The 132191-nt window shown below is 44.0% G+C and overlaps 1 protein-coding gene across 1 annotated transcript; it reads right to left on the bottom strand.

Moving 5' to 3' along the window:
- Positions 1-11257: 11257 nt before the first annotated feature.
- On the bottom strand, positions 11258-56198 carry TFAP2D (transcription factor AP-2 delta). The gene is given in 11 exon segments (XM_033142673.1): positions 11258-11734; positions 18850-18963; positions 23457-23598; positions 29169-29287; positions 31682-31847; position 50386; positions 51492-51551; positions 54893-54985; positions 54987-55030; positions 55033-55390; positions 55964-56198. Coding segments are annotated over 11 exon segments (1419 nt in total). The 5' UTR covers positions 56066-56198; the 3' UTR covers positions 11258-11514.
- Positions 56199-132191: the final 75993 nt, after the last annotated feature.

The following is a 132191-nucleotide window of genomic DNA, read 5'->3' as shown; positions in this document are numbered from 1 at the left end:
GCTTTGAGAACACTGTCCAACCATGTTGTCCTCTCTCATCCCCTTCTCCTTGTGCCCTCCATCTTTCCCAACATCAGGGTCTTTTCCAGGGAGTCTTCTCTTCTCATGAGGTGGCAAAAGTATTGGAGCCTCAGCTTCAGGATCTGTCCTTCCAGTGAGCACTCAGGCCTGATTTCCTTAAAAATGGATAGGTTTGATCTTCTTGCAGTCCATGGGACTCTCAAGAGTCTCCTCCAGCACCATAATTCAAAAGCATCAATTCTTCGGCGACCGGTCTTCTTTATGGTCCACCTCTCACTTCCGTACATTACTACTGGGAAAACCATAGCTTTAACTATACGGACCTTTGTCGGCAGGGTGATGTATTTGCTTTATAAGATGCTGTCTAGGTTTGTCTTCTAATTTCGTGACTGCTGTCACCATCTGCAGTGATCATGGAACCCAAGAAAGTGAAATCTCTCACTGCCTCCATTTCTTCCCCTTCTATTTGCCAGGAGGTGATGGGACCAGTGGCCATGATCTTAGTTTTTTTGATGTTGAGCTTCAGACTATAAATTAGCAAATAAACAAAAATCCCTGGGTGCACACTCTAATGAAATGTGCTGTGCTTGCCTATATTGTGTACATCACGTGCATAGCCAGGATTTATGTTAGGGGGCAGCCTTCATGTTGGGGGGGGGGGAAGGAGAACCTCAGTTAAATATTTTTTTATTGATTTGCTTAATTTAGGGGGGCAGCTGCCCCCTTGCTGCCCCTTGGCTATGCCCATGGTTGTGTAGAAACCTCAGCCCTGGAATATAGTCCATAATACAAAGGTCAGAGTCACATCCATTTCTCCACCAATGTTTGCCTCTGGCCACTGGCACACAGACCCTGGGAAGTTCCCGGTGATGCAATGTGTGATCCCCAGACAGACTGGACAATGTGCCCCACTCCTGTGTTAAAGCAATAGGGGCAGGAAAGGCTGCTTTCTTGTTTTGTTTTTGACAAGCCACCAAACTTGCTTTGATCTTTAACAAAAGACGTTGTTAACTGGTAGTAGGCTTGCGAACTTTCATCTGACTACCTCTGAAATACAAAAACAAAAAAACAAAATAGACAAGAGTAACTATGTTACTAAACTAATAATACCAGCCCAACGTAGGGCATTTATGCTGGCCCGACTGAATATCTTCCCCTCGGCATTTGTCAGGGGTAGATATCGGAATATTCCCAGAAACAAGAGATACTGCAGATGTTCCCTGAATGTGCCGGACACTGTAGAGCATATTCTCTTTTATTGTCCACTACACAGTACGCTGCGTAAACGCGTGTTGTCCCCCCTTTTGGGTGGTTTGAAACCACAGCATGGTGGAAGTGTTGGATTCTGTCTCTCTGACATTGACCAAGGGGTGACTGCGGGGGGAGCCAAGTTTTTGGCAGCAGTGCTTCAAGGAGTACTTTAACAGGAGGAAATTCTAGATTTTACATATACACACATACAATCAGCCTATGAGTTTAAATGTTGTTTCTTTGTGTATATATATTTTAACGTTCCTGTATGTGATTACTTCTCTCGCAATTTTATTTGTAAAATGCCTAATAAAGGTTTGGTAAGTAACAAAATAAGTTGTTAACTGGTAGTTCTTTACCAGTAGGCTTGCGAACTTTCATCTGACTACCTCTGAAATAGAAAAATAAACCAAAATAGACAAGAGTTACATATTGCAATTACTAACAGAAGGTCAAGCGCTTAAGCTGCCTTTCCTCTTTATGTGTGGGTAAGCATATATGCAAGATCTATTGGCAGCTTGGAGATTTTCTGTATCATACGGTTTATATTTCATCTCAGCCACAGCCCAACTATGCCTTTAAATGCAACCTCAGCAGCCTCAGCTAGGGGACTGCCTGCGCTGTGAGAAACTAAATGTGCTTCTTCAGTTTCAGATCATTGAATGCAGTTAAATAAAGTTCTGATCCTTATTTAAAGCCAAAGGTGGGTGCTTTGCCCTTTCATTTCTGAGCCTGTGTACTTGCAATGTTCTTGCAGACAATACTGTATAGGTGAACTGTTGTGGTTTATATATTCCAGTAGAGGGCAGTAGTACATGCCGTGTTCTCCTTCAAGACTGCATAGTGAAGTGGAGAAGAAAGTGAGCAGATGGTCATAGCTATACTATAATGAGGTGTTGGAAAACGAGGCCAATAATGTGTGTATGTGTGTGTTTTGGTGCTATAGGAGAGCAGAGACCATCACATGCGGTTGGTTTAGAAATCAATTCAGTTGCACTGTAAGCTACCTCAGCTATGGCTAATTATAAACACCATAAAAAAAAATTAAAAAAAAATTCCTTCCAGTAGCACCTTAGAGACCAACTAAATTTGTTCTTGGTATGAGCTTTCGTGTGCATGCACACTTCTTCAGATATTCTTCAGATAAACACCATGTTGTAAATGCAAGTAAACCTGCAATAGGGAAATTGAGGAGATCGTGGCATTTGCAAGAAAAGAGACCACTTACCTCTAACCTACAAACTAAAATATGGCCCATCAGTCCAGTCATGTTGTTGTCTACCTTTAAATAAAAAAGGTTTCTTTGGCAGTGTCCAAAGTAAGAGGAAGAATAAGCAAGCGGTAGGTCATCTGCACACGGGTGGCACTTTGGTCTAAACCACTGAGCCTGGGACTTGCCGATCAGAAGGTCGGTGGTTCGAATCCCCACAATGGGGTGAGCTCCCGTTGCTCAGTCCCAGCTCCTATCAACCTAGCAGTTCAAAAGCATGTCAAAGTGCAAGTAGATAAATAGGTACTGCTCCAGTGGGAAGGTAAATGACATTTCCGTGCACTGCTCTGGTTTCGCCAGAAGCAGCTTAGTCATGCTGGCCACATGACCCGGAAAAAATGTCTGCGGACAAATGTCGGCTCCCTCGGCCAGTAAAGTGAGATGAGCGCCGCAACCCAAAGTTGTTTGCGACTAGACTTAATTGTCAGGGGTCCTTTACCCTTTACCTTTAGGTCCTCTGCACGGAGAAGACAGAGAAAAGCTACGGTGTGTCAGAGAGAAGGCAGAACTTCTCAACACCTACTTTGCCTCTGGCTTCACCCCAAAGGAAACTGATGCCCAACCTGGTGATAACAGAATAAATAATGTGAGCGAGCTGCAGGAAAAGAGGTAGTAAGGGAACACCTATCTACTTTAAATGAATTCAAATCTTCAGGGCCTGATGAGCTGCATCCAAGGGTACTAAAGAAGCTTGCAGGTGTAATTTCAGAGCATTTATCTATGATCTTTGAGAATTCTTGGAGAACAGGTGAGGTTCCTGCAGACTGGAGGCAGGCAAATGTTGTCCCCATCTTCAAAAAGGGGGAAAAGAAGACCCAGGTAACTACCAACCGGTGAGCTTGACATCGATACCAGGAAAAGTCCTAGAACAGATAATTCAACAGTCGGACTGTGAGCATTTAGAAAAGGGTGTTGTGATTACTAAGACACAGTATAGATTTCTAAAAAGTAAGTCATGCCAGAAAATCTCAGTTCTTTTTTTCCCTTTTTTTGATAGAGTTACAAAGCTGGTGGATCAGGGGAATAGAGCTGTGGACATAGTGTATCTTGATTTCAGTAAGGCTTTTGACAAAGTCCCCCATGATATTCTTGGGAGGAAGCTGGTAAAATGTGGGTTGAATGGATTTGTAGCTGGTTGACTGACCAAACCCATTAATGTACTCATTAATGGTTCCTCGTCATCCTGGGGAAAAGGGGTGCCGCAGGGTTCTGTCCTGGGTCCATCGTTGTTCAGCATCTTTATAAATGATTTGGACGAAGGAATTGAGGGGATGCTCATCAAATTTGCAGATGACACCAAACTGGGAGGCTAGCTAATGCCACAGAAGACAGAATCAGAATCCAAAATGACCTTAACGGATTAGAAAACTGGGTGCAATGAATCTCAATAGAGCTAAATATAAGGCAGGAATAACCAGATGCACAAATATAGGATGGGGAACATCTGGCTTACTAGCAGTACACGTGAAAAGGATCTAGGGGTCTTGGTGGACCACAAACTTAACATGAGTCAACAGGGTCATGCTGCAGAATCAAAAAATGCTAACAATATTTTAGGCTGCATCAACAGAAGGATAGTGTCCAGATCAAGTGAAGTAATAGTACCACTCTACTTTGCCTTGGTCAGACCACACCTGGCATACTGTGTCCAGTTCTGGGCACCACAAATTAGGAAGGATGTTGAGAAGTTGGACCATGTGCAGAGGAGGGCAATGAAGATGATCAAAGGTCTAGAAGCCAAGCCTTATGAGGAATGGTTGAAGGACCTGGGTATTTTTAGCCTGGAAAGGTGGGTCTGAGAGTAGATATGATAGCCATCTTCAAATATCTCATGGGCTATCACATGGAAGGTGGACCATGCCTGTTTTCTCCTCATTTGGAAGGTAGGACTTGAACCAATAGCTTCAAGTTACAAGAAAGGAGAGTCCGACTAAACATTCAGGATTTTTTTTTTTTACATTAAGAGCTGTTCAGCAGTGGAGCAGACTCCCTCGGGAGGTGATGGACTCTCCTTCCTTGGAGACTTTTAAGCAGAGGTTGAATGGTCATCTGTCACAGATGCTTTAGCTGAGATTCCTGCATAGCAGGGGGTTGGAGTAGATGACCCTTGGGTGTGAGATGTAAACACAGAGCAGTCAAACACAACATTGCTAGAGTGGACATGAAGGTGTCTCAGTCCTCCAGCCTTAACTTCCTGTTTACCTGGACTGAGACAACTTCCCTTATGTAAATGGAGATGGGTGTGGTTTCACCTGGGCAGGTTTACACAAATGCACAAGGGCCAGTCTCCATCTTTCTCTTTTGGATCGTCTTTTGAACAAGCTACATCTTAGGACAAGATGCTCTCTTGGCTTCTATCCAAGAGAGGACAAAGAGGCTTTCCTCCCTTATGGAGTTAGCTTCTACATGTAAATACATTTATCCAAGCTAGCCTGCCTTTCTGAGCCTGTACTGTAACTCAGGATGACTGTAAGTAAACTCTTTTATATCTCATAAACAGTACTGTGTTGTGTCTTTACCTTTAAGAGGGAAGAAGGGGAATATACCAGGAATATATATTTCTTATAGAGGCTTTAGCAAGCCTATGCAACCGTCTCTGCTGTGTTTTAGAAGGGGAATGAAACTCTGCTAAGTTTGGAGCTTGTTAACACAAGCTGGGATAGGATATCTTAAACAATATATCCTCATCCACATTCCTAAGCATTCCCACATTGGGTCCCTTCCAACTCTAAGATTCTATGATTCTTCGTTTTCAGGGGAAGCATTTCTAGACCTGGTTCAGCCCTATGAGCTGGAGCCCTGGACAGCTGGTGGACCACAATTCCTCCACCCTGCCGTAAAGAAAGGCTAATTTCAGAATTCCTTTTTGGCTTGGAGGCAAAGTCATCAAGCACTATTTATTGTTAACAAACCCTCCCCCCATATTTATCACTTTGAGGGAGACTATTTGCATGTTTGGTGGAGCTGCTTAACTGTACCTATTGCGATATGTTGACGAATAAAGTGATGCTTGAAATGCTTGTGACTCATTCCCAGCCACCCTCATTAACTAATCACACTGGATCACCCTGAGCAATGTGGCCTTGGGGATCAGCAGTGTAGCTGTGATCAGGAAAGGCCGGTGTCATGATAAACCACTCTCTCTCCGCCTGTGGAGCTAATACTAAAGAGCTGAAAAGAAATTGGACTGCTGTGCTGAACAAGTTTGCTATGTTTTTGCAGCAGTGATCTTGCGAAGGGCATTCTATTGGCTGGAACCACACGTGGGTAGGATCCTGGTTCGCCTTCTTTAGAGGCAAAAAAGGAACTGCGGGAGCCCTTTCTGCTGCCACCTGCTGGCTGGAGTATTTCATTGCATCCATTTTATTTATTTCTTGTATCTTGGCAGAGCGAGTGACATCAACTAAATATTTGATCCTGTCTTATCCCATTCGTGGTGAATAGCACCATGGCTGCACCTGGGAGGGCAGCACAGCGACAGCAGCTCTTTTCACATGATATAATGGGATAAGGCAGTCCTACTGCACTCGGAAGCTGCTTTGCTCATTGTACGGAGTAGCACCTTGGGCTTATGCCCCGGACTCCTGTTCTGATGGTACCTACACAAGTATACACACATTGAACTAAATAAGACTGTGTAGATATGCACAGAACCGGATTTCCCCACTGCTGCATGTGTTTCTAGTGTGTTTCCAATGCTATGGGGCAGGCAGAAGTTCATTGTGGCACAGAGAGTCAGTAATGGGGGAAAGTTAAAACGACTCTGGGATTGCGGCTCTGGGGTTGCGACTCTGGGGTTGTGGCGCTCATCTCACTCTATAGGCAGAGGGAGCTGGTGTTTGTCTGCAGACAGCTTCCGGGTCATGTGGCCAGCATGACAAAGCCGCTTCTGGCGAACCAGAGCAGTGCATGGAAACACCATTTACCTTCCCGCCAGAGTGGTACCTATTAATCTACTTGCACTCTTTGGAGTGCTTTTGAACTGCTAGGTTGGCAGGAGCAGGGACTGAACAACGGGAGCTCACCCCTTTGTGGGGATTCAAACCGCCGACCTTCTGATCCGCAAGCCCTAGGATCTGTGGTTTAGACCACAGTGCCACCCGTGTCCCTAATGGGGAAAAGTTACACCTCCTGAATTTCTGGCTGTAGTTGGTGACATCAGATGATTAATAGGTGAGTGACCCTAGCCACCTGTCAAAGTGGACCACTCTGGTCTGCTGAGGTGATCCTGTTCCCCACACCTGTGTGATCCTGTTCCCCACACCTGTGTGATCCTGTTCCCCACACCTCTAGCACAGAAGGCTAGAGGGAGGGACAGCATGTTATTTCTGCTTTGTTGTTGTTGTTGTTGTTGTTGTTCAGTTGTTCAGTTGTGTCCGACTCTTCGTAACCCCATGGACCACAGCACGCCTGGCACGCCCGTCTTTCACTGCCTCCCGCAGTTTGGTCAGACTCATGTTGGTAGCCTCGAGAACACCGTCCAACCATTTCTGCTTAGAAATCCCAAATACAAATTTTTTTTCCAAGTGCATAAATCAACATAGATTTTATTGCCGTGAAATGTTCACTTAAATGTGGTCATCATCTTCAGAGACCCATGTCTCATGGACAAGTCATGTAAGGAACGGAAAGGTAAGAGAGAATGAGTTTAACCACCAAATTATAAATTGCTGTGGGGTGGAGCAGGAAAGAGGAAAAGAACAATAATCTTTGCCTTGCTTGTGACCAAGTGCTCACTCACATTTAAGTACAATCACAACAACTGCTGTACAAAACAGAATCCATCAGACAAAAGAGGAAAAAAAATAGCTCTTTAAAAATGATTCCCCATGAAAGAAACTGAAGTTTGGTCTTTTTCTGATGTTGGGCAAAATGACCTCATCTTCCCAACCCCTCAGTCAGCGCTTCTGCAGAATCTGCAACACAGCCAGGAGGAAGAAACCTTTGAAATTACACTTCCTGGATCCTACATTTCTCTTACTGTCTGCTCCTCTTGCCCTTCCAAAGCAAACTATTGGAACAGCAGAGTTATCTTTCCAAAGGCTAAGATAAATTCAAATTCATCTGGATTAATTAGCAGCCCTTTCTGATTTGTTAATTTCCAGAGCAAAGCAAAGCAAAGCAAAACAAAACAAAACAATGTTCTACAGTCTTTTCAAGGGTGGAGGGAAACACTACATGGGGTGGAGGCACAAGGATGCATCTGAGTAACAGTTGCCACCATGTGAGCCCTCCTATCAAGCGACCAAGCCAGTGAGGAAATTTCAAAAGGAAGATATGAGCAGTGGGTGGTATTTACACAGAGGTCTGAGAGAGAGAGACTGTACACTGAATCAGGGTTTGTTTGTGGAGTTTTTTTGTTTTTTTTTGTTTTTGTATCTTACAGAACATCAAGCCTGACCTGCAAGAAGGTCATTTCACACATTACGCAGCAACAAAATAGTGGTTGGCCCCGAAGTGTACACTCAAATGGCCCTCAAGCTACATCTAGGCTGCAGCTCACCCACCGTCTTCTAACAAGTGTACTTCGTCTGAAACACATATTTTCAAACACCTGTTTATCACATCCACACTATACATTTTTAGGCGCACACTTTTTTTTTTTAATTAAAAAAAACACCATAATACAGGAAGGAGGCCCTAAGTACGGGTGCCTGTCTGGTTGGATAAAAAAGATGGCTGTATTTTGCTAATGAGCTTACTTATAGATAAACATTGGCAACCAAAGGATTATAAAAGACTGAACAGGTAAGATACTTTTGAATATGAACTGGGGTGGAGCTGTGAGTGGCAATAAAGGTTTTTGCCAGGATTTCGAAATGAAGAAGAGGTCCTTAGCTTTTTCCATCTGAAAATGCAGTGGTCCCATGAACACACAATTCCAAAAACCCATTCATCCCTCTCTTGATTGGATAAAAGCACCAGTATTTCTAAATTACAGCCACCAAGGCTGTCCCTGGTCATTCATGCCTGCGGGTCACAGCCAGGGTGTTACAAATGATGGCTACAGGGGACCCCGGTATCTGCTGCACAAAAGCAATAATCACCACCATATTTAACAAAAATGGTGAATCCTTAGAAGGGAGGGTTAAATGGGATTAAGTTACACAAGAGGAGAGACCTCAGGTAAAACTTCTTGATACCAAGAGGTTTGTCAATTCTGTGTGTGAGAGACAGAGAGAGAGAGAGAGTGCAAGGGAGAGAGAGAGAGAGCGCAGCTAACTTTTGACACCTCACAAAAACCCACCATGCAGTCTACTTTGGCAAGCAGTATTATACCAGAGCCATGGACTCATATGAGATCAACTCCGTGTATTGAAAAATGGCTTGCATTTTCCAATGCACAGAGGAGGAGCCATGTTCTCATGTGAATCCAACGCTCGAGTGTTGTACTGTTCAAACAAGCAGGCCACTCATATGAGTGTGTGTATGCAAACTGGGTGTGTGGAAGGAGGAGTTTGGATTTGATATCCCGCTTTATCACTACCCAAAGGAGTCTCAAAGCGGCTAACATTCTCCTTTCCCTTCCTCCCCCACAACAAACACTCTGTGAGGTGAGTGGGGCTGAGAGACTTCAAAGAAGTGTGACTAGTCCAAGGTCACCCAGCAGCTGCATGTGGAGGAGCGGAGACGCGAACACGGTTCCCCAGATTACAAGACTACTGCTCTTAACCACTACACCACACTGGAAGCAGGAGCATAGTCAAGATTTTTGTTAGTGGGGCAGTACCGACATGATTAGTCAGTCAGTTATGTATTTTTATTGTTTTACTTGATGGGGGGCAGCTGCTCCCTGCCCCCCCCCCCCGGCTACGCCCATGTGTGGAAGTATAATCAGAACCAGCTCTGTGGGATTCCTCTCTACTGGCAGGAATTAAGTGTGTGATGCACATCACGTCAGGGTGTTTTATAAATCTAAACTTGCCAACATTTCAGCTGGGTTGGGCAACTGAGATTAGGGCAGAATATAGATCTGCAGCAGTTGGCTCAAGTGTGACCTGCTAGTTCCTGCATATCTAACCACTGTGTAAGGCTTAGCTGGAAGAACTAGTGGCAAAGTTAGCTATCCTATTACATTTTGATCCTGAAAAGTTGGTTTTACTCTGGATTTGGGTAAGTTTTGTGAGTATTTGGAATGTCAGAACACCATACTATTTTTAAGAAAAGGAAGGAAGACAATTGAGAACAATAAGGTTGTGCTCTAGTTTCTGCAGTGAGCAGTGTATGTGTGTGTGTGTGTGTGTGTGTGTGTGTGTGTGTGTGTAGCAGATTTGGTGTTCCAGGACCAACATGCGCATATGTTAAGTCTAGCTGAATGAACCTGAGCCCAGAATAGCAAACCAGACTTTCAGCAGATGTCTGGGAAAGCAAATTTTAAGCCCAACTTTATTATAAGCCACAGCTAGAAGGCTTTTTCTCACTCCTTTAATGAACCTAACAGAAACAGAATGAGCCTGGCAAAAGCTGAGGCATTAAGTGTCAGAATCATGAAACAGCTAGAAAATTATAACTCTCTGGCTGTCTTGGGCACGGCTGCTACAAATGGCTACTTCTGAATCAGATTATTGAATTGGATAATGTGCTGGTCTGTAACGAATCTTGAGTTTAGGAATGTGTGTTCTGGGGGGGCATTTGGCACTATTAAGACATTTTCTGAATAAGCAGGGAAAGGGGGAGCAGCAACTTCCATGCTCATGCCTTCTGGCCTTGCCCTCACTCCTTATGCACATTCAGCATGGTGTCTGCACAAATGATGCCCCACACATGTGCAAACTGTTGGCTCTGTCTGTGTGATCAGGGACCTTTCCTGATTGTGTAGTCAGAACTTACACACACACATTTGTATGCCTGCAGGATACTGCATCAGAAGCACATTGGGGCAGAGCTGGAAGGAGCAATCCTACCCCCCACCCCACCCCCGCGAGAAGAGCTGAACAGTGTGGCTGAAGCATGATCGTACAAGCCATTGAATGGGGGGGGGGAGAGAAACATTGTGACATCACAGCAACACACTAGATCTCTCCAGTCCCCTATTCGGATCCAGCAGAGCATACAGCTGTTTACGGTTTTCTGCAGGCACAGAACTCAGCTGCTAAGATTAAGGGCAGGTGGGAAAGATGGTCAGAAGCTCCAGCTCTTATTTAGTTGAACTTCTCCTAGCTAGCGGTAAGAAGGCTATGGACTCGGTGGCCACACCCTCCCAAGAGAAGGCACCAAGGCTGGAATGACAAATCGTTGACGGGCTTTGACATCATTCTGGTGTGGATCCATCTATCAGAAGCTCCCAGGCCTCAGTGTTCAGTCCAAACAATGCAGTGCTTGTTATCTGAAATATCTCCAAGTTCTTCCACCTCCTATGCAAGACATGCTTCCATATTGTCTCTCGTGGGGGCAAATGGAAAGAGGCACTCTTCTCTGTTTCGTCCATTGAATGGGTGATGATGTGACGCAAGTTCACCTGGGGGGGCTGCATATCCCAGGATGCCATATTCTTTTAGTCTCCAACTAGGCTGTCCAATCAGAAAAAGTGTTTCAGCGTTAGCCTGTGATAGGTCAGAATTGTGCTGTTTCTTCCAAGTCTGGAAGTGCTAAGGTGGGGAGGGGGAGTGTCAGTGTATCATTTGGAATGATCAAATGTGTGTGTGTGCGCGCACACACAAAACATCAGAGAGAGAGAGAGAGAGAGAGAGAGAGGAGAGAGAGAGAGGAGAGAGAGAGAGAGAAGCTTTTAAAAAAGTGACTGTTTCATCCCACAGTTACTGTACATAGCTGTCCTTGGGGAGAGCAGGGGTGGTGGGTTTTAAAAAACCTCCCCCTCCCCAAATTCAGTTTGGTCCACTGGAGCCAAATTACTTTTGATGAGATATATAGATATAGATATATAAGTAGATCTATATATATAGAGATAGATATATGTTTTAAAAAAAATATCAGCAGCAAGGTTCTCTGGAAATAGATTCTGTTTGATGTAGCTAGTCTGTCTTTTCTGTTTTGCCCTCTTTCACAGCAGCCTCTGAAGTTTTCCGCAGGGGGGCTTTCTCCGAGTTGGCGTGTCCTTGGCCGGATTCTGCTGCTCCGCCATTTTTGTGTGCCGTGTGTTTTTCCAAGTAGTTCAGCATTTCACTGAGAACAGTTTGGAAAGTGCTGAGGGCAGCACATATCGCAGGCGTCCCAAAGCCATGAGTGATCAAGCTGTAAAGGAAGGAGAAAGAGAGAGAGAGAGGAAAAAAAATATTGAAGAGTTTACTGCACACAGATTTTCATTTTGCTGAAATTGAAGACTTGCCCACTAAAATATTTATTACTTTTCGAGTGAGGAAGACACAAAAATAATCTATCTATCCAGGCCAAGAAACATCTTCAAAGGTTGATTTTCTTGACAGAAGCTTAGGTCTTAAGTGCAGCCCTTAGGGACCAGATTTTCAGTTGGTGTAAACCGGTGTTGCTTCATTTACTGTGGCCAGGATGCCCTGGAACCCCACAGGTGGAAGAGGATGCCCCGAAGTCCCCGAAAGCAATACAATGTGACTCCCAACAAAACTGTCTGCTAGGATGATGAGGAATGAAGTCCAGCAAGAAAAAGCCTCAAAGGTAGAAATATGTGTGGAAACACACATCTTGCACCCACTGGGAAACTCTGGCCCAATCAGGTACTTGTGCACGGGTGTTTATAGGTTTATGGGTAACATCCACCCTTGGCATGTTGTGGTGAGAGTCAGTGTTGCAACAACAGTGATTCCTGCAGTAATAATGTATGGAGCTGGAACATATACTGGAGTGGCAAAACAGGGAGCAGGCAATCTTCATTCTGGGAATAGGTATGAAGGTAAAGGGTTAACCCCTCTTCCCAAATACATGGCCCTGATCCAAATCATACTTGGGATACAGTCACATGTCGTTTGGTCTTTCACTTGGATTAAAGTTGAGGTTGCCAGTTCCACCCCACCCCACCCCCCGGCATGTCCCCTATACCTTTAACGATTGCCTGGTTGGCAAAAATCAGCACTGAAGTTTTTGCTGGCATGGCTATTAGGGCGTGTTGAATTTTTCATCTTTAAAAATCCCGATTTGAGGGGTGTTAAAAAGTTGTGGTATGATTAGGTAATTTGAAATATATTTTGGTTACTTGTAAATATTTAGGTCTTGCTTGGTAAATATCTATGTGAAAAGCTCCTGCTTTTTAACATTCTTTAAATTTTTCTGTCATTTAAATGTATAGGTTATTCCCAAATTTTCATGAAAACAGATGTTGATAAGTGCCTAAAATTGATTACAAGATATTGTAGTTCTGTTATATATGTATTGTAGTTATCTGTATTATTAATATTAATATTATTAATTATTAATATGTAGTTATCTGTATTATTAATATTGGGTATGTTTAGCCTGGAGAAGAGAAGGTTAAGGGGTGATATGATAGCCATGTTCAAATATATAAAAGGATGTCATATAGAGGAGGGAGAAAGGTTGTTTTCTGCTGCTCCAGAGAAGTGGACATGGGGCAATGGATTAAAACTACAATAAAGAAGATTCCACCTAAACATAAGGAAGAACTTCCTGACAGTAAGAGCTGTTTGACAGTGAAATTTGCTGCCAAGGAGTGTGGTGGAGTCTCCTTCTTTGGAGGTCTTTAAGCACAGGCTTGACAGCCATTTGTCAGGAATGCTTTGATGGTTATTTGATTGGCTATTCAACACTGGGCAAAGCTTAACATGCTGGTTTCTGACTGTTACATAGCTATGAAATGCTGGAAGTATTTGGATGCAGCTAAGCTTGCACTGGAGGCAGAGGTGTAGGAAGGTCAGGTGGTACCCAGTGCGGAAAATTTCTTGTCACCCGACCCCCCCCACATTTATTTTTTATTTTTTATTTGCCTGCAAAAATGGTTTTACGTTATTTCATATTTTCTTACAAAGGAAAGTGGATTATTCTGGGCCCCTGATAACAAGCAGGCGACTGTGGACAGATACTTAAATCTACAGGATGGATTGTGTTTTGGCTCCACTGAATTGAAATTTCAGCCTTCATGACATATGGAAACAGCCAAGTAAACAGTTATTTTCACGGAGGAGGGTCAAGATATTAACTGATATGCATGAAATTTCAGATATAGCTATATAATCCCTTGTGTAGTAAGATAAGACCTTTGGAGCAGACATTGTTTTTTTTTTTAAAAAAAGTTGTTTTTTTTATGAACCGCCCTTGTAGGGCAGTAATTGTTCCTTGATCGTTTGTCACCCCCCTCCATGGTGGCACCTGGGTCGGACTGCCCCACCCGCCCTTCTTATGCCCCCGACTGGAGGCTACAGAGGGGAACCTCCTAGCTTCCTAGACTATCCATTTATCCTGTGCTGACCTCCCTTCAGACTAAAATTTCTGACCTCACTTCCTACTTTCTTGTTTTCCATGCCACCTTGGCATCTGCTTTGAGTCTCTCTCCATTTGAGATGAAAGAGAAAGCCAAGCTCATTGCACCTCTTCCACACTTACCATGATACAATGCACTTTGGGGGAACAAAAAATGGATTTGTGTTTGTAAAGAGTGTTCTGAGAACTTTGGTGGTGGTCATATGTGGTGGGAGTGTAAGAAGGTGAGAGTATATTGGGATATGATATATCATGAGTTAAGAAAAATGTTGAAATATAATTTTGTTAAGAAACCTGAAGCCTTTTTACTAGGTATTGTAGGTACAGACATTGAAAAAAAGGACATTAAGCTTTTCCAATACGCAGTGACTGCAGCTAGGATTTTGCTAGCACAAAGGTGGAAACAAGAAGAATTACCGACGAAAGAAGAATGGACAGTGAAACTGATGGAATATGCAGAACTGGATAAAATGACGGGAAGAATCTGGGAACAGCGGGACCAGAAATTCATCAAAGACTGGTTAAAGTTTACGAATTATTTGAAAGACAATTTGCAATTGAATACGCTAATAGGACTTCAAGAAGTTTTGTAGTTAATGTGTAGAAATATCATTGTAAGTATGGTAGTTAGAGTATGTATGAGATTTATGATAATATAAGCAATGGTAGATTAAAGAAGTACAATACTAAGATATAATTTTGAAAGCCATGTGGAATGTCTGAGGGAAGTCACGGCTATGCTAGCCAAAATTGGAAAATGTATGTGAATGTATGTTTGATTTTCTTGTTGTAGTATAGTATAAAATAATAATAATTTTTTTTTTTTTAAAAAAAGAGAACTTTGGTGGTGGTGGGACATTATGCCAATTTTCTCAAGTCATTATGCAGTTAAGCATATGCAGCCATGCCCAGAAGCTGGATGGGAAGGGCTTCTCCGTCATGTTTTAATGATACCCTTTCACTGAAACAAAACCAGCCAAATAGGCCTCAAGACTTGGACTCTCCTTTGGCAGCAGCTACAAGGTCTCGCACACCCCACCCCACCCCTCCACCCCCAGGCTGACAGAGCTCAGCCTTATTGTGAAAGGAAATAGCTTTACTCTCCATGGGAGGTGGAGGAGAAAAAGAGGAAGCCACCATCTGTCTATCCCCGTTTGCAGCAATGGCCAAGTCTGGATATTTCTAGCAGCAGAAGTTGCTATCAAATATTTACAACACACTGTGGCAGGCTGATGATACTCAAAGAGAGACGTGTGCCTCTGCTATGCCCTGCTCAGTGTGAAAACATCTAACCCCATGAGTGGCCCCTATGACTGCAGAAGCCCTTTCCTGCAACCTCTACATATTACCTCTGGTTCTTCTCAGTCTGTAACTTGTTTAGAAGCTAGAATGCCACTCCTCGTGATGGAAAACACCAAGGCTTAATGCCAAGCCTTCGGGTGCTTTGCAGCAGGAACAGCCAAGGTGGGGCCCTCTGGGTGTCGTCAGACATCAACTCCCATCAGCCCCAGCCAGCTTGGGAGTTATAGTGCTAAACATCTGGAGGGCCACCCTTGCTTTACATAAATTTATTTTGGGAACAAAAAGGTAAGAGCAGTCTCCAGTGTTTTCTTGAAAAGATCTCCCTTGCAGTGCTGTCAAGTATCCCGTTTTCCCCGGGATTCTCCCTTATTTCAAGCAGTTTCCCGCTGCTCTCCCTTATTTTTTATTTCCCTTAAATTTCCCGTTTTTAATGGAAGCAGCTCCTCCCCTGCTGGCCAGGGACTGGGTGGGAAGACCTCGCCTACTTGGAGAGAAAAGCCTCAGCCCTCAAAGCAAGTGGGAGCCATTTCCTGTGCTTACAGGGGGGTGTATTCCTCCCCCTGCATCAGCCCCTATCCGTTGCCGCCGAGTCCCTCAGCCGGGCAATAGGGTTAGCTGGTGGGCGGAGCCTGGCTGCCCTTGAGCAGCTGCTGCTTCCTGTCCTGTTTTGATGGGATCAGACAAGAAGACGATGGGGCTCCATCACACAGAGCACATGGCTGCCCTCCTCTTTGCTCCGCTCCAAGCCCAAGCCCGCTTGGAGTTCACATTGCTGCTCCGCCCACTTTTGCTTCTGGCTCCGCCCACCACTGACATGTGACTGTCCCCAGGATAGGTGAGACTGCTGATCCCTTATTTTCAAATCCGAAACTTGACAGCTATGCTCCCTTGGTCAATAATCACATTTTTGTGGCTTACACACAGCACTCGCTGTTTTCCAGATGAGGACCTGCTTGCAACGGGTGTATCAGCCGTGTCTCTTGCTGCATGAGGGACTGTATCAGCCACAATGTGGGCATGCTATATGCGGGGGTTTCAGCTTCCCTGGCACTGAAGCCTATGCACATAGCTCAGTTGCCCATGTCGGATCTGTCGATGTTGGGGGGTGGGTCAGGGGAAGCCGCAGAGGCCGTGGTATCGCCCCACCACTCCTTTCTGGGCACGGCCTCTCGTCCCATGAATAAGAGTGTGAAGAGGGTTTGCTAACATTCCAGATGCAATTTGGGTGGCTGTGTGTATGCTCACACAACCTTTTAAAAATACATATGTTATTATTACCATTACTATTCATTATTGTTAATAATAATAATAATAATAATAATAATAATAATAATAATAATAATAATAATTTAAAGCATGCAAGTATATTAAAGTGATTTCAGGAGGAAGAACAAGTTGCTGAGAAGATGAAGAAGAAGAAGAAGAAGAAGAAGAAGAAGAAGAAGAAGAAGAAGAAGAAGAGGAGGAGGAGGAGGAGGAGTTTGGATTTGATATCCCGCTTTATCACTACCCGAAGGAGTCTCAAAGCGGCTAACATTCTCCTTTCCCTTCCTCCCCCACAACAAACACTCTGTGAGATGAGTGGGGCTGAGAGACTTCAGAGAAGTGTGACTAGCCCAAGGTCACCCAGCAGCTGCATGTGGAGGAGCGGAGACGCAAACCCGGTTCCCCAGATTACGAGTCTCCGCTCTTAACCACTACACCACACTGGCTCTCTATAGGACTTTTGTCCTATAGCTACACCCACAGCATCCTGTACGCTAAGCTTATTAGAACCCACACATTCCCTTAAATCAGGAGTTGGGCTGGTTCACTCCAGCGGAGATCTCTCCATGGGCCAGATTGCGCATGCACCTATGATTTTCGGCATCTGCACAAATGCAATTTCCAGCGCTGCGGAAGCGAGTCCCTGTGCCGCGCTGCGCCAAGGGCGGCTCAGTTCAGGGGTGACTCGTGGGCCGGTTAAACGACCCCCGTGGGCCGCTTGTGGCCCATGGGCCTTAGGTTGCCTACCCCTGCCTTAAATACTATGAAAGTGTTTTGTGGCAGTTCTACTGCTTGTGTTTTAGTTAATTTTGTTTGCAGAAAATGTTGCAGGGTTATATTCAGATACCCTGTCATAGCAGCACAAGGCAAGGGAAGTATATATATATGGCTCCATAAAAGTTTCGGCACTTCAAGAATTTAAATCCTGGAAATGCCCCACCTCTACACTGTGCTCCATGAAGTGCTCCACCTTCAGCCACCGTTTCGTTCAAGCACATTTTTTATAATTGATACCTGGGGAAAAATCTTTGCACTTATCCGATCCTGCTCTTGCTTAGAGAGACCTGCAATATCACTTATTTGATTTAACCTGTTTGGGACTGAATGCTCATTTAGGTGCTATTGGGAAAATGTAACCTAGTTCTATATGTCCTTTCTTGCTTCCACATATTCTTATTTTGTTTAGCTCACAAGCAGAGCAGCAGAAAAGAAATGACTGCTCCTCACCAGCACCACCAGAGGGCACCTGACCACTCAGGAATGACAGCACCTTGGAACGAGACGATAGTTTCCATTGCATTCTAACTGTGCAAATTTTCATGAATTTGGATTGCATGTTTAAGCCCACATATTCAACTGGATAGTTTTTCATTATGCAAAAACTGAAGTGGTTTAATTGTTTATTTACTTAAAACAGTTATACCCCACCTTTCCCAAGGCTGAAAACCAACAATAATTTAAGGAAAAACAAGGAAGAAAAGCTAAACTACTAAATGTTGACGAAACACACACACACACACACACACACACAAGCAGCTCTTAAAATAATCTCAGAGCAGTGTACAAACAATGAAATACAGATTGATACAGAAGAAGAAGAAGAAAGAAGAAGAAGAAGAGTTTGGATTTGATATCCCGCTTTTCACTTCCCGAAGGAGTCTCAAAGCGGCTCACATTCTCCTTTCCCTTCCTCCCCCACAACAAACACTCTGTGAGGTGAGTGGGGCTGAGAGACTTCAGAGAAGTGTTACTGGCCCAAGGTCACCCAGCAGCTGCATATGGAGGAGCGGGGACGCAAACCCGGTTCACCAGATTACGAGTCTACCACTCTTAACCACTACACCACACAGGAGTTTAAAAGCCATTCATGGTCTCATGCTCCTCTAAACTGGAATGTTTGACCATCCGGTGAAAAGTCATTAAAGGGAGGGATAAGGCAAGCCACACTGGGCAAAATTCAAGAGCCTTTTCTAATCTAAGTCTATATTATTTATATAGCAAAAAATGAATTTACATCAAAGTCTTCCACAGTAACTGTATTCCAGAGAGCTACACTCTCTCCTGGATCAAATTTGGGGACATTCCCGTGCCTTGGGATCCTGTAAGATGTGGTTGCTACACAAGGACTAAACTCGGCAAAGCTCCTTAACCCAAGGACCAAAAGTGCAAGTAGAATCCTTTTATGCACCTCTTGAAAGGTCTTCCCTACCACACATAGATTGGATTTAACAAGTGCTAGTCTTAATGTAGAACTTACTGTGGCACCATAAGCAACTTTCCTCCCAGTTTCTTGAGAGGAAGCACATTGAAACATTCACCAACTAACATTTCAAGTTGACTTACAGAAGACAAATGGATTTCACAGGTCATACCTGAAATGTGTTAAATGTCTCTGGATGTCCAGGTCCAATATTGGAGTGGGTCTTGAGGATCCCAAGGGTGATCTATCTTGGCTTAGCAGGTCCTGAAATTCTTTACATATTTGCCTAGAATCAAAATGGATGCATAATGTCAAGGATGTCTACCCAATGTCCCAATGCATGCTCCAATGTGTTGTCATCTCTTAGCAGAAATGGATCCCCAGGTATGGAGCACAACTGAATAAATAGTAGCAGGTGGTACAGGTGGGAGGTGGGCTGAGAAATGAAGGCATTCTTCAAAGCTCCGCTGAAAGGAGTTTGGCACTGGCACTATTCCATTGCTTTCCATAATGCGTGTGAAATAGTGACACTATGAAATGCATATGGAATGTGCAAAGAGGTTCGTTGCTTTGGTTTACAAGCGAAACTGTGCCAGGATGTTCGAAACACACAATATAAATTTGGAGACCAGATGATCCACCATGTGGACTATTAGCTGGCCATTGTTCTCTTATGCTGTTTAGGGATTATATTCAAAATCAATCTCCGTTCCAAAAAATGTGCATATGCATGCACATGCATGTACACACACATAATACAGCGACAACAATCAAACACAAGTTATGTGTGGTTATGCTGCTTTTGGAATCTATTTTAAAATGCTTCAAGTTGCAGTATTACTAAGTTCCAGGCTTTGGTCAATAGAACTTCACATTTCAGTGAACAGGAAAGGCCATCAATGGAGGCATCTCCCTACAACCAGGACTTGCCAAACATGCTTATCTCACTCATGTCTAAATTCAGCTGCTATCAGCTTACTGGTATACAATTTTCATCCGCTGTGTCAGTGAGACTACTGCATAGGCTCAAAAACAGACGATCAAAGGAAATAGTGCTGCATGGGGTTAGCCTCTTGGTTGCACACCATTGCACTGTTCTCTCACCATCTCACAAGGAATCCACACATACATAAAACATTGCCTTCTGGAGTCTACAGTGTAATTTTCAAAAGAGATGATGAGCCATGTCCTCCTTTTGAGGCCATTATCAGAAACAAGCAACATCTCTTGGGTGCATACCACAAACACCTCCCAGGTAGGGTTTATTTTGTGTGTGAATCATTTCAGAACCTGCCTCTTAGGTTCAGATAGGAGGCCACTTCAGCTTGTGTTTAGACGGTTGCTTCAGTCCATTTTCTGAAGCTTCATATGACTTTCCCACAGACTATAATACGGAAAATTAACAAAAGTCTCCACCTTTTTATTTATTTATTTTTAAAGGCAGAACTGGGTGTTATATGCAAAGCTGAGTTGCTCTCGATTTCTAAACAAACTGTATGAAGCAGTGTAATCTGCCTGAGATTCATGCCTCATAGAACTGTTGCATTGTAAAGTTGGAAGGAACCCCAAAAGTCATCTAGTTCAGCCCCCTGAGACTTTTGCACAGCCTTGCTCTCAAGTTCTACACAAATTTCCCCTATGGACTTAATTTTATCTCATGAACAGTAACTTCCATATGAACTTCTGTCTCTAAGATCCAGGGAAGCCTGCATGAAGGTCCACCAGTCCATATCAAGCAAATCTTTGCCCTCTAGCATTTGAGCCTTTGTAGCACTTAAAAAAATCTTATTTTTCAAAAAAGGAAACAAAATACAGGTATTTGCAACTGTTTATAGTTTAAAATGGAAGCAAACAGCATTAGTTTTCATCACTCCAATCTTTACAGTGTTAAATCATAGCTCCCAAAAGCTCTAAAGCAAATCATTAGGGTGAGTAAGCCCAGAGTAAATTTGGTCCAGTCTTTCTTCGAAGCTCCGCCACTCTTGGCAGGAAGGGGTCACTTTGAAATGGTATGCTGATGTGCCTGCAGATGAACGAATTGGTATGTGCTAGTCCTAGGTAAATGTTTTAAGAGTCTGTTTGGTCTTTAAAATCCTGGCAGACTAATTGTTTTTTATGGCTCCTTGGGGAAGATAAAGGGCTTCGGGAGGCCTATTTGCCTCTGTTATGTTTGTGCATTTCAGAACTTCTGATTGTAATGACTGTGTGTGGCCTAATAAATGTGGCAGCTTGTTTCCTTCCATTTTAAGCCAGTTATGTGATTTTTGGACTATTGCATGCTGGTATAGCCAAAGGGGATTCTTTGAAGAGAGGTTATACATCAAGTAGGAAAGAGGTTTCCCTTTTCAAGGAAACAGAAAGCTTGCTACTTTCATTGAAGCCTTTGATACTGTATAAGTTATTTGCGGTCACCTGTATCTTGTCGCCAGGCAGCACACCGTGGCCGTTGAAAATGTGAAAGAGGCACAGGGGAAGGAACTCAGAAGCACCTACAGAGCAAAAAAAGCCTACTCTCTGTCCTTCAATGTGAATGAAGAGTTTGGATTTGGATTTGATATCCCGCTTTATCACTACCCGAAGGAGTCTCAAAGCGGCTCACATTCTCCTTTCCCTTCCTCCCCCCCCCCAACAAACACTCTGTGAGGTGAGTGGGGCTGAGAGACTTCAGAGAAGCGTGACTAGCCCAAGGTCACCCAGCAGCTGCATGTGGAGGAGCGGGGACGCGAACCCGGTTCACCAGATTGTGAGACTACCGCTCTTAACCACTACACCACACTGGCTCTCTGAATGAATATGCAGGGCAGGTATAATACGGAAAGTCTGATCCGTAAACAAATTGGGCTGTTATAGTTTGATTGAGCCTCATATCTCAAGCCAACAGAACAAATTAACCTGCTTTGTCTAGCCTATCATGTGGGCTTAAATGGTTTGTGCATCGGACTATACTGCTACAATGCAGCATGTACTTCTTTGGGGGTCCTGTTGAAACCAGGGCAAGTTTTGTAACTGGGCTTATTCAGAATACCTGAGAGAGAGACTCTTATTGAAACTGCTTTAGTGAAAATAATAGCCGGTGTGCACAGTAACTAGGTCTGGAGAGACTTTGGTTCAACTCCCCACATCCATGAAGATCAACAGCCATCTTCATGGACTGTGATGAGGATAACATGGGATAATGTGACAGCGAAATGAAGACATGTTAGGAGTGGTGTCCCTTAGGTCTGCAACATCTGGTCTTTTGCATGTTTACTCAGGAGTAAGCTTCTGTTGAATAAGCCTCCTCACTCCAGAATAATTGCGTTTGGGATTACATCCTTGTTTGTGTATTAAAAGAAAGCAAATAAGAGACTGTAATGTATGTTTATGGCCATCATTATAATAAACTAAAAAATATATAAAAGGTCTTTACTCCAAAATATGGCCCTTGATTTTCGAAAAATTAAAACTAAACCATTGACTTTTGCATAAGTAACCAAAAAATATTTCAAGAAAACATTTCCCTCACTTTTTCCAGATTGCAAAAAAGTTCAAAAATCAGATAATTTCATAAGATTTAACATGAGGAAGACAATAGGTTGTTTCTGGCCTGCTCCTGTCTTGATGTGTGCATGTAATAATGTCTTCTTCATGTACTTTAGTAAATTCAGCACATTTGGGCACAATTAAAGAAGTTTGATATGGAGGATCGCATGTCAACTGCTATACAGCGAGGTTTTCGTGGGAATACTGAACTTCTTGGTCAGTTTATATTTTTCCCACAAATCAAACTGGATAATTCCCATGACAAATTAAGCAGAGATGGATTTAGCACAGTGCAACTGATTCCCCCGCACTGTGTGCCAAGCTGAGGGTGGTGCCACAACTATGTTGCAGTGCATATGCAGAACAGACATGGAGAGGTGGGAGGGTCCTAAATTCTGGCTTCACACAGGGGGCTGCTGAAATTTGAAAGACCAAAGTTCTCCCTTGGTACAAGTGCACTACAGATTTGGCTCATGTGCATGGTCTGTTCAGCAAGCCAGCGGGCATCTTCTCAATGGTAGACATCTGGAATTAAGACTGTATTTACAGAGCAACCAGGAAGCTTGACAGGCACACGGACCATTCGTGGGCACATCTTTAGAGAACATTTTGAAGGAGTCATCCTTGCAAAGTTTGTTTTCTGAATAAACCTTGCAAAAATGAGCAGAAGTTTTTTTTCAGTGCAGAAACACAACGTTCAAAGTCCTGAGTTAAATGAAAATCGCCACAGTCAGACTTGCAGCTGGGCACTCTCTGTCTATGACATGCAGGTGATCAATTCTGATTATGCCCAGTAGAGGGCAATAATAACATAACCGAAAACAAGCAACAGTCCATCTGTCTGTCATGCACCCGTCAACTGATTCCAGTGATGTGTCAGCTGCAGACTTCTGTTAAAAAACAAACCCCCAAGCATCCAAGTCCTCTTTCTCCACACAAATGGAATTGGTGATTTTGCATTTCTGATATTATAGTGCTCATGAAAGTAGACCGCTCATGTGAGGACTATATTTTCAGAACTGATATGAAGTGCTATTCTATTCATATTTACGTATTTGTCTCACTAAATTCAACACAATGCACTTCCTAGGAAGTATGTTTCAAACTGTGGGCTCTGTGACTAATGCATTTACTGGTAATCATGGAACAAAAACACTCTAAAAATTTGCAGAGGGTGCATGTGCCCTTCCGCTATGTTTTGGGCTGATCCATGGTCAGTTTACAAACCAGCATGGAAATAATCTGGCTCTTCCTTACTTTGTTGCTAGGATCATCTTCTTCCTTGCCGTCTGCTCCTTCTGTTCCATGTGCTGTCTGGCAAGATGCTCCCCAACGGCCTTAGCTGGGAATTCAGTTTCACAAGTGTAGCCAAAATCCCTGGCCAAATGCAAAGCTTCTCCTGCAAGCGAACAAAAACAACTGGGTCATTTTGCATTTAGTCTTTGGTACTTTACTTTACTTTACTTTACTTTACTTTACTTTACTTTACTTTACTTTACTTTACTTTACTTTACTTTACTTTACTTTAGAATGTACAGACACTGTCTCTCTCAACATAGATCGATAAATCGTTATACGATTTAAAGCATTCTTACCTGCTCTTCAACCAAGAAAAATGCCAGAGCAGATTGCACAAGAGCAGTAAGAAACAAAACAACAACAACAATTTTTTGTTGTTGAAATGTGGCATCAAAAATAAAATAAAATACTGATAACCCTGAAGAATGGCAACCACCCACACCAAAGACTGGACTTTGGCAAACTTAAACGTTGGCTGGGTTTTTAATCCATGCTCACAAGACATTATCCAAAATGTATATGTACCCTGTACTTTGTGTTTAGATACTACTGTCTGATGCCTTGCTTCTCAAACCAGCTTCCCACCAGCTTAAATTGTTCTTAAGCCATTCCTCATTTGTCTCTAGCCAAGGCAGGAACACCTTTGCGTGGGGCAAAGACATCCCTGCTCAGTCAACACCTCCTGGTGTGTACACAGATAGAAATTGAATTGATTCAATTGGAAGGGATTCCAAGGATTATCTAGTCCATCTTCCTGCAATGCAGGAATTTGCAGTTGTCCCATAGGAGGATCAAACTTGCAACCTTGCTGTTATCAGAACCATGCTCTAACCAACTGAGCTGTTACTGCTCTAAGGCAGTAACGTGAGCACACCCTCACTTTGGATCCAAACCCAACGCATGCTTTGTCTTTTGGCAAAGAAGTACTGCAGCTTTTCAAACCAGGCAATGTTCAGATATGCTCTAAGTAGCTGGACTGGATGAATCCCAAGCCGGAATTAAGATTGCTGGAAGAAATATTAACAACCTCAGATATGCTGATGACACAACCTTGATGGCAGAAAGTGAGGTGGAATTAAAGAACCTTTTAATGAGGGTGAAAGAGGACAGCGCAAAATATGGTCTGAAGCTCAACATTAAAAAAAAAACCTAAGATCATGGCCACTGGTCCCATCACCTCCTGGCAAATAGAAGGGGAAGAAATGGAGGCAGTGAGAGATTTCGCTTTCTTGGGTTCCATGATCACTGCAGATGGTGATAGCAGTCTGGAAATTAGAAGACGCCTGCTTCTTAGGAGAAAAGCAATGACAAACCTAGACAGCATCTTAAAAAGCAAAGACATCACCTTGCCGACAAAGGTCTGTATAGTTAAAGCTATGGTTTTCCCAGCAGTAATGTACGGAAGTGAGAGCTGGACCATAAAGAAGGCTGATCACCGAAGAATTGATGCTTTTGAATTATGGTGCTGGAGGAGACTCTTGAGAGTCCCATGGACTGCAAGAAGATCAAACCTATCCATTCTTAAAGCAATCAGCCCTGAGTGCTCACTAGAAGGGCAGATCCTGAAGTTGAGGCTCCAGTACTTTGGCCACCTCATGAGAAGAGAAGACTCCCTAGAAAAGACCCTGATGCTTGGGAAAGATGGAGGGCACAAGGAGAAGGGGATGACAGAGGATGAGATGGTTGGACAGTGTTCTCGAAGCTACTAACATGAGTTTGGCCAAACTGCGAGAGGCAGTGGAGGATAGGGGTGCCTGGCCTGCTCTGGTCCATGGGGTCATGAAGAGTCGGACACGACTGAACGACTGAACAACAACAAATTAATGGGCAGGGAGTTCCAGAGAGCAGGTGCTGCTGCCCCAATGAAGTATTGATTCCTTACAAGTGCAGAATGAAGATCCTTAAATGTCCCAGTTTTGCAGACTGAAACAGTGAAGTGGGCACCTATGGGGTTAGGCGATCCTTCAAGCATACCGGCCTCCCGCAGTTTGGTCAGACTCATGTTGGTAGCTTCGAGAACACTGTCCAACCATCTCGTCCTCTGTTGTCCCCTTCTCCTTGTGCTCTCAATCTTTCCCAACATCAGGGTCTTTTCCAGGGAGTCTTCTCTTCTCATGAGGTGGCCAAAGTATTGGAGCCTCAGCTTCAGGATCTGTCCTTCCAGTGAGCACTCAGGGCTGATTTCCTTAAGAATGGATAGGTTTGATCTTCTTGCAGTCCATGGGACTCTCAAGAGTCTCCTCCAGCACCATAATTCAAAAGCATCAATTATTCTGCCAATATAATTAAGACTATATATGATAAGGGCATGGCAACTTAATGAGAATTTGGCCAGCTGCCAGACACCTGCCTAGTTTGACAAGTTACCATGCCCAAGACATGAACTGTACTTGGCTCAACCTGAAGGACAGCTGACGTCATGTACCCTAATGGACTAGAGATAAGGCCGGCACTGCGTTCACGCCCAAGTAGGGAGAAAGGTTCCTATAGTGTAGAACACCTGCATGGCCTGGCATTGTGCCCTCGCTAGGGCTATATAAGCTCCTAACTTCAGAGGCCGAGTGAGTCCTCACATTCAACAGGTAAACTTCGGACATTGGTCCCATCAACTGAGGGAAGGAGCTAATGCTCCTGGGGACTCTGCAGCAAATGAGATGAACCATGAACTTCACTTTTGCAGTTATCTCCCTAAATATCCTTAAGTGCCTCTTTTGCTTATCTTAACTGCTATTTAGCATTAAGTCTTTATATAGTAGAGCTTATTAGACTATTTTGTAGTATCATTATGTCTTATTGCTAATAATTGTCAGTCAACAAACCATTTTCTTCTTCATCTAACGGTCTACTAGTCCTCCATCTGCTGGGATCCAAAAGAACTCCTTGCTTGCTCTAACTACTAGGCGGCATAGCAAGACAGAGGTTTCTGCACATGCTGTAGATGGAAGTAAGGGGCAGATGGGGCTCATCAACCTGAGAAGGTAGCCCATCTGGAAGGAAAACACTGACCCTGAACTTCCATTGCCTTGTGGGATATCTTTGAGAGTAAACCCTACAGTACCCAATCTAGAGTGGAGTTGGTTGGATGGATGCTTTCTCCCAGCAACTCCTGTAGCCAAACTGGTGCTCTGCTTTCCTTTGGACCACATCAGCAAGACTGGGAAGGGGGTCTTGTCTTCTGGGCAGCCCAAGACCTCCATACACACTGCCCAGGCTTGTGTCCCAGGGAGGTCTCTTTGGTGCTGCTAACACAATAGTTTGACTTCATGCCCAGAAGCTCACTCAATTGTCTTGAGGCAGATGGATGTCAACAACAATGCTGTTGTATTATGATTATAGGGAATTATCTATAATTATGAATGAAGTAATATTTTTTTCCAAATAATAAAAAACATAGAATTAAAAAAAACAGCCACCAATGACTGGTTGGCAGCTTCTGTTTATTAAAATGTAAGTTAATTCTTTAGAGAATCCACTTCTTTTAGAATTTGGACAAGAGTACATTGGTTGAAGTTTGCATTGTAATATGCACATATATGCAAATTTAATCAATTAATTCATTGATTATGTATTCAGCTATAAAACATGCAGCCAAATAAAAGCCCTAAGATGGACAAAATACCAGGGGTAGATATTTGACATCTAATTCTGATTAGTGTTGTGTTGCTTGTTTAGAAACAGAGAGTTTTCATACAGAATTTTATAGTTTCATTGGGCTCAATTGCATAACTGTGGAGTAGCTAAAACATCAGGAGGACATATCATACCGAGCTGCAGATATCAATTTTAGAGACAATTTGCTTCCCTCACCCCATCCCCTTTAGAGGACAAAACACATATTTTCAACAAACAGGTCAACATAATGTGTCTCTTTTGGCTGTTTAATGGGCACTACCGTATCCTCAGCTCGTCTCCCCTTCTCCTCCTCTGCAGCCTTTGTTTTCACAGCCTTCATTCTTCTGTCTTCTCATGGGGATGGAAAAGCAACCTATTTCTCTTTCTCTCTCTCTCCCCCCCCCCCCCATTCCTTAAACAGGTAATGCTGCAGGAGTGCTGATCATTATGCAGGTAAAGCCAGAGAGGAGAGGAGAGGAAATCCATGGATAAGCTTCCTCCTAGGACTGTTGTTTTCAGCTTTCACTTGAGATAGGAGCATCCCTCAGTCTTGGGGAGGCCCAGGAGAGCTTCATGCCGCTCCTTGCACCTGCCAGCTGAAGCCTGTCAAGGTACACAACCTGGTCCCTCCAGTGGGGCCTTCCAGAAATCTCTGCCTTAGCCCGGCAAACTGTCCTTTTCAATCTTGCAAAGCTCCCTGGCCAATTGTCAAGCAATACAGAAAAAAAGTCTTGCTTGTTCAGCATCAGCTCTAGCTGTAAATAAAGCAGGCTGTGTGCCCCAGATTGTAGTGAAAACAACCAACAGTGCAGCATGGCTTCTCTAGCGGACAGCCCTGTGTGTGTGGGGTCCTCTGAGCAAAGTTGCTGTGGCATTCCAAGATGGCTGGGCCGACAGATTAAACGGCAGTACCTTCCACTAAAGCCCACCAATCCTCCTGCTCTTGTCTACTCTGATTGACAACAGCTGATCAAAGCTTGAGCCTAAATAAAGGTAAAGGTAAAGGGACCCCTGACCATTAGGTCCAGTCGCAGACGACTCTGGGTTTGCGGCGCTCATCTCGCTTTATTGGCTGAGGGAGCTGGTGTGCAGCTTCCGGGTCATGTGGACAGCATGACTAAGTACTGGTCATCAATTCCAGTACTACCATAGTGGCAAATGGAGCAACTTTCCTGGACTTTGCCTCAGGAGTCCCTGGTTCGAGACCCATCTCTTTAAAACTCCATGTTAGGCTCCTGCCTTCTCAGACGGAGTCAGTCGATGAAAGTCTGCTCTGTCTCTTGCCCAGTTGCCAGCTCAAGTCCCTGCCGGGGCTTTTACTGCCTAAAAGGAAGAGGGGCTGTACCACCTGCTGATTGTAGAACACACACTTGGCATGCAGAAGGTTCTGAGTTCAATTCCTAACCTCTCCAAATAGAAATGGGAAAAACTATTCTATGCAATCCTTGAGAGCTGCTGTTGAGCTCGATTGACAAATGACCTGACTTGGCAGAAGAAGAAGAAGAAGAAGAAGAAGAAGAAGAAGAAGAAGAAGAAGAAGAAGAAGAAGAAGAAGAAGAAGAAGAAGAAGAGGAGTTTGGATTTGATATCCCGCTTTATCACTACCCGAAGGAGTCTCAAAGTGGCTCACATTCTCCTTTCCCTTCCTCCCCCACAACAAACACTCTGTGAGGTAAGTGAGGCTGAGAGACTTCAGAGAAGTGTGACTAGCCCAAGGTCACTCAGCAGCTGCATGTGGAGGAGCGGAAACACGAACCCAGTTCACCAGATTACAAGTCTACCACTCTTAACTACTACACCACACTGGCTCTCTGTGTTCCTTACTTAAATAGTCTTCCATCTTGCCACAATCTCAGGGCAGGTGCCTCATTGAGATGTTGAAAACAAAGCATGGAAACGTCAGAAACAGCAGTTGTCATTCATTGCTAGTAGGAAAAATGTAACCGTTGATCTTTTGTTTTCATCTGCAGTTACAGTAACATGCTAGAAACAAAACCACTTCAAAAATTCAAGAAGGCAACGAGTAAGGTATTTATATCATGATGTTCCAAAGCATACCTTCTACTAAGGATGTTAGGAGGGTGACATTTGCTGCTTTCCTTCTCCCTGCAGGCAGATTGAGCCCCAGTCTGTCCAATTTTTCTCTTAAGCATCGCCCTCCATTCTTGGATTTTGCTCTGTCAGGGAAAGGGGAGGGAATGGAAATACAAAGATTCATTGTTATCCTTTACCAGTTTTTCTTACTTAAAATAATTCCTCGAATGAGTATCTAAGAGCTGCATGTTCCCAATTTGCAGTACAAGGCCCTCCTCAGCAGGAATTGATAGATACACTCAGCAGCTGGAGCTAGTAAATGAGAAGAATGATGTTGCTAAGGGCTAAATGGCATGTTAAGTGGGGGGAGCCATGACTCGATGTCGCTTTCTTTCCCCATAGGAACCATTGCGAGTAGCAACTGAATCAGTGCCATAGTGTACATGTGTGCATGTGGCTAACCTTTCCCCACAAATTGATTTCATGGTGCAGATCACTTAGTGGGGCTTCCAAAAAATTTCCTCAACCAAATTTCTCTCCAGATTTTGGAGTTTTGAATGATCAGGTCTTGTTTCCAAAGTGAAAACCGACACATTTGGTTTTTCTCCCCATCGTTCCTTTTTGATTTTCAGATTTGTACAGCACACTTTGCACACACAGCCTGTTCCTTCAGCTTATTTGCATGCCCTCTCTTCTGCATCGCAGATGTGCAAATGCTATGTGCATTGATAAAATACATCAACGAAACAAATATGTTATGATAGTACCTACAATTGTAATAGAATGCTTTTTTTGTGCCATGCTTGACCAATCTATGATAGCATATGGGCACACTGGAAAGAAACTTGATGCAGTCATATCAAGATTGTTTTTGGGGCAGTGTACTTTATAAATGCATTAATGGGCACTGGTAACAAAAGCCGAGAAAAAACAAATGAATGAGGGAAAAAATGGCTGTGGAAAACCGCACATGTCCCAAATTCCAAATTTAATTTTACAAATGCCTCTAGTTAAACTGGATTCAGGAAAAGTGAAATTTGGAGCACAGCAAACCAGAGAAGCAAATAAAGCAAGAGAACGAACTGAGGAAATCCTCTCATCTCTAAAACCACTCCTCTGAAAGGGACATTAGGTGGGAAACTGAAAGCATGCAGGTACAATGTGAGTAAAAGTTGGGGTTTCTGATGTACTGGCATTCTCTCTCGACTTTATACTTAGAAAGGGTTCTCAAACAAAAAGTAGTGTGACAAAAATAGTCCCGTTCCTCTCACAGATTTATGGGTTTCAGAAGGGACCCCCTGAATGATACTAGTAAAAAGGAAGAAAACGAATGACTTTGATTCTATTAACAGAGCTTTGCACCAAGAAGAGCAAGAATCTTCCCACCCTTCACCAATTTAATTACCCCATGGATTTTGCTATTAACCACATCATTTGTTTTGTGTTTAGTTTGAGAAAGTCACATTTCTTTGGTCATTTTTTTCATGCAAAGCCATTTTGTTTCAACACTCATGTTTGTTTCCGCCTTCAAGGAAGCTTGTAACTCCCCTGCCCCTATCATCTGGGTCAACAGTGATCGCAGAGCTGATTTTGGAGCCTGCTCCTTGTGACTGCCACTTCATTTTCCCAGAAGGCCCCAGATGTGATATTGTTCTGTAGGCTTTCTTGCAGGAGGAGCGGCATAAATTAATGGTGGTCACCATTAGGAATGACCATTGTGTGAATCAGCTGTCATTTCTCTCCCAAATATATTGAAGTGATGCATCATCTAAGCCAGGCTCTCTCAAACTCGGCCCTCCAGATGTTTTTTGGCCTACAACTCCCATGATCCCTAGCTAGCAGGACCAGTGGTCAGGGATGATGGGAGTTGTAGTCTCCAAACATCTGGAGGACCGAGTTTGAGGAAGCCTGACCTAAGCACTCTGGAGAAAACAAAAGGTAGAGTGGCCACTGAAACAATGTGTCTGCACTAACTGTCAGTGAAAAGTTCAAATGGGTGTTAAGTGTGGGAACAAAAGCTGAGCCCATTCATTATTTAATGCATTCATTCCGAAACAAATGAAAATTTAACCAAATGAGCTCCATTTTTATATACATCCCATAGAGATGATGCCTAGTTGTTGACTGAGAGAGGAAGCATGTTGTTTCTATTTCATTTTTAGACACAAAAGTTGTGTAACAGATAAAACCACAGCCAACAATTAAAATGCTACAACCAAAAGCTGCTTGTGTTTCCTCTATTATTAATTTCTGGTCTTCCTTGTTGAGGCAATCATTTTTTTGATGTTGCTGTCAGTCAGAGGGACAGATCCAGATGAAGTAATCACTTCAGGAAACAGATTCCAGAGGAGGCACCGATCTGTCTCAGCGTTCCCTTTTCCATGAAGAGCCTGAGGTACAAAAAGGTCTGAAGAACTCATCTCTTATAAGCCTAGCCAAGCTGAGCAGGCACAATGACATGCCATCCCAGGCCCCAGTGAGTCCAACTCAAGCATCCCTATATCTATCCTAGGCAGTTCCACACAGCTTTCCCTTACCTTCTCAAAATCCCTCCTAAAAGAGAGGCATTGAGGCATTCTGGTGGGGACAAGCGTCTCTTCACTTCTGCGATGGTCACTTTGTATTTGGAAGTGGAGCTGAGTAAAGACAAGCGGCCAGGAACCGAGCAAAAAAGGTCTGTGGGATTGACTACACACGTGCCACCTGAAAAAGGTATACATGACATGCGTTAGGGGGAGGCTCAGAGCAGGAGTTTTCAGGATGAAATGTTCTTGGAACACATTGGAGGGAAAGTTTTGCTTAATTCGGGAATTATGCCTGAATGGGGGATGGGAGCACAAGTAAGGTCCGTGGGGCCAAACACACCAGCCCTGCTGCCAACACTCACCTGTGTGCTTAGAATCATAGAATCCTAGAGTTGGAAGAGACCACAAGGGCCATCCAGTCCAACCCCCGCCAAGCAGGAAACACCATCAAAGCATTCCTGACAGATGGCTGTCAAGCCTCCGTTTAAAGACCTCCAAAGAAGGAGACTCCACCACACTCCTTGGCAGCAAATTCCACTGCCGAGCAGCTGTCACTGTCAGGAAGTTCTTCCTAATGTTTAGGTGGAATCTTCTTTCTTGTAGTTTGAATCCATTGCCCCGTGTCCGCTTCTCTGGAGCAGCAGAAAACAACCTTTCTCCCTCCTCTATATGACATCCTTTTATATATTTGAACATGGCTATCATACCACCCCTTAACCTTCTCCAGGCTAAACATACCCAGCTCCCTAAGCCGTTCCTCATAAGGCATTGTTTCCAGGCCTTTGACCATTTTGGTTGCCCTCTTCTGGACACGTTCCAGCTTGTCAGTATCCTTCTTGAACTGTAGTGTCCAGAACTGGCTCTGCCTGTTCCATCCCTGACCTTCCTGTGTTGAGTGGGAAGGTAGGAAAGGGAATCCTAAGCACATTTGATTGAACACACTTACAAGTCTCATTGGAATAATGCAAGCTTCTCAGTTACAGGGAAGTTTCTAAGCACATTCGGCTACTGTAAATGCACTTTAGATTTTCCATCCCCAAGACTGTTGGAGATGGAACTGACATGCCCAGTGACATACAATCCCTTTCCATGGATTGATCATTTTAATGCCTGAATATGGTATTTATGTCTTTCCCAGTATTGTCCATTTTAAAAGCACAATTTCATAGCAGAACTTGTTATTGGGTTTGTTTTTTTAAGTACCCACAAAACTATATCAAACAACGAATTTGTACAACATGTAAGAACTTCATATAGCTAGTCACAACAGGCTATTTGCAAACAATTACAATGGTTTCTTCCCCTTTTATATTTTGGTTGTGGAGGATCTCTTCTTCTTCCAGAAAAATATTTTTGCATATTTATTTCGGGCTTTTTGTTCTGTGATTTCTTCCCAGAACTGCCACTTGCAACTATGACCTGACCTCTGGCATGATAGTGAAACTTAGGCATCATCACTACTACAGCTGCAATTCTTGGAGTATACCGCTTCAGACAGAGGATTGCACAAATACTGTATATCCTTCCCTGTACATAGACAATTGGATGTCAGGGAGGTTTCTAGCATTCTATTTTTCTATGCTTGTATGTCGCCCAATAAAAGCATTCAAGCACGCTTTCTGCAGTCTGAAGAGGTGCACTCTTAACACAGTAGCTGCTGTTTGTGTAGGCTAAGTTTTGCAGTGGTAAAAATCATTAAAACAGGTTTAAAATGCTATTTGTATTCTATATTAGCATGCAGCTTAGATTAATACAAGTGACACATACACAAGTGGTTTACCAAGGACGACAATCCAGGTAACTAGCATGTATCAGTATTTGTATCATGTACATTCTGCTTTTTATTACATTTATAGAAGTTAACATTATTCTTTGAAGCACAGTTTAGAGCAATTATATTCCATGGATTCACACAAGGCAATGACACACTTAAAAATATTGGCAACGTTCCCAGGGGAGGCATTCATTAATCGTTGTTGTCCATGCCTTTCCGCCTTTTACATTTTGTTCTCACAATTTCTATGCCATGATTTCTGTATTTATGCCTAGTGCATTCAAGTGGTTAATCACGATTTCTCCCTATAAAAAAAGCCAGTCCCTCAATATCTCCATCGCATTGTGAGGAAAAGGAACAAAATGTAGGTATGTGCTGAGAGAAGCAGCCCACCCCACTCGATGGCTTGATTTGCGGTAAGTGGGATAGAGAACTGGGTGAGGCCTCCATTGCAGTGATGTCTCCAAGGGCACTTCTTTTCCTTTCTCCCATATAAGTGAATGGGAAATGTAAGGTCTGCACTTGAAGGCAAACCTTCCCTCCTGCACTCACAGTGGGTGCCTCAACCCTCACAAACAGGGATCCCCCGGGAAGCAAAATGCCCTTCCACACACAAAGTGTCCCTATTCTATTTATGGCCATAACAATTTGCCTGCCTGACTGCCAGGGGTAGGCAACCTAAGAACCATGAGCCGGATGCAGACCAATCGCCTTCTCAATCCGGCCCGCAGACGGTCCAGGAATCAATGTGTTTTTACATGAGTAGAATGTGTGCTTTTATTTAAAATGCATCTCTGGGTTATTTGTGGGGCCTGCCTGGTGTTTTTACATGAAAAGAATGTGTCCTTTTATTTAAAATGCATCTCTGGTTTATTTGCGGGGCCTGCCTGGTGTTTTTACATGAATAGAATGTGTACTTTTATTTAAAATGCATCTCTGGGTTATTTGTGGAGCATATGAATTCGTTCATTCCCCCCCCCCAAAAAAATATAGTCTGACCCACCACATGATCTGAGGGATGGTGGACCAGCCCACAGCTGGAAAAGGTTGCTGACCCCTGATATGCCACTTTCCATATTTCTGATTTCACCCTGCCTTCTCTGACAGAGACCACATATGCAGTTTACAAGGAGACAAGCTGCTTACTTGTTTATTGCTCAGGGGTCCCAGCAATCTATGGCCAACCCGCTCTGTCACAATAATAGGGGCTTCACTACAAAATATATCTCTGTCCCTCTCTAACTAGTGATTTATAAATTGCCATTTAGAAAAAAAAATGAGGTCTCAAACTAAACTGCCAACAATGAAAGACCAACAAAATTCTGAAACTCAATTATCTTAATAAATGTGAGTATTTTCAAAGGAAAACACAGGCTTCATAACTAGTAGAATTCTATGTGTGTGTGTGGGGGGGGGGGTTATTTTATTTTTCCAAACTCCCCCCCCCTGCCAAATTGTACCTTATGCTTTTTCACCTACATATAGCTTTGAATAAATAATAGTCTTCCCGTGTATCCAGATTTCAGTTCAGCAATATAATGTGTAAATGATGTTAATTATATTGGAAGGTACTATTTATTTCAGCTCTTGATATATTTGCTCGTAGGCAGGTAGAGAATTACCTGCAGCCATAGATCTTTATATTACAATGCAAGAGACAAATTAAGTCTACATTTTACAAACAATGAGGAAGTGCAGCAATGAAATATTAATATTTCTCTTTTACAACCCAACCCATATGTGCACAAACAATTTGTGCTGAATAAATAATTGCTCTTTTAATAAGAAAACATTTGTTCCCACCTGCTTTATCCTTTTCAGCGCAGGCTTTATCATTCAGCAAAATGCATCAATTCCAGAAAGGCCGTGGCAGAAAGGTATCAATTTTACTGCTTGTAACAGTTTAAGAGAAAACATAATGAAAATGGTATACAGATGGTATCTGACACCAGTTAAGATTGCTAAGATGAATACTAAAATGTCAGATGTGTGTTGGAAATGTAAACATGCGAAAGGTACCTTTTTTCATATGTGGTGGTCGTGTCCAGGGGTAAATGCTTTCTGGGATAAAATATATAATGAGCTTAAAAGGTAATGAAAATTACCTTTAGTAAGAAACCAGAGGCATTTCTCTTGAGCATGACCAATGAAGAGATACCCAGTCAGGACAGAGTATTTTTTATGTATGCCACAACAGCGGCTAGAATCTTATTGGCAAGAACCTGGAAAGGTGAAGAGATCCCAACAGTGGAAGAATGGCAGATGAAGCTGATGGACTACATGGAACTCGCAGAACTGACCGCCAGAATCCGAGACCAGAGGGAGGAGAAGGTGTCGCAGGATTGGAAAAAATTTAAAGACTATTTAGTTAAATCTGTAAAATTGAACATTTGAGCAGAATTAAGCAGAAGATTGGCTTTAGCAGGGTGATGTTAGTAAAAACTGGTTAGAAGAAATTTTTTGTATGAATGATTCATGGTTAAAAAGGTATCTTAAGATTTTTATGTTTAAGTTATGATCTATATTTGATTAAGTAAAGCTAAGTGCATCAAGAAATATGGTAAATGTTAATGGAATAAGATATAAAGCTACCTATGACACATATATGATTTGGAAGACAGTGGAGGGGAACAGGGGAAGTCCCCTGAATAGAGAAGAATGCAATAAGTAAATTACAAAGATAAGTGTTGGTTAAGGTTAGTATATGTTTTTTCTTTACGTTCGTTTATATTGTTATTGTTTTATTGTGTTTATGTATTGTGTTTTTATGGTGTTTATGTTTATGTTTATGCTATGTTTTTCTTTGTTTTAATGGAAAATAATAAAATCTTTATAAAAAAAAAAAACAATTCCAGAAAGGCCACAGTAGTCTTCTAAAATGAAACTGACTCAAAAAGCAATGCCTTGTAAAACAACATTGAGCAGCAACAATGGCCAGATCCAAAGAATTACTACTTGCGGTGCCCCTTGGGGGTTTCAATGTGCCCAGTGGGATTTTTGACATTTTCTCCCGGAGTGACAGGCCCCTGCATGCCACATCTCAAAGCACTTTTGAAAGCCCTCGCTGTTTTCAAAAGTGCTTTGCCTTGAGGTATGAGCCACAGGTCCAAATCAGCATTGGGCACGCAGAGCTAGCTAGCTGTATCCTTGGATCGTGGCCAATGAGGATAGGAGGGAGAAGGGGAGATGTCGTGGGAATGTAAAAGGCATTACTTATCCAGTGACCAGGGCCGGCACGTCCATTTAGGCGAACTAGGCAATTGCCTAGGGCGCCAAAATGGAGGGGGCGCTGGCCAGGCTTGGGGGGGGGGGCGAGATGGGCTAGCAATAGCTTCTCCGCTGTAGCGGAGAGGTTCTGCTTGCCCCCTACACCACCCCTGGCTCCCGCTAAAGAAGGCTTTGGCGGGGGGCAGGATGGGCGAGCAGCAGCTTCTCCTCTACAGCGGAGAAACTGCTGCTTGCCTCTCCACCACCTCCACCTCCCACTAAAGCAGGCTTTGGCAGGGGCGGGCGGTGGGGGGTGCCAGAAGGTGGTCTAGCCTAGGGCACAAGAAACCCTAGCACCGGTCCTGCCAGTGACATAAGGGCAGGATGGTAAATGGAACTTCCCAGAGAAATATAATGAAGATATGAAGCAAGGTCTGCCCAAATTATGACTTAAGCCTGCTGGGCAGGCCTCATGAGAAACCTCAGAAGAAGAAGAAGAAGAAGAAGAAGAAGAAGAAGAAGAAGAAGAAGAGGAGGAGGGAGGAGGAGGAGTTTGGATTTCATATCCCGCTTTTCACTACCCGAAGGAGTCTCAAAGCGGCTAACATTCTCCTTTCCCTTCCTCCCCCACAACAAACCCTCTGTGAGGTGAGTGGGGCTGAGAGACTTCAGAGAAGTGTGACTAGCCCAAGGTCACCCAGCAGCTGCATGTGGAGGAGTGGAGACACGAACCCGGTTCCCCAGATAACGAGTCTACCGCTCTTAACCACTACACCACACTGGCTCTACCTACACCACACTGGCTCAGTGCACCAGTTGCACAGCCCGCCCACTGAACAAAGGGAAATCCTGGCCCTGGAAGAAAGAGCCAGCAGCCAGTTCTTGAGCATCGCCAGGGGTGCTGCCCTCAGCTAACTCCTTGGTTTCTCCTCACCATCCTTGAGGTTTGGACGCCCGACTTCTCTTCTGCCACTGTCCTTTGATTCCACACTCTTCCCCACCATTCTTTCCCTATCATGCTTAACATGCTTGATAGGAGAAAAATGCTCCCTGGAGGCTTCCCAAGGTTGCCCTGCACAAGGACCGGCACTGATGGAGTGGGGCAAGTCCCATAACTGCACGTAAGTAGGCAATGCACCATTTCCCAGGATGAAGTGGTAGGCACACAAAACTTTTCTCTCTTCAGAAGAATTGAAGGTGGTATGATTGGAACACATTTTATTCCACTGTCATGACTGGTTAAGCAGATGTTAGGGTGCCTAACTAGAAAAGGGCAAAAACTGCTTTTCAGAATCAGCAATGGGATGGAAAATTTAAGTGACTGTATTACGGGTCATTATGGCACTACGATGCCACTCCCAGGAGAAGAAAAACTACCATTTGTCTCTAGTCTGACTATGGCGCACTGAAAGGATGTTTTGGAGAAACTTCTGTATTCTACTAATCCCACTCTTTACAGTGGTACCTCAGGTTACAGACGCTTCGGGTTACATACTCCGTTAACCCAGAAATAACGCTTCAGGTTAAGAACTTTGCTTCAGGATAAGAACAGAAATCGTGCTCTGGCGGCGGGAGGCCCCATTAGCTAAAGTGGTGCTTCAGGTTAAGAGCAGTTTCAGGTTAAGAACGGACCTCCAGAACGAATTAAGTTCTTAACCTGAGGTACCACTGTATAAGCAGCATAATATGGATTGAAAAACTATGTTCACATTAATGATTGAATACCACTCCTCATTTTTCAATGCTTTATGACCCAAACAATTCCCAGCTTCAAAAACCCTGAATATGAGATGATTCTTAAAACAACCGTGTCCCAGTCTCTATCATAGTACCTTAGACCCAAAGCTTTGATCCACAAAACCATGAAGTGACATGAAGCAGTTGCCTTGGGCAGCAGATTCCTGGGGCGATGCCTTTTTCACACCTCCTGTTTCTATTTATGTACACATTTTGAAACATCAAGTCATCACTAAGGCATGGGGTGTGGGTTGGTGGACGTTGTGTGTAATGTGCGAAAACACCCAGAATGGGTATATGCCATTGTCACCACTAAAGGCTGGATTAACTACTACCGTATCTAATACGAACGCTGGAGCCAGAGAAGAACAAGTAGAACTCTGCTCATGAAATGGGCCTTTTTGGACTCCCTTTCCATTGCAGCCACCTGATACATCCAAAAAGTCACTCATGATGGTCAAGATGAAGGAGGCTGAAGGGGTGGGGTGGTAATGGATTTGGGGAGGTGCTACAGCTTTAGATCTAAGCCTAACAACTCAAAGTGCATCCTGCTAGAGCACAATTAGCAAGAAATATGGGGCAGAAAACCAGGTTTTATTTAGTCACTGAATTCACCATGGAATTATGCATTCCTGTGGCAATATCTCTGCCCTTTCCAGTATTAACTGTCTAGAATTCAAGTCATTATTTACTGAAGAATGGTTTTACAGTGACTTCTGGCACTTTGAGTCTTATGATTGATGTTTCTATCCCTAACTGTGAAAGCTAGAACTATCTATTAAAAAATAAATAAAAATGAAACCAATACTCTCCCATAATGGCATATGATTTCTTGACTAATGAAGGTTTCAGTCTATACACTCTAAACAAGAGAAAAAGAACCACTCAATGAAGGAGCCATCCAACTATCTGCCATATACTTCAGTTCTTGTCCAAGGAAACACCTGGGAAGCTGGTGTTCAACTTTTATCCTAAAATCTTAGCTGATTCTTTAAGGATTGGATAATTTGAACTTTTTGCAGTCCATGGGACTCTCAAGAGTCCCCTCCAGCACCATAATTCAAAAGCATCAATTCTTCAGCGATCAGCCTTCTTTATGGTCCAGCTCTCACTTGCATACATCACTACTGGGAAAACCATAGCTTTAACTATACAGACCTTTGTCGGCAAGAGTGATGTCTCTGCTTTTTAAGATGCTGTCTAGGTTGTCATTGCTTCCTGCCAAGAAGCAGTTTTCTTTTAATTTCATGACTATTGTCACCATCTGCAGTTATCATGGAGCCCAAGAAAGTAAAACTTAGCTGGATTCAAATCTTAGCTGGATTCAAAATTAGATTTCATTGACCTAGACGGGTTTTTCTTTCATGACAACTGAACTTCACAACTATGCTATGCTAGCTACACGAAACAAGTGTCATTGTGCTCAGTGGGATTTACGCCCAGGAAAGTGTGGGAAAGGATTGCAATCTTTTTTTTTCTTTTTTAGGTGTTTTCTAAAATATTTTAGAGCAAGCTTCGGCATAACACAAGGAAGAATTTGATGAAATGTGATGTCTAGGCTTGCAAATGTGATGTCTAGTGGGTGCAAGGCACCCGGGAGCTGAATTCTGGGGTGTGTGTGTGCCAAATGTATACCTACTGTTACTGCAGGCAGCGTCAAATATCCCCAAGTCAGGAAACAAAAGCAGTTTTCTCCCTGCTGCGTCATTGTTACAGGTGTGTGATTCTTGCCCCCCCAAAAAAACTCCACAACTTTGATTTTGGCCCCCCTCTAAAAAGGTCAACAACTTTGGCCTCCCCCTCCCCAAAAAAGCTCAATAAAAGTTAATTTGGGGACGGCTAAACTAAATTGTGGGATGCTGGGCAAATCTTTGTACCCCGGTGGCCCATATGCTAAAGACGGCCCTGCTTGCAAGCCTACGCATGTGTACTTGGGATTAGCCCTCACTGATCTGTGAGGTCCCTTTCTGCGCAAAGGTGGATTTAGGAGAGTGCGGCTGCTTCTGCAGCACTGGGCACGGAGCCTTGGGGATGATGCAGGAAGCGCCACAACTGTGATTTAGAATAGAGTAAAAAAATTCCTTCCAGTAGCACCTTAGAGACCAACTAAGTTGTTCTTGGTATGAGCTTTCGTGTGCATGCACACGAAAGCTCATACCAAGAACAAACTTAGTTGGGTCTCTAAGGTGCTACTGGAAGGAATTTTTTATTTTATTTTGTTTTGACTATGGCAGACCAACACGGCTACCTACCTGTAATTAGAAATAGTTGAGAGGAAGGGGGTGCACATTTTGCTGTTGTGCAGGGTGCTGCTGAAATTTGAGACCACTGCATATCCTCAGATAGCAGCAGTACAGTAAAAGATGGAATAAATCGATCCCTTCTTTGGGACAAGGTGGGACACAGTGCAGTGAGCAGAGGAGGAGGCTGAATCATGGAGCTGTTTATAATAAGGAATAGTACAGAGGGACGCAGGTGGCACTGTGGTCTAAACCACAGAGCCTAGGGCTTGCCGATCAGAAGGTTGGCGGTTTGAGTCCCCGCGACGGGGTTTAGCTGCCGTTGCTTGGTCCCTGCTCCTGCCCACCTAGCAGTTCAAAAGCACGCAGTGCAAGTAGATAAATAGGTACCACTCTGGTGGGAAGGTAAACGGTCATTCTGTGTGGCTGCTTTGGTTCACCAGAAGCGGCTTAGTCATGCTGGCCACATGATCCGGGAGCTGTATGTCGGCTCCCTCGGCCAATATAGCAAGATGAGCGCCGCAACCCCAGAGTCATCCATCCATGCCTGGATCTAATGGTCAGGGTCCCTTTACCTTTACAGAGGGAGTGAAGGAAGAACAACCTTTTTCCTAAACTAAAAAGATAGATCTCTTTAGCTTTTCTTTCTAAGGAAGATAATGCTATGGTCAATTCAGTTGCCTTTTGTTGCACTATAATATGCTTTTGAGATAGGGTGACCTTGAATACAAACATTCTAAATTATCACCATAACATGTGCCAGCACTACAGCCCTGCTTTGTGATATCATTGGTAGGTATTTATGTGCTGGTACAGCAAACTGCATAATAACTGCTAACCTGGGACACAATAAATAGGTCTTTTCTTGGTGTGCCAAAAGTTTATATAGGCTTAAAAACCAACACCTTTCTTGGAATGACCAACATTTTTTTTGTAAGCACACTTTCCACCTACCAGGAGATGTAAGTATCTCACAGATATAGAACCATAGAGTTGTAGAGTTGGAAGGGACCCTGAGGGTCATCTAGCCCACCCCCCTGCAATGCAGGAATCTCAACTAAAGCATCCATAATAGATGGATGCTTAAAAACCTCCAAAGAAAGAGAGTCCATAACCTCCTAAGGGAGTCCGTTCCACAATCTAACAGCTCTTACTGTCACAATGTTCTTCCCAGAGTTCAGTCAGAATCTCCTTTCTTGTAACTTGACTCCACTGGCTCTGTTCCGACCCTCTGCTATGGAGCGGCAGAAAACAAGCTTGTTCCATCCTCCATAATTGGAAATAACACAGAAATGAGAGGAAGTTCCAGGCTAGTTAAGATGGGGCTGCTATTTGGAAGTTCAATTGAAAACAATGTGCCACAGAATACAACAGGAATACATGGACGTAGCCAGGATTTATTTTAGGGGGGTGGGGTGGGCTTTATGTTGGGGGAGGTGGAACTGAGATATCTGTGATGCAATTGGTGAGTTAGTTAAGTATTTCTATTTATTTACTTGATGGGGGGACGACGACAGCTGCTCCCTAGCACCCCCTGGCTACATTCACACAGAATGTGACAAGTGCCTTGCACCAGATTAGGTGTGCCCACCTAGCTAGCAGTTGTCCAAGTCCCAGGCAGAGGTCATTTCACATGTCAGCTTCTACCTTTCAGTCTGGGATGCCTGTCAGGATAGACATTGCTGGGCTAGATGGATAAATAGCCCATCCATTCATATGGATTTTCAAGGTAAGGGTTTTGTTTTAAGCATTTGTGGGGTTAGGAAGTGGTAGAAAAATTGCCACTTGAAAACCGTGTTGTTTTTAAAAAATCCCTCTGTTTCTCATTCCATTGTCACAATACCCATGCATTCTACTCATCTATGATTAAACTTCCATGGCAGATCTGGCTGAAAACATCATACTGACTATTCCACCATCCAAATTTGCCCCCCTGCAAAGGACTGTGGAAATCACAGGAGCAGTTCCCATTCTGTGCATGCATGTATGTAAGTATGTGTGTGTGTGTGTGTGTGGTGTGTGTGTGTGTGTATATAACACAAACTGTGAGTTCAGCTTAAGGATATGTGTTCTCTATCCAATTCCCTTATTGTTCTGAGGGCTTAAAACCTTTTGCTGGGACTGGAAAACGCACAATTTGCCTCCACTTTCAGTTCCTACAGTTCTGGCATGGGCCTTCCCCATCTACTGTATGAATACAGTATACACACGGCTGCGTAGAAAACATTGCAGAAAACCAACCCTGAAGTTGTCGTTCCATGATTGTATCGAGATTCTTCTTGGGCAATGTTTCACCGGTGTGCACAAACGTGCTCCTTTCACAAGTAAAAGATTGCACAAAGGGAATCAATACAACTGTGGCACCATTCTTATCAATGGAATTAATTAATGCACACACACCCCTGCATGCGTTGGTAATGCAGGACAGAGTGAAGACAGTGAAGGAACTTAAGCAAATCATGGACCCACAGCACGGTATAGAAAATTTGGGAACAAAAAAAGTGGAGGAATGGGAGGACTCTGAATACATTGATTCTCTTTCAAAACAAGCCCACACAATTCAGATGCCCAGAAAAATCAGAGGAGATTATTTTGGAAGCACCTCTAATTCAAGCACATCAGCCATGTCTCCACACCACAAGACAAGACCAAATAAAAAGCATATTTGCTGCCATGTAACATGAAAGCAGCACATAGAGTGAAGAAGCGTCCTTAATTCCAGCCACCTTTAGGGCAGAATAAAGTTAGCATAGCTCGGTATTTCAGTTGGACTGCAATATTCTCTAGCGCTTTATAAACCTCTCATTACAGAATTGATCTGAGTTCCATAGTTTTGTAGAAACCAAGTAGCACCTCTGCCATAAACACATTCCTTAAAACACAAATTTCCAAAGGCCTTCATTCCACACAATTGGTGCAATCTTGAAAAAGTTACCTACACCTCAGTCTTATGCCTGTGATGGGGTGGGGGTGGGGAAAGAAGGAATCTCCAGTAAGCAAGGTTTACTTGAGTAAACTTGATGCTTGTCTGTGTATTTCATCTCCCTGGGTAAGTAGGTTTTTAGCACGCCCAACTCCTCTGGATTTCCCCCACGCAGTGGGACTTGTAGAAATTGCGTTTGGGACTGCAGCCTATTCTTACTTGGCCAGAGAAAGCAACACAGCCCACCCAACCTGTTACACCTAAACGTTTGGGATGAGGCGGGTTCACATCCCTGCTGGGGAAGGCGCTTGTTGGAGCCAACCGTGAGCCCAACCCAAGAGAAGACCGATTCAACTCAGGCTGCCAGCATTTGGGAGCAATCCCCACAAAAAGCGGAGCTTTCTTCCAAGGAAGGCATGCGAAGGATCGGGCTGTGCTCCCACGGCGAGCAACGCGAGGGGATTGCTGCAACGTACCTCTGAACCGAAGGGGCGTTTCCGAAGGCTTGAGCACAGCCATGGGAAGCGAATGGGGGAATGGCTTGAAATCCTAATACTCCCTCGTTTGGGGCGGGATTTCCCAAGACGCTCCCGTGACCCGCGTGTCCAAGCCCAGGCAACTGTTGAGATACTCGGCTGGCTATCTTCCAGCCAAGCCAAGCAACACCCCCCCCCCCGCCGCCCCCGCAAGCTGTACCCTCTTAAAACCCAGCCGCGCTTATTCCAGCCGCTCCCTCCTTTGCCTGGGCGCGTTTCTTGCGGCCTCCTTCATGAACCAGTCAAGCTCCCCCCACACCCCCCGCCTCACGTCTCTCCTTTCCTGCCCCCCCCTTCTTCTCTTTTTATTGTTGTGACTCCATTTGAAACCAGCTCGGCTGGAACTATTAATTAAACAAGCGCATTAGGGCTTTTAAATGGGACTCAATTTGCTTCCTGGAGGAAAAAAAAAAAGAGAGAGAGAAAAGAGACAGCAGCGTTAATGACAATACATTAAGGGCAAATTATACGTATTATGGGCTTATCAAGATTTGGCCAGATAAGAGCTAAAGAGTGGGGAGGGAATTGGAATCTAAGGGGGCCGACAGAGAACGGCTGGCGAAGCAGCCAGCCTCGCCCGGTCTCCTCAGTTTGCTTTCTCAGAGACCGGGACACTGGCTCAGCACAGTTACGCGCGCCTAAACCCCGCGGATGCGCAACGGGTGGTGGGGTTGGTGTGTGGGGGTGTTATAAGAATTCTAAGGTGTCATAAATAAATGAATGTTCATAGTACAACCAAGGTAAACACACATGATAAAAAAATACCACATGTCTGAAATAGTACGGAGAGAAATCCAAAAGCCATCTGGATTCTTAATGACCCATATATTTCCTCTGGCAGAAGGAAGTATATTGGGGGGGGGGGGACCTCTCCCAGTACAGTAGTTCTTTTCGCTTACAAATCCTTCAAATCTAGTCAAAAGAGAACATTTTGTGAATGAATAGCGGAGGTATTGGGACAATGGTTTCAGGAACTAAAGGAAAAAGGAAAAAGGGACCCCTGACCGTTGCAGCGCTCTTCTCGCTTTACTGGCCGAGGGAGCCAGCGTACAGCTTCCGGGTCATGTGGCCAGCATGGCTAAGCTAAAGTATTTACCATTTAAAAGATGGCCCAGACTGACCGAGGTGGGGCGATCAGGAAACATTATCAGGTATCTGGACAAACAGAAGGCAAGCACACTCTCAAATTTTTGTTGTAGACCGCCTCTTTCTGAGATGCGTGTGTGATGCTTTTGGTGGTCTTTAGGCAATTTCTAAAGTGTTTAAAATCTGTCACACACCTTTGTCCGGGGTCCTCCTCTTCTCTGACCGATCATGGACTTAGGAGACACTGAAACCCCTTGAGGTTGAGCTGTAAAAGCCAACACCCCCCCAAAAAACAGGGGTCCCAGTTGTGCCCTGCATTCCGCAGAGACTCCACCCCGGCTGCGGAAAGCGTCCGTGGGGCTACTTACTAAGGGTTTTAGGGACTTGAATGGAAGGAGCAGAAATTCATATTAGTTGTTTTTACGTCAATATTTAAAGATGGAGAGATAAGAGGTTGAGGACTAGAGCTAGGTGTAACTGGGAGTCGAGAAGAGAGAAGGATTCAGGGAGAGGACTATGAGACAGAAGAGCCCTATGGTGGATCAGGTCTACCAGAGAACACCCTTTCAAAAAAGATTAACCCCTTGGACATGTTTCTGCTGGAATATGTACTGTTGTAAAATGTGCACACATTTTTTTAAACCCACTCCCACAATAAAGCCCCGTTTAAAAACAATAGTCAAATAGAATTCAACAGAACAGCTATAGTGAAGCAAAAATAGACAAGAGAATGTGGGTGTAGGACTCTCCCGTTGGACGCCTTGCACCCATAGGAGCCAATACCTGAGGCCCAGGAACCTTTGGCCCCCTCCAATTAAATATTGGATGGGGCCATACCCCCCCCAAAAAATCAAGGGGCATTGCCATTCAAATAGTGTGTATTGTGATTGATTATAGGGGGATTACCAGCCCCCCCAATAATTTATTTAAGTTGGCACCCCTGCTTTCGCACTCGGAAGAGGGTTCGGATTAGCTGGATTTATTTCCCAGTAAACATGCTTATGATCCACCCAATCTCACCTCAGCCCTAACCTTGCCAGGTGGTTTAGGCCAAGGGTGTCCAAACTTTTTTCCAAAGAGGGCCGGATTTGATGAAGTGGAACATGCATGAGGGCCGACACAAACCCAGGCAAACTGGTGATTCAGCATTCCTTTCCAGCTTAGGTATGGGGCATATTAACTCTGGCCTGCCTCAACAGGTTTGTTGTGTGAAACGATTGCTGAGCTAAATGTGGGTAGTGTTTTGAGAGTACTCAAGAAAAACGCTGAGGTGCTGAAGGTCCCTAGCCAGCCAGAGCCAAGCATTTTAAGCACGATTCGAATAAAATAGTTAAGCAAATGTTTGTTGTTGAAATTAATTTAACGAATCCGATCTTCTTCTGGATATCCGCTTGGAAGTGAGCTTAATGCCAGATAAATGCGAAAGGTTCGCGTAGGATTGAATCCTATATGTAATTCTTTCACAGCCGTATGGATATGATAGACAGGTCTTACTTCTTTCCCCGCGCCGATATGGAGAATATTCTGTGATATATACTAACAGAGTCCCTTTAGGTTTTACCTTCTGTTTAGGCGTTTTACAGTAAAACAAACGGGGGCTCGTCTGTCCCATCTGGTTTATCTGCCTAATTCCCTATTCTCTACACCCAGTATGAACAGGGTCTTTTCTAACGGGACATATGCGTCGTGATATATTCTGCCAGAATGTACCATAAATGCAAAACTTGGAGCTATCCTTAAAAAGAAAGAAAGAAAGAGAGTGTTTGGTCTTAGATATTTGCCCCCTAGAGCTTCACTCCACCCCTTAATAAAACTCTCTCCCCCCTCTCCCCCCGCATCCAATGAATGAGTCATTAGGCTGCAGTTTCATCATTAAGTGCCTCAAATTAAAATTGCAGATCAAAGGACCACGATCAAACCCCGGATTGCAAGGGATAGGCAGCGCCTAAGTAAACACATAAAAGGCAGAAGGCAGAGAAGGGGACGTCTATCCAGGCTCTCTATTGGTTAGGCTGGTTTTTTGGTGACTGATGCTCAGACTTTAAGAGCCTTTCTATATTTTTTTAATCAAATAAGATCTGACAATGTTTCTAGCTTCGCATTAATGCCTCAGCCTTCTCATGTCAGTCCCCTCTAAGCGATTTGACAAACTCAAGATCTCTTAAAACGGGAAGAGTTCAGATCATATTAATTCCCCAAAAATGTTTTGATTCAAAGTAGTTTGTATTTTACGTTGCCAAGGGCAATCGAGAAAGAGAGTGTGCCGATAGCCCGGGCCCTCTTTTTCTCTTCATGGCCCAGAGGCGATAGCAGTATTTAAGCTTCTGAAATTAGCCTGGGGCTGGGAAAGATGGATGATCACAAAGCGAAACAAGAGACGCCCCCCTTCTCCCCCCCTTTTTTGAGTTTGCCATTTCATAAAACGACACAGGAGGGCCAAGTGTCACCGTGTTGTCTTTTTTTTAAAGGACTCACAAAATATTTAGTGCAGAAGCCACCAGTCTATCCCTCTTATTTACTCATTCCAAGGTAGACAAGCGAAACATAAAAAGGTAAAGGGACCCCTGACCATTAGGTCCAGTCGCGTAAGACTCGACTCTTAAAAAAAGAAAAAGAAAAAAAGCAGGTTCCAGGCTGATAATGGTCGTTTAGAGAGGAATTCCTAAAACAGAAATACTGATTTCTAAGAAATTATTTTTAAAAAGAGGGGAGGAAAACTGGGCGTGGCGAACGGGGACAGAAAAAGATGTTTCTTTTTGCCGCCATCCTCAGCAATGATTAAAAATTGCAGACGACTCCTGTAAATAGAAGTTTGGCATCTTCGGGAGAGATTTCTTTTGAAAGGGCCGATCTGAATATTCAACTTTCAAGGCAAAGCTGCGCTCGCCTGTATGTACAACATAATATGATATCTCTGCAGAATTTGGGCCCTCGGAAAGATTACCTATCAAGCAGGCGCCTGAGGCTAGAGAAGCTATCGATACGCTCGCAGTAGGTAAAGTAAAGATTATTGGTTGTGATGTGCGAGGAGTGGAGCTCCGGGCGAAATCCTGCACAACCATTAACTGGAAGTGATAGCGGTGGGAGCTCGGCCACCGAATCGGGGGGCAAATATTGGCTCTGGCTGGTAATTAGCTCGCCAACACCTCAGTCCTGCAGCCCCGACCTCCTCCGCCCCCTTCGCCGCCACCGCCCAAACCCACACAAAAGAAAGACCCCTTCCTGCCCGGGTCTCATTAAAAAGCAAACACTCCACATCAGGGCACCTCCAATGTCTCAGCTGGGACAGGCCTAGTCGGAGGAGGCAGGCAAGAGGCTGCTTTTTGAGCAGACGGGGGTGGGTGGGTTGGGCCGAGGACTTTGTTGGAAGTGGAGGGGGGAAGTAGGGGCCACTTTGTTAATTTTCGAAGAACAATGAGGCAATCTTGGCTGTAGGGCCAGAAGGCCCAGTTTGAAATATACATGGATGGATTTCCCCCACTTTTCTTTCTGTTCTGTACCTTATATAATCCTTACCAGTTTTCCTCACCTGTTTACTTATTAGTAAACACCTCACCTGTTTACTTATTAGTAACAGTATTTTGGAGTTGTCCTTTCAACTCTTTCATTTTCCTCTATATTGGAATTAAAGGGTGTTTTTTTATTTAAAAAAAATGTCTTTATGGAGTTAGATTTCCCTTCCTCTTTCCTCCTTCTTCTTCCCAAAGGTGAAATCATTTCTCTCCCACCCCTCGAATTCTCTCTTCTTAAAGCCGCTTTCTCCCCACAGATAATGACACCAAACGCTTAAAATATGAGGGGAGCTCGGCTTCATATATTTGCGTCGATGCAGCGCAAGAGAGAGAGAGAAAAGAAAGGGCCCCGCTGATTTATGCGGAAGGTTCCACAGCGCTCGGGCTCCGCGTGCCTTTTTCCCTAAGACTCACTTGACAAAATATTTATTATGTATTTCGAGGACTCATTTGAAACGTATAGGTTCGTCTTTGATATTTGTCCCTGATTTCACAAGAGGCGTTGCACGGAAAGCGGGGGATGGGGCGGGGCGGTGGGGCTCAAGGTGCCGGAGCCATTCAGCTCTTAAGATGAGTAGAGAAACAGCCTTACATTTTCATGCTGGATTTCGCCATCAGCCTTTAAATCCTTGAATGACTCGGTCGCCTTTTGAAAAACGGAACGGTAAGGAGGGGAGAGAGCAGCCTTGCTTAACTACAATCAGTCGCTCAGGTAATTGGAAGCTCCTTGCCAGGAGAGAGCTGGAGATGGCATCAACTCGATAAGAAGGACTCGAGAGGAAAAACCTCCTTCAGATGGGAGATTAGAGTCCAGTCAAGCAGTTACAGACACAGCTCCTCAGTTGATGGGGATTCAGCATTTGCCCGTTTCTCCCGTCAGGATCCAGCCCAAAGAAGCAAGCGCGCTTGCTTATAATGAATATGAACCAAAATACAAGAAACCAACATGCAACTCCTCTCCCCACCTCTGGCGCTAAGGAACAGATTGTCAACACATTCCATATGGATGACTCCAGAGAGATAGACTCTTGCCCTTTTTCCAGTATGCAAGCAACAAATGTAACTTTAAAAAATAATAATTGTGTCACCCCTAGCTCTATTTATATTTCTTAATCCACGCAATAATACCGCACATTAGACGATTCTAAAAATCAGAAGGTACAGCCTTGTGTAAAGGGTGAAGGGAGGAAACAACCGATTTACAATCCATTGGAACGGGGAAAAACTAGATTTGGGGCGATTTATGACTGTTATTACAGTTTACGTTTTCTGCAGACCTAGATCAAAGTATTACAATAATATAAAAAGAATCCATCAGTTTGTTTGGAAGTAAACGACGTGGCTTTCACAGATCCCCAGTTCCTAGAAGAATTGTAACCCTCAAAATTCAGAAGGGTTAGGAGTGGGACTGTTATAAAGTAGCTGCAGGCGCTCAACGGTCAAGCTTCCTCGCTGTTAGGAAAACTCACTGCCAAGGAGCTGTCCACTTCAGCACCAGGAAAAATCCCTGCCACCGCTTCTTTACCCGCATCTTTAGAATATCTGCAGTCCGACAGGATTCAAAAGACATTTCACTACTGGCGTGTTGCTGTACGCTCTTTCCATAGTTTTATGCTTCAAATAATTTTTTATGACCCCATGACTATTTCAGTAACTTTAACCAAGACTGAAGAAAATTTCCCCTTGCTCATTTTGGTTTACCCTTCCCCCAAATGGCAACAAATAAAATAAACAAAACTATCTGAAAAACAGAACCGTAAATTATAGTTGAAGCAATCCTGTTGGAATCGGCCTATATTGCACACGTGGCCCAACTGGGCTAGGAAGCGCTCAGCGTAAGCACGGGATGGCTTCAGTAGTTTCTTCTTGTCTCCCTGTCATCGGTGATATATGGGGGAAACCCCCATTTAACTTCCTCCCTTCATTAATTTGTTTACATTTCGGGAAAAGCTGTTTCCCCCCGTTTTCAAATGTATACTTTGAATAAATTCTGTTCTCTGACATTTTTATTATCCTTCATTCTGATCAGACCGGTAACATACGGGCCTAACTATAGAGCCGACTGCCTAAAATACTTGCGATTCACACAAGGTAATGAACTGACCCATCCGCCCCCTTTCATTCACCCAGTGCATTTACAGTGCACTCCTATGCATGTCTACTCAGGAGTAAGCCTCATTGACTTCACCGGTGTAGGAGTGTTGCCGTAGGATCGAAATGTGAGTTTATGGCTGGTGCTACTCCCCGCCGGCAAAAGCCAGTAATTTGGGTTTCTGATACAGAGTAGGCTAGAAGACCACATCCTGATTTTTTACCAAAGCTACGCTTCGGTTTTAAAAACTTCCCTCGCAAATTGTCATTGAAGCTCTAATTGTTTTTCTCTCTCTACATAAGTAGTACCAGCAGCATACTGAGTTGAAAAGTTTACAAAACACGCGCGCGCACAAAAAATGAAATGGGAAACGCAGGTGGCAAAAACAGCATCGCAATATCATCCCAAGTAGAAAGCATAGCGGAGTAGGACGGGGGGGGGGTCATCTTTCATTTCCTAGAGTTGCACACTAAACATGATGGCTGTTTCTCAGATAATAAAGACCCACCTAGAACCTTTTAGAGGGCAACGTTTCCTTAACGCCGCTTCTGTTTCTATTAGGGTAGGGGCATTAACATAGATATAAAAGGCATCCAGAACCCGGTCACAAACTCCGCTATTTGTTTGGAAGTTGGCCCTAGTGGTTATTACACAATTTTAAGGCTTTCTGTTGTTAAAATAGTAAGTAAAAATATAGGACTCGCAACTTGCTTACCTCTCTTATCACCCCACCTTGGCCGTTCAACACTAGCCCACACTGGGTCTCCACTGAGCCCTTGAATGAAGAGAATAAAATAAAATCAGATAAAGATCCGTACAGATAAATTGCGTGGCTGGATGCATCGAAGGTGATACGTTTTTAGAAGTGACTATGTTCAGATTGAAACTCAAAGAATATATCTCCTACGAAATATTTCAAAACCATAGAAAAGCACAGCTTCTTCCCAGAACAAACAAACTCTGTTCTCAGATATGATCTTTTGTCTGAATGATTGATTGGCAGGCAAAGAGGAAGAGAGTCAGTATGGAAAGTTTTTTGAAGGGATGTTTTGGAGGAGGAAAGAATAATTTAAAAGAAAGTGGCAGCATACCTGTGGAACATATATACCCCTTTCAAGGTCCATGTCTAACGTGTTAAGTGAACGTAGCATTCACATGTCACACAACCAGGACCAGTTTGCAGGGACTGGTAACAGACAGACTTAGAAATGGGAGTTATAAAGAACGGCGACAGAAGGGGAACAATCGGGGTGTTCTCGATTTCTCCATTGGACTAAAGTTGTTCAGGGAACCATTCCAACGACTAAGAATTTTGCTATCAACTTCAGTGGGATTTCAAAATGCTGTGATCAAAACACTTTACAAACTGAGTTCCATATACTCTGGTTTCGCTTTATGTTGGGATACGAATTCTATCGAGAAGAAATCCCCCCTTTTTTCTGTCTATGTGTGTGTACATTTCTTCCACGCAACCCCTCAATCCTTTTGTCCAGTGGCAATGTGTTAAAAGATGCATTTTCCTTTACAAACAAACGAGGTATTGGACATGAAAGAGGCCTCCTTAGGGTGTTAACCTACTCAACAGCCCGTGAAGAGTTAAGTACATGCGGAGAAAGAGTCGGTGCATAATAATAAAAAGCCCACTTTACAAAAACAACCTTTACAGTCCCGTCTCTCTCTTTCCCAAGCCGCCCCCCCGTTTTTTTCGCCATATTGACGCTGGCCTAGAAAACCCTTTCAAGGCCTCTTTTGAGTTTTAGTGTTCTGCCTTAAAGTGATTATGAAATCAATATGGAAAAAACTAGGCGACTGAGCATAAATTAAAGCGGTGATGGGAAAAAGGTGTGACAGTTTCCTTGTCGCCATGGAAAATCTTTTTAGGGGTCTCAAAGATGCCCACTCCGGCTCCAAGACTCCTTGCATCTGTTAGGCTGGCTTAAACAGCCTTCCAAACTATTGGACTTTCACTTAACATTCTGAGCAGGGGGAAGTATATTTACATTTGTTGCATTAGAAATGAGGCATATGTTGATGAAGAAAGTGGGAAGCGGGCGGGGGCGGAGATGAAAAAGAAAAGGGAAAGACTGGCTACTAGTTGGAGTTCTTCTTCCAATCTTGGTCGGGCAGCAATCCATCTTGTCACCAAAAAAAAAACCTCCCCTATATAACGCAAGAAGCTGAAATCAACAAGCTTCTTTTCAAGCGTCGAAAAGAAAAAGCTACATAAATCGGTGCAAATTCACAAATAGTGGTTTCCCCCGCCTCCCCCTCGCGCCACTTTCGAAACCTCACATTTGTAACTGTGAAGAAACTGAAGACGATGTAAGGAAATAGCATTCATGTATAATGAGTATAACAGACATTATGCGCCATGCATAACTCGAAACCCAAATAGGGTTTTGTAAATTCGATTTTTTTTTTTGTGGCATTTTTTTGGTAGCGCTTCCCGCCCCCGCCCCCCACAAAGTGTTAAAAAACAGAAAGAAGGGAAGACGGCCTCGTGTTATTCTCTCCCCTATTTAAATTTAAGATAAGACAAAAAATGATTTTTAAAAAAATCGTTAAAACGATTCCTAAGCATGAAGCTGCCATCTCAGTCTCGGCAAAAGGAGGTTGGAAGGGAAACGCGTTGTTTGGTCGGATGACATTGCATAAGTGACCAGTTGAATGGCACTAAGTCGAAAATTGGATAAACTATGGTGCTTTTTTGCACAGGATTTAGGCATTGTGAGCTGCCTTGCAAACGTCTCTAATCCCTCCTTTTGAAAAAAAAATACAAGGCTTTGTGCTCCGCATAGAAAAAAAAATGTACAGCTAAAAAAATCAGCAGCAGACGTGGTTATATAAAAAAGGAGAGTAAATAGGTCTTAGTGAAGCGAAATAGTGAATGGCAGATTTGGGAGAAGGAGTGATGAGGAGGAACATAAGGGAAGCCCTGTTGAAAATGGGGAGGGGGCGGGTAGAGACAGAAGCGTGGAAAATGATTGAGTGAATTTCAATGCAGAAAAGTCAGGTTTTAGGGAACTGTTCTTCATGGGCCCAGATGATTTTATTCTTGTGTAGATTCCAAAATATGCGTGTGGGAGGCATTCCTTTTATATGGGACACACACAAACATTTTCTTTATCCTCAGAGAGGAATATATATATATATTTCTGATAAGAAACCTGGGGCGGGGTTTGAGGGGAGAAGAAAGGACAATAAAAGCAACTTAGAATTTACTCTCTGTAAGTAAACAGAACCCAGTTCACTGCGTGAAAAACTACACTCCTTCCTAATAGGCTTGATAGAATTTCAGTTCTCTCTCTTTTACAGTAACGTTATAGCTATGTATTAGTTATTATAACTATAATTAATTATTATAATAATACATTGTAACTATGTATTAAAAGTAGTTAATTCCATCAAAACGCACCTTCCCTTGATGCTGACAGCTTCTTGACTAGGAACGTTCGAATTTGTAAAATTAGAGATTTGTGTGTGTCACAGAGAGAGAAAGAGAGGTACAACAGAAATAAACAGATGAGTATGTTGGAGAGGAAGAGAAAAACAGGTGTTTGCGTTGGAGAGGGAGACAAATTTAGGCAAGAGACGTGCATGCGTATGTGAACAGGGGGGGGGGGTTGGAAGCGGATGATTGGGTTAACGAATGGATGGATTTGCAGATCTATTTCAATATTTACAGCTAGTTTTTAATGCTTCTGCTGGCTCCATAGGTAGAACCCGCAGTCGCCTTCCATGAACAACTGCACTTGTGCAGTTCTCTTAAAGAGATATTTCTGCCTGTCTGGTTCAGTTTTAATTTTGCAGAGCGGAGTGGGGGGGGGTGTTTGGAGGGATGCGATTGTCTTTAGGGGAGCGACCTTTGATTTCTGCCTGTCTAATCTGGATTAGCTAATGTCCCCGCCCGCCCTCGGCCGCAGGCGGCTCGCAGGTGAGAGGCTCCTCCGCCCGCGCAGCACCTTCCCTCTAGACCAGAAGGTCGCCGAGCTCTCTCTCGACAGCCGGGGGCCGGGTGGGTGGCAGGCGAGTGCGGTCCAGGGGTGGGAGCAGGAGCCGGTCTGCGGCAACGGCGGCGGGGGGGGGGGTTCGGCGGGAAGGCGACGTGTGATTTACCTGCAGGTCGTCTGCTCCCGAGGCGGCAAGCCCAAGGCTTGGTCCTGGCAGGAGTCTTTGATCGGGGTGCATCCCATACTGGGAGCCATGGCTTCATAAGAGACAGGTCGTGGCGACGGTAAGCGTCTAAGCAGCCAGCTCCCTCCTCTGCTCGTCCAAGCAGGAGGACTTGAGCGCCCGGGCGTTGTGCAGGTTGATAAAGTCGGTGGGTTCCCCATGGTGGATCTGCTGGTAGTATTGCTGCGAGTGGTGGAGCGAGTTCAAGGAGTAGGCGTCGGGGTTGACGGCCGGGTGGCTGTGTTGGAACTCGTAGTGGAAGGACTGGTGGTGCAGGGGGGTGTACTGGTGGTTGGTGGAGAAGTAGGGGGAGGCGAACTCAGTGCCGGTGGCGGAGTAAGTGAGGGGCGACGTGGAGGAGTAGGCGACGGTGGAGTTGGCCACAGACTCCAGGCATCCTAGCTGCATCAAACGGTAGCTGTTTGATCCATCATGACGTATCTGAAAGGAAGAAGGGAAAAGGTAACCCAAGTACTGCAAGTTGGTCATCGGGAAAGAGCGGGGCTCCAACAGCACCCATGTCCCGCCTAGCTCCCCCCCCCCCCGCACCGCAACCCTAGCCAAAGCTCCTCCAGAGTTAACGCCGGTAACCCCATACACCTTGGCTGGTGCCCTTCACTAGAAGTTTAAAGAGGGAGCGAGAGAGAGACCCCTACGTAAGAAAGCTGTGATGGCTGCTTGCGAAGGAAACCCAAAGTTACCCAACACAAACGCTGCCAAAACTCCATATCCGTCTCAAGATCAGAAGGGCTGATCTCCTCCTCTTACGGTCCTAACTCTCTCGGCAGACCCTAGGTCTCTCTCGATAGATACCAGCACCGCGTCTCTCTCGGTGTGGCTCGAACTCCCTACATGCCTTTAACCCTTCTTGGTAAAAGATCTAGGTCCAAAAACCTTCCCCTTCCCACAACCTGAGTAGGAGTCGATCGTTTGCTGGCCCCCGGATTTCCCATTGCGCGCTCTCGCTCTCGCTCTCTTTCTCTCTCTCCGGCTATTATTAATAGTATGTGCCACCTTCCGTTTCACGGCATTATTGGGGCCATTAGCCTGCTTTTCTTTCCGGCAACCGTTTGAATGCGGCAATGGGTTTGCCCCTTTCCCAGCGACAGATGTCATAACGAATTTTTCGCCCTTTACTTCTCGAAGTCCTCTCTGAAGCCGGATTATAATTAAATGTAACGGTCCAATGTGGATTAACAAAAAAATGGAAACAACCACACACAGGCACACTCGACCGTACACACACACACACACAACACACACGCATGCATAGGCACACACATCCGCACACACGCACACACACACACACACACCCGCACACACGCACACAGACACACACAAAATACCTCCGCATCGTGGACGAGTCCTGGAAGGTAGTTGACATTTTGGGTTCTCCGAATGAGGCTCTGATGAAATCCCTTCTCCAAATTTAAAAGGAAAGAAAAGACACCAAAGCAACCACCAAACCACGAACAGCTTTTAAAAATCAAAAAATTACAGTCCTCTCCTGTTTCCACAGACGTGAAAAATATATATACATATAGAGAGTATTTCTATCTAAACACAAGAGGCTTTGCAACGTGTCTGCATAGGTCTCCCGCTTTTTTCCACCGTGCACCCTTTTAAAAACCTGTAGGAACAATTTTTCCCTCTGCACAAAGCAGCTCCCCGGATCAGATTTTGTACTTGCTGGGTATTTCTTTGGCTGATGTCGTAGGTCCCTTGGTAATATAGAAGTTTTGAAAATTAAGCATCAGCACTGAGAACTGGGAGGACAATAGATAGAGCAGCTTCATCCAGGAGACAAGGAATAATATTGTATCTTCGCCTAATAAGGAACTGTAGGTTCTTTCAACGTTTTTATACATTTTTCCTTCACTCTTTTAGAAGGCTTCCCCCCACTTTACTCAGGCTAATGTGGGACCTAATCTTTTCGAAAGGGACCTTTTTAGGAAAGTATGATTGAGGTGAACTAGAGCTAATACATAAAACAAACTAGATTAATTAAAACCATCCTTTTTCAGTTGGTGAATGTTTCTTCTTGCTGGCTGTGGCTATCCACACCCCCCCCCCCACGCAATATTGACCAAAACATAAGATTAGCATGTATGTAACTGGATTTCCACCGTCCTCCGAATTACACCAGCGCATTCATATTTCTTAGAGAAAATAATAAATCGAATTGAAGTCCACCTCCACCCCACCCCCACCCCGCCACCTTAGCCAGACTGTTCGATATGGGGCAACTTAGATGAAATTGCACTGGGTTTTGAAACAGTATTTCAAAGAAACATTTATCTGAAATGTGTCACTGCGGTTAAGTGTCGCTGCTGTGCATAGAGAGATAGATATATACAGTATATATATAATATAAATACATATATATACATATAGGGCGATACCGGGAGCAGGAAGACATCCCCGCGCGCCCCCGCACCCACACAAAGGACACGGGGTAAGAGAGCTAAAAACCTGGATATTTGTGAGCGAAAAGGTGAGAAAGATTTGGAGCCTCCCGCCCCAACTTGGAAGTGTCTGTTTGAAGTGCGATTTGTTTTATTTTTCCAGATAGCTAATTATGGCCGAGTTAGCATTATGGCTGAGTTCAAAACTACGTGCATCTATTTATTTGCAGCCATCCCGGGAGTTAATTTCTGGGGGCGCGTCCGCCTTCTGCGGGAGAATCATCTAAGCCCCGTTTTCTGCTCGGAGGAACCGCAAACTGAAGATTCTCGCTCGTCAGGGCGCGCCTTGGCGAATGCTCCAAGGAAGGATCTGAAGCAAATGGCATTTCCTGCCGCTGCTGTGCCTCTCTGCTGATGGCGAGCTTAAATTACAAGCCTTGGAGACAGAAGCGGGTGTAACTCGCTTTTAATTGCCATTTAATTTGGTTCGCTTTTAAGTGTTTAAACCGCGAAGGTGTCTTAATAATAAGCCGCAGGCAAACAGACATGTGGCTCTTTTTTAAGGTCCAGGTTTGGGGAGTGTTTATTGGTATCTGTTCATGCAGGCTAACAGGAGCTGTCATTCAAGCCTCTATTCTTATCCAAATGGACAAAGGCACACGACTAGAATTGAAATGCATTGTCTGAAATGGAAAAGTGCGATTATCCAGACCGGCACAGGGGTCAGCAGCAAACAATTTTTGGTTGCCTCCCCAACCTTCTCTTTAATGGGATGGGGTGGGGTGGGGGTTGTAGATCTGCACTTCTAAAACTCCTTCGCGGAAAGAAAAAGAAAGAAAGAAAGAAATTACACCCTGACATTTTTAAACAGGAAATTCCATTAATTACTGACATCTCTAATGTTTCTTTTCCCAGTCTTTGGGCAACTTTGGTGGTAAAGATTAGGAAATGGGAGACAGTATATAAATCAGTGAAATTTACCCCCTGCAAAGACCGAGTTTGTCCAGTGATCACCGTACCCCAGTTAAGACGCTCCCGTCCACCCCCTTCCTAAGCGGAGGCGCCTCCAGGAAAGAACAGGGACTCCTCTTGAGTCACCTCCTTTTAAAGGATCCTGCTTGCCCACCAGACGAAAAAGAGCCCACAGTCTCCTGGGATAACCACGATTATTCACCCCACCCTGGTTTTATGGCCATCTATAACGCCGAAGGGTATTATTTTGGTTTATGATAGCCTTGGATCGTACTTCTGGCTCGCAAGAGTAGAGAGCCCGTTGGAAGCGTGGAACAAAGAAAGAAAGAAAGAAAGAAAGAAGAAGAAAGAAGAAAGAAAAGAGGAAAGAAAGAAAGAAAGACTAAACCCAAAGAAATGGGAAATCTTGTTCATGGCTAGGTTCCACTCAATGCGCCTATTCAAGTGTAACATCGGACTACTAAATACTTGATTTGTTTGTGTGGGAACCATACCTACTTCAAAATGGATTTCCAGGACAATGTGCGGAGGATAGCATCGTACAGCCCATTCTCTATACTTCCCTCTCACCTGGAAGGTAACCCCTACGGATTTCAAGTGAGGTTCTGCTGCTTTAAAAGCAGTTTAGTTTTGCACACCTCAGGTGTGCGATTCTTCTTGTCATCAACTGGACGTTACTTCTAAGTGAGTGCCTTGAGAGCAAGATGGAAATAGACAGGAAGCGAACCTAGGTACGCTTACTTGGAGATGAGATCCATAGGAAATAAGACCCAAGTTGGTGATGGCCACCAACTTGGATGACTTAATAGAGAATTAGGGAAATTCAGGGAGGAGGAGGAGAGGGCTACCAACGGCTACCAGCCGAGATGGCTTTCTTCTGCCTCCATTGCCAGGGGCACGGTGATGGATCTGAATACCGGAATCGCAGGTGGGCAGAAGGCGCTTGCGCTCAGGTCCTGTTTGCGCGCTTCTCATCAGCATCGAATTGGCTAGTGTGAGCCAGGATGCTGGACTAGATGAACCATTGACCTGATCCTGCAGGCTCTTCGTATGTTCTTGAAATCAAGCGTAGGTTAGTAATTGGTCGGTTGCTGCAGGGTCTTAAGGGTTGAGGATCTAGTTCACATTGAGTCACGAAACTCTGTAGGTAAGGGTTCTGACAACCTGGTGTGATATGGCACTTAATCATTGTTTCCCCGCAACGTCATAGAAAGTGTCAGTTCGACGCCGGAAAAGCGAGTGGAGAAAACTCGCAACGTCCTTTCCCATGCTGGCAAAGTAAACAGCCAAATGGAGACAAAGTTTGCATGTTTTATCTTACTTTGTCCATGTTTAGGCTGGAGAGCTGTTTTCACTTTTCTACAGCCTAAACAAGGCAAGACAGGCGTGCAGAAATGAGACTGACAGTTTCCTAGGCATGGAAACAACTTCCTCGACAAAGCAGTGACTCCTCAGGAAGAGGATTTAACTCCTCCCTTTCCACAGCTGCAACAACAAAAAAGGCAACCCTCCACCGTCGCGTAAACACTAGCGGGGGTTACCAAATCCTGGACCAGACCTGCAACAAGGACCAATGTTTCTGCCCGGACTGGCGAAAACGTTTTAAGGAACAGCCAGACAGAACATATGAATTTGTCCCTGCCAGCTCTTTTAATATGGAACGTAAGAAGCTGCCTTCTGCCTAGTTCGGCCGTGGCTCTATCTACAATGAGAGGCGGAGGCTCTCTCGGGCTTCGGAAGGGTCTTTTCCACACACACCCCCCCCGGAAATGTCGGGGTTGAATCTGGCTGGGATTTTTCTGCACGCAAAATTGTGTTACCGCTGAGCTAGAGTCCTTCCTACGCCTTCGATTTGTGATGCTCTCGAAACAAACCATTAAACACACCCTCTCCTCCAGAATCTTGGCCAAATCCATACTGATGAACGGATTCAAAGCTGTGAAGCAGCCGACTGATTGCTTCTCAAAAGCAAGGAAACGCCTTGTCTCCTGCTATGTCAATCCCGTCCTAAGCAAAGCAATGCTGTCAGCCTAAGGACGCAATAATTGAATGTGTTACACAGGTAACAGATGCAGGTCTACTCCGAAGTAAGTCCCACTGGGATCAATGAGAAATCCTCGCAAGTGTGTACCGAAGGGCACTGCCAAAGGTGTAGTTTAGTTTTCTAGCTTGACTATTCTCTCGAAGACTTCTTTCAGTTTTAGCCTGTGAGGGAAGATTTCAGTGGCACTTTTGATTTCTTTGACAGTTTGCGGGATTATGAAAAGAAATGGGTCTTGAACGCCTGGCTTTTCTCTCAAAACAAGGCATTCAGAACACAGAAGGCCAAAGCTGCGGTTTTACTATGTGGTGGGTGCGGAAACCACCCTAAGCTATTGCTCACCTCCCTTCTCCCTATTTTAATTAGGAAGCCTGTGGGATCTATTGGAGGGCGCTCCTCCGCTTGAGTAGCCAGTGACCAAAAGGAGCTGATTCAGTTCTCAGATACAGGTGGGTAGCCGTGTTGGTCTGCCAAAGTCAAAACAAAATAAAAAAATAAAAAAATTCCTTCCAGTAGCACCTTAGAGACCAACTAAGTTTGTTCTTGGTATGAGCTTTCATGTGCATGCATATCTGAAGAAGTGTGCATGCACACAAAAGCTTAGTTGGTCTCTAAGGTGCTACTGGAAGGAATCTTTATTTATTTTTTATTCATTTCTCAGAGACAGCTAGAGAAGCTTGCTCCACACTCTCAGTTTGCCTTCTTTCTCCCAACCACTCTCTGTCAGGACTCTTTGACTCATCTTATGATCCACAGGGACTACCACAATTTCCCCTAAGTCGGGGTGCCCAAACTTTTTTCAAAGAGGGCCAGATGATGAAATGAACATGCGTGAGGGCCGACCAAAGTTATTGACCCCAATAAGTAAACTGCCACTTTGGATATGACTGCCCTACGTAAAGGACTGTTTGGGGGGGGGAGGCTGGGAGGGAGCCACCATCCATTCAGACTGATTTGTTGAAAGGTTCCTGTTTAGATAAGAGATGGGCAATCTATGGCTCTCCTGATGGTGCTGGAACCAACTCCATTCCGCCCAGGCCAAATGTGATGGTGGAAACATAGGAAGAAGAAGAAGAAGAGTTTGGATTTGATATCCCGCTTCATCATTACCCGAAGGAGTCTCAAAGCGGCTCACATTCTCCTTTCCCTTCCTCCCCCACAACAAACACTCTGTGAGGTGAGTGAGGCTGAGAGACTTCAAGGAAGTGTGACTAGCCCAAGGTCACCCAGCAGCTGCATGTGGAGGAGCGGAGACGCGAACCTGGTTCCCCAGATTATGAGTCTACCGCTCTTAACCACTACACCACACTGGCTCTCTCATAGGGGACACCTGCCACAATTATTCAGTAGCAGCCAGTTTCCAAGCCGTGTGCTCAGTCTGCCAAGTAATTGCAACAGGAAGTTGTAATTCAACATCCTTGGGCCCACAAGTTGGTTCCCTCTCCCTTCTTTGGGGGGGGGGGATCAGCACCCTCAGTTTCCTTATAGCACTTCTGACCACCAAACACGGACAGGCTTAAGCAAGCAAAACTGGAGGCTAACGGAGAAGTGCTGTTCAACCAATAGCTGTTGTTTTACACAGGAGCCACACATCTGCACAGTCCCGCCTTCCATGGACCACCCCTGAGCCATCCATTGTCTCTGCCTTTAGAGACAGAAGAAATCTACTTGTCTTTCGTCTATCCTTAGCTGAAGAGCAAACTTTACTGGGGATATGAAACCTATCCTCTCTCCCACTCCCTTCATAAATTCAAGAGCAGGAAGCGAAGTCTCTAATTCAACTATATGCCATGTCCCTTGGCAAGTGCCAACTTGAATAAAATATGGGGGGGGGGGGGAGAGCAGGTAAGCCCCATACTGCATAATTGATGTGGTGCGCACATACCATTTGAATGGGAATTCACCTCAACTTGGGAGGGGTGGCCCCCTCAAATATTTTATTGGGGGGATGAAGGGACCTCAGCCTCTAGGAGTTGGCGCTATGCAAGGTGCTGTAGTAATGGTAAAGACCTCAACACACCTCCTCCCCCCCCTCTATGTTTGCCCCACATTTCCTCATTTTCCATCATTATATGCCGAATTAACTTTGCTTACTGCAATGTTATTTAAACTCCTTTTAACTAATCTGCATAAGCATTGGGCTTGGACCATGCATAACCTTTAATGATCTTGAACTCATTTATTCTGCAGCCCACAATAATGGTTTCTCAAGGTGTACCCTATCTATGATTTTGTCTTTTATGTGGCTTTCAGCATCTTTTATCTATACTGTCAAGGGAAACTGTTCTTTCAGCAGAATCCTTTCCTGCCTTTGGGAACTTTCCCAAGATCTTTATTGGGAGACTAACCTAAATGCGAGAAAGAGCTCTACTCATTGCTGTGAATTGTTGTCTCAGTCACAGGAAACAAGGGCCTACAAGTTGAGAAATGCAGTACTAGTTTTCCCTGCTATTGTTTTTTTTTATTTCATCAACAAATGTGTGGTTGTCTTTCTCAAGCCACCAATGGGTTTTAATGCAACCACTCATTCAGACAATATTTAGTTTACTCTGGAATATGAATATTCACTTTAAATATGTGCTGCTCTCACCACAATATTTTCAGAAAGATCCTACTTGCTTCACCATGTCCACTCCACCAAAGAGACATAGCAACATTGAACTTCCTTCCACTCATACCTGTGAAGAGTGATGCAGGTCAAGTCTTGCAATCCTCTCAGCTCAGGATCATGCTGATAATTTTGGATTCGTCTGAGATGTCCTTCTTGACGTGCCATCTCTTATTAGAGATAATTTTTTGTCCCCCCTCCCTCCAGGAATATACAGTTAACTGTGGGAGACTTGAGGTTTGAATATTATTGGATGTTACCAATAACACCCACCACTTTGTGCTGGAGATTCACACAAAGAGAGACTGCTGCAGCCTCCAGCAGCAAGCCAAAATCTCTTCAGAAGCATCAAGTAGAATCCCAGCTTCTACTGATTGTTCTTATGTGGATTTTCTTCCTAATTAGTGTTTAACCACTATGGATCGGGGGGGGGGGCAGGGAGGGAGAGGTTTTCATTGATACAGGTGAAACTCGAAAAATTAGAATATCGTGGAAAAGTCCATTTATGTAAGCAATTGTTTTCATTAGCTACTGGAGTTTAATATATGAGATAGACTCATGACATGCAAAGCGAGATATGTCAACCCTTTGCTTGTTATAATTGTGATGATTATGGCGCACAGCTGATGAAAACCCTAAAGTTGAAATTGTTAATTTGGGGTTCTCATCAGCTGTACGCCATAATCATCACAAATAAAGGCTTGACATATCTTGCTTTGAATGTCATGAGTCTATCTCATATATTAGTTTCACCTTTTAATTTGAATCACTGAAAGAAATGAACCTTTCCACGATATTCTAATTTTTCGAGTTTCACCTGTATATTCCCCTAGAGCACATCTGGGTGGTACTTTCCCATTCTCTTAGATTGATACACTTATTATTATTATTATTATATTAAATTTATATACCACACTATACTGGCAGGTCTCAGGGGGGTTCACAGGATATATGCATTAAAGGGATGGCTTTGAAAGTGAACAGAATAGGCACCCTGAAAAACAGGTACCCCTTTGAAGACTCATAATGGAATCTCTCCTGGCAGATGCCAAGCCCATGATAGCCCCAATATCATCAGTTATGGCTTAGAATGGTAGAGAGTGCTAAGAGAGTAGTCCAAGGTAGAATTGTATATATTCACGTGGAATATATATATATATGAAAAATGCAGATGGTTGCCCTCAAAGCACCATGATGATGTGTCTCAAGATGTGTACTGCCACATAGCTGCTTTTGCCAGTGATGCTAAACCAGTGTGGCGTTTGCCCATTTCTTGTGATTATGTTTGTATAGGGGGATGGAAATGGTTAATGTAGATTGACCAATGAGAAAGCTCAGAGGTGGAGCTCAGAGGCGGAGCCTACCTGGTTTTGAGGCTCAGCCCAGGGTTTTTAGGAGGGAGAGATAGAGCAGTGAGGATGAGACAGAGGCAGAAAAAGTCGAACATAGCGGTTGTGACAGTTAGAGTGAGAGACAGGGACAGAACTGAGAGAGAAGAGTGTGATAGTGTGAGATGGTGCCACATCTAGTTAAGGGCACACATTTGAGAAACATATTTAAAACTTGTTTGTTCTTCAATAAACTTTAATCTTTGTTGTTGACTTTACAACCTGACTGAGACTCAGTATTTCACCAGAAGAAACCTGGTTGGTGGCAGCGGAAGAATAAAGCAGTTGTGTACAGGTCAATAGTCCGTGAAAATGTTGCATTGGGCGAAAAGCCCTTCTTCTGAGCTACACCAATAAAACTCAGAGACTTGAGAGGAGCTTAGAGTCCATTTTGTTTTTCTTTATTGCAAGGCAATAAGGGTTACTGTCAAATCTTTTCGCAAAGACTGCAACCCCGCCCAAAGGTCTGGGCAGGGGTATTTATAACATTTCAGACAAAGGATTTCAATTTAACCAATCATATTTCATTACCTCATTTTAGTACACATGTACATTACCTAATTTAATACGCATGCGCAATAAGCATTGCTAAATAAACCTCGATTCTCAGAGATTGTTACGTTCTGTTAGTGTGCAATGCATGGGAACCTGTGTTACGTGTAGCCATTTTCATGTGTCAACTTACGTTCTAGCTTATGAATGCGTCTTTATGATCGAATGTTTGCTTGTTCTTCTATCTCAGTGTGAGACGGCATCTTGCCAAAATCATCGGTTCCTTAAAGCAGCAGGTTACCATAATTCTCTATTAGAAGCATATTCAAAGATTTATAGGGGTTCCCTTTATCACATTTTTTATGGCCCTTTGGGCTACTGCCACAAAACGACCGGGGGCTGTGTACGGATGCCACAACCAGGAACCTCTGGAGAGGAGAGGACCTCACACAGGATGTACCACCTAGCACAGATTTGGGATTTTTTTTAAAAAAAAAAATAGCACAGTTGTTAGGACACCTATGATGGTCTACACAATCTGCTCTTCAAGCTGGGTCATCTTGTGAGTGATGTGCTATTTCATTGTCTTCAAATTCACAATGCCTTCAGTATAGAAGTTTTTCTGAAAGTGACTGATCCAAACACTACTTGTTTTGTGGTCTCTTAGGGGGGAAAAAAGGGTGGGGGAGGCAACTATACAAAGGATTATCAAGGATTTCCTGACCCGGCTCTCCATAAAAGTACTCCAGGCTGAGAAAACATCGCACCAGATGCCGAGGTGCTTTTTCATCAAGAAAACTATTCTGACATTGTTTTCAAGATGCATTTTAATATTTGAGTCAGTATCCAGTCATTAAACTTCTCTCTGGTAGCTGAGAATGAAAACATCTGTAGACTGTGATGTATTAAAGATGTACTGTATATTAGGGGTGTCTATAATTGATGGAGACATTCCAATAAATAATACAGTGTCAGAATCTTTAGATTATTGAGGCTCATCTACAGTGCTCATATATTTATGCACCACCAGTAATAGCAAGCATGTCTCCTTCTCTAATTAAACACACAGCACCACCATGGTATGTTTAAATAACATAAGACTATAGCACAAATGTGAAAATAATTCATGTCAAAGATATGGCTGAAATTTGGGTCCTTAGCTTATGAGTCATCTTAGTGTCAACTCTTTTTTGTAGTGAAGTAAGTTGGTGAGCATTGATGTGATGAATGTCAACATCTGCTAGATTTTGGATAATCATTCTAATGTATCATACAAATAAGTATTTTGACTTGCTCTTGTTCTTCCAGTTGTAGGCCTATGCCTTACTAGTAACACTCTCCATGTGTCAGTCTAATACTGTTAATGTTTTTAAGCCACTATTTTCTCAAGAGTATGAGCGGCTTGAATAAATCAGATTTTATGATTAAGGTGGTTTTTTTTTTGTAAAAATAAAATAAAATTGAACACATATTTATTCATGGGCTTGGAACATAAGGCTTTTATTGACCCAAGAATCCAGGATGGTTGCAAAGGAACCACTGAATATATATTTTTCCTTGACTGATTCAGAATTCATGCCTTCCTGCTATTAAAATGCATATGCTGCATTCCCCAGACTGAAGCCAGCTACTTCAGAGACACCGGAGTCCATCAGGGAATATGTATTTATGTTTTAAAAACATAATTTAATTTCCCCATTGATTGTAACAGCTCATGGATAAAATCAAGGTTTCCCCCTCCCATAATGATCGCTTTAAAATTAACAAGTAAAATTTATATGGAAAACAAAATAATGTCTTCAGCAACACAGCAACGAGAGGGTAGTGGTAAGTTTGTTTTATATTTTAAATCCACAAGGTTTGATTCTGAAATGAGTTTTTCCTTCTTACGCTTTCTTAAAAAAAAAAAAGTTAGCTGAAGGGAGAGGTTATTTCTAACCTTTTGGCAATAGCCGATAGTGATTCATAATGGTCCTGCTGATAGAACAAACTTATGAATTCAATTCTGCAAACCTAGTAATCCCTGCTTAAGCTAGTTGTCTTCCTGACCCTATTGGAGTCCTTGACCTGGGTGAAGGTTGAAGGGTCAAAGCCCTAGAACTCTGGAACTCTTGAGGCCTGGAGGGTTTGGCTCAAAGCTCATTGAAAGTCAGAGCCTCTTCAGTTGAATGCACTAGGCTTGAGCTGAGGCCCTGAGCAAGTGTTTGAATTTCCATTGTGTTTTAAATGAAAGAATAAAAGAGTAAATGGCAAAGCAATGACTGCTCACATTAAAGGAATGGATTTTTAAGCATTTGGGGCCATTTCACAAAGGGACATGGGTGGCGCTGTGGTCTAAACCACAGAGCCTAGGGCTTGCCAATCAGAAGGTCGGCGGTTTGAATCCCCGCTATGGGGTGAGCTCCCGTTGCTTGGTCCCAGCTCCTGCCCACCTAGCAGTTCGAAAGCACATCAAGGTGCAAGTAGATAAATAGGTACCGCTCCGGTGGAAAGGTAAACAGTGTTTCCGTGCGCTGCTCTGGTTCGCCAGAAGCGACTTAGTCATGCTGGCCACATGACGTGGAAGCTGTCTGCCGACAAACGGCGTCTCCCTCGGCCTATAGGGAGCGAGATGAGCGCCGCTACCCCAGAGTCGTCTGCGACTGGAACTAATGGTCAGGGATACCTTTACCTTTACCTTTACCTTTACACACAGTACAGCACAGAGAAAAATTTGGGTTTGTTGTCAGGTAAGGACCAAAATGTTACATGCACTTGCATCTTTCATTGCCTCATTCCCTTCAAGAGAAGTACCGGTATATAAACTCTCTTTGGGTGGCAATTGGAAGTGCAGAAATGGTGGAGGGAGACTGTTTCAGGGTGCCTCCACATGGGGGTTTCATGCTGCAAGTGGGTCATTTAAGTTTGATTTTTTTTCTGTGTGCCCTATGGGCATGCAGCTACTCACCACTGCTGTATTAGTCGTAGGTTTTTGTTTTTGTTTTAAAAAAGATATTCCACTTCTTCCCAACCATAACAGTCGGCGGTCCTTGATGGAATGTTTCTGTGTTATGTTTCCCACTCCCCCTCTCAGTCACTATTTCCATACCTTTCGTTAACTTTTCTTGTTCTGGACATGCATACAGGAATTTCTTCTTTAAAAATTGTGCAGGAAGTACACAATAGCCAGTGTTATAAACCCTTAGTTCACAATGGTCTCACAATGAGCAAAACTGGCTTGTGCTATTTTAGTTTGGTGGTGGGAGGTGACATCAATGTCCATTTATTTTCCTTTTTTTGGAAGTATTTTTATTAAAGATTTCTTGATTTACAAAAGTATGAGCAATGTCTCTGTCTCTCTCTCTCTCGTATTTTTTACATGTATCATTTTTACAGATCAGTTTCATTTGTTGAGACATTGGGAAGAAAAGGGGGAAAGAGTTGGACAGGTGGGGGATGGGTGGGGGTGGGGTGGGGTGACGATGTTTCTATTTTACTTAATATATGTAAGGTTTGATGTCAGCGTTGCTTGTGCAGGTTCTCTGTTGTTCGCTTGTGTTCCTTTGGTGGTGAGACAGGTTGGGGTTGGCCTAGGGTGTGGTTGTTCATTTGTGGTTGGCTGTGGTGGGCTTTTTCTTCATGTGTGAGTGGGGCATTAATTCTCTTTTTAAAAGAAGTTAATTAATAATTATGACCGTGGGTGTGTAATCATTTTTGTTTTTGTTTTACTGAATGGATTTTCTCCAGTAAGAGGAAATCTGGATTAAATGTAAAAAAGAAGGAGAGAAAATGGGCTGGAATTTTGATGACAATGACATCGTGCCAATGGTGTGAAAAATAAGCATGCATGAGCAGCACCAATATCAAAACAAACCTCTATCCAGAAGTGCCCTAACAGTTTCCCAGCCCACTGTTTTTCTGCTCCAAATTACTCCTAAATGTCTTCTCCTGTAGAAAAAAAGTGGGAAGGGTAGTAGGGTGGGACTTGAGATTGCATATAATGTATAGTTTGGTTCTTGATCTTAAAACTTGCTTTAAAAGATAAAGTATGCAGTTAGCCTGAAAGATTCTTTCAGGATTTTTAGCAATAGCATTTCCCAGGTTCTGTATAGATCAGTGCATAACAGGAAAAGAAAACATATTATTGTTTGCAAACAGCAACCACTGTGAAGACTTTCTGAGTGAACCCACTACCCATAGCTGTCAACTTTCCCCCTTTTTTGCAGGAAATTCCCTTATTCCAGCGCCGTTTCCCATTGCAAAAAAAGGGAAAGTTGACCGCTATGGCTGTTTCCCAATGCAAAAAAAAACCCAAGAAAGGTTGACAGCTCTGCCACCACCACTGCTTGAAATGGCAGCTGAAGAAAAGGATGACTTTGGAACCCTAATCTGAAAGCATTAGTTATTTACAGGATGTTGGGATCTGCAATCTTGTCTGAAAGGCTGTAAATATGAGCTCTCTCTGCAGTCTCTGGCATCACTAAGTAATTAATTTAGGCATAAAAATGCATTTCCTAATTCAAGCCAATAACAGTGTATCTTTACTTTCAACAGGACATAATTCAAATCAAATGTGTTCAGGAATGTGACCGTAAAACTCAGAATTAGAATCAGGGCTATTTTCAAAACCTGAGATTTACGTTAGCTGATAAAAATCAAAGTAACTCCATGAATATTCTCAAGATGGAAATGCTGTTATATTCCAGGGCGTCAGAACATCAGAATATTTATCAGCATTTTGTTTCCAAACCTCAATCCCTATTTCAATCAACAACAATTGATTTCCGTTGAGTGACTCTGTCCGTAGTCTATCCATGTGGGAAGCTGTGGTCATTTATGTACATGCTAATTCTACTGAAGTTAGTGGTACTGATTCAAGCTTAACTGAGAAGATCCGTGCCTTAATTTATGCCTTACTATATCAGTAACATGCTATCAGTGACGCTATCAGCTTGAGCCCAAACACAATTGCAGGGAAGTAACCCCATCACTTCCAGTGGAATTTACTTCCAAGAATATGTACCCTTAGGGCTGGTGTGTACATTTGAATCCCCAAGTTTATTAGGGATGAGTCTTTGTGAGTAATGTACAGCAAATCTAAAGGTTGATTTTGATTTATATAATTAATTGGGGTGGGAGATGATGAATTATCTCTCTCCGCTCTCTTCCTTCAAATCTCTCCTCAATACCCACCTGTTCTATAAAGGTTTTTTGTGCATAATATCTTTGTCTTCACTCCCCACTGAACTTGAGTTTGTGCATATTCCCCCTCCCCCACTCGCGCTATCCTTGCTCCCACCACTTTCCACTTACACTGGTGTTTCCTCCTCTGCTGAAATGTAAATTGTAAGCTTTTTGGGGTTGAGAAACTGTTATCAACAATCTCTTTGTCCTTGCTTTAAATTTTAATTATTCTGGAGCAGAATGACTCTAAATCATTGAAGTATTACTTGTTTTCCTGCAGGATGTTTCCCCAAATCTAAAAAGTACCCTCCTTTATTGCCTTCAAACAACCCCTGAGCTAGGTTGAATGTTTGCAATAAGAGTATGAAGAAAGGATGCAAGCCTGCCTGGCATCCCTTTCTTTTATTTTCTGTAACAGGAGCAGCCTGTTAGTTGGAGTAATCCCACACCCTCTCCCTCCCTGCTATGCAATCCCCCCATCTCCTTCCTCCAAAGAGTTATTGGTTTATCAAACATCATGGCCCCTTCCAACAAGGTCCCTTGTCTTTCAGCAATGCTTCAACAGGGAGCTGTCCATTCAGGACCAACCAACCACGTGGTGCCTGCCCGCGAAAAAACAAAAGAAGTGAAATATTAATTAAGAGAGAGAGAGAGAGATGCAATCTGTTCAATCCTACGCCTGCAGGCAAGCTCTAACGGAAACCACATATGCTTTCTCTCTCCCCCCAAGAAATCTTCATTTGGGCATTAAAATACTTAAAAGGATTAGTCATTAAATACTTGTACATTTGGTTTAATTTGCTAGAAACTCTATGTCACAGGGTTAGATCAGAAAGCTAAGAGTTTTAATCTCATTTGCAGTATTTACCTAGATGTTTTATTTCTTCTGCTGCTTGTTACAGGGATCATATTAATATCCCATGCATCCAGAGGGAGGAGGTTGAAAAAAAAGAGCTGGTTGCTGACTGATGGCATAGAAATATCAAAGGGCCTTTTCAAGTAAAACAAAAAGCATTAATGGGAATTGGGTGTTTCCTATGGCAGTCTGGCTCCTTTTAATGATAGGGATGCTGTAATAGTTGCTCAGGGAGACAGTGAAGCTAAATGGGTAGAGTAGTGGCTGAACCCGTTAGGGGATTTGGGTGATGACCATTTCAGTTGTTCAGGGTAGGTCATCTTCCTACTCTCTGATTTTATCTCTTCCCTTTCCAGTTATCATATAACAACACCGAGTTGTTCCAAGCAATGGGTTATTGCAACAAATTCTTCTATGTTAGTTTCTCAAGTTGATGTTGCCATTTAATTAATGGAAGGTTTGGCATATTTCATTTTGCTGTGCACTTGCTTAATTAGGAACAGCAACTTTGGTAATATGGTGCCCTGTGCAAGGCCAAAATTTGACAGCCAAAATTTGACTGCCCGGCTCCAGCCTAAAACTGCCTTCTCAAAGCCGGATATGGGAGGTGTCAGGTTTGGGAAGGAGGTGCAAGGCTCTGGCAGGGTTCTAGAGCCCTCCCTCCACCTTCCCAAAGTTGGGAAAGTGCTAAATAGGCTTTAGGAAGGAGGTGGGAACAGTGGTGAATGGAGCCACTTGGCTGCCCGGGGTGGCAAACGCGGATGCACCCCCTGGGGGCAGGGCGCCTCTCTGCAGCACGCATGCATCCTAACGCATGTGTTGTGTGTTGTGACATCATGATGCACACATCAGGACGAACGGTGCATGTGCAGGATGCTGGCAGGCCGGCACACTCTTTTCTTCCCCTTCCTTCCTGCTGCGCCCTGTTTGGGCAGAGCCGCAGGGGCAAGGGGCAGGCCAGCGAGGCTTCACACTTACAGCTGGCGTGATGCCCCTCGCTGACCCGCCCCCACAGCTCCGCCCAACCAGGGCCCAGCAGGAAGGGAGCACGCGCTGGCCGAGCAGCAGGCAGCCGCGCTTCGGAGTGAAGTGTGGGCTGCCTGCTGCTCGGCCAGCACGTGCTTTTCTTCTCCTCCCTCCCTCCCTGCTGGCCCCTGGTTAGGCAGAGCCACAGGGGCGCTGGCCCACCCCTCGCCCCTGTGGCTCCGCCCAACCAGGGCCCAGCAGGAAGGGAGGAGAAGAAGAGAGCGAGCAAGCCAGCCATGGTGCCACCATGCCAAGTGAGGTTTTTGCCGGGCGGCGGGGCTCAGCCAGTCGTGGAGGCAGGGCCCCGAGTGTCATCCCCTCCAGGGTGGAACACAGGGTGGCCCACCCCCAACGCCCCGCCCTTGCTCCGCCCCTGGGTGGGAAGGTGTCACTTTGGGCCCTGTGCCCTGTGTATGAGAGAACTGGTCATGGTGCCCTGAATCTGCCTCTGGGAACAACATGTATGGAACTTGAGTAGCCATGACCTAAAAAATAACCTGTTATGATTCCAGGGATCTTTGATACTGGGGAAGGGCCATAGCTCATGCTTTGCATTCAGAATGTCTTGGGTTCAGTCCCTGGCATTCCCAGGTAGAGCTGGAAAAGTCCCACGTCTAAAACTCCAGAGAGCTATAAATAATACTCCCACTACATGGCATTGATCAGATATGCACAAATCCATGCAAATCTAAAGCAACTGAAACGTGTACAGTGGTACCTCAGTTTTAGAACAGCCCTGTTTACGAACTATTCAGTATACGAACTCTGCAAAACCAGAAGTAGTGTTCCAGTTAGTGAACTTTATCTCGGTTTATGAATGGAAGCCGAATGGTGGAAGGGCACCGGCAGAGGGAAGCCTCAGTAGGGAAAGCATGCCTCGGTTTAAGAACGGCTTTGGTTTAAGAACAGACTTCTGGAACGGATTAAGTTCGCAAACCGAGGTACCACTGTGATGAGATATTTAGTTCCAAGCCACAGCACACCATGGGGAGATGAAACTTCACACTGGAATATGGGGCATATTAACACTCACCAGGCCCATTGGCAGACCAACTATCCTTACAAAGACGTCTGCAAACATGATATGAAGGCTAGCAACTGTCATGTGGGAATCCCTTACAGACAACCACAGTGCCTGGAGACAGAAAGCAGGTCATGTATCCATAGCAGTGCCCAGAGGAGGAATGATCACCAGGAGCAGCACAGAGAGAATGAATGTCATGGTGCATTTGCCTCACCACAACTAGACACCTTTATCTGTCCCAGCTGCAACAAAACATGTATCTCCCATATCAGTTTCTTACAGCCACAGCAGGTGCTGCAACCTTCCAACAGTTTGACTTCACCTGCAAAGGCACACTCCTCAATTGCATACCAGCCAACCAGACAACCAACCCTCAGACCACAGAAAAGTCCTCAGAATCAAAGATGGTACCAGTAACTGGTACAGGTTTAAGAGCCAGAACATTCTGACCATCTGGCTCCCACCAATAACCAGACTGAGGCATTTTGCATCACTGCATGTTTCTGAATGGTCTTCAATGGCAATCTCACACGGAGTGTACTAGAGTAAAGGTAAAGGTAAAGGGACCCCTGACTATTAGGTCCAGTCGCGGACAACTCTGGGCTTGCGGCGCTCATCTTGCTTTATTGGCCAAGGGAGCCGGTGTACAGCTTCTGGGTCATGTGGCCAGCATGACTAAGCTACTTCTGACAAACCAGACCAGCACACGGAAACCCTGTTTACCTTCCCACTGGAGCGGTACCTATTTATCTACTTGCACTTTGACATGCTTTCGAACTGCTAGGTTGGCAGGAGCAGGGACCAAACAACAGGAGCTCACCCCGTTGCGGGGATTTGAACCGCTGACCTTCTGATCGGCAAGCCCTAGGCTCTGTGATTTAACCCACAGCGCCACCCGCTTCCCTGTACTAGAGTAGTCCAACTTGAATGTCACTACTACATTCTATGTCATTAGTAAATGAGGTTAGGTCTGCTCTATTCAGATAGAGTCATCGTTCTGTGAACCGCCCTGAGACCTCCGGGTATAGGGCAGTATATAAATTCAATGAATATAACAACAACAACACCTTTCTAAATGGAAAAATGCACTCCTGACCACTATGCTGAATCCAGGAGAACTCTAGAACTGTTTACTTCAGTGGGACTGCAACCTTATCCAAGAAGGGTCACGAGCCTCCATCCAGAGTTGACAATTCACCTCCCTCACAACACCCCCATCTTGTCTGGATGAAGTTTTAGCTTGCTTGCCTTCATCCACACCAAAGCTGCCTCCAGGCACTGGTTCAAGAATTTCACAGCCTCCTTAACAGAGATATGGGAGTTTGCTTAAGGGTAAAATTAACCATGAAGGATATCTTCCATGTTGGAGCTTCAGCTGTGGACAGCTGGAGTCGTGAAAAGTCTCCTTCCTCCGAATTGTGTGTGGGCATTCCCTCTGGGGCAGCAAGGACTGGCATACATTAGAGAGTGGGCACGATACAGTTACACTCTTAACATTTTCTTTTGGAAGGCTGGGTGGTGCTAATTTGTATATTTTGGGAATTGAGAAGGAATGTCTCCCTAGGTCAGTTTGGTCAGTGGCTTATGTGGGGAGATAGGTGAGAGAGAAAGGGGGCAGGAATACAGACAACCAATATTTTGGGGTTTCACCATTCTGCAACATTATTCTATTCTATTCTGGCTTATTATGGTTGCTATGTAGTGTAGGCTGAACGATGGAGCACTTGGGAGCAGGCAGGTCATAGAAGAGAGTTTTGGAGTGCGTGGTATTTTCTTCCTTTTTTAATTTCACGAGTCCATAAAACTATGCCCACATCAATTCAAATCTGCAGGTAAATTTAATATCAACCATGAATTGAAAGGCAACCAAGTCATAAGATCCTTTTTATTTTCTTAAAATAACATTTTCATAGTAGACATTAGCAGCTCTCCTGATGGCTGCCATCTTGCTTTCCTCCGATAGCTTCATTTTTTGTGGTGAATTGCGGGGATTCGGTGCTGGAGCTTCCCGTGCGTGAGTCTAGGCCACCCACGCACGAGATACCAGTTGCTGGGGATGTACGGCCAGCGTTCCGCGTGCGTATTGGCACGGGCGCCGGCCAAGCCTCAATATCTGAAGGTGCGTGAGTAAGTCGGAAATGAATGGATGCCTCGAAAATGAATGGATGCCTCGAAACTAAACTTGAAACCACTTGCGACCTCCTGTACTGTTACTAAAGCAAAAGCGACTAAACCAAGGGCAAAGTTAAAGCATTAAGTGAAACCCCTGACGTTTTTTTAAAATTAAATAAAAAACCTTTTCCCCAATAAAGACAGACACCGATGTTTCTTTTATGGCTTTGGCTGACCCGCATAGGCTCTTACACTGACTTTGACCTACCACTATTCTAATCTTCTCCCTAAGCTCTCAGTCCCTGCACCGCCAAATCTTCCGCAATGCTAAGGCTAGCTAGATCTATACCGCCAAATCTTCTGCAATCTAAACCTATGCTAGGTCTAAAGGCTATCTAACCTTTACCGCCAAATCTTCCGTGAACTAGACCCTAACTACCACCTGCACGCGCTTCCAACCCGTCCAACCCAGCCAACCCTCAGCCCCAAAAACCCCAATTAACTGAACGGCTGTTCAATACTGTCTATCTCTAACTGAGTCCCTAACTTAACAACCCAAAAATAACATAACACCCCTAAGCGGGGAGCCGCAGCCTTTTATTGAGAACCAAGTGTGACATCATAACCAATATATTTACCAATAGGAACGCTGTTGCTGCCCCTCAAAAAGGCGGGAAGCAGAATAAACGACCATTGATAACTTTGAAAACCTCTGGAACTACAATTTTAGGCGGAGGGATCTCAGAGGCGAAATGCCTCCTGAGTCTCACTTTTACTTTCACTTTTGTGAGGAAGTACACATAAAATAGTGCTTAAATAATCATTAAATTAAACAAATAACCGTGGGTTCAACAGTGAATGTTCAGAGGCATTCTGGAGTGGTGAATGTCGGGTCACTGAAGTCTCCTTCTGCCAGAGCTGACTTGGCTCCTGGTGGTCAGCTACTTATCCATCCTTGAATGCCACCAGTTGAACAAATGCACATGAACAGGAGTCCCAGACTGGATGTTCATTCATGACAGTTTATTCCTCTATACATTAATTGTACCACAAACTGAACTGAACTGAACTGGATAGACTCCATTTGGTTCAGTTGTCTGTTTGTCCCTAAACAAATGCACACTCCTAGCAAGCAGCCACCCACTCACGCATTGATCAAACTTGCAGGAAAGTTTCATATGTGCAGGGCCGGCGCGTCCATTAAGGTGAACTAGGCAATTGCCTAGGGCGCCAAAATGGAGGGGGCGCTGGCCAGGCTTGGGCGGGGGGCGGGATGGGCTAGCAGCAGCTTCTCCACTGTAGCCCCCGGCTCCCACTACACCACCCCCCGGCTCCCACTAAAGCAGGCTTTAACGGGGGGTGGGGGGCGGGATGGGTGAGCAGCAGCTTCTCCGCTACAGCAGAGAAATTGCTGCTTGCCTCTCCACCACCCCCGGCTCCCGCTAAAGCAGGCTTTGGGGGTGGGTGGTGGGGCGCCAGAAGGTGGTCTGCCTAGGGCGCAAGAAACCCTAGCACCTGTCCTGCATATGTGCACTGCCTGGGCCACATTTTCTGCTCATGTGGGTAAAGGCAGCCCAAAAGTCGTGAATCTGAAAACTGACGGACTATATGACCTGTGATGTCTGTTCATGTTGCGTCATAGAAGGAAAGGAGAGAATAAAAGAGAGGCATGGGAAACCTATTCATTCCCTTCATTGCCTTTCAGCTTTCCCAGGCAATCAGTTTCCAGCACGAAAATGTTAAGTGACTGACAATTTTGCAGCCTTTAAAGGGACCTCAATATTCGCTGCCTAAGGCAGGTCACCCCACCCTGCATGATGTTAGGGCCAGCCTTGAGGCTCTGCCCCTACAGCAAGGCTAGTTCCTCTGTTGCAAGGCTACCCTGCTTTAGGTGCCGGTTTGGGGCCAGCAAGAGGAAAGATAAAATTCGAGGGTTTTGATGAGGTGAAAAGCCCTTGCTTTTCAAGAATGCAGACCTTCTGTTTCATGTCATAGCAGCTGCGTTTAATCTACTGGATTTATTTCCAAATATCTGATAGATGGGGAGGGGAGAGGTTTAATTCTCAGATGTCGCTCCCATGTTCAGTTTTATTTGAGAATGCAGGAATAAACCCTGCACCGCACATAAAGCTTTTTCAATCGCACTGTTGTGCTTTTCTTCCCTTCTCAAAAGCCAGAAACTCTTTTCTCATATTCAAAGCGTTAAGCCCCGCTACCCATGGGAACGCTTGGATGAGGACTAGATAAGAGAGTTACATTAGGGCAGAAATTCGGGTCACTTCATATCAAACTGAAAGCATCAGGCCAAATACGGGTTTGGCTAATAAGATTTGTACACAGTCATTTTAAATTTTTAAGACTTGCCTTGAAATTTAAGGGGAAAGAAAAAGAAAAGAGAAACCATGAATGCATTTTCAATAAGCACGGGTTTTATTTGCTTGCAACATTTTAGGCCTTCTTTTTTGCATGTTATTCTCTCCTCCTGGAAACTTCAGCCCTCCTTGAAGACTTAGGCCTCATCCTCAGTCATGTGGTACCGGTAAAACAGATTATGCCACTTTATAATAGCTCCTTCACACACAATTGTCCCCTGCACATCAAAATTTGGCATTTTTGGGATAAATCTCTTTAACATGCTAGTTTTATATGTGAAGAGATTTTTGTTTTTGGAACATCCAATCATGTGAGCCTTCCACCTGCAGTCTGAAGTGGCAGGGCCCCAGCCATTGATTTTTAACACCCCAGTGACAACTTGCCTCAAAACACATCTGTGTGTCGTCAGCTATTCAATTTACAAGAGGAACAAATTGAAGAAAAGTTAAGCCTAGTGTATGTTAAATTATGTAACTGGGACATATGATGGCTCATGAAATGCTTGCCTAAATTTCTCAAGTAAATTAATTTTAGAATTTTTATAGAGTTCTACCTTTAGTTGGCTGAGCAGATAATCTAAAACCTATTTTATGAATTAGTTGAAACCTAAACCGAAGAAGAAAACAGAACAAGGCAGAGAACTAGATTCATAATTGTTTAGTGTATTGCACAAAAGGCAATACAACAGAATTACTGTGCATAGAGAATGTGTCTGCTCTGTTTAATGCTTTGTGTTTCTTCTCAGTGGTAGCTTTTCCTTATCATAAGGAAGCAGAATGAAAGTCACTGCAATGAAATTGTGGCAAACAAATGTGAGAGAAGAGAGACTCCATGTTGATCCGCAGGTAATGGTTTTTTCCACCTTCCAGTCCTAGGAGCCTTCATAAGGATGCTGTTTCCAGAGGAAGAATTGTGGGGGGAGAGACTCTGTTTGCCACCAGGGGGTGGTTGGTTTCACCTGTGTTGATCCACCTCCAGCCTGAGGAATATTCAGAAGGGAGTTGTCGCCATGTGGCCATTAGGTGTATGTGTATTTTAACGAGCTTAATGGAGTGAAAGATTATGAGTCACGGGATGTGGAGAGTGCATGTATGAACTTGGAATCATAGAATCATAGAGTTGGAAGAGACCACCAGGGCCATCCAGTCCAACCCCCTGCCAAGCAGGAAATACCATCAAAGCATTCCTGACAGATGGCTGTCAAGCCTCCGCTTAAAGACCTCCAAAGAAGGAGACTCAACCACACTCCTTGGCAGCAAATTCTACTGCCAAACAGCTCTCACTGTCAGGAAGTTCTTCGTAATGTTTAGGTGGAATCTTCTTTCTTGTAGTTTGAATCCATTGCCCTGTGTCCACTTCTCTGGAGCAGCAGAAAACAACCTTTCTCCCTCCTCTATATGACATCCTTTGATATATTTGAACATGACTATCATAGCACCCCTTAACCTTCTCTTCTCCAGGCTAAACATACCCAGCTCGCTAAACACACCCAACTTACCAATGCTTAGTTTATTTTGGCTGCTATTTTGTTAATGTTATTATTTTGTTTTATAGATTATAACTTCGGCATTGATTTGTTAATCATATAATATGACTTTGCCTTAATTGCAATGTCTAGCTTATTTTAATTTGTCATTTAGTTAATAGTGTTTTATAGATTGTAATGGTTTCACTGATGATTTGTTATTTATTCTGTACGATTTATGTTGTATTTGTGATGTTCCATATTATTATTATGGTTACTTATTGTTTGTAACAGTGTTCCCGAAGCTACTAACATGAGTTTGGCCAAACTACGAGAGGCAGTGAAGGACAGGCGTGCCTGGCGTGCTCTGGTCCATGGGGTCACGAAGAGTCGGACACGACTGAACGACTGAACAACAACAACAAAAATTGTTTGTAAGCTGCTTTGGGATTCATTTTAATGAAAAGGGGCATAGAAATATAATAAATCCATTAAATCAAATCAAACCGAACACAATTGTTGTGGGTACTCCAGTATTTTACATAACAAAACATGGAGTGTGTATGAGAGTTATGCATCCTTAAATATCTGTGCACAAGCACTTGGCTCAATCAGGGCTCCCAAACATATGTACAACAATGTACACTTTTTGCATTAGCTGGAGAGGACACTAGTAGTAGGCAACAATGCTGTAACAGTCATGTTTGATGTATAAGGTGTGGAGCTGCCTTCACAGGGTTCATCATACCCCTATATATTTTAGGCGTATGATCAACAGGACACCACAATCTCCCCCTGTGCTTCTCTGTATGCCAACTGCAGTATTCCTATGCAACTGCAGATGTAAGTGGGAGTATGGTATATGGGACAGAGAGACTAGGGATGACAAAACCTAGAAATCATAAAACCTATGATAGCATTCCTTCCAAAACCAGGTATACTAGGGGTAGGCAACCAATTGTGTCCAGAGGAGGGCAACCAAAATGGTCAAAGGCCTGGAAACGATGCCTTATGAGGAACGGCTTATGGAGCTGGGTATGTTTAGCCTGGAGAAGAGAAGGTTAAGGGGTGATATGATAGCCATGTTCAAATATATAAAAGGATGTCATATAGAGGAGGGAGAAAGGTTGTTTTCTGCTGCTCCAGAGAAGCAGATACGGAGCAATGGATTCAAACTACAAGAAAGAAGATTCCACCTAAACATTAGGAAGAACGTCCTGACAGTGAGAGCTGTTCGGCAGTGGAATTTTCTGCCAAGGAGTGTGGTGGAGTCTCCTTCTTTGGAGGTCTTTAAGCAGAGGCTTGACAGCCATCTGTCAGGAATGCTTTGATGGTGTTTCCTGCTTTTGCAGGGGGTTGGACTGGATGGCCCTTGTGGTCTCTTCCAACTCTATGATTCTATGATTCTATGAATTGCCTTCTCAATCTGGCCCACAGATGGTCCGGGAATCAGCATGTTTTTATATGAGTAGAATGTGTGCTTTAATTTAAAATGCATCTCTGGGTTATTTGTGGGGCCTGCCTGGTGTTTTTACATGAGTAGAATGTGTGCTTTGATTTAAAATGCATCTCTGGGTTATTTGCGTGGCATAGGAATTCATTCATTCCCCCCCCCAAAAAAAAATATAGTCCGGCCCACCACATGGTCTGAGGGACGGTGGACCGGCCCACAGCTGAAAAAGGTTGCTGACCCCTGAGGTATACATTTAACTCCTTATCTCTCTTCCTGGCTTCCAGTCCTCCTGCTTCTACCATACATTAGTACCACCCAAACTGTTTGTGGTCCATTCTCTTTCCCAAGTCTATATAAAAGAAAAACGTAGACAACAACTCCACATTCCAAATTAAATATGACAGCAAGGATAAACCACAAAGACTAAATGTGGCATGAAAATGAAACTTGAGACCTGGTTGGTGACAGTGATGAGACACTTGTGCAAAGTAAGGGGGTGCTTTATACAAATTTTACACACCCTCATTCCAGAGTGTGGTGTGCAACAAGCTAGATGTTTGCAAACAGAATAGTCAATGAAGCCAAGATGTGGGTAGGTGGCAGCTGGGGGTGGATCCTTGAGCAAAAACACTGGGGTGGGAAGACCAGTCCACTGCTTTTAAGCAACGGGGGTGGGGGTGGAGGGGATGGAGATGTTTTTGTAAAATGTATTGCATGTGATCACAGAACTGGAGATTCTGGAGAGTTTCATTCAGGCTTCCTCAATCAGGTGTCCTGCGGATGTTTGGGCTACAACATTCATCAGTCTCAGCTAGAATGGCCAAGGGTCAGGGATTCTGGGAGTTGTAGAACATAATACTATCAGGGCACCAGGCTGCATAAATTTGGTTCAATCTAGGCCTCCCATAGACAGCAGTCATGCACACATCTACTCAGCAACGTGTTCAATGGGGCTTATTCCCAAGTAGTTATAGGACCAAAGCCTTCAAGAAGCAGTCGTACCTGAGCTCAACCAAAGTGTCTAAAATACTAATAGAGATCTTTCCTAGTATTTCTTTTAAGCTGTCTAATCCAGAATAGCTATCATTTTGATACTCCAGATCTAAATTATTTCTAAGAATGTCCTGTGGAAGAAAAACGAAAGAGAAAAGATATTGTAAAGGAAAATTCATTTGCATCTTTTGAGCAGTAAGAACCTGTTGAATGACATTTAAAAGAGGATTAAAGCTGATTTCTTACAAGCAGCAGAATAATCAGATCTCTAAGCTAAAGTGGAATTAAGGTCCTTCAATTCATCTGCAAAACCTGACTGAAGTTAAATCATCGTTCGGTAATTTACATGTCATTTACAGGGACATTCATTGTGCCTTTAGTACTGTAAATATGATCTGAACAGCTTTTGATCTTTTGCAGTATTTGCAGGAACACATTATTGTTTCAGAGAAGGAGGGGAGGCAGAGTTTATGAAGGAAGGGGAAAAAAAATAAGGATGCTCTTTTATAACGTCAAAACAAATGTGTCAACCAAATGGTAATATCATCACTGGTTTCATTTATTTGAGCTTGGCAGATGTGAGGGTGGTTCAATGATTGTTTGTCAGCGAAATAATTTTTTAAGAGAAGCAAGCAGACTGCTGAGCAATGAACATGTCTGATGGAACATGCAGCATTGTAAACATATTTTTGTGCTCCAATGGCATTGTAAGACTAAGTGCATTAATAGGGAAACAAGTTGTTGAATGCAAAGCTTCTGTTTAAAAGCCCTATATCTTGAGACCCAGGTATCTCAAGGACTGCCTTCTTTCCTAGTAGCCTGCAACACACCATGAGATCAACATACGAGATTCTTTCCTTGGTTCTCCCCCCTTCTGAAGTCATGTGTCTGCCTACTAGAGATAGCACCTTTGTTCCTGTGATGATGCAACCGTTGAGGAACTCCTTCCCTATACATATTTGACTGGCACTTTCTGTTTTAGCTACTATCTTTTCCTGGGGGTGGGGCAGTAGGAAAAATGCTGTTACTCAATCAGGACCGGTGCTAGGGTTTCTTGATCCCTAGGCGAACCACCTTCTGGCGCCCGCCCCACCCCCCACCCCCCGCCCCCTGCCAAAGCCTGCTTTAGTGGGAGGTGGGGGTGGTGGAGAGGCGAGCAGCAGTTTCTCCGCTGTAGCGGAGAAGCTGCTGCTCGCCCGTCCCACCCCCCGCCAAAGCCTGCTTTAGCGGGAGCCGGGGGGTGGTGTAGGGGGCAAGCAGCACCTCTGTGCTACAGCAGAGAAGCTGCTGCTAGCCCGCCCCGCCCCCCCTGCCCAAGCCTGGCCAGCGCCCCCTCCATTTTGGCGCCCTAGGCAATTGCCTAGTTCGCCTAAATGGACGCGCCGGCCCTGAACTCAATCATACCTAGGATGAACATCTGAAGTTCTCTATTGTTCTCTATAGGAAACTATGGGAGTGGGGCTGTGTAAGCCTATGATTTAAGTCTATGGATGAGAGCAAGTGAGATTGGGAGATGCATCCTGTGTATCAGGAGGAAGAACTGAGAAATATGTTCCCATCCCTTCCCCACTCTCTAGAACTTCAGCCTTCTCCTGCTGTATAGCTGCAAACTTCTCAGGACTGTGTTTGACTGGCAAATGTTAGAAGTTTTCACACAAGGGTCAAAAAAGGTGGCCTTTTGCCCTCCTCCCCAAACCAAGGGCAGAAAAGTACTGCATGAAACCCACTCCCTGCAGCATATATGCTCTTAGAGCAACACTGATGATTCCCTAACATGGCTAAGTATCAATGCTAGTCTTCAACTTAAATGCTGCTGCTCAGTGTTAGACTGAGGGCTGCCCAGAACAAATTTACCAGGAAGCTTCCCACATCTCATAAAAGCCATAAAACACAAGCACAGGATGCTTTCATGTGGACATACACACAGCATCTGAGAGGAGAGAGCAGGGCCCCAGAAGGGATCTTCCTCTCTACTCCAAACTTCCTGCTCCTGTATCCTTCTGAATGAGCTGCAAGATCTTATCCGAAATGGCATCTTCTTAGTTCTAACTCCAACCCTTTGTAACGCAAACCAAAGCTTTATTGTTCACCCTGGGTTTGGGCATGTAGTCTCAGTTTTTCTTTCTGACGGTTAAATGCTTTATTCATTTTATCTGTCCTTACAAATGGATTTTAATGTTTTGATATTTTCATTGTTGTAAGCCGCCTTGAGGACCCTTTGGTTTGGTTACTGTGCCTTTAAATCTCTGGTTGAAACAGGAGAAAAGGCAGCTCTGGCTCCTCCCATCCATGCTGTCCCTGGTCTTGCTGCTTCCTGTGTGGCACACTTGGGGTTTTGTTCAGGCCAGCAAGTGATGGAGATTGTGGACAATAGGACCTTGTGAGACTGGATGGGTGCATTCTCTGAGGGAGGGATGACTGGATTCCCCACATTTTGTTTTGAATTGTTTCAGAATATATTGTTGTTGTTGTTGTTATTTCAGAATATTCTTGTTTGCTGAACTCCCTTCCTGCATCATTCTACTTTAATGAGGAAGATTTCTAAATTAACTCCAAGAAGGAGACCATTTGCAGTTTGATGCAGCTTTCTGTTCTTTCTGATCAATTGTATCAGTGCAGAAGTTGATAATGTGCATGCACACATTGATTCAGCATTACAAAAAGGAATTATGAGTGCTGTATGATGCGGGTGGCGCTGTGGGTTAAACCACAGAGCCTAGGGCTTGCTGATCAGAAGGTTGGTGGTTCGAATCCCTGCGACGGAGTGAACTCCCGTTGCTCAGTCCCAGCTCCTGCCCACCTAGCAGTTCAAAAGTGCAAGTAGATAAATAGGTACTGCTCTGGCGGGAAGGTAAACGGTGCTTCCGTGTGCTGCTCTGGTTCGCCAGAAGCGGCTTAGTCATGCTGCCAAATGACCCAGAAGCTGTACGCCGGCTCCCTCGGCCAGTAACGCAAGATGAGCGCCGCAACCCCAGAGTCGGACACGACTGGACCTAATGGTCAGGGGTCCCTTTACCTTTACCTTATGATTGCATCAAATGAAAAGGATCTTAATGCAATTTTACATAAGATCACAGAAAAATTACTTTTCTGCGGTATTTTAACAGTGCACACCTGTGCATTATCAGTATAGAGAAGGGGATGGACAGGGATGAATGGAAGGCACATAAAGCTTTGCAAACTACTCTGTGTAAACTCCATAAATTGAAACAACAAGAGTGAAGGATCTCTAATTCATCAGTTCTAGGTAACAAGAAACAAGACCGGGTAATTCAGAACTCCAAAGACATGTGATGAAAATTCCAGAATCATTCCTTTACAGAGGAGACTCACCTGAACTGATAATTTATAAGGCAAGATTTGGTGGCTGGAACAAGAGGTGAAAAGGTGAAGTAAGAATGGAAATAATAACCAAACATTGGGGTGAGTGGCAGAAGGAAGAAAGGCACACAGATCGGCATCGGCCTAGAGTACGGAATATAACTTTAAGTAGACTGTGCGCCACTGCCAAAATGTCTGTATTTCAGCTACACAGGGCTGTCCCATTCATGAGGCCAGGTGAGGTGACTGCTTCAGGCAGCATGATCCACAGGGGCAGCAGATTCAGATGTCTATCTCTGCCCCCACACCTTGTTCCCAATGTCGATCTTCGCTCACTCCTTTTCCTTGGCAAGGAGGGGAGCACCATTTCGCAGTTTGCCTCAGGTGCAAAAATGCATTGTGCCAGCCTTGTTACACTTATTTTCTCCTTTCCTGTCCTCCGGTGGAATGCACAATAGCCGTTCTCGCACAATAGCCACTCTCACACAATACCCATAGCGTAGCAATCTGCAGGAAAGAAGCAAATGCGTAACCATGTACCGGTATCCACAACCTTCTACTTATTTGAGACACCCAGTTTATCCCAGTGTCCCAGTCTTGTGGCAGCCAATGTGTGTGTGTAGCTGCTTATATGTATAGACTTATTCCTCACAGACAACACCACCATGGAGTTAGGCAGCGCCCCCAGTGTAGGGGTGTTGCCAGGAGCATGGCCCCATTCCCCATTAATCATGTGATGTCCCTTGCATGCAAGTATTGAGTGAACTATAACTCAAAGGGTTAAAGAAGCCAAATCCAGAGAAGGGAACTTCTGAACCCCCCCCCCTTTCACCCTAATTTGAGGTGAATAATTAGCTGAGCAGAAAACTTCCCCCCACCTACAGCTCAAACATCAGTCAAGGACATATGCTAAACCGTTCATGGCACCAGGAGTAAGTACCGCATTAAGGAAAACGAGGATCAAAATATGCAGTAGCAATGAAACCTACACAAACAGGCAAGTGTTCCTTTTGTACAAAATTATCTTCTGTCAAATCCAACCAAAGTGGCCTACCGCTAGGTGAGTTGCATTTGGAGAGCCCTGCATTTGCCAAGGTGTCACAAGATGTTTTTAATTAGCAATTGTTAAGAGCTCTAAGACCTTCACTTGGAGAGAGAGAGAGAGAAAGAAATGCTACAGGAGCATTTTTTTCCTAAATTACAAAAAGGGAAAACAGCACAATAATAATAACAAATCTCAACATGAATATCTCTGACTTAAGATGCCATGATTTCAGCTGTGATTAAAGGCTACAAGCAGCAAGAAACTGGAGCAATAAACTTCCTCTGCAGCCGAGCACTACAGATTTCTGACACACTGTGAGGCCGCCGAGTTCATTAGCAATGGAAGCCCCACAGAAAGAAAGAAAAGGGAAAGAGCGAAGGAAAATGAGTTTCTATTCACACACTTTTTAAATAATTAAAGCGGTATTTACAAATGCTCCTAGGATCTTTTGTTATCTCTCATTTGGCACGAGTTACTTTTTCTTTTTCTTTTTATATATAGAACTAATAAGTAAATTGCAAACATATATTATTCCTCACCACTCTCCACTCGCCTTCCCCCCACTGGCATCCAGTCCACCAGAATTTTCTTCCATTCCCATTAATTGGTCCTTGGAGAGTCTCACTCTCATACCTTTGCAGTGACAGTCAGTGAACATTCCTTAGTAATACTGAGTCAGAGGCCCTGTGATAGCTCACAAGTCACATATTGAACTGAAGCTGTACTACTGCCTTCCATTATGTTTAATGCATGAGGCTTTTAAAAAATGGTACCATTAAGGTGATGGCTTATACTTTATTTTGAAAGAACCGTGAATTTTTGGGGGGTTATTGTGTGCCCGTGTTTATTAAAAATATAAAATACCTTTTATATGTCTTACATAAAAGAGCAGAATGGAAGATCACGGCAGACCATGGGATCTGAAAACGGCAAGGTGAGCAAGCTCTGAAGGGAAGACTTGTTCCTTCCCACAGGAAAATGCAGGGCTCTTAATGTGCTGATTTTATAAGGAGCTTGCAATTTTGACGCTCAAAACATTTCCCAAGATTGCATTGGAATTATTTATTTCAATTATTTATTTCACGGCTCGAAAAAATTCCAAATTTATTAGCACAAATGAAAATTCACATTACAGTCATTGGGTTTCTGCATCCAGTAAATAAATTATAGCTAGTTATATAAGTCTAATTTGAGAATTGTGGTTTGGGGGAATTTCATGGGAACAATGACAGCCATGGGCTAAGATTAACCGCAGTGCAGTAGCATATTATTGTCTAGAGATTTGGATTTTGGTTGTTGGTCATGATTCATTGATGATGCCCAAGTATATTTCTCTTTTTCATCTGAACTGCGGTGTCTTTGCTTGCTCAATACTCACTTGCATTTTGGGACTGGATACAGGTGAATCAATTAAACTTGAACCAAGCTCTATCCACTTATGAAGGCTCTAAGTGCTATAGTCATTATTTACTGGAGGTCCTCTGAAGGCGGTGGGTGGCTTAGGTTCTTTGATAAAGGTAAAGGGACCCCTGACCATTAGGTCCAGTCGTGTCCGACTCTGGGGTTGCGGTGCTCATCTCGCTCTATAGAAGAAGAAGAGTAGAAGAAGAGTTTGGATTTGATATCCCGCTTTTTACTACCCGAAGGAGTCTCAAAGCAGCCAACATTCTCCTTTCCCTTCCTCCCCCACAACAAACACTCTGTGAGGTGAGTGGGGCTGAGAGACTTCAGAGAAGTGTGACTAGCCCAAGGTCACCCAGCAGCTGCATGTGGAGGAGTGGAGACACGAACCCGGTTCCCCAGATTACGAGTCTACCACTCTTAACCACTACACCACACAGGCTCTATAGGCCAAGGGAGCCGGCGTTTCTCCGCAGACAGCTTCCGGGTCATGTGGCCAGCATGACAAAGCCACTTTCTGGCGAACCAGAGCAGCGCATGGAAACGCCATTTACCTTCCCGCCGGAGCGGTCCCTATTTATCTACTTGCACTTTGACGTACTTTCGAACTGCTAGGTGGGCAGGAGCTGGGACCAAACAACAGGAGCTCACCCCGTCGCAGGGATTTGAACCGCTGACCTTCTGATCGGCAAGCCCTAGACTCTGTGGTTTAACCCACAGCGCCACCTGGGTCCCTAGGTTCTTCGATACCTTTTCATTATTAAGCAAACTGGAAGGGGCAGCCGGAGTCAGGGCCAACTTGAGACCTTTTGGAACTTGAGGCAAGATGTGCTGCCGATGCCTCTCCTCACCACAGATCTAGGCCCACACCCTGGTGAGGTGAAAGGACCATGCCACCCAAGATGGGTTGCCTCAGGTTGCCTTACTGGTGTGCCCGTCATGCTAAGGCAGCAAGCTAGCTTAGGGGCTGCAGGGCAAACCACATGGCACACCTTTCTAGCCACTTTCCACCCTTCAGAATTTTCAACCTAAGGTAGATGCCTCACTCTGCCTGGTCCTGGCCTGAGTATGGCCTGAGTATGCATTGAGTATGCCTGAGTATGCATTGCTACTGGAGAAGAAGGAAGAAGGTTTGGAATAGATTATTACAACCAAGGAAGAAGATGCCTTAGATGTTCTTGAGGTGACACAGTGTCACCTCATACCTAAGGGACCCTCATACCTAAGGGACCACCTCTGCTGGTATGTCCTGGGTAGGACCTTAAGGTACTCAAATAATAACTTTTTGGAGGTCCCGAGCCACAAGGATGCAAGGTTGGCTTCAACTAGGGTCAGGGCCTTCTCAGTACTGGCCCTGACTTGGTGGAACAGTCTGTCACAAGAGACCAGGGCCCTGCGGGATTTGGCATCTTTCCGCAGGGCCTGTAAGATGGAGCTGTTCCACCTAGCCTTTGGGTTGGTTTCAGTTTAACCCTGAGGTTTCGTTCTTTTGGTGTGATTGGTGGGCTGCTTAGAGGTGAGGCTGCAGTCTAGATTAAATTTTAAATTGTATTTTAATCTGTATTTTAATTAATTGTTTCAGCCACCCTGAGCCTGGTTTGGCAGGGAAAGGCGGGGTATAAATTGTTGTTGTTGTTGTTGTTGTTGTTGTTGTTGTTGTTGTGGCACTTACCTTCTTCTCACACCAGCATGGAGTCTGCTGGTGTGAGGCACCCTAGTTTTTACATGTCTGCAAATATTTCATTACTGAAGATCGCTTGGAAGTTTTCTTGCGCAAGTCCCAGCTACACATGGACTCAAAGGTTCTAGTCGGTTCTGGCCCTGGTGATTCAAAAGAACGCAGAAGGACACAAAAATAGCCCTGCTGAATCAGGCTAAAGGCCTATCTAGTCCAGCATCCTGTTCTCACAGAGGGAATGCTGATGGGAAGCCCACAAATGGGACATGAGTGTAACAGCACTCTGCCCACTTCTGTTCCCCAGCAACTGGTATTCAGAGACACACCACCTCCAATGCTGGAGGCAATAATAGCCATCTTGACTAGTACTCACTAATAGCTTTATCCTTCATGAACCAGCACAATCCCCCTTTAAAGGCACCCACATCGCTGGCCATGACAACATCTTACAGCGAATAAGCTCCTAGTTTAACTGCGCACTGCCTTTCACCGATCCCACCCTTCAGAGAGCTTTCACCATGGCCCGTTTTCAAACTATCCCTATGGCCTATCTGTCAGGCAGATTTGCAAAAATCCCGGTAGCGCACCGTATATGTCCTTGTCAAATGAGAACCAAAGAGGATCTCACACATTATTTGTTGTACTGTCCCATCTACTCGGCCTTCAGGGATGTGATCTTACAAACTATTCCCAAATCAATAGTCAACTCTGAGGACCAAGTAAAGTTTCTGCTGGTGAACGCTGATCCATGGATTTCCCACGTGGTAGTGGTCTTTGTGGCGAGGGCTATGAAAACTAGGGTGGGGTTCACAGATGATGTAGTGAGGGCCCTCCCATCGCTCTCCTAACCTCTTTCCTGTATGGTGGGGGGATTTGGGTTTTGTCTCCTTCGCTGGGACAGCGCGGCATGAATTTTAACTTATTTTAATAATTTCATTGTTTATCTTTTTAATAATGTTATATGGTATTTTGTGTAAAGGCATGGACCTTACAAATTTAATAAACTTGACTTGGACTTGACATACTTAATAACTATGCAATTATTGGTCATATCATGTACAGAAATAACCACAATTAATATCAAAATTTCATTCAGCCAGGTGTCCATTAACCATCAAAGAGCACTGGTGGCCTGAATATCTTCCAATATTCAGCTTCATTGGGGTTGCCATATTTTGAAGAGCAAAAAAGAGGACACATTTGCTGACTCCTACGTTTAACCATGGATCGCTATGACGGCTCTACCAATGATAAAGAGCACGTGTCCTGGAAAAAGAGGACACGTGGCAACCCCTGGCTTTATAGGTCAAAACCAGCACTTTGAATTGGACCCAGAAATTGGTAGCCAGTGCTCAAACCGCCTTGCCTCAGTGAGCAACCTGGTAGCTGAATGGCTGTACCAGCTGAAGTTCCCAAACCATCTTCAGATGCAGCCCCATGGATAACACGTTACAGTAATCTAACATTAGTGCTAACCAGTGTTCTTCCAGAAGTACCACCCTGCTGCTAGCTTCCTCCTCTCAGTATAATTATTTTGGGTGGGTAGGTGGGTGCCCAGAGAACTGTGCCTCGTTGCTGCAGGCAGTGACAGAGTTAGCTGCATGGGCGCCTGCAGCCATGCAGTGCTCAAGCCGCCGCGCACGGGGTCAACAGGGTGAGCCCCCCTGTGGCGTGCCTTTTTGTCACCCCCTCATGGATGACACCCGGGGCGTACCACCCCCAACGCCCCCCCCCTTCCTACGCCCCTGGGTACAGGGAATTTAGGATGAATTCCTAAGGAATCCCACCCAGTGAATGTGGCTTCAGCATAGGATCACTTTGTAAACTTCTCAGGACTCGCCAAACTACAATTGCTTGGAATCTTGCAGGAGAAATCTTGATAATGAAACTGAGATAAGTTTATAAGATAGATATAAAGCTGAGATAAGTTTATGACATAGAGCTGTCACAATTAAAAAATGACAAAAGTTTGTGATGAAATGAGCTTGAATTTTACATAGACAAAGGCATGCTGCATAATAAGCCAAGTGTCAGGAACAAACCTCTGACTATGCAATTTCATGAAAGATGAGGATGAATGGGATAACCTAACAAGGCATTACCACATTTAACCTGATATAATTTGGTACATAAGACGTCAGGGAACAATCCACTGGTATTCATGCTGAAGCCCCCCATTCCCCCCCCCATTCCAAGTGCTGTAGGAAACTGTCAGACTGTTGATGGCATTTGTCACTGTGTGGAGTTCTTTTGCAGATGGTGTTCAACAGTGGCTCAGTAATTCACAGATCACTGTCCCCATTTGGCTCCTCCAGGAGGTGTGAATATTTCAATGTGGTGATGTGCATTCATTTTCATCTTTGTTTCTGGGTGCCTTCATGCTGGGAGAGGTGTCTTTGAAATATCAGAGCATGAAGATGAGCTGTGGCTTTTATTTCCAGCTTATCAAAATCACACACACACAAACACACAGAGAGAGAAATCTTTCCCTCACAAACACACAATCTGCAGTTTTCACATGTACAGCTCTATTTCATAGAACTTTGGAATCACTCAATTGTCTGAACTAACACTGTGGGGAACCATTTACTGAGAGCCAAATGTGGCCCTCTTAAACTCTCTATCTGGCCCTTGAGATTCACACCTGACTGCACACCCTTACCAGCCTTCCTTTACACCCTCCTTGAGTGGTTTTGCCTGGTTGGAATGTTTCCTTGAGCTCTATTCATGCCTCTTGCTTGCCTGGACAGAGATGAGTGAGTGTGCACAGAAACTAACTTACTGTACAAAGGTAAAACCTACATTTATTGCCCCACCCACTTTCCCCTCTGGTCCTGCCCACCATTGCCATGTGGCTCCCAGAAGGTTACCAAGAAGAGTTTGTGACCTTCAGTCTGGAAAGGATTCCTCACCCCTGCTTTAGTACTTGAGTTGACCTCTCAGACTGAGGAACACAGAGACAGAGGAATGCTACTTTTCATGGTGGGAAAGTGAGTGACGGAGCCGGGACCAGCGTTGTTGCGCACCAGCAGGTGCCAACTCAAGAGGACCCGGCTGCGGGATGTGAAACACTGGAGCAGTCAAGTACAACATCCCTAGAGTGGACATAGAAAGCGGATGTCTGATCTGGCCAGTCGGAACTTCCTGTTTCTCCTGGGCTGGGACAGACTTGCTCTGCATGTGACTGGAGGTGGGTGTGGCCTCACCTGTGCAGGTGAAACAAAAGCAAAGAGGCCAGATGCCATCTCTCTCCTTTTGACTTCGCTCTCAAGGAAGCAACATCTTCTTAGCCAAAGATGCTCTCTTGGCCTCCAGCCAAGAGAGGACAAAAGGAGCTATCTCCCTTAAGGAATAGTCTCCAACAAGCATGTAACTTTTACCAAGCTAAAGTCAGGGATCCTGTTGTTGACAGATATGTAAGTAAACTATTTTTATACTTTTATAAGAACACTGTGTCGTGTCTTATCTTTTAGGAGGAATTAAGGGGAAAATACCAAGGACAATATTATTATAGAGGTTTTAGCGAAGCTGAGCAAACGTATCTGCTGTGAGTGTTTAAAAGGGGAATGTAAACTCTGCTGATATTGATGAACTTGTAAACACAAGTTGGAATAGGATATCTTAAACAATATATCGTTTCCTGCATCCCTGAACATTCCCACGCCAGCTTGCTGCTTCTCTTCTTTGCTGGCACTTCCTCTTCACCTGCCCTTTCTAAGCAAGTGAGAAGCAAGGAGAGGAAGGAGAAGGAACAACTGCTCCATTTCACTTTGGCCCTCTCCCTCTAGCAATTGTGTGGATTTTGCCAAGCGAATGGGAAGAGAGAATAGCAGGGAGAACCCAAACCAAACCTGGAGCTGGCGGTTGACTGAGCATTGGTGATGGCAGACTGATTGGGCAGGGGGGCACTGAGAGGAGTGGAGGGGAAAGGCCGCTGGTTCTGGGGTGTGGGACTGCACCACAAGGGGGTGCTGGGGCAAGTGTGAGTGTGATGGTTTTAGCCCACAGGTTGGCAGCATAAGACAGTTGTTCTTGCTGTGGCTATGCCATTAAATAGGTGGAACTGGATTTATCTATACTTGGAAGGCCTCCTTTTTTTCATCCCAGCAGCTACTGCAACAAATTGTTCGACGACTTTCAGAAACATATCAGCAGAGTTGGCCCGCCCCCCATGAAGTGGGCTGAAGCAGCCGCCTCAGGTGGTAGAAACCGAAGAGGCAGCACCCCCACAGGCACACCCACACACCCACACCCACACCCACCACTGCCTCTAGCAAGATCTTACTGGAAACCTCCAGCACCGGTAAGGGAGGCAAGAAAGACTTTGGCAGTGGCAAGGCAGGGTGGCAGCACTGTGGCACGTTCCCATTTCGGCTCAGGCAGTGAGACAGGATGCACAACCCCTCCATATCCGTATATGCCTGATGACCCCCCAACTCTGTTTCCTTGTTATATCTGGCTCAGGAATAGAAATGAGTTCTTTGAGTTAGTGCCTAGATAGGCAGGTGAATGCATGCAAATCATAAGTGTTTTACCATTGGGAGATGCAATGATTTGACATAAGCGCTCTAGCTTGGATTTCATGCCCCATTGAAAATGGAAGTTCTTAACTTGGTATGCTGCTGGGCCTTGCTCTTCTGATAAATTCCCAGGTTATGTTATCAACAAGGAGTGCTCTTGGCTTTCCCAAGTTCAGCTGGTTACTGCTCAGAACCATGCTCTCTCTCTCTCTCTCTCTCTCTCTCTCTCTCTCTCTCTCTCTCTCTCTCTCTCTCTCTCATTCCAGATCAGTCTACCACTATATTTGGATTACAGGGAAAGCAGCTACCTTGGAAGATGGTTTGGAAACTATGATAAGCACTACTATAAAAACTATAAAGAAGCAATTGGGAAGCTTTGGGAAGATGCTCTGAATTCTGTCTTGGATGGTCTTTACATTACAAGTGAAGCAATGGCAGTCATGTTCATTTAAATTTATACAGTGCATATGCCCTGAAATGATGATCACCGTTCTGCTATTGGAGCCTGTTACCAGGTAGAAAGTTTTACATTCACAACTAGCTGGGACCATACTTTGTTTTTTGTTTGTCTGTTTTCTAACTTCAAGACAGTGCCTGGCCTTATAAATTCTTTAGGATGTGACATCGCACACTTCATTCATTCTTAATACACAAAATGTGCTCCCCCCCCCCCACATTCCACTTTTAAAACTTTACAAGCTGTTAAATTTCCCATCCCTTCTGCTCCATTTCCCCACTAAAATTCCAGTGCATATCATATAAATTGTTAAGCCAAACACCTGCCGCACAAATAGTCCATATAAAGCCAGCTAACAAATGCAAAGCCAAAGGAGGAACTAAGCCACCACCTGAGAAATTGAGTAAGGAGATACTCAGGGCCATCTCACCATAGGGGCTGGGTGGCACAGTGCGCCAGGGTGCCGGGCCCCCCAGGGGCACCCCCGTGAGCCCGCCGGCATACCGGGTGCCCCCTCCCCAACCCGCCCCCACGGGCGGCTAGGCGGGCGGCCTGCAAGGCGGCCACCCTCCGGAGCCCCAGCTGGAGCACTGGGAAGGGCGCGCAAAGCCCCGCACCGCTCCAGCACCACGCCCCTCATCCCCCGCTCACCCACCCCCCCTCCTGAGGGGTGGCCAGCGCAGGAGGGAGGCGGGCGGAGAGGCAGCACGCCGGGGGCGCCGAGGGATCGCCGCACCACGGCGGCCAATCCCTCTAAGACGGCCCTGGAGATACTCAAGCATGACAAGTACCCCCTTGCCAGAATTATGGATGAGCTTTCTTATGAACATGAGAGGTAAAAGGCAAGGATACTACACAGGAATGGAAGAAGCTGCCTTATACTGACTTCGACCGCCAGTCCATGTAGTTCAGTGACTCCCCAGGGTTTCAGAAAGGGGTCCCTAGCTGGAGATGCCAAGGGGCTGAACCTGCATGTATGGGGCAGTGGCTCTCCCGCTGAGCTACAGCACTCGCCCTCCAATAATACTTAGCAATCATATACCTGATTGGAGTATTAAAAGTGCCACAGATGTATGTGTGTCAAATGTTCTAGGCAGCTATCTTCTGCAGTCCTTGAACTTCACCCACAAAACTGCTGACTTTTACTTCTGGATCGTAATTTATTTTTCTTTCTCTGCCCATAGTGGCCAGAGGCCAGTAGCCAGCAGAACCTTGCCCTGAATCTCTACAGCCACATACATTAACAGTCTGATCAAAACTGTCTGACTCTGTGATTTGGCAGGCTTTATCCATTTGGGGCGGTGGGAGCTACCATGCTGGGAAATTTCATTCATTTCTCTGAGAAATGAAAATAAATATTTTTAGATTTTTGACTAGTGTATGGGTGTGTGTGTGAAATGAAGAACATTCAAATGGAACTGAAAATGATTTGGACAGCCCTGCATAGTCCAAGTGAGGCTATTTTCCACTGTAATAAATTGGGATCAAAACCGAATTTTGTGGTTGGTGTGCATTCCCCAGAATTTTCAAGGAAGTTTGCTTAAGACTAACAATGTAATCCTATCCCCAAGATTATGCCATTTGCTATGCTAGTTGTTGCGTAATTGCTTGCTTGTGGGACATCTTCAGGAGAAGAAAAGGCTAAAGAGTAAACAGGTACATTGGTACCCGGGGCAAAAAATTTTTGTCACCCACCCCCACCCCCAGGCAGGGGAAGGTCAGGTGGTACCCGGTGCAGAAAATTTCTTGTCAACCCCCCCATTGACCCCCCCCCACAAAAATGGTTTTACGTTATTTCATATTTTCTTACAAAGGAATAATAACAAGTAATAATAATGAAAAAACTTTTATTTATATCCCTCCCTCCCCAGCCAAAGTCGGGCTCAGGGTGGCTAACATCAGATACATAACATTGGTATAAAATCAAACAATAATTAAATAATTAAATTACCTCCTTTAATAATTAAATAATTAAATTACCTCCTTTAATAATTAAATAATTAAATTACCTCCTAAAAACATCTCAAAATCAAATTAAAGTCTAATTAGATGGCTTTCCACAGGGTTAGGGTTGGGAACAGTAAGTGCTCCACTGAACTGAAATTTCAGCCTTCATGACATAGGAAAACAGCCAGGTGAACAGCTATTTTGGTGGAGGAGGGTCAAGATATTAACCGATATGCATGAAATTTCATATATAGCTATATAATCCCTAGTGTAGTAAGATAAGACCTTCGGAGCAGGCATTTAAAAAAAAAATTCAACAAAAAATTGTTCCTTGATAATTTGTCACCTCCTCCATTATGGAACCCGGGGCGGCCCACCCCCACCCCCTTGCTACGCCCCTGAGAGTAAATCCAACACAAATCCATAGTGGAGTCCTTAAGATAGTTTGATGGTGCCTTGTACGCTTCCTTCCAACGACTCCTGCAGTCAATCTGGTGTCAGACATATAGCTCTGCTTTCTTTTGGACCACATCAGTGAGGCCGAGATGGGGGGGGGGTCATGTCATCTGGGCAGCCCAAGACCTCCATACATGCTGCCCAGGCATGCGCCCCAGAGATATCTGCGCTGCAAATGCAGTAAAAACAACACAGAAGGCAGCAGTTTTGAGTTAATGGTTACTAGTCTTTGCGGCCACAGCAGGTGCTGCGATTCTCCAGCGGTTTCATTTCACCCCCAGAGGTGCACTCCATTGTGTCTTGAGACAGACAGATGCCAACAACAACAAAATGCTAGTTGTTTTACCCTCTGTAGGCAGTGCTATTTTTCTAGAAAAAGACATGCCAGAACTGACCATGAACTCTGTCTCTGTTCTCTTATAGGTAAAAGGTAAAGGTAAAGGACCCCTGGGCAGTTAAATTCCATCAAATGTGACTTTGGGGTGTAGCGCTCATCTTGCTTCATGCCAAGGGAGCTGGCATTTGCAGACAGCTTTCTGGGTCATGTGGTCAGCATGACTAAACAGCTTCCGGCAGTTGATGAGTGCCAGAGTGCATGGAAATGTCATTTACCTTCCTGCTGCAGCGGTATCCATTTATCTACTCATGCTGGTATGCTTTCCAATTGCTAGGTTGGCAGAAGCTGGGACAGAGCAACAGGAGCTCACTCCGTCATGCAGATTCGAACCGCCGACCTTCCGATCAGCAAGCCCAAGAGGCTCAGTGGTTTAGACCACAGCGCTACCCGCTCCCTCTTTTATAATGGCAGTGGCTGGGGTGCCGGAACTAAGTTCTGGTGAGTTCCAGCCAGCTGGAAAAAGCCCTGCCTGTAGGAATGAAAGAAACCACCGAAAACATCCACGAGAGAACGGAAAAACCAGTTTAGATCATACTGATCTGGACTCAACCCGGACCTGACTGATTTAAAATGACTTTCTTCATCTGGGAATATTCATTTTCTGCAGACGTCATAAGTAAACTAAGTGTGCATGTGATTTTATTTTTATTTTTAAAAAATCCTTAACTGGGCTGGTCATGCTGCTTACTGAAAGAGTCACACTCACAGGACTGGAGAACAAGTCCCAGCTCACTGAGAAAAGCATATTTTCCATTTAAATTCCATCTCAAACTTTTTTCTTACAAAGTTTACATCCTTCGAATCCTGTGGATTTCAGAGAATGAAGTTTAAGATTAAATGAGTTAAATTGCAGGACCTTCGGAGTGCCCTTAGTTGAGAAGCAACAACAAAGTTCTTCTGTTAGAAGTCTCAACATTCTTCATCTTATAAAAATGTTACCTGTTGGCTAATAACTTGAAATTTGGTATCCATAGATCTACCCAGTGTGTCAAATTTCAAATTGATCTGATATAAAATGTTACAATAAAATGCAATTGTAGAAGTACTGAAAACGGAGGATGACAGATTGTAGTGGTTAGATGACAGATTGCCAATTTGGGGGGGGGGGCCTGTGGACAAATTTGGAAACCTGGGAAACTGTGATAGGGGAACCTGCCCCACAACCTTATGCACCCCCCATTGCAACTCCCTTCAGCTCATCCTACAGCACCCCATCAGTTCAACACTGTACAAAGTGGAGAGCTGTATGGTATAGTGGTTAGCATGTGGCTACCCATGAACTCCTGGTGTGTTCATGATTCCCGTCCAGTAATTATCCTCACAATGATCAGGTGGGGTAGGCAATATGGAGAGGGAGTGATGTAAATTTGAAACAAAGCTAAAGAAGCCATTTGTTGTTGAATGGCTTATTATTTGCTCTGCATATTGGTTTCTGGTTGACTTGCTCTGATGACACAAATGCTGATCTCACATATGATAAAAATCTTGAATTATAGGCATTTCTCATTTAACCTACTGTACATCTTTAGCATTGGTTGTAAGAATATATATTGTATACTTCAGATGACGAAAGAAGGAACTCTTTAACCAGGGGACAGGCAGAAGCTATTGCCTCTGGTGACTGGGCATAGTAACTGCAACAGGACTGCTTTTATGAACAAAATTTCCCATTTCATTCAGCATTTTCTGAGATCTGTCGCCTTTGTTTTTGTAGTTTGTACACTGGGCTGCCCTTCCTAATCCCACCACCACCACCAGCATGCCCCCGTCTTCATCCCTGGAATGCTGAAGGCTGTGAATTTGCAACCAGTTGCATTAATGTTGCTCCTTTTTATTGTTGCATCTAACCGTTTTGTTGGTATGTAATTGGCACTAGTGGTATTATTTTGGAACAAGGCATGTAAAAGTATTTCATTCATCCTTGTTAAATTTTTATTTATTTGAAAAACTGTATAACAAACCAAATTGTAACTTCATATAAACAAGTGATCCTACAATATCCTGGCATGCAATACATAACAGTTTCCATAAGTTCACATCATATATTGTACAAGAAGATGTTTATTTCTTGGCAAAATTGGTTTTTTTTTGTTGGTTTTTCAATTTTCTTGCCCTTTATACCGCTGGGATTAACATTTTTTGCCTCAATGTCCTCAAGTATAATGTCATCTGGATGGAAGAGAAAAGAATATATATTTAATTATACCAGTTTGATTTGGACAAACTTGGGGTTGCTTATTTATGTGAGGTTTGGAGCTTTCAGGGTTAAATAAACTCAACAGTTTGCCCCTCCCACATGGAAGATGTGTCACAACATCCGGGATATCTGCTGTATGCGAAGCCTATGTGATTTATGTGACACACTGTTTATTGTCAGTCCTACTTTCTCTTTTGACCGGAGCGGCAGACATGTCGTCCATAAGCCCGGGAGTGTCCGTTGATTTATGCATGTAAATAAAGCGTGCTTGACTTGAAACAAGCTGGACTGTGTGGGAGTTTAATTGCCGGCAAGAAAGGCACACATACCATTGCGCAAGAAGAAGTTTGAAGTTTGAACAACTCTGCAAAAGCACTGGAGAAGCAGGGAAACGCAGCAGAAGTGTAGCCGGACACCACTCCAAGTGCTATACTGGTTTGGAGGCTTTTCCAGTTAAAACCAAAAGCCCCAACAATTTATTAGAACAAGAGGTTATATTCATTCCTTGACAGTGCACATCGATCAAAAGTAGGTCCTACTGAGTTCAACAGGGACTTACTCTTAGGAAACTAGGCAAAAGGTTGCAGCCTTAAATGCTCTCCTGTGGTAGTATAAAACAAACAAATTCAAAACCACAGTGAAGTAAAAACTGAATCAATCTCTAATGTTAACATCCATGGGTGCAGCCAGGACTTATGTTGAAGTGGGGGGCAGGGCACCCACCTGTCATCATCCTCTGTCTGGCTCTGTCCCACTTTTATCACTGCCACACGACCCCCATTTTTGGCTCCCTAAAACAAAGTAAAGGAATCTGAAATAAAGTACAGTGGTGCCCCGCTAGACAAATGCCTCGCTAGACGAAAAACTCGCTAGACGAAAGGCATTCGCTAGCGGAAGGCTGCCCCGCAAGACGAAAAAGTCAATGGGCTTTCCTCACAAGACGATTTTTTTTCGCGAAAACCGCTATTTTGCATTGGTGCTTCGCAAGACGAAAAAATCGCTATACGAAGACACTCGCAGAACGAATTATTTTCGTCTTGCGAGGCACCACTGTAGAATATGCAGGCCTGGCCAAGCTCCATGAATAAAGAACTGGGCAGCGATTTACTTAACACTTACTGGTACTTACTTAATGAATGGGTTTACTTAACGGTAAAAAAATACTTTCTTACAACCTTTTCAAAACAGTTGGTGTGTCCTAGGTAGGCTGACTAGGTTGGAGTTAGAAGACCGACAATAGCAAAGAACCTACACTATATTTAAATATAACAATGGTTCACAACGACATTAGCCATGAACTCTGCACTGATCTGAATTGTGAACTTGAATAAACTGAACTATATCATTGACTGAGGCCTGAGGGCTTCCTGCAGTACAAATAGCCTATGGGAAACTTCCAGCCATTTCTAGGCAGGCCCTGCAGGTGCACGCTTGCAGGAGAAAATGCTGGAAACTAGGAAAAGCTCCCAGAACTGAGCTGCCGGCAAAGCCATGCCTATTGCTCAGTCAGGTGGCCGGTTGTGTCACTAGAATGCACCACAACATCATCCAAGTGACCTCATTGAGCATTCCAATTTCAAATATTCTGATTATTTGCACTTTCTGTTTAGTATTTTCATTTATTTACATGATTTATTGACTAGCTTTATTTACTTGATGGTGGACAGAGTAGTTATAATCTAGTTCAAAGATTTAAAAGTGGAACATTTAGTAACCTAAGAACTAAAAATAATTCAGTTTAGAAACAAAAACCCTGTAAAGAACATCTGGCAAAAGATGGAGAAAAACCACTGATATTTGCAAATATATTACATACCCTTAGGCAGAAGGGGCTCAGGCAAAGGACTATGGGCTACAGAATATGGCAGAAAGAAGAAATGTGGAAAATCTTCCTAGTAATTCAAAAAATTCTTCACTTTGTTCTTTCCTGATGTGAGAGGCTTAATTTAAACTTACTCATAGAATATAGAGTAGTTCAAAGACTAAATAAAATAATTGAAATGGAAACTTTCAAACGCTGGAAAACCAGTTCTCAACAGACTGACTTCCCAAAGGCATCTGGTGGGCTTGCTCACAGATTCATGCTTCCTGGGCTCCTAGAATATTACTGCTCAAGCCATTGATTTCACTGTAGCCCACACAGACCACGGAAGAGGGTTCAAGGCTGGGTTTTCTTCACCCAAACAGAAAATGACAGAAGTTACCTGCAATATGGTACTTGGGGGGAGCCACCTTTAGAAACTTGAAAAAGAATTCTTTCTCCATCTGTCAAAGTGGTAAATGTAAAGTCATTTCACTTTTCATTACTTCAGTCTTGCCTTCACTCTACTCAGAAACTCTGGAAAGCATGAGAGGTTACCAAGCAACCACTAGTTATCACCCATGGTTCCTGTGGTATCTGCACTCCTGAGACAGACATGTCATAGCATCTTGTGCTCTAAGGTATGCTGAGATAAAGGACTTGCCACAGGACTTTTCATGAAAGCAATTATTATTTTATTTTGGCAGCCTAAAACTACTTGACATCAGTAATGACAGGAAAGTGCTAGCTGGTGGTTTTAAAAAAAATAAAGCAGGGGGAACCAGCCACAGTTGATAGCCTCTTATCTAGAGAGGGACAACATACACTGACAAAGTAGTGGCAAGGTTCCTAAAATGGTCGAATCCATGCATCTTCCCCCCCTTGCCACTCCAACCTACCCTTGAACTGAACTTATTCCTAGCAGTGCAATTTAGTTCCAGAAGTCCAGCTTTCATAAATCACTGCACATGTTTGAATAGGGTCTGAATAGTCCGTTCTGTGGTGCGATGTGTTCAAATTGAAACTATTATTAGGTGCCTGTGAAATGCCCATGGTTACGTGCAGAGAGAGAAAGTAGAAAGCAAAGTCTCAATGCTCACAGATAAAAAATAGGAACATTTCTGAGCATGTGGAGATCATGGTGGACTATGGAAAAGGCTCCAGTGGGAGAGGAGCCGCACAGCAAAAGAAAATATCACCCACTATGACAGAGAATTCAATATGGCAGACAAAGTGTGCTAACTATTCCACACTTAGCAATCTCAGGTAGACAGACGGTGTGAAAAACTATACTTTATATTCCAGATAATCTCATATTCCAGAACTCAGTCTTACAAAATTCTTCATAATTAGGAGAAAAGCACTTTAAAGATTGCAGAACACATTGTGTATCTTTGAATTACCTTTTGTCAGTGTGACCCTATGCATACTTTTGAGCTACGGGTCATATCCTGATGGATAGTTTGCCTGCACCAACGAAGATTTTATCTATGCTATGTTAACAGATCAAATCATTATTCACAAAATTATTAATAAAATAAACATGCCCTCAGCGGGGAAGAAAACCTCAACTTCAAAAACACTGTATAAGCATTTTACTTTATTGAATACTGAACCATGAATAGTTTCATAATACAGGAATGCACACAAACAAAGTTATGTGTTTTCATTTGGGTATTTTTGTTGGTCAGCCAGAGTGGATATATGAGTGTAAGAAAGACTTCTCAATATACATAAAGCCAGATTAAGTTCAAGGGATTCAAAATACATTTTTATGAGCTAGAGAACATACATAACCTCAAACCATTATTTAAATACTGTGATTTAAGTACAAAAGAATGAACAATATGCGTTTAAGCAAAATTACCGGTAATCAAGAGTTATGTGATCTTAAGTATGAACTCAGGGATCACATTAGAGTGAATGTGCCACAAACAAAAGATTGGGCCCTTATACTCATTACAGTAGTACCTCAGTTTAAGAACAGTCCGGTTTAAGAACAATTTGATTTACAAACTCCACAAAACTGGAAATAGTGTCCCAGTTTGAGAACTTTACCTTGGTCTAAGAACAGAAACCGAACAGTGGAAGGGCACCGGCAGCGGGAGGCCTCATTAGGGAAAGCATGCCTCGGTTTAAGAACGGTTTTGGTTTAAGAACGGACTTCCGGAACAGATTAAGCTCATAAACCGAGGTACCACTGTATTCCTTTATAATTAATCTAAAATGGCTGACACTCACTCCCTGCCGTTCCCATGCTTGGTCTATTATAGGGCTTTTTATGACAAGGCTCTATGCACAAAACTCGGGATGTGGGTGGCGCTGTGGTCTAAACCACAGAGCCTAGGGCTTGCTGATCAGAAGGTCGGCGGTTCGAATCCCCGTGACGGGGTGAGCTCCCATTGTTTGGTCCCAGCTCCTGCCCACCTAGCAGTTCGAAAGCACATCAAAGTGCAAGTAGATAAATAGGTACCGCTCTGGCGGGAAGGTAAACTGCATTTCCATGCTCTGCTCTGGTTTGCCAGAAGTGGCTTAGTCATGCTGGCCATATGACCCGGAAGCTGTACGCCAGCTCCCTTGGCCTGTAAAGCGAGATGAGTGCCGCAACACCAGAGTCATCCACAACTGGACCTAATGGTCAGGGGTCCCTTTATCCTTTGTTGTTGTTGTTCAGTTGTTCAGTCGTGTCCGACTCTTCGTGACCCCATGGACCAGAGCACGCCAGGCACGCCTATTTTTCACTGCCTCCCCCAGCCTTTACCCTTTACCTATGCACAAAACTCAGGGCTTGTCCATATTTCCGCTTGTCCTGAGGTTTCTAGGATGGATTTTGTTTTTGCCCTGCAGCTCTTCCCAGCTCTTTGCTGCTGAATCAGAACAAAAAACAATCCAGTGAAAACCCAATTGCTGTTTGGTCCTATTCATCTGTCAAGCATGGGTTTCCTCAGTCAGAAGCAGAGGGACAAATAGAGGTGTGGGAGAGTCCTCAGTTCCAGAACTGAAGTGGTCTTTGTCTGAAGCACAAGGAGACTTCTCTGAAGAAGCCTAAAGTACAGCAGGCTATTCAAACCTGTGCCCCCCCCCATAAAATTTTGAAGGACCGAGAGACAGACTGCACATCTGTGGAAAAAAAAACCCCAAGCTCTCCGTATAAAAAAAGTTGCCAGGGAGGGAAGAGGGAAAGGAGACCCAGGCTGGCGATGGCTCCAACCGGAGAGTAACTTTACCAGGGCTCTCCTTTTCACCTGCATCCTAAGTGCTTTGGAGAACAATGTAGGAAGAACTACATTGTGCAGTTCTTGTGAGATGTGTATCACAAAGGTGAGATCACCAGGAAGCTGCAACTGGCTGTAGCTCCCTGTTGAGTGTTCTCTCTGGTGGCACACCTGCGTGTGCCTAATATCTGAAATAGCCTTCTGTGGAGTCAGTGGGATGATCTGGGCTTTCAGATCAGATGAGGGTGGAATATAATTTGAAAGCTTGTTATAATTTAGGTTTTCAAAGGTGTTTCATTTCCATCTCGTGCCCTTAAATGTTAAACATAGGTAAATCTTTATAGCACATTATCTTGTAACGCAACACATAGTTTATGCTTATTTCTCTGGTAGCTCCTGTAATGACATTGCTGTGTTCTAAGTAGCAATAACGCTGCCAGATGTGTAATTTGGGATACACAATAATGCCTGGAAAATACTTATATCAGAATAATGGCTACATTTAAAAATATTATGGAGGATAAAAGTGCATTTTAAACAGATGAAGAATCAGATCCCTTTCACTATGTCGTAAAAATATATAGTACAATGGAAGCAACACTAAAATGCACCATAATAAAATCTGCATTTTTATTATAAATTACATTTTTGGGGCAAAATCCAGCTGAAGTTAAGCAGTTTTAATTCTCATTGTCTTCCGACGGATGTTTCAGTGTCTCCCACTGAAATTAAGAGGTCTTAAAAATGCTTGTCTTTGACTGGCTATGTCTAACAACAACAACAACAACAACAACAACAACAACATTTTTATTTATACCCCACTCATCAGGCTGGTCTATATTTGGTTAAAACATAATACAGTAGTCTATGAACAGGAAAAGCATGACTTTGATTTCAGTGCATTCACCGTGATTGTGAATTGTGCCTATCCTATGCAAGATCACCTCTAATGCAAATGACTTCAGACCACAATACAGTCCGTGCATTTACTCAGAGGTAAATTCTATTTTTTCCAATGTGACCCACTCCCAAATAAGCATGCATAGGTTTTCAGTATTGTTCAGAGTATATAGGGAACCAGAGTTTGTTATAAAAACTATTCTAGTCCTATTGATTTCAATTGGAAATGTAATGTATACTTAGGGCTACAAACCTATACACACTTACTTCAGAGTAAATCTAATCAAAATGATAAATGAACCTTTAGTCCTCCAGATGTTGCCAAACCACAATGCCTGCTATCCCTGTCCATTGGCCGTGTTTGATGGGAGTTCAGCAACACCTGGAAGGCCAAAAGTTCCCTACACCTCAAAAACACAAACACAGTACCTGCCCATTTATTTCTCCCACTGAATTCAACTGGCCTTAAACACACTTCAGCTGGATCTTTCCATGCATGATTTTGCATCTTATCTGAAGGACACAAACACATTTTATTGGGGGAGAAGGGACAACAGTTGCAACAAGAAAAAGCATATTTTAGTCTTTCATTTATCTGATGTTTCTTTAGTCTTGATTACCTTGGTTTTGAAGATAAAAAATTCCTTCCAGTAGCACCTTAGAGACCAACTAAGTTTGTTCTTGGTATGAGCTTTCGTGTGCATGCACACGAAAAGGAACTAGTGGCAGCAAACACTGAGTTTAACATGTTGTGCACATAACACATTTGCTAGCACATGCACAGTGCAATCCTATTGTGTTAAATGAGGCTTACTCCCAGGAAAGTGGGTATGGAACTGCTGCAAAATCTTAGTCTTTTAGCATATATTTAACATAAGATTTCATGTACACAAAAGCTCATACCAAGAACAAATTTAGTTGTTCTCTGAGGTGCTACTGGAAGGATTTTTTAAATTTATTTTGTTTTGACTATGGCAGACCAACCGGCTACCTACCTGTAATTCCAGGACTATTGTTTTATAATACATTAGTAGTTTTTGAATTTGCTTCTCCCTGTATGGGTCCTGAATGCAGAGAGAAGGGGGCTCCTCTGTTCATTTAATGGATGGTCTGAAAATAGCTTCTAAGCATGCACAGCTATCCATTCTTATGTGTGAATAGCTACGGAGGTTCGTGCAACATCTTCTGCTGAGCACACAAGGTGTGATCCTGCTCCCTCCACACACTCTGGTAGAAACAATTTCCAGATCCATCATTAGTACCCAGAATTTTTGTGGGGCAAGATATGGGTGCATGCTGAATTAGAGGAATTGATATGAACTATTTGTAATACCTTCACCCTGATGTTTCCTATGGTTAGATTTTAACCAGTAGAGGATTCTTTATCTGCTCAGATATTGCCTTACCTGAGCATATTTGCTTTCAAAAACTAAGGGGGAAAAAAGGTAAACGTTTGAATCACTACTGAATTGCTATGCACAGCTTACCTGCAGAGAATCCCACACACTTCCTTATGTATAATTTGCAAAGAAAAGGAACTAGTGGCAGCGAACACTGAGTTAAACATGTTGTGCACATAACACATTTGCTAGCACATGCACAGTGCAATCCTATTGTGTTAAATGAGGCTTACTTGCAGGAAAGTGGGTACGGAACTGCTGCAAAATCTTAGTCTTTTAGCATATATTTAACATAAGATTTCGTTATATTCCTACGGGCAAAATCTCAAAAAAGGGAGATGATATTAAGAAATTAACCCCAACACACACACACATCAGGGAAGACAAAGGCTACCATCTAAAGCACACTTACTTGGACTTACTTCTGTACAAAAAAAGAAAAAAGAAAAAAGATTTGAGCTGAAAATATTAGGAACGGAACCACACTTGAAAAATGCAGCATTATGTTCGGAGCAAAAAGCATGCAAGTGTTTCTGGCAATCCTGTTTAATTATTTTGGATTCATGTAGCTTTACTTTTTTTGACAAGCAGTTGAAATGTTTCATTTTTTAAAAAATGGACTCTGATTCCTGGACGATCTTCACAAAAACATCAGAGAAGGCTGCGATAATGTGAATATCACACTAAATTATTGAGGGTTGTGGCTGTTGTAATGATAAAAATTGGCACAGGTCAGATTTTCTGATTATGACCATGGAAGAGAATGGAAAAAGACAGAGCCACAGTTTTACTTTTACTCCCCATTTCAGCTTTATTCTCCCTCCTTGCCTGGCAACGGTTTCATATGTTAATATCATTTTTTATTAACATAATACAAATATCAGTAGCAGTAGTACAGCTTTCATTGCTGGCGGCTTTCCTATCAAACGTCACGACAAATTTTATTTTCCCTAATAGATTACGACTTGTACATTGTATTAGGGAAGGTGAGTAGTATTGCAGGATGACACTGAAATTACAGAACATACTACCTTACAAGGTTTAATAGTGCCGTGATTAATTATCCACCATTTCTGCCCCAACCACTGTCCCACCTCAGAATGCTGAACCAGGGAAGTTAGCTGGGGAATTTATGACTATTTACGATTATGATGAATGTTTATTTTTTTGGAGAGGAGAAAAATCTCACCCGTCACCTTTCCAGAACCTCACTGTAGCCGTTGTCAAAATATCACATTATACAATTCACTGGAAGTGAACTTATGGCTAAATACCCGTTAGATTCCCAGGAGATGCCTTACATTAATTGTTTAGCAAAAGCACCCTTAGGCGATCGCAGGGGAAGAGCATTAAATGCGCAAAAAGAGAAGCTGACAGAGATCCCTGTAGAACAAGCTGCGGCTTCCCGCATAAAACGTCTCCGAGGGGATGGCGGCGGGGGACACACTGGAAGCCTGGACGGTCATTTGGGGGGTGGGGGGGTTGCACTTTCTTGCCTTCGACGCTCTGCAAAGCGCAAACACAATTAAGCTGAAAAAGAAAAAATCAATGGCGCACACCGACACAGAACCCTTTTTCCTTTTTGGAGACGGCCTGGGAATTGGTAAGCAAGGTTTTTAAAAAAGAAACCCAAAGAGAGAGTTTGGACCTGAGCTGCTTACAAGGACAAAATCTGAAGAAGTGTGCATGCACACGAAAGCTCATACCAAGAACAAACTTAGTTGGTCTCTAAGGTGCTACTGGAAATAATTTTTTTTCTTTTATTTTGTAAGGACAAAAACAAGAGGGAAAGTTGGAGGGCGCGGCAAATGGCCCAGGCAGCGCCGAGGATGATGGAGGCGGCGGACGGATCAGAGTTCAGAAGCGGGGAAAGGGAGACGCGATCCAGGGCGGAAAGTGGGTTCGCGAACTTCGCGCATCTAGAGCGCAATTCTCCGCGCCGAATGTGAGCCCTGCTTGCGATCCAAGTCAGCGTGCGCACGAAAGAGGAGAAGATTAGGAAGGGACACTTCTCTTCAGTGTCGTGGCCACTGCTTTTATTCACACTTTTTATTTGCCTCTTTCTTTCTTCTTTCTCTCTCCTCCGCCCCCGGCCCCGCGAACATCTGGCTCAGCGAGCTTTTCAGAATAAATTGAGCTAAGCAAACATATTTCGATCGCTGGGATTATTAGATGGAACTATGCAGTTCAGGTTATTTTAGCAGCATCCTTTTGCCAGCATTTCTGCCATTGTGCCACTAGAGGGACCACTAGTTAAACAAGAAGCAAAACCATAACTTTCCATTCTCTTTTTAAAATAAATAAATTAAAAAGCCCTTTCCAACAGAAATCTCTCCCCGCCGGAGTTAAGAAGAAGAAGAAGACCATCATATGGGGGGGGGGTTTGTTTTTAATTGCTGTTGCTGTTGTGAATATATCAAATAAAAGGGCTGGGCATCAGTAGAAAAGGTATGATTAAAGGAAAGGAAAAGCCATTCGGCAATGACTTGCAAAATGTCAGCAGGTGTTTCGTTTGGTAAAATCTGCCAATGTTGTTTCTCTAAGGCTGGCATCCTGTGCCCTCTTACTCGGGGGCAAAGTCCACTGAACATCATACCACACTGTGAAATGCTTAGTCATTCAAATTCTTCTCCTGCTATTTATTTTTATTTTACACTTGCAAATGGCAATTTTTTATTAAAGCACAGCTGTTACCTGCAAAAAAACAATTTATCATTAACAACCCAAAGCTGGTTGTAGGAGTTCCCCGACAACTTAACCCCCTTATAGAAATACTTCCTGCTGCTTCTCTGCTGACCCACGTACATAGCTCAGAATTGTCAACTCATTAAAAACAATAGTTAATTAGCCACCTGCCTTTTAAGGAAAATTATTTAAATAAGCATGCATATTACCCAAAAAGTTAACTTAGGTGTCTATTTTGAGACATTGGTGTGTGGCAGCCAACCTACATATTAATAAACTCACTGTCAGAAAAAAAGCCATGTTTAATATTTTATTTTCATGTCCTGTTAAAACAAACCGAAATTACATTTTTTTTTCTGAAGACAAAGGGCCCACACTGAGATGACCTACAGATATCTCTCCACACCCAAGGGGGAGCCCTTTCTCCTTGCGCAGCATTGAGCAAGGCACTGATTTCAGGAGAAAGACCCTTGTGAGCAGCCCCCCTGCGCATGTGATCGGGTCATTTATATGTTCCGCCATCTGTATGGGAGCTGTTCATGGATAAGCATCTCCCAGGTGGCCTAAATAACATCTAAACAGAACATGAAGTCTGGGAGAGGATGTCTGAGGTGCACATGGATCTACTGTTCCTGATAACCAGGGCCGGCACACCCATGAGCAGGGGCGGAGCAAGGGGGTGGTCGGCCCCGGGTACCGCCCTGGGGGGGTGACATTGCGCTGCTGTTCGCCCGCTGCAGCCTTAAAACTGGGCATGGCCCGGCACTGGTCGGAAGGGGAGCCGGCCGATCGTGCCTGCCATCTTGGGTGGACTGTGCATGTCCACACATGCGCAGTCCGACCAGGAGGCTGCACACACACCGTGACGTCAGGGCATGCGCGCTAGGGAGCGGCACACTGGCCCCAGGGGGGTGCCTTCACGTTTGCCCATGAGGCAAGGTGAGGTGACTGCCTTGGGCAGTAAGGTCCACAGTGTAGATCTTTATTCCTTCCCTTGTTCCTGATGTAGATCTTCACTCGCCCCTTGACAACCACCATGTTGTGGTTCGTCTCAGGCACCCAAATGTCTTGGGCTGGACCTGCTGACAATGGACTAGCGTGCTGTGTTATAAACTTGCCATTAGAAGGACGGGGGCACTGGGGGACTCCCTAGAGACCTATACCAATCCCTCTGTGTGCAGAGACATATATCTGCATGGATAGTAATATTTTTATTATTTGTACCTTGCCGATCTGACTGAGTTGCCCCAGCCACTTTGGGCCGCTTCCAAAATATATAGGAACATGTCGTTATTCTTAATTAAATTTCTATACTTCCCTTCATCCAAAGATTGAATGCAGTTTACAATATAAAAACACAAAAATACATACCATAATAACAAACAAACAAAAATAGAAATAGAAATACTTTATTGTCACTGTACCATGTGTTTACAGTGAGATTAAACGACCCCCCAATCTCTCTCTTTTTAATTTTTTTAAAATAATTTTTAATTAAACAACAAAATCACTACACATCATATACACGACTCAATAAAACACACGACGATTTCACAACACAAAAACACACACACTTCTACATACAGCCCATACACAATTTAACAATACTAGAAAAAAGAATAGTCCTAGAAAGGAACCAAAAGAAAAGAAGAGAATAGAGAGGGAGTAGGGGGGAGAAAGGAGGGAGAAGGGAAGGGAAGGGGGGGGGGAGAGAAAAATATCTACATTGAAATTACAACTTACAACATTAATATACAAATAAATAAATTTGACTTCCGTTTGTACTCTTTGTTCCTTTATCTTAACCCTTCTTTTCCCCACACAGGTCTTGTTACATCCAATTTAGTCTTATGTTTCTTTCCAATGGTATATTGATATTCAATTCATAAACAAGAGTCACCTTCCTATTACCAAGAGATTTTGATGTTATTGTACCCCTCCCCCAATCTCTCAGTCCTTGTCACACTCTATGCTGTCGTACAACCACCAACCCCGAATGTCAGCTGCAATGTTGCTGTCTTCCATTCAGCAGCCTCATGGCCCACGGGTAGAAACTTTTCTTTAACCTGTTGGTGCGGCTTATCATGCTCGAGGGCAGGAGATTAAAAAAGTAAGAGTCATCCCTGAGAATGTTCCTCGCTCTTCTGGGGCAACGGTCTCCTGCGATGACGTCTAGCGGACTCAGGGGACAGCCCATGATGTCTTGTGCTGTCCTCACCACCCTCTGTAGGAACTCTCTGTCCGTGGCTGTCAAACCAGTGTACCACACTGTAATACAGTATGAGAGAACACTTTCTATCGTGGACCAATAGAAGGAAATAATCAGCTGTTGTCTAACCTTGTTCTTTTGCAAGACCCTAAGAAAAGTTGAGGCTCCAGTACTTTGGCCACCTCATGAGAAGAGAAGACTCCCTAGAAAAGACCCTGATGTTGGGAAAGATGGAGGGCACAAGGAGAAGGGGACGACAGAGGATGAGATGGTTGGACAGTGTTCTCGAAGTGACTGGCATGAGTTTGGCCAAACTGCGAGAGGCAGTGAAGGATAGGCGTGCCTGGCGTGCTCTGGTCCATGGGGTCACAAAGAGTCGGACATGACTGAACAACTGAACAACAACAAGAAAATGAAGTCTCTGTTGGGCCTTCCTGACCACCTGGGCTGTATTGACCTTCCAAGTAAGGTCTTCACTAAGATGGACTCCCAGGAATTTAAAGGAAGAGATTTTTTCAGTACTGGGAGCTCAGAGCCGCAGCGTATGAACGCGCCGCCATCTTGGAACTTGAACAATAACAATAACCACCACAGTTTAAAAGGCCATAGATATGTATCATGCCCTTGTTTTCATTCAAATGTATGCTTCCAACCCTGATAGCAGCAACATTAATCAACTCAGCGATACTTTTTATTAGAAACAACGAAAATGTCACCAAGGGAGCTTTCAAATTCGCAAAACTCTTTACCAGGCTTGGTTATTAATTCAAAATAATGGGGTGGGTGTCCGGAGGAGAAAGGGTGAGAGGAGAGCATAAGATTGAGACCCAGCTATTGATGGCTTGCAATTGTAACAATCTAAATATAATTTTGGTTGCTATTTGAATCCTTACATCAACTTTGTTTCACAGTTATAGCACAGAGATCATTTAACTATGGTTGCAATCCCACACATACACTAAGTAGAAGAACACCTGACCCCACCCCACTCACCATTCCCCCTCCCTCTCTTTCCCCCTCTTTTCTTCCTAACATGCAACACTAATGTCTCGCAGCAAATGAAACTGATCTGTAGGATACACAACTTGAACAAAGAGACAATGTACGTATTTTGTAAACTAAGAAGTATTTAATAAAAATATATATATATATTTTTAAAAAAATATGGTTGCAATCCTGAAAGCACTTACCTGGGAATAAATCTCTTTGAATACAGTGGGGCAAACTCCCATGTTACCATGCATTGCATCATGTTGCATGTTGTATTATGGGTGCCCTTTTTCTTATGTTTTGCCTGCCAAAAGGGGAAACTGCTTGAACGGTGCACAAATTTCTGTACTCAGATGATAAGTAATAGCACCCTGACTGACAAATAATAGTGCTATGAAGCATATGTAAACTGACAAGCCTCTTTTCCATCAATCCAGTGTATTAAGTATACCTGCATTGGAGTGCAGAAGAAACTGGATTTTAATTCTGTATGCATCATGACTTTTACCAGTTGCCTATACTGATACCTTCACCATGGTCCTATGGGCTACCTGAAAAAGTGGCATGGATTCAAGTTTAAGAATCATATTGGTTAGTTTCAGTGCTCTTCTTCTAGAAAAAAAATGGTGCTAGTGCTTTGAGTACCGCCAGTGGTATTCAGTTAAGTTTTACTCAGGGTAGATCCACTGAAATTAATGACCTTAAAGGTAAAGGTAAAGGGGCCCCTGACTGTTAGGTCCAGTCGCGGACGACTCTGGGGTTGCGGCGCTCATCTCGCTTTACTGGCTGAGGGAACTGGTGTACAGCTTCCGGGTCATGTGGCCAGCATGACTAAGCCGCTTCTGGCAAACCAGAGCAGCGCACGGAAACGCCGTTTACCTTCCCGCCAGAGCGGTCCCTATTTATCTACTTGCACTTTGACGTGCTTTCGAATTGCTAGGTTGGCAGGAGCAGGGACTGAACAATGGGAGCTCACTCCGTTGCGGGGATTCGAACCGCCGACCTCCTGATCGGCAAGCCCTAGGCTCTGTGGTTTAACCCACAGCACCACCCGCGTCCCTACGTTAGGTCTATTAATTTCAGTGGGTTTATTCTGAATAAAACTTAGCTGAATGCCATCCATTTTTTGAACATGAAATGGACCCACCCCCTTTTCTTTACTGCAACATGATAAATATACCAGAGAGAAACAACTTGAAGTTTACTTCTACATTTGAAGTGTACAAACTTTATTATATATATATATATATATATATATATATATATATATATATATACACATACACACATACACACACACACACACATTTCCTTCAAAGTTTGTGAATTTTAATGGAACTTTTTGAATGGAAAAAGAAAGGTGGAAGGAAGGTGTCGTCATTTTGCACGTGCTCTGGGATTGTTTTTAACACAGAGTGGGCTAAAAATGGCATAAATAAGTAAATGCGCTGCTCTCTGTCTACAAAATGAATGCCTTATTGGTGTAATTCCTGCTTGTCTGAGAGCTACGGTAATTGCAACGTAGGGTATAGCTTTCTTTAATTGAGGAGCACACTGAGGGAAAACTTTGCATCAGAGTAAAAAAACTGACTAATTTCCAGGAGAGGGACAGTAGATTCCTTCCTGCTGGTAGCCAGGTTATTCAGCATGAGAGAAGGCACCAGATCTGACAGCTTTTGTACCAGCCATTGGCACTAGGTTTGGCCTCTGGTGTCTCTCAGCATCTTCAGCCAAAGGGATTCTAATTCACAATCTGCATGTACCAGCAGGAATGGCCTGCATTGTCCTTCCTGCTGTGGCTCATGAACTGCAAGGCTCCTAGCTTGAGCCCCACTGTATTCACTGTTTGTCTGCGCCTAGACCACATGTGCACTAAATTCCAGCTCTCTACTAGCTGCTGAGGCATCTTCTGCCATTAAGAAGGAGCGTTGTATGAGTTTCAGACTTCACTAATAATCATGGTGTCTTGAGTATACCAACGCAAACCAAATATCATTTTGCTGGTGAATGTGGAATTCCTTTACTTTTCCCAGGTATATTGAAAGGGAAAGACATTTCCTGAACTTTCAGCAGATGCGGCTTATATGCTATCAAACTTTTCCCTGCAAACAAAAATATTAGAAATTTACTCTCCCCCACACCAACCTCCAAATCCTTCGGAAATCAAATGTTATGCTGGATTCCAGAGTTTTGACCCTGCAGAGGGAATGTGGAGTGTCAACAACTATAACTTTCTGCCTCACTCTTGAAAAGCGGTCTTTAATCTTTAACATTGAAAGAATATTCACACTTGAGAAAGTCTTCACGGGGGGTGGGGTTTGCTAACTTTGTGCACGCCCTGTTTGATTCTCGGAAATGGCTGAGGATTTTTCCCACGCAAGATAGATGGAAGGTGAGCACAGGATACCTCCATCTATTCAGTAAGCTTTGTGAGCATAAATGTGAGTCTAGGTTGCCCCCACCCCAAGGAGGGGAGGGCAATGTTCTTAGAAACATTCCCATGTCTAGTCGAAGAAGAATCCGTCTCCTTTCGTCAGTAGTCTGCACCTACGATTATGTCAATGGGGAGCGGAGGCAGATTTCAGGCAGATTTCACACAGGTCACTGAGCAGCCATCTTGCAGCCACTACAGCCCTAGGACACACAGAAACCAACCCGTTCTTTCCCCTTTCCCTTTTTCTTAACTAAAGCCTCTGTATCCTGTTACTGGTCCCCAAGGGTTTACATCCAGCCTCAAACCCAAAGGAGACAAAGTCAAAATTCAGAGTGGGATTTATGCAAAAAAGAAAGAAAGAAAAAGAAATTGGAAAGAAACCCAAACCACCAACACCCTGAACCTGAAATACCTCCAGGCCTTACTACCTCCCAAAACGTCAGGGGATTGCTTGGGGATGCATCGCATGAAGAAGATATTGTGCTATTGCATTTTGCTATTGCTGTATGCACAGTAAAATCCTGTCCTCAGGAGGCTGGTGAGAATAATTACAAATAGTGGTAAAAAAAAAAAAGCAGAGAGAAGGGAGAAACAAGAAATAGAAATATAACATCTTCCAGCAGTATCATTTTCATTCTTAACGTAACCTTTGCCAGGAGAGGAAAAAGAGAAACCCATGTGCTCAAGTCTGGCTCCATGAATCTGGGTTGGTTTTGGTTTTAATTCCCCCCCCCTCCTTCGCCTCCATAGGCAAAAATGAATGCTAAAAGGCGCGTGGTGGCCTCTGCCTTGCCACATTGCTTCCCTTGTTCCCCATTGACTGCAAGCAAGAACTGCCAAGACTTCAGGAACCTCTTCATGCTATCACTTCACAGGCTGGAAGGTGACAGCTTCGCCAGGGACTAATGCAGTCCGACATAATTGAATGTGGCCTGCAGCAAAGCAGCTGCCTGGAGCCACTCTTGATTGTAGCTGTCATCAGGTGGAGCCCGCTGCAAGAAAACACGTTCCATTGGAACGCCAGTCTGCCATGCAGCTCCATCCTGATAGCTTATTTACTCTCCTTCTCCTTAACAGCCATCTCGTGGCAAATAATCCCAACCCAGCTTCGCACTCCTGAATGAGTGCAGAAATTCATAATTGCCAACAATTGTATTTCCACAAATGAACTGTGTGCACTTAGGAGTGCATGGACCCACATTCTTCACCTTTCCTCACCGCTCTGGGATGTTGGCTTATTTATGTATTTTTCCTAAATGTGTAGGAGGTGTTTTTTGTTTTTGTTTTTTTGTTTTTCATCACAGCATGGTAATGTGGGGAGATAATCTGCTAAATTAGGCATGGAAAATGTGTGCAGGAGAGGAAACAAGGAGAAGCCTCTGTCACATTAATGACAACTTCAGATGAAAGAGCATCCAAACTATTTTGCATTGCTCATTCCTCTGCCCTCCAGCAGATGCCTCCATGCTAGACAAAGTTTCTGCTACTATTCTGTGTGCCTTGGGTCCCACAGAATCAAGATAGGCCTTTGGCAAATTAAACAAATTGTGTCCTCTTGACTGTAGGGTTTGGGTTTGGGGTGTGCAGTTACTATTTTTGTATGTCAATGTGGGATACATTTTGTAAATCGCCCTGTGATCTTGGGGTGAAGGGTGGCCTAGAAATATTATTATTATTATTATTATTATTATTATTATTATTATTATTATTATTATTATTATTATTATTATTATTATTATTATCTGGAAAAGGAGTGCCTTGTCACAGGACAAATGATACCACTTTAAGAAAGAACATTGTGGTTCTCAGGAACCCCAGTACTAGTCTTCATACAGGACAGACATGAATGGAATTATTAAATCTGCCATCAAAACAATGATCTACTGTTCAAGTTGGGCTGATCAGCTGCACACCTTTGATATCTCTAGTGTGCACTGGATCCTGAGAATTGCACTAGGTTCATGTACCACAATGTCCAATTTGGTCCAACACAGGGACTTCAGGACTCAAGTTCTGTGAATTACGAATTCATGAAACAAAGAGCTAATATGTCAATCAAGTAATGCTAGCTGAGTAATATGTGCAGTACACATGTGGCAGGAAATGCAGAATAATATGAATCTTATCTTGATAACTCTTGTTTTTTTCTGGAATAAAACCATTAACTAAGCCACCCATCAGCCAGACACCTATTGCTACTTTGTTGAAGCAATAAAAAGTACATTTCTTGGGCCAAGTTTGAAATAAGTAAATTTAAAGTTCAAACAAGTTGCTTGTGATGATGCAGCCAACCACATCGTCCTGCAATCTTTTCCTCTCTTGGCTTATTAAAACTCACTGAGGGGGTATGACCAGGGGAATCCAGGATGTTGTGAATGCATCAGCTTAAGGCAACTTCTGCCCTGTCTCCCTCTATTTGGGAGAAAGGTGATCAAGAGGGTTTTGTGCGGCAGCTGGAAGTACTCTGCAATAGAACCAATTACTTTGACCTATATTCCAATCTTGGTTCAGGCCTGGATATGAATTGGGCTTGGTCACCCGGATGGATGACCTTTATTATGAGAAGGACAGAGGGAGTGTGACTCTCTTATTCTTGCTTGATCTCTGAGCAGGTTTTGAAATACGTTGTTGTTCTTGTTACCCCACCCTTCTGGCTGGGATAGAATCATAGAATCATAGAGTTAGAAGAGACCACAAGGGCCATCCAGTCCAACCCCCTGCCAAGCAGGAAACACCATCAAAGCATTCCTGACAGATGGCTGTCAAGCCTCCGCTTAAAGACCTCCAAAGAAGGAGACTCCACCACACTCCTTGGCAGCAAATTCCACTGTCCAACAGCTCTCACTGTCAGGAAGTTCTTCCTAATGTTTAGGTGGAATCTTCCTTCTTGTAGTTTGAATCCATTGCCCCGTGTCCGCTTCTCTGGAGCAGCAGAAAACAACCTTTCTCCCTCCTCTATATGACATCCTTTTATATATTTGAACAGAGCTATCATATAACCCCTTAACCTTCTCTTCTCCAGGCTAAACATACCCAGGTCCCTAAGCCGTTCCCCATAAGGCACTGTTTCCAGGCCTTTGACCATTTTGGTTGCCCTCTTCTGGACACGTTCCAGCTTGTCAGTATCCTTGAACTGTGGTGCCCAGAACTGGACACAGTATTCCAGGTGAGGTCTGACCAGAGCAGAATATAGTGGTACTATTACAGTACTTCCCTTGATCTAGACGCTATACTCCTATTGATGTAGCCCAGAATTGCATTGGCTTTTTTAGCTGCTGTATCACACTGTTGACTCATGTCAAGTTTATGGTCTACCAAGACTCCTAGATCCTTTTCACATGTACTGCTCTCAAGCCAGGTGAGACATCAAAACATCAAACATTAAAAACTTCCCCAACAAGGCTGCCTTCAGATGTCTTCTAAAAGTCAGATAATTATCATACCCTTCTGAACTAACTCTGTGAGATGGGCATTGGGGGCACTGCTTTACAGTGGTTCTGGTCCTATCTCCAGGGTCAATTTCAGAGAATAGTTTAGGATTATTATCTTTCAATCCCCTAGCAGTTCTGCTACTATCTAATACTGAAGGATATTGTCATTTCTTGTTATTCTATTCAGCCTATCAGGAATTAAAGAAATGGAGGTTGAAAAACAGAGTACCTTTTCCTATCTCTGCGTATGAGCAAAAGGTTTATGCTGTTAGATGCACAGCCACTTCAGTCATGAAAAGATGCCAGATAAGTAGCAAGTAAATTGTCTAACTAGCCTTTTTGTGTGTCCAGGTAGTCTTTTTATTCTTCCTAGCCGCTAAGTTAAATTTCCTGAATGAAAAACTATATTGCAGGCATGATTTCATAGAGAATTCTGCAGTATAAAATCCACTTTTATGGCTTTGAATTTAGTAATAAGTGTCATACTAAGGAAGGTAATACAGATCAGTTAAGTAATATGCAGATTTTCAAAAGAATTACAGCAAGCTCATTGAAGTGTAAGTGGACACCTCAATTTGTCATTCTTCAGTATTTAGCAAACCCATACAGATGACAACTCTAAACACACAAGGCATTTGGAACATTAACCAGATTAAACAGGATTCACAACAAAAGGTAAGAAGAAATGCACATTGCAAACTTTAGCTCTTAGCTGCTAGAGAAAACTTCTCTACCATGGGAAAATGTCCCTACCAACTTAAACGAATGTGCTAATATCCATATACCAGAAATATCTAATTCTTCCAAACACATCACTTCTCTATACAGTACTTGCAAGTCATCACTTGATGTTGCAGGCATCACAGCTAGGACTTCCATGTACCGGTAACCTTGCACCATCTCCCTCACCCAGTGATTTTCAGTGGAATCGCTTTGTGCCTACTGCTGCTAAGGCCAGCCAGCCATAACTGAGCCCAGGGAAGTCAAGTTACGTACACTTGCATGTGTGAACTAGCTCCAAACTTCAGAGTGCTGTATGTTTATTCTGCCATAGGATTCCGAGTACCCAGATACTGACAAATGTGCAACTGATCATAGTAACTCAGATGCAGCATGGAATAGTGTAGTTATTAAAAAGAGAGAGAGAGAAGTGCTCAAATAGCAACTGCTTCCTTTTAAAGCAATCTGCATTTTTGGTTTAAAAAATTGCCTACATATCAATACTTTGTAGACATCAATAGCTTATACATCAGTCAACAACCAGACAGGCACAAAGCTACATGCACATCAAAGAGCACAAAATGGATTGATTAAAGGGGGGGATTTCTAAGAAGAAATGCATCTTTTGAATATATTACAGGAAGCTCTGTCATTATTTGCCTGCTGAAATTGTAAACGTGGGTGATTTCATAGTACTGCTGAGTCTGAGTAGTTAATTAACACTGTTTCTGACTTTCTGAACCTGGTTTTATTGTCCACAAATAAAAAGTTAAGCTAACAAAAATCATCAGGGGGATTGTGGCTTTTTAAATTTAGGACACTTCCTGCAACTGTTGCGACCAATTCACTCTCCCAGCTATTTTGTCATATAGGCTGGTCTTGCCATGTTGTACCCCAGCTGCAGGATTCATTGCCCCCTCTTCCTCATCCCTTCCTTTCCTTCTCATCAGACTGCCTCTTCAATCCTGGCAATAACACCCACGCCACTTGTGAATCCTGAGACCATCAGTCCAGAAAATTGGTGCGAGCAGAAAGATGATGGGCTATTGCCTCTGAGCCCACCAAGCTCCCATCTCCTAGTCCTGGCTACCACCCACCCCACACTAAGACCACCTGAAGCCAGATACCACTAGGAAAATGATCCCTAACTAACAATTCCCTAGCAACCAAGAAGCAGCAAATTCAATGCAGTTGTTGTTGTTGTTCAGTCGTTCAGTCGTGTCCGACTCTTTGTGACCCCATGGACCAGAGCACGCCAGGCACGCCTATCCTTCACTGCCTCCCGCAGTTTGGCCAAACTCATGTTAGTAGCTTCGAGAGTTACTGAACAGCATCTAGGTTGGAGGAGATCCGGAAAGAGGCAAGTGTGGGGTTGCCAACCATTCACCCCAGCAAGGCTGCTGTGTTTTCAGCAGTGGCTCTGAAAACAACGGGGTAGCAGATGCCATTTTAACTCCATGTGAAGGATGCCTTCAAGGGATGCGGGTGGCGCTGTGGTCTAAACCACTGAGCTTCTTGGGCTTGTTGATCAGAAGGTCGGCGGTTCAAATCCTTGCGATGGGGTGAGCTCCCGTTGCTCAGTCCCAGCTCCTGACAACCTAGCCGTTCGAAAGCATGCCAAAAAGTGCAAGTAGATAAATAGGTATCGCTCTGGCAGGAAGGTAAACGGCGTTTCCATGCGCTGCTCTGGTTTGCCAGAAGCAGCTTAGTCATGCTAACCACATGACCCAGAAAAACTGTCTGTGGATAAACGCCAGCTCCCTCGGCCAGTAAAGCGAGATGAGTGCCCCAACCCCACAGTCATCTGCAACTGGACTTAACTGTGAGGGGTCCCTTTACCTTTACCTTTTTAAGGGATGCCTTCACGTGTTCCATAACTCTATGTCTTGGGCCAAGCAGTCAGTCCCATGGAGGAGCAGACAGGAGCAACCAGGTCTCTGCTGGTGGTCATGGGAAGCCAGTCATTGTCTGCACAGATGCAAGGTGTGGAAAAGATCCTGCCCCTGTGGGAGAGCAAGGTGAGGCAGCAGTTGGAACACATAGTCCCTGAACCTGTATGTACAACAGGTATTGTTACAGGGCTGGTAAGGAGAAATTGCTAACACAAGATCTGGGACTGATGAGGGCATAGGCATGGTCTGATGCATATCATACCTGGCACAGGTGTGCTCTGCTCTGTGGTGCTCCTCTTCTGTGTTTCCTTGGAGGTTTTTCAGTAGAGGTTGGAAGGCCAGCAGTCCTGGATGCTTTAGTTGAGTTTCTTGCACTGCAGGGGGTAGGATTCTATGTTTCTATGCTGGGTCATGGTATCTTTGGAAGAAGAAGAAGAAGAAGAAGAAGAAGAAGAAGAAGAAGAAGAAGAAGAAGAAGAAGAAGAAGATAGCCATGTTCAAATATATAAAAGGATGTCATATAGAGGAGGGAGAAAGGTTGTTTTCTGCTGCTCCAGAGAAGCGGACACGGGGCAATGGATTCAAACTACAAGAAAGAAGATTCCACCTAAACATTAGGAAGAACTTCCTGACAGTAAGAGCTGTTTGACAGTGGGATTTGCTGCCAAGGAGTGTGGTGGAGTCTCCTTCTTTGGAGGTCTTTAAGTGGAGGCTTGACAGCCATCTGTCAGGAATGCTTTGATGGTGTTTCCTGCTTGGCAGGGGGTTGGACTGGATGGCCCTTGTGGTCTCTTCCAACTCTATGATTCTATGATTCTAAGAAGAAGTAGAGTTTGGATTTGATATCCCGCTTTATCACTCCCCTAAGGAGTCTCAAAGCAGCTCACATTCTCCTTTCGCTTCCTCCCCCACAACAAACACTCTGTGAGGTGAGTGGGGCTGAGAGACTTCAGAGAAGTGTGACTAGCCCAAGGTCACCCAGCAGCTGCATGTGGAGGAGCGGAGATGCGAACCCAGTTCACCAGATTATGAGTCCACCGCTCTTAACCACTACACCACACTGGCTCCGCAAGCCAAGTGCTCCAGCCACTTACAGGAAGAGTTCCACTGGTGCATCTGGCTTGAACTTCACCTCAAGTTCCACCAGTACAGTGGGGCTTCTACCACTTTGTAAATTTCGTCAGCCAATGGATCTCAGGAAGAGAATTGCATTCTTATTTACTCACTTTATTGTGTCCAGTGAAAAGAAAAACACATTTTCTCCAGAAAAAAAACTTCCCGCTGCCTTAAATTGATGGATTTCTGACATAGATTGTTTATTTGACTTACATTTTATTTTGATCATGAAATTTATGTTGTGTTAATTTCACATGCTACAAAAATGTCTGAAAACTCACCGAAAGCAATTGAAACGAAATATTGTGGGGACGGGGGGGGGGGGGGAGCCAATAAAGTGCACTAACTGCTTCTAGATATTCTTATGATAATAGTTAAAATGTTACCTAAGGAGTCATAAAAAGAATATAAGGTAAGAAATTAATTCAAAAACTGCAGAAGCCTGGATAGCTCACTTGGTTAGAGTGTGGTGCTGATAATGCCAAGTTTGCAGGTTCTATCCCCGTATGGGACAGCTACAAACACATAATGATAAATATTTATAATATAGTAATAATAAAAATCAACTAACTTAATATTTACACAAGTCTTAATTTCTTCTTGAAAATTGTTATTCCAGAATTTGAAAAAATTCCAAGAAGAATTTCCAAAAAGAGAGAGAAGCTATTCAATAAAACACTTAGTATGTTTAAAGGTTTACATAGTTGCAGTTTTACTTGAAAATATTCTTTTATTGGAATATTTGCAAATATTTTAAAATTCAATAACAGATATTCCCAATGAATTATGAAGATTTTGAGTGGGGAATGAAGGCAATGAAAATGGTTAAAATGGTAATTTTAGCAGGCATGAAGTTGCATAAACGTATGTGTTTCTTAGGAAAAATCACCTAAAAAAATTAATTGCAACTTATTTGGGAATTGGCTAGAATTGTGGTCATTTATAGTTGCCTAATCTGATTTGTGTTGTGTTCATTTGTGTTGCTGGTACATTTTAGGAAACAATGCATTTCTAAAACTGTTATCCTGATAAATACAGTGAATCATTAGCCCATTCCATGTCATTAATTCAATGTAACAAGGGCTTGTATCTGAGTTACAACAACACTTCTTATGTTATCCCTGCTGCTCTTATGTGACTCAGTCTTGGGTTCCTAAAGCAGAATCCTATTACGTTTCCACATATCCTTTTCAAGCCACTCTCTGTATTCTCAAGTCCTCCTGAAACTGCACTGCTATATGCACATCATATTTGCATGTTTCCCACGAAAGTACAAGTGAGGAAATTGCTGTTAGCACTCCTAGTGGTCTCCCCCAGGGACACCTGGCTGGCTACTGTGAGAACAGGATGCTGGCCTGATCCTGCAGGTCTCTTAATGCACCCTGTCCTCCACAAAAAACACACACACAAACAAACACAACACAACAAAATCCTTACTGGAGCCAGTGTGGTGTAGTGGTTAAGAGCGGAAGACTCCTAATCTGGGGAACGGGGTTCGTGTCTCCGCTCCTCCACATGCAGCTGCTGGGTGACCTTGGGCTAGTCACACTTCTTGGAAGCCTCTCAGCCCCACTCACCTCACAGAGTGTTTGTTGTGGGGAGGAAGGGAAAGGAGAATGTGAGCCGCTTTGAGACTCCTTCGGGTAGTGATAAAGCGGGATATCAAATCCAAACTCTTCTTCTTCTTCTTCTTCTTCTTCTTCTTCTTCTTCTTCTTCTTCTTCTTCTTCTGGATATAGAACATCAGGGACAAGGCCAGAAGATGGTAGGGGTATTCCCATATCCCGTGATTATTACTCCTCCCGCATTCTGAAACCCCACACCTGCAAATTGTACCATATTCTTTCTTTTTATTTATTTATTTGAATATCAGCCCTTCAGGACCTCGCTCCGTTCTCATCTCACCAGCATAATTGTAGCTGTTAGGCCTGCCTACATATCGCTCCGCTGTGGGGTTGTTTTTCTAAACAGATGCAGCCCGAAGACTGGATTCCTCCTCTGTGTCGCCTTAAATCACCGCTACACCCTTGCCAGGTAGGAGCTCAAGGAAACCCGACTCTCTCCCGGTATGATTCTTCTCTCACCCCGTTGCTCCTGAACAGCAGTGACCCTGCTGGCGCGCACGTGGGGCGCTATGTCCCCAAACAGAAAAAAAAACGCAATGGAGAAATATGCAAAATTCATCCCAAACATATGTCTGCGGGGGGGCTTTTAAATAAACATACCTCTCAGCCCGGACCAACTGTTCCCGAGGACTGAAATGGATGGAGATTTCCGCCTGCCACGGCAGTTTAAGGCAAACTCTCGCCTCCCCGCTCGTCAAAAAGAGATGACTGCTCAGCGCGCACCCCTCCAAACACCAGCAAGTTTATTTTCCTAAACATGCAGAAGTATATATATGTATTTAGAATGAGACTCATGTTGTCTATTCAGCTGTCTCTTCGTATTTAGATTTGGGGAGCCTGCGAGAGGATTTTAAAACCACTTGTTTCTCTTTTTCTTTTCTATCTCTCTCCCCCCTCCCGCCCGCCCCACCCTCCGCAACTTGTCACAGCAATAAAGTTGGCAGTGGCTCTAGGGAGCCCTCTGCAAAGTACAATGCCCTGGGCTATGGGAGATGGAGCCCTCAATAACTGATATGAAAGGTCCTTAATTAAGCACTTAGCATTTCAAGGCAGTTCTCACGGCTAGCCCACAGACCGAGCTGGCAGTCCGTCACCACCGATAGGCCACCTCGACGCCTAACGTGAGTTGAGTCGAGTCTTTTGTACTTTAGGCGAGGCGCCCCGAGGCACAGCCTGCTCCGGTGACCCTCCCAGATACACGGCTTCTGCCGGGAGGAACGGGATATCGGATGTGACAACGCTGCAGACGGGGAAAGGCTAAGGAAAAAAAAAAAGTATTTTTGTTTTTAAAAAAGCCCCTCTAAAGATCAGGGATTGAGTAGAAAGTTGGAATGACAGTGGCACATTCTTGGCTCTGCAGATGCGCCTGAATCTGGCCAAACCAAACCAGAGAATAATTAGGAAAGGGTTGCGGGGCGGAAAAGGAAAGGGCGATGGAAACCTCTCTCGCCACCGCGCGCGTGCCAATGGCTGCGCAAAAGAGGTGGAAGAAGTTCGCCAGGATGAGTAACTTTTCCTCCTCCTCCTCCTCCTTCCTTCAACACCACAATCCTCTGGGCATACCAGCCCAGAGTGCCGAGTGGCGGAGATGTTTATCTCCGCTGCGTTAAGGAGACGGCGAGGCTTTGGCAACATTAAAATGGAAAGGGTTAATGGAATGAACTATAGATTAAATTGGAAAGCAATCAAAGGGAAGCACACCCACCCACCCACCCAAAGTGTTTATAGCAGACAACCATCTTCTGGTGTTTGGGTCTATGTCAAGCCATGGATGTGGAAAATTAAAGCCATACTGAGGGAGGAAATGAACCATGTCTAATACATCCACAGCAATAAAATGTTTTCACTAGGACTGTAAAACTGTGGCTTACATTAGGAAGGAGAAAATCAAACTATATGTCAATTCCACATCATGGGACATGAAGTGTCCACAAAAATTTATATTACTATTTAGAAGTGTTTCATTCTGGTGTTTTATTGTGATTGGATGCGCCCTTCTCGGTATCTTTTGACTGGTATGAAAATGATTTGAACTACTTTTTTAGCATTTATTTTACATCTATTACCTGTTCTATTACTTTTTATTATTTTATTGTGCTTGTGTAGAGGGTTTTGCACAGTTTCCATTATAATGTAGCATTAAGTCAATTTATTTGTGTATTACACGCTGTATAATTGCACCTTTTTCTGGAACAATTTGGATTTCATTATCTAACAAATCAGCTGTGTTACATTTCAGAAAGCTCATGTTAGGAACCAAGTGCATTTTCAAACTATGACAGCAGAGGTTAAGTTTGCATTTAAAAAGGGGGGGGGGCAGGAGAAGAAGATTCCCCAAACCAGTCTTCCCACTGTGGAAGGTGAGACTGGAAACAACTGGAGAGTTTGTGAGAAGGGGGAAAAAAGCTTTTAAATTAACTTTGTCTTGAGATAATGGCTACCAACACTTCAAAAAAAAAGGAATATTGGTGAATAAGTGATTCTGACATAGAACTGGAAAAAAATAGTTCACAGAAAGAACAAACAAAATAAATGAAATATATCGCATGCAATTTTGTTTGTTATTCTGACATCGAAGAAACTAGTTGCTCCTTAATTTACAAGTGTCATAAAATGCCTAACTAACAATAAGCAAAAATAAGCATTTATCCATCTGCTTGATGAAGAAAAAAATCGACAACCTGTTTTGACATCAGTTATCAAGTTTAAGTCTCTCCCAGGAATTGGCAGAATGACTCATAAAGGTAAGATTGGCAGCAGTTTAAACCCGGAATGTAAAATATTCCTTGAAGTGTAGCAAATCATCAATAGATCGTGCTATTACATATGGCTATGAAAATTAATGGAGATTACTGTTTCCTACAGTGTTTTGCATTCGTTGCCATTTCTTTGGAGAATGGATGCATTAACGACTTAGAGCAATGAACACCAGACCATAGCGGATTTCCAGTTATAGTTTTCACCACATGAGTCTGAGCTTAACTATGGTCGGCAAATTTGTTATCAAAGATCACGAAGGCACCTGTGGTGGGACTGGAAAAGAAGGGGGTTTCAATAAGTGGTCTCTTCTACACATTAAGCTAGAAAGACAGGCATGGTTGACAGGCTGCCAGGCATTTATTACAATATCCTGCCCTTGCCCCTTGCCACTGCTTTGTGGTGGCATGAATTTAAATACTATGGGAGGAATTCAATGTATCGCTATGGCAGTCATTCCATCAGCGCAAGCATTTCAGCTTGCCAGATGGAATGGTCCGCCTCTCCTACTCCCTGTAGTGGAAACTCGCGGAAGATCTTTGTAATCACGAGGAGTCAGGTGGCATATCCTCCTCCCTTTTCCATCCTCAGTCTTGAAATTAGCAAAGTAAAGTTGCTGGTGAGGAAGATACAATTAGTTGACAACACCTTAGCCAAGCCACACCCAGGTGCCTGACCAGTCGGGAATGGTACCTGATATCCAGGTGGAATCAATCAAACCTATTAAGTTAACTATATAAACGAAGGAATGGAGGGGACCGATTGGGCTTCGCCACAGATCAGGTACCGGGTGCTGTGGGTTTCCTGGCGTGGGGGTCTCTCTCGCCGCTCCTTTGGGGCCCCGGGCAACAGAAGGGGAGATTGTGCTTGGGCTTTTATCAGGTATGCTACATTTGTCTGCTGCTGATTGTATCTAGGAATAAAAGCATATTGTAGTGGTTAAGAGTGGTAGACTCGTAATCTGGGGAACCGGGTTCGTGTCCCCGCTCCTCCACATGCAGCTGCTGGGTGACCTTGGGCTAGTCACACTTCTCTGAAGTCTCTCAGCCCCACTAACCTCACAGAGTGTTTGTTGTGGGGGAGGAAGGGAAAGGAGAATGTTAGCCGCTTTGAGACTCCTTCGGGTAGTGAAAAGCGGGATATCAAATCCAAACTCTTCTTCTTCTTCCATTGGTGTGTTCATTGGATCCAGATCCCTAAAGAACCCTGCCCCTTGGCAGAACACGCACGCACTGTTTTGGGGGTTCTTCTGACCCACTGAGGTAATTGGTGGGGTGCAGGGGGCATGGGAGGGGGAGAAGGCAGGCTGTGCTTGTGGAAGTCCTTGTACAAACCTCCACTAGTGGGACTTATTAGCTGAACCCAGTCCACAGTCTACATATGCAATATATGCATGGGTATCGGGGGCGGTGAGAGACCCAAAGTGGGCAGGTTGCCTCCTAGATGAATCATAATATCCGCTCCACCTCCTCGTGGGGAGGAGTTGCGGTGGACCGCAGAGCCGCTCTCCACACTTCCTGTGGGCGGGGGACTTTGTCCCTCGCTGCTCGGAGGAGTCCCCGGCCGCGTCAGCAGGCAACCGGCCAATCAGCCGGCTGGGGGCGTGGCCGGGGGCTCCCTTTCAAAAGGAGAGGCGCGAGCCGAGAGTCCTCCTTTCGGCTCGCTTCCTCGGATCTGTCCAATTCAAATAGATAGATAGATAAGGAGTATCTGTTGGTCCAAGTGCAAGGTCCAACTGTCTTCATCTGCATACACCATAGCTTTCTTTGTGCTCTCCGGGTAAGTGATTTTGTGGTTCTCGGGGCACCTGAAGGTTGGCATAGATTGTAACCTCCAAGCATGGAAGGGCGTTGGCTTGTTGCAATTGACCTCCCCTTTAAAATACGCAACAAATTAAATTCCATCGGTTGGTCCAAATATGATTCCAGATTGTTTTCAGCAGCCTTTTCGATTCCAATGTTGATGCCCTAAGAGTAGGGGTAGTAGTCCATGATGGCGACACAGGCTATTTATCCTGAGGCTTACAGCTTTGCGACATTCAGCTTTCTTTAACAGAACTGGTTATTTACATCCGTCTCTTAAAAACTTACCAGAAAGGAAAGGGCGCCCTGCTCTGGCTATCAGGGATCATGCATAGCGGCCCTTGCCCTGTAAAAGATACTAAACGATATCTCCATCTTAGGCCCCGTGGTTCTGGCCCTTTCCTAGTGAATGAGGATGGATCCAGTCTAACCAGTCAGAAGTTCACTCGTGTAATGCGTAGAGCCATTGAAGCATGCGGCCTTCCAGCTAGGGAACTCGCTGCTCATTCTTCTAGGATTGAGGCCGCTACAACCGCTGCCCACTGGGGGTTGACAGCAGACAGAATGAAAAACCTGGGGCAATGGTGATCCAATGTATTCAAAGGTTATATCCATGGCAGCTCCGGAATTTAAACAGGCCTGTGACTTATTCCGTCTTGTTATTTCTTTCCTTTTCAGATTCAGAGTGCATTGAGATCTGGATTGTGGGCTGCAGTATCGTCCACTGGGCCCGGGTGAGGGCAATTGCCAGTGGCTTGTGGTGCCAGCTGGGTTTTTCCTGCACACATCCATATTGTTTGGATTTCGAGGCGTGGGATGCGGTGGAAGGAGATGTTGCCAATTGTGACGGCCAGGGCTGAGGCATAAGCCCCCCCCCCAACCGACGCTTTGGTTTTGCGCCTGGGTGAAAACTATTTGCCGAGTTGAAAAGGCCTGGACTTGCTCACAAACAACAAAAGGACTTGGGCTTTATGTCAATGAACTCTCCAAAATGACTCTTATTTGATCGCAGCTTCTGGAGAGACGCATGTGGCCTGGTAGTAGTTCCTCAGCTGCAGCAGATCATACCCAAAAAACGCTTGAATTGTTCAGTGGCACAGAAGGTGCACATGCTGGGTGGCCGGTTGATTCTGCATCCCACTATACCTTACAGCAAGATGGCATTGTTTTGTGATGATGGCTTACACACTATACTTTACAGCAAGATGGCATTGTTTTGAGATGATGGCTTACACACTATACTTTACAGCAAGATGGCATTGTTTTGAGATGATGGCTTACACACTATACCTACAGCAAGATGGCATTGTTTTGAGATGATGGCTTACACCTTTCTGAATGAGGAAAATGACTTCTGGCTGGCCGATATAGCGGAGGGATTGAAGTATTGGTTGCAGCTGTGAGGGTATGTGGCGGCGAGCCCCTTTCGGGACTCTTGTGGCGGTTAGGCATTGAGTGACCTAATGTTGGGGGAGGGGAGGCCGGGCCATCGCCTGCCCCTCCAAGCTTAAGGGTAGTCCGTTAAAGGAATCCGGGGGTGTGGGATCTTGTCCGAAGCCCGGGGCGGGGCTAGGGCCATGCCACGACCCCATTGGAACCCAAGGGGAACTCGAGTTGGTCTGAATCGACGGGGCTCCCCTTATCAGTGGTTTACCCTTACTGGACTTCCTGCTCTGCGGGCAGGAGTCAGATATAGTCAGGTCCACTCAATGCCTAAGCCAATACCGCTCACATGCTGTAACCAATAAAGTTGTGGCCAAATTTTTACCCAATCACATTAACCTTATATTCTGTGTCCTGGTGTTTTTATTTCATTCCCGGGAGGGCGGCTTTGGGGTCTCGACACGCAACCTCAGATTCTCAAAGTTCATTTGGAGAGAAAGAGAGAGAGAGAGAGAGAGAGCGCGCTTTTAGCATTTGCAGAACCTGAGCTTGGGCTCCATGATCACTGCAGATGGTGACAGCAGTCACGAAATTAAAAGACGCCTGCTTCTTGGGAGGAAAGCAATGACAAACCTAGACAGCATCTTAAAAAGCAGAGACATCACCTTGCCGACAAAGGTCCGTATAGTTAAAGCTATGGTTTTTCCAGTAGTAATGTATGGAAGTGAGAGCTTTTGAATTATGGTGCTGGAGGAGACTCTTGAGAGTCCCGTGGACTGCAAGAAGATCAAACCTATCCATTCTCAAAGAAATCAGCCCTGAGTACTCACTAGAAGGACAGATCCTGAAGCTGAGGCTCCAGTACTTTGGCCACCTCATGAGAAGAGAAGACTCCCTGGAAAAGACCCTGATGTTGGGAAAGATGGAGGGCACAAGGAGAAGGGGACGACAGAGGATGAGATGGTTGGACAGTGTTCTTGAAGCTACTAACATGAGTTTGGCCGAACTGCGGGAGGCAGTGGAGGATAGGGGTGCCTGGCGTGCTCTGGTCCATGGGGTCACGAAGAGTCGGACACGACTGAGCGACTGAACAACAACAGAACCTGAGCTATGAGATAAAATTTACAAGTGCTATTCTCATTTTTGTGAGAATTTAGCCTGCTTTCCCCTTTCCAGTGTTTTACTTCCTCAGATAAATTGCTGTGGACATCCATGGATATGTCTGGAATCCTTTTGAGAGGCAAATGCTGTAGAGATGGCCAGGAAATACTTCGAGAACAAATAAGCCAAGACCCTGTTGTGGTCCTTCTGTCAGTACTGGATACCACAACCTTCCTTCCTTCTTCCTTCCTTTCCTTTCCTTCCTTCCTTCCTTCCTTCCTTCCTTCCTTCCTTCCTTCCTTCCTTCCTCCCTTCCCTCCCCTTCCCTTCCCTTCCCTATTTCCTTCCTTCCTTCCTTCCTTCCTTCCTTCCTTCCTTCCTTCCTTCCTTCCTTCTCTTCTTCCTTCCCTCCCTCCTTCCTTCCTTCCTTCCTTCCTTCCTTCCTTCCTTCCTCCCTTCCCTTCCCTTCCCTTCCCTTCCTTATTTCCTTCCTTCCTTCCTTCCTTCCTTCCTTCCTTCCTTCCGTTTTACTGCTGCCGATTCTGCATGCCCAGATTCTCATGTTGGAACAAAGTGGCAAAGGCCACAGAGTGATGACCTCTTTACTACTTACCTGTCAATGTAAATTTTCATGAGACAAATGAGCCCACACAGGTCACCCTGCCTAGACTGGTGATTTCTGTTGGCCAGGCCTAGGCAACCATCTTTTCAAGTGGCAAGGAGGAATTTATCACGTGCTGGATGAAGATGTGTTACAGACTATATACTTGTAGTAGACTATGCAAAAGAAGTGTAGTGGATTGTCTATTGTTTTTATTTTCTGTATATTTTTATTGTGAAAGTTTTGAGCTTACAGAAGAACCAAAGACGGCAAATCTAAAATTGTGGTGCATGAATTTGGCAAGTAAAATGCACAACCTACAAGTGTGTGGATAATTTTATTATCCAACAGAAATGTAGAGAAGTCATGGAGGAGTAAGATTCTCATCATCACTTGACAGGAAAATAAATTACATTTATTAAATTAATAAATTAATTAATAAATTAAATTTATTAAATTTATAAATTTGACATTAGAAAATAATTTTAACACAATTTTCACTACACTTTTTACATTTTACCCATTTTAGTAGGATGATACAAACAACCAAGGCAAGAGCGCTTCACTACTGAATAGCTTGGTCATCAACTTCCCAAGTGGTTACACACAGACTTTGGTAATTTACTATGCTATAAATTCACCCAAGATTTGGAAGACCGTATCTGCCTGCTTTGCAATAATAGAAATGCTTAAAATGAAGCTCAGAAAAGTTGCAGGCTTTCCCCCTCCTCCTCCTCCATTAAGTTTGTATACTGCCCTTCATCCGAAGATCGCAGGGTAGTTCACAACATAAAAATACAAAATGAGAACACAAACTACACAAAAAAGAGCAAACACAACCAAAAACCAAAAACCAAAAACCTCCTCCCACAAACACATTTAAAAGGCCAAATAATGTTAATCAGCCAAAGACCTTGTTCAAGAGGAACATTTTTGCCTGGCTCCTAAAGGTGTATAATGACGGCACCAGGAAAGCCCCCTGGAGAGAGCATACCGCAGATGGGGAGCCACCACAGCAAAGGCCCTGTTCTCATGTTGCCACCCTCCAGAGGAAGCACACGGCGAAGGGCCTCAGATGATGACCGCAGGGTCCAGGTTGGTTCTTATGGGGAGAGTTGGTGCTTGAAGTATGACTGGTCCTTTTTTTTTTTACCAGCCATTACTTTAGGAGTTCCAAGCCTGGGGACTGGCGAGCTCTTGGTTTGACTCCTTAGGGCAGCCTCACCCAACCTGGTGTCCTCCAGATGTTTCGGATTACAACTCCCATCAGCCCCAGCCAGTATGACCAGATATCAGGAATTTGGGGAGTTGTCCTAAGTATCTGGAGGGCACCAGGTTGGGAAAGGCTGCATTGGGTGTCTGGTAATGACTGGCTGCAGTCTAAATGTAA

Source organism: Lacerta agilis, chromosome 3, assembly GCF_009819535.1.
Source record: "Lacerta agilis isolate rLacAgi1 chromosome 3, rLacAgi1.pri, whole genome shotgun sequence".
In the NCBI taxonomy this organism is placed as follows: Eukaryota; Metazoa; Chordata; class Lepidosauria; order Squamata; family Lacertidae; genus Lacerta; species Lacerta agilis.
This window is presented reverse-complemented; position numbering and strand designations above follow the sequence as displayed.